The sequence below is a fragment of the Rhea pennata genome, chromosome 2 (assembly GCF_028389875.1).
Source record: "Rhea pennata isolate bPtePen1 chromosome 2, bPtePen1.pri, whole genome shotgun sequence".
In the NCBI taxonomy this organism is placed as follows: domain Eukaryota; kingdom Metazoa; phylum Chordata; class Aves; order Rheiformes; family Rheidae; genus Rhea; species Rhea pennata.
The window spans coordinates 20,000,712-20,126,217 of record NC_084664.1 but is presented as its reverse complement, the minus strand read 5'-3'; the positions used below and the strand labels follow the sequence as shown (position 1 = coordinate 20,126,217).

At 43.2% G+C, this 125,506-nt stretch overlaps 4 protein-coding genes across 6 annotated transcripts; 3 read left to right on the top strand and 1 right to left on the bottom strand.

Moving 5' to 3' along the window:
* Positions 1-5,861: 5,861 nt before the first annotated feature.
* Positions 5,862-15,348, top strand: MSRB2 (methionine sulfoxide reductase B2). Its single transcript, XM_062567602.1, has 5 exons — positions 5,862-5,967; positions 6,734-6,846; positions 7,845-7,921; positions 11,879-12,026; positions 14,249-15,348. The coding sequence occupies exons 1-5, from the start codon at positions 5,862-5,864 to the stop codon at positions 14,354-14,356; spliced, it is 552 nt and encodes a 183-aa protein (XP_062423586.1). The 3' UTR covers positions 14,357-15,348.
* Positions 15,349-43,971: 28,623 nt separating this feature from the next.
* On the top strand, positions 43,972-44,974 carry PTF1A (pancreas associated transcription factor 1a). Its single transcript, XM_062567705.1, has 2 exons — positions 43,972-44,596; positions 44,772-44,974. The coding sequence occupies exons 1-2, from the start codon at positions 43,972-43,974 to the stop codon at positions 44,972-44,974; spliced, it is 828 nt and encodes a 275-aa protein (XP_062423689.1).
* Positions 44,975-63,221: 18,247 nt separating this feature from the next.
* On the bottom strand, positions 63,222-108,554 carry C2H10orf67 (chromosome 2 C10orf67 homolog). Of its 3 annotated transcripts, XM_062567703.1 has the most exons (14): positions 108,418-108,554; positions 106,897-107,017; positions 104,372-104,515; positions 103,424-103,498; positions 100,079-100,228; positions 93,998-94,142; positions 92,786-92,844; positions 75,994-76,137; positions 74,971-75,074; positions 74,820-74,885; positions 68,139-68,226; positions 66,729-66,809; positions 64,916-65,015; positions 63,222-63,471 (listed from the first exon to the last, which is right to left on the bottom strand). In XM_062567703.1, the coding sequence occupies exons 1-14, from the start codon at positions 108,546-108,548 to the stop codon at positions 63,458-63,460; spliced, it is 1,422 nt and encodes a 473-aa protein (XP_062423687.1). In that variant the 5' UTR covers positions 108,549-108,554; the 3' UTR covers positions 63,222-63,457. The 3 variants fall into 3 exon arrangements, with proteins under 3 accessions (XP_062423687.1, XP_062423686.1, XP_062423688.1); XM_062567702.1 differs by lacking the exon at positions 63,222-63,471 and having other exon boundaries at positions 64,864-65,015; XM_062567704.1 differs by lacking the exons at positions 63,222-63,471; positions 103,424-103,498; positions 104,372-104,515 and having other exon boundaries at positions 64,864-65,015.
* A 10,893-nt stretch (positions 108,555-119,447) lies between these two features.
* Positions 119,448-122,153, top strand: OTUD1 (OTU deubiquitinase 1). Its single transcript, XM_062569030.1, has one exon. The coding sequence runs from the start codon at positions 119,616-119,618 to the stop codon at positions 120,924-120,926; it is 1,311 nt and encodes a 436-aa protein (XP_062425014.1). The 5' UTR covers positions 119,448-119,615; the 3' UTR covers positions 120,927-122,153.
* The last annotated feature ends 3,353 nt before the right edge of the window (positions 122,154-125,506 follow it).

The window sequence follows — 125,506 nt, the reverse complement described above, 5'->3', positions numbered from 1 at the left end:
AGCTACCAGCACAACATCACAGAACAACTCTGATTTAAGTCAGCAGCAACATTAGACATGGCTTCATCAGAGCAAAAGGGCAGTTTTGTAGTGAGAGGAAGGGCTGTGTAGAGTATTAGTGGATTTTTAAGTATTTTAAGCTTCTCCTGATTAGAAGATGCATTAAAAATACCTCAGTCCATCTTTCTGGACTCATCTAAGATAGAAGAAAAAAAAAGACCATAACTGCACTTATGTGAATCCCACTTACCTATTTAAAAATACTTCTAAGTTAAATGAGCAGGAATAAAACCTGTACCAGTGAGTCCTGTTCTTCGGGAATTCCTGTTTGCCAGCGAAGAGGCAAACTCTGTTATCAAGGAAATCAGTTTGCTGAAGAGAGAACAATTTCCCCCAATCAGAGTGTGAAGCATGACTTACCCCACTCTTAAATCATTTATATTTCCCCCCCCCCCCTTTTTTTTTATGATGCAATCGTGAATTAGCTGTTTCTGCATTTGTAATTAGAGGATAGAACAGATGGCCAGGGCTTAGTTCAGGGTGATAAATCCATTAAAATAACCTACAGGAAGCTGCTGCTGCTGCAGTTGCTGCCAAATAATTGTTCATTCAGTGCTTTGTTCAGGGTTTGGGCACTGGGTGGAAGAAGAACCATGACGATTCTTCACTACCTGGAGGTACAAGGGGTACGAAATCCCACAGAAGTTTGGGGAATGTATGATTACACGTGGTTCACAAAACTTGCATTACATGAGATAAGGTATACATGGGGCAACCCAGGCGAACAGCTTGGAAGTGCCGCTTCCCACTAGTTGCCTGTGCAGATAAACTCATCCCTTACGATACAGCACACTTGTTTCTTTCCAAAGTGCATGAATGCACAAGTCATTGCAGGGTAAGTCCGTCTATCAAGGAGTGATTGCAAAATATCCACGGTACCTTGAATTCCAGTCTCAATATATTTTGCAATAGGTTTCTCAAAGCATTTAGAATCCTGGAATAATTTAGGCTGTGCAGGACCTCAGGAGGGCGTTTGAGCCAACCTCCTTGCTCAAAGCAGCTCAAAGCCTTTCTCACAGTGGGCCCAAATTCCAGCCTTAGATTCTGGCAGAGATCTCTTGCTTAAGCTAGTCCACAGATATGACCTATTTTTTTTTTAATAGAGGTTAGGATAATTTTGTATCCTAAAGCTTATGGCTAGCAGAAGGACATATTAAACCACAAAACCAAACACAGCAGAAAAGGCTTTGTGCTTATTATTTCTAATGGTATTTTTGACATGAATCATCGGCCTACTCCACAAATTAATCTTAGCAGATTCTGTGAGCCAGTTTCAGGGAGATTTGGATCTGCCGGAGTCTCTCAGTGCCCCTAGAAATCTGCAATACCCTTTGCCATGATGCTTTAGTGCTTGTGCTTCTGGTCTCAGCTATAGCCCAGGCAAAAGAAGCACAAAAGCATTTCCAAAATATTTTTCAGTGAAATCTGTTGCCAGCATTGGAATTCAGTGCTAGAACATGAACATGTATCTTCAGATAGCACTTTCCTGTGGGAACAGGATCTCCGTATATCAGGAGTTTGGGTTTTCATGATGTCTGAGGATCTGGAAATTAGATGTGGAGTTGTACCAAGATGGCTGGTGGAGCAGGAACACTCTTTACTGATTCCTGTGATGATCTTCCACAAAAGCAGTGAGGATTTCTGTGAGAAAAATGCAGTGAACCACAGATACAGCCTACCCACTATGGTGGGTGGATGGACCCACCACTTTGCTGGTCCTCCTTTCTTCCTTCTCTGAGGACCTGGGCACAAAGCATCGCTGCATAGGACAAACCCAACCAAATTCTTGCATGCTGAGCTCCCATAAGTTTCAGTGGGAACTTCCCATAGGAGGGGACATATATGATAAAATGAGCAGAGGAAAACTGATTACACAGAAATGAATAGGAAATAAAACCGCTACTATTTCAATATTTTTCCATATGTAGTCATGTTGAGAGATTTTATTTACAAAAGCTGCTTAAGCAGTGGTTTGAATTTGAAAAGGGTTCATTTGATTTCTGCACCTCACCACTTCCTGGCTGACTGCTCAGTATCTGCCAGCGTAGGCATTATGTGATGCTCTGCTTGTCCCCAAAGCTGTCAGTCAAGACAGAGCCTGGGCTGGGAGATGGTTAGAGCCCGAATAAATATTAGCAGAATAGTCTGGACCGTGACCGCTTCCCTCCTACTCTTGCCTTCACCCGCCTACACACATGCTGCTGCTTCTGCTTCAGCGCAAAGTAACACTACAGGAGAAACTGAGGAGCTGCTCCCCCCATATTCACATATTTAATAAGACATTGTGCTTTTGATGAGTGACCCTTCCCTGGATGCAGCTTGTATGTGTGCTGAAGTCAGATGACATTTTAACAATAAACCAGCTGAATTACAATTCAGACAGAATTTACTTTAAAATTTACATAATGTAGCTAGGGGAGACTTTTAACTGCTTCCTCTTGTGCATCGGGGAGAGGGAGGAGAGAGAAGAAAATTAAGTAAGAGCCTAATTGGCTTTTATAACAGTCTATAGGGAGAAATGCAGGCCTGTTCTCTGCCTAGCTACGAAGCTTGGTATGTGCTGTAACCATGGGAGGCAATATTACAGGCATGACAGGACAGTGATTTTGTTTTTCAGCATTAAAGATCTGAAAAGTGAAATACCTCCAACTGGGGGTGGGGGGGGGGGTTGTTTTTTGCTTGAAGGAGACTTGCCCTGCCGGTTCAGAGGACTACAGGTCAGCCCTTCGCTGGAAAGAACTGCCCGACGAAAAAATGGAGGCTCTCATCTTCAACTGCCTCCACTTAGTTGCCTTCTGAGCACTTAAAAACCTACTAGTGAACTGAGGAGGTGTGAAATGGTGCCACTTTGCCATGGTAGCGTTCTGCAGCAATTTTGCTATGAGGTGAGTAATTCCATGCCATGCAGCGTAGGAGAGTGCTGAATGTAGGCCCTCAGACTTGGTCATGGATGTTGGCACGAACCAGATTTCTCTGTGGGACCAGAGTGTTCACTCTAATGAAGGAGTGGCCTGCAGCAAACTGGACAACAGAGTGATGAAGTCAGGGCTGAGGCACCCCGCGTGTTCTCCTCTTGCTTCCCTGCTCTGCATGGCCAGCATGCCTGGACTCCTCCTCCAGGGCACAAGGAAGATGGCAAAGCGATTGATCTTTGTTGTTTAATTTCCTACTGCTGAGAAACTGCTGCATTCTGGAATAGTATCAATGACAGAAAGCTGTAAGGAAGATATTGACAGATCATTTTTTATTGAATTTTGTCTTCAAATTACAGCAGTTAAATCAATGTTAATTACATTAAAACATACAAATTTCAAGACTAATCACTTTGTTTTACCCTTCTTCATTTACAGCATACTTAAGGGAGAACTCCATTGATTGTCTGATCTACCTCAGGGACAAATGCTGCCTGAGAACAAGGCCAGCGACAGCACGGAAATGCCTCACTGCTGTGGTTGAACTGGAGCTAGTGGCAGTGAGCTCCACCTCCTATCAAAGCTTTTCAGCTCTAAGCCATTTGACTGGTTATCTCATCTCCAAAGGCCAGCTAATATGTCCAATTCCCTGCTAAACTATGGCTAAATTTTGTTACATGAGGTAGCTATAGAGGTAAACTAGAAGGATATTGGAAAGATCTTCCTTCAATCTACATTTCCTCAAATGGTTGGACATGGAAAAGTTTTGTCCTTCTGCCCAGGACATAAATGCTCCCCTCTGCCAGCACCGCGAGCCCTGGCCTGAGCCCTCTCCTTACTGTCCGGCAGCGCTGCCTTCCTGCCAATATGAAACAGTCGTCCTAAAGACTCCCGGGCATCACGTCTCCAGGATTTTTATTGCAGTACCCTGGCTTCACTCCACCATGTCCTATTACACAGAACAAAGCCATTAATCAGCTGCACGCCCCCCTCTCCCCTGCCGCTGCAGACAGCGAATGTGATCGCATATGAGCCCTCCCGCTATCTGTCTTCCCGTGCACGGCTTCACGAACCTGAGCAGAGGATTCGATTACAGCCATGCCACTGATAATATGATGTGCTGGATGTCCTCAGCCACGATTGAACTTACCATCTTACACAAGAAGGCTAGTTCAATGATAAGGGTTTCTATGAACAGGACTGGACATGCGGCAATGTCTTCTGGCCTTGATTTAAAATTTACACTAGAAGGATTAGTCTAAAAAGAATGTTATCCTTTATTAAACATTATCATTAGCTTTTTTATCTGAAGCAAAACAGTTCCAGTCCAATCAAAATAGTTGTTTCCATATCATTCGGCAATGATTAACTAATTCCAAATGAGAAACAGAGTAATCAGAAACAAAGATAACGGTATTAAGGTTTAAACTTGCAGAATGACTTGGATTTAATTCTACACTTTAAGAACAGAATACCAAGCTGAAATACAGGTACGGTTAGAGATGTATTTACAGGCAAAGCCAAATCAGTTGTGAAGGAGCCAATTAGATGTTTAGGTAGCACATCACCTTTGCAAATGCTCTGTCAGTACCACTGAGGGCAATGTCATCATATGTGCATTTAGGAAAGCAAGAACACAAGTGTTTTTGCATGCAAATACTGGACTTATTTTCCTTAAAAACAATCTATAATGGCTGCAAGTAAATGACTTGACAGGATTTCTTTTTCCTTGAACAAATTAGTGTATGTGTTATGGCTTATGGCTGCAGCAATAATTCAATTTTAAGCTGATCTCTTTGTCTCTCAGAAAGAAGTGATTGAAATCTGTCAGGCTTGTCTTTTTATGACCCTCTCTGTGCACTGCTAATTTTAGTGCTGTCTTTAACAGAACACAGAGCTGAGTTTTATGTTTTCATATTCAGATGATAAAAGAGTCAAGAGACTTGACAAGTTGTAATGGCTTTCTTTCCTGGTTTCTTTTACTGGTGCAAACTTCAGAATTCCTCTGTCTTCATCACCATATAATCAGGTGCTTTACACATTACTTTTTTACACTAAAGTACCACTATTTAGCTACACACTACTTTTATTCAGTAAAGTATGACTATTTCAGTCTTTTGTATGTTTTGTTTTTTTAATTGAGCGACCGCTAACTGGGAACAGACTAGTGCTGCAGGCCAGATAAAAGAGGTTTGCCCTCTCGATGATAAGCGTTTCCCAGATCAAGACTCAGGCCGGGAAGAGCTATGACACATGAGAAACAAGCGTGAGCAGCCGACGTGATGACCCTGAAACAGAATCAAAGGCAGGAGGGCAGCTGCGGGGCGCTCGGCACGCAGGATCCAGCTCCCGCAGCGCCGAGGCCGGAGCCGCTGCAGCGGGGCAGGCTCCGGGCGTCGGGCCCGCAGGCCTCCGAGGCAGAACGGGCTCGAAGCACCAGGCCGTGCGGGCGGCACGCTACAGCGCGACTGCGCACGGTTTGTAGCGCACCGCCTCGCGCCTAGCCTGGCCCAGCCATCTTCCTCCGGGGTCAGCTATCCCGCTCTGAGACTGGCGGACGGAGCCTGGCTCCCACGTTTCTTTCACACCGGTATTTCACGATTCTAGCCGAGAGCTACCGGAACGCGATGGGCCGACACAGGGCACAAGCACCGGGCCAAGGCGCAGCGCCAGCGCTGCCGAGTGCGCGGCCCGGGCAGGCGCCCGGAGCGCGGGCCAGAGGCAGCAGCGGGCTCCCGCCAGCCGGGCCCGCGGGGGCGCCGCTAACCCCACGCCGCGGCCGCGCGGCCTCCCCGCCGCGGCCTGGGGCCGGGGCCGGAGCCGGCGGCCGGGCCCGCGGCCGCCCCCGCCGCAGGGGCGGAGCCGCCGGGCGCGGCGCGGCGCTGCGACATGGCGGCGCGCGGCGTGCGCGCGCTGCTCGTGAGGTGCCTCCGCGGCCGCCTGGCGCCGCCGCTCAGCCGAGGCCGCGGCGGGGCCGACGGCGGCGGCGGCTCAGGTAGCCCCTGCGGGAGGGGAGGCGGCGGGCCGGGGCCGGGGCCGGGGCCGGGGCCGCGGCCGGGTGAAGGCGCGTAGCGCTGGGTGGGAAGGGCGAAGTGAAGCAGAGTAGCGAGCAGAGCGGAGGAAGCGGGTCGGGGCCAGGCTGGCCCGGGAGGGGAGCGTGGGGGTGGTACCGCCGCGTGGGATCGAAGCCAGGCCCCGGGGCCCCGCTCTGGGCACCCCGGGCGCTCCTGCGTGGAAGGAGGAAGGTGGAAGGGTTAGGAAGCGTTACTTTTAGATGGTGGTGTGTGGAAAATTGATCTCCGTAGGGAATTCAGGAGGTAGGTGCATCAGTTTAACTGGTAGAGATGATATTATGGTTTTCAAAATGCTTTTTTTCCCTCCAGTATCATCTCTAGAGTCAGATGTACATCATTCAAGGGCTGGTTTTATTTTACAGATTACCTTGTCTGGATGGACATCAGTGTGGAAGTTGTTTTCCACCTCAAACTTTTGGATACCTTCTGTTAAGAAGGACTGAAACTACTTGTTCCATTCTACTTGTTGTTTTTTTCTGTTATTTGGGCCAATCCCATATGATCATAAATCACTTTCACAGCGTATGCAGACTCAGTGGGCTTTACTGGGTATCATACACAGCGTTGTATGACTTAATGCTGTTCTGTTCTCTCCCGCTGCTTAAGTGTGGATCGAAGAGGGGATCTCTCAGAGGATCCAAGTTAAAACAGTGTCAGAAATAACGCACATTATATTTCTATATCCAGTCAAAGATGCAGGCTCTCTGACTAAACAAGCTGAAAGAATTTTTGCTACAGACTGGAAAAAAAAATTGACTCCAGAGCAGTTCTATGTTACAAGACAAAAAGGAACTGAACCGGTAAGCAAAAGAGGTGATGCTTTCCAAGGTTAAGCCAGCCTCATTCTCTGCTGGCATAAAGTTTTCTTTGGGAGAGTTCTCATCACTCAGTTGTTTCATAGGTTCCCCTACCTTCCTGTGGAAGGCTAGTGTATTGAAGGCTCAGTGTATTGAACTGGCTGGAATTTGTTCTGACCCAGACTGGTTTGCAAATGAAAAAACATTCTTCATTCTTTTTAGTTTTCTCTGGAATTACTTTATTGCCAGAAAAAAAAGTTCAAAACCTAAGCAAGTCACCTCTTGACTTCTCTGTAGCAATAATGGAGAGTTTTCCAATGGGAAGAAGATTGTATCTTTCCTGTAGTCTCTTTTTTCTGCCTTTAAACCTTATTTAGATTAACTATATAATATGGAGGAGCCTGATTATCCCACATGTGCCAGCCCACGCACTCATCTTGTCCCTGCACTTTCTTTCATTTTCTAATTGAGGCCATGTAACCTTGGGTAGAGTGCTGGAGTTCCTTAACCAGGAATCAGGGGATCTGTGCAGCTGAATATGTGCCATGGGATTCAGCCATGTGAGCTGTGTGCAAATCTTTATCTGTAAAGTAAGGATCTTAATTCCAGACTACCCAGGGAAGAGGAAAGTTCCTTTGCAGTTCCTTGTGGAACTCTGTACAAGAGAATTGATTGTTGGGATCCTGCACATTGCACAAGTTCCTGAAAGATCGTGACTGTAGCCCTAGTACCTGGATGATTTATGCATCTGACTAGTCTCGAAGTTTCTGAGGGCAGGAGGTAGTCTTCACTCTTAATCCGAAGGCATCCTCTACTTCATTTCTTTAGGCTGCTAATGTTTATTCTTTAAAGCCCCCCTGTGAAGCCTTCTTTTTATGTTTTTTTTTCTTCTGTTTTGAATCTGATTCCTACATGCTTTTTCCAGATGGTGAGTTTTTAAAGACACACATTATTAACTTCACTTCTTTCTTTTTTCTTTTTTTTCTTTTTTAAAAAAAAAGCCTTTCAGTGGAATCTATCTGAATAACACAGAATCAGGAATATACTACTGTGTATGCTGCGATGCCCCACTATTCAGGTAACATCTTTTATTTTTCACAGCATCCTTAAAATGCCATGAGGTGCTATGTCTTTTCTTTGGAGGAATGGCAAGCTTAGGTCACAAAAACAATCTTTTGGTGCCAGAGTGCTGTGTTCTATATATGAGTTTTCCAAGATACTTGTGGCGGTACAGGTACATAGTAGCTTTTCTTTCTTGAACAGAAAAGGGTCTCCAGTGGTCTGGTGACAGTTGTTACAGTAGGGATTCTGCATTTTTCTCATGCCACATGCAGTCTCCTTTTTGGTTGATAATAAGTCTCTATTTAGGTGGTCTCTTAACCCACAGGCTGCCACAAAGTATGTGTGTCTGTGGGTAAGTATCACTGTGTGTTTGCTGTGTTCCGTACCCTTCCATAGTCATCTGTTGTTGTTCAGGATTCTGGGCTAGAGAGCAGTCTGGTCTGCCTTAGTATAGCTGCTATTATGTTGTTGTTTGCTGGGTCCTCTGTTGATTTGGAGCTAAGACTTTCTCTTCACCCCCATCCTTTTTTTGTGCCCTAAATTAAATTCCAGTCTTTTTGCCTCTTCAGTTATATCTACTTTTAAAAAGACTTCACAATACTATATATTTTGCAACTTTGTTAAAGTCTAAGTAAAAGGAAATAGAGTGCCTCAAAGTAGGATATGCACATGGTGTTCTGCTCTCTATATCTGAACCAGAAAAGACAGTTCCTCCTATTTTTGATCTAGAAAATAGCCTTTGTATATTTCCAACTGAGAGCTCAATGGAGTATGGCTAACATGCCCATTTCGTAAGTATTTTAAAGAATGTATCATGGATTAGAACTTCAAATAGGAAGCTGAAGAACAGTATGCATAGAAAGTAAGAGGAGGGGAGAAATGTAATGCCTATATTAACAACAACAACAACAAAAAAAACAGAAACTAAGCAATTAAGATTGTAGCCTGGTAATTGTGAATAGACAGTTTTTCTTCGGTCAAGTATGGAGAACCATGTTATACAAGCAAATATTTGCTTAAAGATAGGTATTTCTGTAGAGGTTTGCTAATAAACAATTTTAAATAAAATAATTTCAGAAGGTACTGTGGCATTGCAGAATACTCTGAAGATGAATACAAAATCTAAAAAAAAAAAACCCTCTAGAGAAATTTTAAATTATCAAGCTGTGGAAGAGTTGATATTTCCTCAATTTAGGTGTTCTTTATATTGGACAATAGTTATAGTTAGGCCAACATGAAGAGAATGAGTACTGAAGTAAAGAGAATTGCTTTAGCTACTGAACTAATGACAAAATAACAATATAATCAAACAGTCATGCTGCATTTTGCAGTATCCTGCTGTAGGAGAATAGAGGTACTTTTGTTTGAAGCATAAAATAATACTAAACCAAAAAGATTGATGTGGGAAAAATAACATTATATAAAAAAAAAATCTGTTAAGAAAAATGAAAATTACTGAATGTTCAAAAATGGGCTGAAAATATTTTTTCCTTGGATGCATTATGTTATGAAGGACACTAACAATCAGAAAAAATGACATTTGTTAAGAGATTGATTCGTCATGTTTATTTTCCAGTGCATTAAAATGTCCTTTCTTTTTCAAATACATTAGAACATTAGCTACAGGTAAACATGAAGCTCCTTTCTCTCTAAGTATACATGTGTATTTATATATTTATACCATAATTTATTATGGTACACTAATTTGAAAGGGTTAGAAATACATGGAACAAAAAGCTAACCTTTGTAGATAGCAAATTGTGTGCTTTAATGAAATCTCAAACCTTCAGCAAATCATAAACCTACAGCTGAGATTCATACAGCAAAAAGCACTTTTTAGAATTATCTGGATTCCATCCAGGACCACTGAAATAGAGATCAAAGTAAATGACATATGCGGGAGGAATGGTGTGTCGAAGGCTAATCTAATGCATGTGTTTAGGGAAAGTCCATTTATCCATAAATTAAGTGGTGAAATACTTCAAAGAACAAATATGATCTTGAACAGCAGTATTTTGAGGTACTAAAATGTTTCTATTAGGGAATCTAAGTAATATTCCCGTTAGTAAAACCACACAGAAACAATTTCTCTTGAGAGCTTGTTTAACAGCTCAGAAGATTGATCCTTTAGCAGTGGAAAACATCTCCAATAAACTTAAGCATTTTGAGCTCCATGTAAGGGACAGAGTCAGTCTCGAACAGATGCAAAACCCACACTGTGTTACAATAGAAAGACTTTTCTTGACTTCACTGGATTTCAGAGAGGATCTTTATGTGGCTTGTCTGTATTTGTGTAAACAGAAGGACCCTTGGGTCAGTAAATGAAGAATTCCAGTTGAAATCGTTTTAAAATAAAAAATAACAGAAATATATGTTAGGAAAGTTCAGAAGTGGTGTCTGGATATTTATGTTAACCCAGATTATTGCTTGGGAATCTGTACCCAGTAGACATAGTAGCATGGATGGCGGAGAGCCCTCTTTGCTTGGAAAAAAATAGGACCGGATCCCCAGATGTCATCTTATGCATATGGAGAATCTGCAAACTGAAGTTGCTTTGCTGTGGCCTGCCTCTATACTATGTCTTATTTCTTCCTAGTTTTATAATGGGGTAGAGGCAGGAGAGCATTTCTAATGTGTCCTAATGGATTAGACAATAGCCCATCTGAAAGCGATCCCTTGGAGATGTTGTTTGCAGTTCCTCTTTTATTTCCATAGTTATATTGCACATAGAAAGTCATATACAATTAATTATAAAATGCATGCTGTAATACTTGTCTAGTTTGGAGTATTACATTTTTTTAAGCTTTTTGACCAGCATGTTTATTTTGTCTTTCTAAAAGATACCGTAACTAAGATTTTCATTTTTCTTTTTTTTTCCACTGTATTAATATCCCACTAAAATATACCTGGTTCTCTTCACTAAATGTTTTGCTTTAAGTTATATATTGAATCATGTAACAGTCCCTTTTATGATTAAAGTTATCAGTGGTGTTAATGTCTCTATCTACCACTAGGTGCCAGTAAGAGCACTGATTTTTGTAAACTGAGAGAGAGAGAGAGAGGCTAAAACATGGAAAATCTGAGGGAAACTTGTGGTTGGTTGTTCTTCAGGCCATTTGTCTTAATGGTATGTGAGCTTACTAATGAGCAAGTCTGTCTTCATGTCTTGTCCTTAAAGTCATAGTAAGTCACCGTACTATAGAAAAGAGTACTTCTCACTGTTAAAATCTTAGAGGAGGGCTTTTTACATTTCTGTATGGTACATCCTGGAAATATGTACATTGGAAATATAATTTACAATACACTGAGTTTTAATATGCAACTAAACTGGATTGATAAGCTTGTATATTAAGAGAAGGTACCCACAGGTCAACGGTCTGTAGTATTTTTAGCTAGTGGGTGTGGTTATTTCTTGGGAAAGGTAGATCTCTGTGCTATGAGAATTTTTCATTGGTTGATTGAAGTTTTGGACAAAACTCTATTTGATTTACCAAACTGTTTTGATGACTGTGTTACTTTGCAATCTGTAAGCAGAAACCATCATCATACACGAACCAGGCTCAGTGGGCCACCTCTCCATATTCATTCTGCTTTTTGTTGTTGCTGGTTTTTTCCTTCCTGTAAACTCTGTTCTCTGGGGTTCTGCTGTATTGTGCCAAGCTTTGAACTGCAACTTTGAAAATGTAACTCAGCTACCAATGTACTCAGATGCCAGGAAGACCTTTTTTCAAGCTTTATCAAATGCTGTACTATCAGTGAAATAGAAATGATGAGGCAAAAGCTCCTATTGTGGGCTGATCAAGAAAACAAAGTTCCAGCACAGTTTGATGCCAGTGAGAAACTTTCTACTGTACTAAATATTACTAAAAGCTGTACAAGATGGGGATGAAGAAAGAAGCCAATGTTGTTGCTAAAAGCAGTTTTTGTAACGTCTGTGGTCTTAAATAACAAGAATATCTGTTTTCCCTTGTAGTTCAGAAAAGAAGTACAATTCTGGGACTGGATGGCCTTCATTTTCTGAGGCTTATGGTACTTGTGGCAGAGATGAAAGTAATACCAATATCCTGAGACGACCAGATAACTCATTGGGATCAACAAGAACTGAAGTCATCTGCAAACAGGTATATTTATTTTGAAGGTGATGCCCAAGATCACCAAGGATCCAATTCTTAACAAATATATCTTATTTGTGTCCATGAATGAATCCACCCAAATATAGTAGTGAGAATTATTAGATCATTGAAAACACTGTGTTTCACTTCTTGGGATCAGATATATCAGTAAAGTTCTAAGTATCAAATGTAGACAGTTGGTTTTGGATCAAGAAAGTGATGTGACTGAGGAGAGCATCCTTATTTAAGTACAGCCGAGGATTTGGATAGAATTTGGATAGAAAATTTATTCAGAGGACCTCAAGTGAAATGCAGTATGTGACAACAAACAATAGGAAGGAATTCCCAGATTTAGTCCACTCATTTGCTCCATCACAGGATCAGTGCTTCCTGATACAGTTCTACTAAAGGTTTGCTTAAACTGTTCTTAAAGTACCAATGATAGACTCCACAACCTCATTAGATAATCAGTTCTAATGCTCATGTGTTCCTACTATTAGAAAGATTAGATACTGAGGAACAGAACCTAAGTTTTGACTTCCTCTTGTCTGTTTGTTTGGAGGCTGATATTTACACACTGGCCAAAAGTGCTTGCTCAAGAATTTATTCTAGTCTTGTCTCTCCCAGAGTCACCTACCCATGCAATTCAACACTGGATTCATCACTTTTTTTTCTTTCTTTCTTTTTTTTTTTTTTTTTTGTATATATTCAGGATAGCACATATCCCAATGCTATGTACAAGTGACCAGATTGAGTATAGTTGTCACTAAATGTCACAAATTGTATCCCAATTATAGGTCTCCTTTATAAATATGCAGTTAATTCCTTACACTGTATTATACATTCTCCTGTGTGTTGTCATCTCCAATGTAGATCTGTCATGTACCTTCTAATGTGTTAACCTTTTATGCTAACTCCATGATCTAGCCGCAGTCAGTAAAATCCCATGTTTACTTCATGCCATGTCTTTAAATGCCACTCCTGAACATTCCTGGTTTATACACCTACCATGTACAGTGCCACCGATAGACAGTAGATCTGTCACACACATATCCACCATACTCTTCACCTCCTTCAGATGTTCAGATACAAATATTACCTACATATATATGTTTTTAGGCCTTCCCAGTATACAGATCTCTAAACTGATCACAAACTAACCTATCTCGTAATGGGTTTATGTTTCGAGTCCTTTTCAGTCATTTTTTAAAGCATTACACAAATGTCCATCTTGCAGAGAAGCATCTTTAGACACTCTGTATATCTGCTCAACTGTCATTCTTAGAAGATTCTCCTGTTAAGATCTGCAAACTGACCATTTTCCTTGTGAGTTTTATTCTGGTCTCAAAATGTGTCCTCTGAAAGAAGAAAGTCCCTTCAGGACTTCAGGTTTGATAACTCATGAGGAAAGGTGAGAAAGATTTTCTTTTCAGTGGTCAGCCTTAACTTAACAGGTGGAACAGCACTGCAGAAAATGCAATCACAGAATGGCTGGGGTTGAAAGGGACCTCTAGAGATCATATAGTCCAACGCCCCTGCTCAAGCAGGATCACCTAAAGCACATTGCACAGGTTCACATCCCCGTGGGTTTTGAATATCTCTAGAGAAGGAGACTCCACAACTCTCTGGGCAACCTGTTCAGTGCTCTGTCACTCTCACAATAAGGAAGTTGAAGTTTTTCTTGACATTCAGGTGGAATTTCCTGTGTTTCAGTTTGTGCCTATTGCTTCTTGTCTTGTCACTAGACGCCACTGAAAAGAGTGGCCCCATTCTCTTGACACCCTCCATTAAGGTATTTCTAGATATTGATAAGATCCCATCTCAATCGTCTCTTCTCCAGGCTAAGCAGGCCCAGCTCTCGCAGCCTTTCCTCATAAGAGAGATGCCCCAGTCCTCCAATAATCTTTGTAGCCCTACACTGCACTCTCCAGTAGTGCCATGTCTCTTTTGTCCTGGGGAGCCCAGAATTGGACATTGTACTGCAGATGTGGCCTCACCAAGGCTGAGTAGAGGGGAGGGTGACCTTCTTCCACCTGCTCGCAATACTCTTCCTAGTGCACCCCAGGATACCATTGGGCTTATTGGCTTCAGGGGCACATTGCTGGCTCATGGTTAACTTGTCTACCAGGACTCCCAGTTCCTTCTCTGCAGAGCTACAAATGCTGTTGTCTTCAGGCTGGAGAGAGGTGTCTCTAAGAAGCTAATGCTGAAGACAGTTCTTTCTGTTGCAGTGCAATGCGCATCTAGGCCATGTGTTTGATGATGGTCCTGCACCTTCTGGGCAGAGATTTTGTATCAACAGTGTTTCATTAAACTTCAGACCAGGCTCCAGTCAGTAAGAAATGGATCTTCAGGGCTTACAGAGCTTCCTTTTACTATTCATACAACAAGCTTGTGAAGAACAATCATATTTTTAAATAGAACTCAAATTTGAGTTCCTTATGCTGTTGCAGTTTTTCTTTTCAGCTGTTATCAGTGTTGATAAAATACGTATCTTTGATACATGTTTGGCAGTCTGCCTTTTCGTGGTTAATGTGATGTAAGCATTGATGTTTACTGCATTTTTTTTTTAATTTAAAGATGTCTGTGTGATATTCCATAGATAAATAATCAGCAACATTAACTGTATTGAGAACGTTGAAATGAAATGCTTTCTTGAAGCTGACTTTTAACATTTTAAGTTCAGATAGGCAAAGACATTTAGTTGTAACACCCAGAAATACAGTTACACATGCTGATCATGCCAGAGCTTATACTTCCATATATTGAGTTAATCCTACCTTTTAAAGAGAAGCAAAAATAACATAAATCTCCAAACAAGGTTTGAGAGTTTGGGCTTTTTTTTCTCTCTGATCTGAGAGAAGTTTAGCCACATCAGTGATTTTCTGTGAATCCATAAAAGAAAATTCTGAAGTAATGCCTAATTAAAAATATACCAGGAAACAGAACCAGTGGAGAAAAGGAGTCTTTCTTCTCTTAAATCAGTGACTTTGATTCCATATCCAATAGCAGACCTGAAATAGGATTTGCTTGAGGAACTTCGTATTAGAGAAATATTATTATAACAGTGTAATGATCTGTGTAATATCTCTCCAGACTTCTGTTATCACTTGCATACTTCAGAATCTGAAAAGAAAAATGCCTGTGTAGTTTTACGTATATGGGGGTAAAAAAAAAACATTAAAAAATGTTCAATAAAATGATCCTTTTCTTGAAAACATGCCTGGTTTGTTCATCCTTGTCCAAGTTTGTAAATACTTTTATACTGTTCCAAGCGTTGTCAACATGGTTTGCTATAACAGGAAAATAAATCATACGTGTGTTAAATTGAGCTTTCCTGCTTTTGGATTTTTTTTTTTTCACAGAAAATAATCTTTGAGACAGAACATCAACTTCACTAAATGGACTGGCTTTAAATGCTTCCCTGCTGAGAGTTACTAGGCAACATCTTACTTGGTTTCACCTATAACAGGCTGTTTCCATTCTCCCTATTCTGGTTGCCTAAGTAATAAAAAAAGGTGTGTTCATTTACTTGGTGTTCTGTGGCCTAAGTTAGTCTTAAAACTGTTTAATGTCTTTTAGAAAGTGGATCTTTAGTGCACTGAGTTTACTTTTGCTTTTAATTTTGTGTCTTGGAGCTCTGCAGCATTTTACTCCCCTGCACTTTCAAATGGAGAATTGTACTATTTCCTAGCTTTATATAAAGATCTATTTATACAAACGTAGTGATGGCCACAGTCAACCTAAACCAGCATGGCATGAAGGCCATCAGAGGTGTGAAGCAGTGTGAATAAACATTTTTTGCTACTGATCTTACATGGTGACAGTAACGTTGTGTCATTAGATGCATCTGCTAATGGAAATAGTGTGCTGCTTGCTGCATCCGTGCTGCATCATGCATGATGCCTTTGCATCATCTGCCACTATGGCCTGCCTGCAGTGGCCAGGATGTGCGTGCCCAACCTGCTCAGGTCTCTTGGCCCCAGAAATCTGAGCAGGACGAATGTAACCTGCACCCTGATTTACTTCCATTTGCAGCTTGTTGGGTTTCTTTCTCTGAAGACCTATTGCACAACTGTTAGGAAGGTTTGGGGAGGTACTTACAGGTATGGTTTAGTCAGGTAAGCCCTCCTCTTTCCTCAGTGTTCACATCAGGAGAGGTTTGTTGCAGAAAGGAGAGTGGCCAGAAAGTGTGAAAGCAGGTCGCTGTGGGCTGCTGCATTCAGCAAGGTGCTGATAGGCAAGACAGCACCTGCCTGAGTGCAACACTTCTAGGCTTGGATACAAACTGAAATGCTTCCTAGTCTCTGCAGACTTCATCCTGAAGTGCAGCAGGGTATATCCTGTTAATGTGGAGTTGGATTTGATCTGCATAGGTTTACACCAGGGTAAAAACAGTAGTTTTAATCTTCCCTCAAATTTCCTAAGTTTTCCTTAAGCCATGAATAGTCTTTTTGTGAAGAAAAATGCTCTCTTTTAGAACAGTGTAAGTAGGAAAGGAACTGCCAAAATAAACATTCATCTGTCACTGCTGTCCAGATCTCAGTGACACCTTCTGAGGATAAGAGACTGAATGCTGTTCAGACAGAAAAGGCTCTGGATCTGGAAAACCAGTATCCATGCAGAGACTTGTGTGCAAACTGCACTCAGTTTAATTCCTTGGATGTAAATGGTTGTTGGAGACCAGTCTTTAGTGAACTGGCAAGCTTATGACTGACTGAGGAAGACTATTGAGCAGAAAGTATTTATTCTGCACCTATGAACATCATAGTACCCAACTGGGCATTTGACTTAAGAAACAGTGGTGCCTGCTCACTCATACAGAATGACCTGAGAAGAGAGTCCTGTAAGGGTCAGGTTTAGCTTGTCCAGTGTTAATTACAGATATATAAATATATGAACAGACCCATATCTTCAAGGATAATGCCTGGCCTGCAGTATACTGGTATGTCACTGAACTAACAACATAAAGCTTAACCATACTGCCCAGAGAAACTAGGCACTCAAACAAGAGCAATCTTACTCTGTTTAGGGGAAACCTTTTTGAACTAAAAATAGGGAAAAGAGGAAGGTTTTATTTTCACTGTGTGTTTGAAATGGGAGTAATGTCACGTGTATCCTGCAGTTTGGAGTAGCTGTACTGAGATGTATTTGAGTTTTGAGATATTTGTATTTGAGATACTGTATTTGAGATATTGCTGCTTGTGCTGCAGTGGAACACCAAGAGCACTTAGATGGCTTTAGGTATGGGTGTGTACGTATCATTAGAAGAATAGAAGCAATAATTTTGCTCTGTAAGCCAGGCCAGTAATCAGTTTGAAATAAAAAAGCAAAATCAACAAAAACCTCTTATCATTTCCAGCTTTCCCCATTGCTGGTATTTTGCATCCTCTATATTATAGCACAACCATACAAATAAATAACACAGGGTTTGGCAGAAGTAAATGGAGGTGGTAGGTGAGGCAGATATGAATGGGGGAAGTGGGTTCAAACTTTGTGAATTAGCTCTGCTAGTGTTTTTTGGTTTTTTGTTTTTTGGTTTTTTTTTTTTGGCCAATGTCTGGTTCCCCTGTTACACTGTCTGCTATATCAGATACTGGTTGGAACGTCTCTGGTTAGACAGAAATCTTCAGTAGGGTGGTGGGGATAAGACAGGGGCCTCTACTGATTTCTTTTTTCTTATCACTTATAAAAAAATGTTGTGGAGCAAATGATTTATTCTTCAGTAGTCTTATGAAATGGCATATTTGACAGCCTTGTTTTCTATTGCTTTTTGTCTTAGAGTGCAAGATTGGGGATAAGGATCATAGTCATTTGCATATAAGATGATTTTCTCTCAAGCACAGCATTATTATTATTAGGATGCTTATTAATTTGGAGGAGGAGACAAGATCTGCAGGTATGAAAATGTAAGTCATCTGTGTTTTCTCTTTGACCACCTCCCTTTGCTGGCTCTTTATTGAGCACGTATCAGCTCAGACTTCTTATTTTCTGCTTTTAAGATTATCACAGTTGCATCCCACCCTGTGCATTGGCTCATACATACTTAAGGTACTGGCTTATGCTCTGCCAGTAACTCTGCCTTTGTAACTTCTAAGTTACAAAATACCTTTGTGTTTTATCTTGGGCTGCCCCAAAACCAAAGATGATATCCACTTAAGAATCTGCAAGGCCATTTACTTACCCTGATTCTTTCCAGTCTCTTCCTTAAAATTTACATCTGTCAGTATGTATGTACAGCACATCTAAGCAATTGTTGCACTCTGATACCTGCCATAATAGTCTCGCTCTTACCTTGTGCTTCATGCATCCGCTTAGGGTAAGTGTGTGACACTTCTAATCTGTATTTGAGCTGCCTCCTGTGAAGATGTATTTACCCAGACTAGTTTTACATATATAAACAGGCTTGTTGACATTAATGATCCAATTCCCATGTGATATAAAATGTTGGACATTCAGGACCTCTGATTTTAAGCTCTAGGGGGACAGGGAACTTCATCATCTTCCTTGGCTGTGGTACCAACCACAGTAGGACACATCCCAATTAAAGGCCCAAGGCAGCATAATAGCATGAATTGATAAAATTGAAGAAATTATGTCAATAATTAAATGAATCATCATGAAATAGTTATAATAATGGAAACACTATTGACGAGTGTCATATGCTACAAGAGTTTCCCTGTGTACCTGCACTAGCTTTGTTCTTTCATGCCAAATAAAGACCAGTTGCTTAGAATCATAGAATCACAGAATCAGTAAGGTTGGAAGGGACCTCTGAAGATCATCTAGTCCAACCTCCCTGCTCAAGCAGGGTCACCTACAGCATGTTAGACAGGGTTGCGTCCAGGCGGGCCTTGAAGATCTCCAGAGAAGGGAGACTCCACAACGTCTCTGGGCAACCTGTTCCAGTGCTCTGTCACTCTCACAGGGAAGAAATTCCCCCTCACGGTCAGGCGGAACTTCCTGTGCTTCAATTTCTGCCCATTGCCTCTTGTCCTGTCAAATGGGACAACTGAAAAGAGTTTGTCCCCGTCCCCTTGACACCCTCCCTTCAGGTACTTGTACACATTGATAAGATCCCCCCCCCCTCAGTCCTCTCTTCCCCAGGCTGAAGGGGACCAGCTCTTGCAGTCGTTCCTCATAGGGCAGATGCTCCAGCCCTCTGATCATCTTTGTAGCCCTACGCTGGACCCTCTCCAGTAGCTCCATGTCTCTCTTGTACTGGGGAGCCCAGAACTGGACACAGTGCTCGAGATGAGGCCTCCCCAGGGCTGAGCAGAGGGGCAGGATCACCTCCCTCCACCTGCTGGCAACACTCTTCCCAGTGCAGCCCAGGAGACCATTGGCCTTCCTGGCCACAAGGGCACATTGGTGGGTCATGGTCAACTTGTCATCCATGAGCACTCCCAGGTCCTTCTCTGCAGAGCTGCTCTCCAGCAGGTCAGCCCCCAGCCTGTACTGGTGTCTGGGGTTATTTTTCCCTAGGTGCAGGACTCTGCACTTGCCCTTGTTGAACCTCAGGAGGTTCCTCTCTGCCCAGTTCTCCAGCCTATCCAGGTCTCTCTGAATGGCAGCACGGCCCTCAGGTGTGTCAGCCACTCCTCCCAGCCTGGTATCATCAGCAAACTTGCTGAGGAGGCACTCCGTCCCCTCATCCAGGTCACTGATGAAGAAGTTGAACAGGATGGAACCCAGTACTGAGCCGTAGGGGACGCCACTAGCCACAGGCCTCCAACTGGACTGCATGCCACCGATGACGACCCTCTGAGCTCTGCCTTTCAACCAGTTCTCAATCCACTTCACTGTCCACTCATCTAACCCACACTTCCAGAGCTTATCTCGGAGGATGTTATGGGAGACAGTGTCAAAAGCCTTGCTGAAATCAAGGTACACAACATCCACTGTTCTCCCCTCATCTACCCAGCCAGTCATTCCATCATAGAATGCTATCAGATTGGTTAAGCAGGATTTCCCCTTGGTGAACCCATGCTGGCTACTCCTGATCACCTTCTTTCCCTCCATATGCCTGGAGATGACATCCAGAAGGAGTTGTTCCATCACCATTCCAGGGATGGAGGTGAGGCTGACTGGCCTATAGTTGCCTGGGTCCTCCTTCTTGCCCTTCTTGAAGACTGGAGTGACGCTGGCTTTCTTCCAGTCCTCAGGCACCTCTCCAGTTCTCCAGGACTTTTCAAAGACGATGGAGAGCGGCCTGGCAACAACATCTGCCAGCTCCCTCAGTACCCATGGGTGCATCCCATCCAAGCCCATTGATTTGTGGATGTCTAGCCTGCTCAGAAGGTCTCTAATCCTTTCCTCCTGAATCAAAGGAAAGTCTTCCCTTCTCTGGACTTTCTCCCTCACATCCAGGCTCCAGGATTCGTGAGGGCTGCCCTTAGCAGTGAAGACTGAAGCAAAGAAGGCATTGGGTAATTCTGCCTTCTCTGTATCCCTTGTCACCAGGGCCCCTGCCCCATTCAGCAGCAGACCCACATTTTCCCTAGTCCTCCTGTTGCTGCTGATGTATTTGAAGAAGCCCTTCCTGTTGTCCTTGACATCCCTTGCCAGACTCAATTCCAACAGGGCCTTAGCCTTCCTCGCAGCATCTCTACATAGTCTAACTGCTTCTCTGAGATAAAAATATTCTGACAGGCAATTGTAAATTAATGTTCCATCCTTAACCTATGAAAAATATTTTAACATTGCTATATCATTAAATATTTAGTTTCAATGATAATACTTTGTTTTCTCTCATTGTGTTTTTAAATAACTGATTTCAAGCCTTTTTTAGTCTTTATAACATCTCTACAAGGCAAGTAGTTATTCTGTATTTTACCAGGGGAAAAACTGACAAGGAGAATTTGATTTGGTCAAGATTAAATTTTCAGCCAAGCCAACATTAGACTCTGCAAGGCTCCTAATAGTGTCCAGATCTTCACACCCTAAGTTTCTAAAACTGTAGTTGGTACTTAATAAAACTAAGCACACACTTTTCTAGCTATAGTATTAAAATCAAAGCGAGGCCAACTAGAACAATGTTGGTGCATAAACAGCAACGTTTGATCTCTTCAGAGCAAGGGTAGCAAAGACTTGGTTAGGAAACAGGCAGCTGTATTCTCTGACAATGCTGACTATTGCCACACAGTCTAAAATGAACTAATGTTCTTTATGTTCCAAGACAGCTGTAGGTAAAAATGGCACAATGCAGCTTGCTAATAGGAATTTGTTTTCTTGGGAGGTAGCATAGTTTCTTCATAGGCATGGAGTTACCAGGGAGAAACTGCAAGTTACTCTTGTACTACTAGCAGCTTCACCCTGGAATAGCACCACTAGAAATCTTAATGTACGTCACTTTGGCCATACAGCCATAGAACTGTAGTGATGCTCTTCTCTCCGGGACCACAATCCTCATCATTTGGTTTATTTTTCAAGGCTACGGAAACCTAGTTTTATTCTGGTCAGAACAAGAATAAAAGATTTTTCTTAAAGCAAAAGCAGTATTTTGCCATACCAGAACATCGTCAATCTGAGCTTGTTCTGGAGGCAACCTGCATGTGATGCTTGAGAAGGAACTGAAAAAGTCTCAAATGGAGTTTTGCCTTTTTTATGGTTATGAACAGCATAGCGCAGTCTTAGCTAATACTCCTAAGTGTATTTGTATTTTCTGGTCTTCAAATCTGGACCTGTTGTGTTGGAACAGATGAGTCCTACCACCACATGACTGAACTGCCTCTTACTCCATTCACTTAAGAGCTTTTTGCACAGGGCATCAAAGTGTTTTAAAGCCATACGCCTGTGCCTGTTCCACCTCCTCCTTTACCCAAGTGATGAGCAGCAGTAACGCTACACTCACAACATGTAGTGTAATGCTCAGCACCCATCAACCTCATGGACTTCACAGCTCTTGACACATAAATGATGCCCAACCCCAGCCCTTTAAGGCAGTGGTGAGCCACATGTCACAGTATAGGAAGCTGAGGACAGCTGTGGGAAGTGGCTCGCCCACAGTCCCCCGGGGCAGGGCAGGGAAATCTGATTACAGAAAGGGTTCTCAAAAGCTCTCCAAGTGTGAGCTGCTGCCAAAATTCACAAAGGCAAAGTAGTTTAAAAGCAAAGCTCTTTATTGAAGAAGTGCCCAGATTTTTTCAAGACTGAAAGAATCTGTCTCAAGGCAGGTGTGTCCATGGGGACTGGTTTTAGTAGCGCTAAGGAATGTGTGTGGAAGGGATTGGCAGCTTGCCACAGAGCAGAAGAAAGAGAAATTCATGCCCATTATTATTCTCCCTTGTACTGTCTTCTCTTTTGTTTCGGGGTTTTTTTGTTTGTTTGTTTGGGTTTTTTTTCTTGCTCTGTGGTATCCTTCCTCTTTCCTCTTCAGAAATCCCTTTGTCATACCCCCTGGCTGTCTTGCTTGATTGAACCCACCCTCACCTTGGGCCTGAACTCTCTTAGCTTCTACACGCTCAGTCTGCTTCTCTTGGTGCCAGAGAGATGATCAAACACACAGCCACGTGCCTACATCTGAGTTGGCAGCTACCTGCGTGTGCTGGAGGTAAGCGTGGGGATTTTGCTTGAAGGCTCTAGGGAGCTTGGCAGGGCTGTGCTCACCCAGCTCAACTGCCTTTGCTCATGCAGTTTGTCAGCATTTACAAACTAGCTTCCTGAAAAACTGTCAGGGACACAGAAGCAGCCACAGAAATCATAAAAAAAAAAAAAAAAAAAAAAAAGAGTCATCAGGGATGCTTGAGTATCCTGCTTAGTTCTCTAAACAGTTACTGAAGTATGCGAGTAGGCTTGTGAACCAGAGTCAGGTCATCTTTGCCCGGCTGCATTTTTTGAAAGATCGTGGCATTTTATGATAGGAGGAGGAACAGGAAAGGACAGCAAAATGTCAGTCAAAGGCAGCACAAAGGAAGGTGCTGGAGTCAAAGAGGGATAATGAGCTCTAGTGTTTTCCCCTCCAGAAAGAGTCAGTACTGAAGCATCAATGTACAGCTGAGGGTGAGTAGACAATGCAGGTAGAGGAGGGTATACATAGAGGTCAGAGTGAGCTCTCAGGAACGGAGCGGCTGAGATCAATCCTTACTGAAGTGACAGGCTCTTGGGGACAGTTCTGATAGCACCAAGGATACTTCTGCATTTTCTTGGATTACTGAAGGAGAAAGCCTTGTGAAGATCTGAGCGGAGCTTGAAGCAGGTGTTCATGCTTGGGAAGTTTAGGAGCTTGACCGTGCCATTAATCAGTATACCAGGTGCAAAGTGAACCCTCACACATCCACTGCCCCAGGAATGACCCTATTCCCAATCCAGAAAATCTCTGCTCCCTACTTTAGGCTTTACATTACCTCTTAGTCCTGGGCCTCTACTGAATGCACTTGGTATTCACACTTGGGACCATTATGAACAAAGGTCATTAAACCTTGTCATGTACAATATGCCTAGCTGGAATTTCCTTAGGCCCCCAGAGAAGGGGGGCTGGGGAAAGGCCCTCCATGACACTTCTCCTTGGCAATAGTCCAAATAGCCTCTGCCTTTGGGCTTGGTCTGTAAGGGCATTTTCCAAAAACTGATCACACGTAACTTTCTATGACCTTGTAGCCCTTGCTTTACTTTTATGAATGAATCTCTATTAAAAGCAGGGGGTAAATCTATTTTCTTTGTCCCTCTTTCAGTTTACAAATTTGTCTTCTCCTATAGCCAGCTGTTAAAAGATTGGTTCTGCCCCTGCTTTCACCTTTCCTGTTTTATCAGCTAAGACGTCAAACCGAGGGCCTGACCACTTGGTGTTAAAGATCCATGGCTCTTTTTGTAAGGCTGTGGCCTAGCCAACTCTAGACTCTAAATGCTGTCTTGTCTTACAGTTTGAGGTAGCCTCTCACACCCTAAATTGATAGGTGTCTTTTCCCTGAGCAATGAACAGCTTCTATGTCCTAATTCAGGGGTGACAGCAGTTAAGCAACAGGTGAAAGAAACTGTGTATTTCTGACTCATCAGCACTGCTGAGAGGCTTAATATTTAGTTCTTGCAAATTATTTGATATCCATAAATGAAAAGTGTTGTAGAAATGTTTATGATGGCTTATTATTTTGGTTCTGTTGTTATTCTTATTTCTGTTACCCCTTCCCAATTTAGTTTCCTTCTGGCAAGACTGCACCTTCTTGCTCAACACCTGCCTCAAGGATAGGCAAAAACTACCAATAAAAAATGTTACCTAAAACAGAGACAGGTCATGAACTGCTCCAAAGCTGACACAGCAAAACTTCCCCACTCTGTTGATCAAATGATATGTAGCTAAGCCATTGAATACCTCCCCCCAGATAACTAACCCTGATCAGCTGTAATTAGATGTGCTTGTGACTTCCTGGCTTGCTGCAACCACAGTGGTAGCTGCAGGAAGCTATTTGATAGGAAGCCAACAGTCATACTGGCTGGACAAGGAAAAATCAGAATATTTGTTGGGAGCATGGTGGGAGGTTTAGTCTGCGGGTGCTGGAGAGAGAGATGACATGGCCAGGATTATGAAGCTGGGCTGCCATTGCAGCAGGAAGACCTCATGTGGTGGAGCCTTGATATAGGGATTACATGGGGACATAGAATGGAAGAGTGGACATGAAGAAGGTGGTGTTCTGATTGCGAAATACAATGGACACAGGTTTGGGATCTGTTCTATAGAATGGGCAGACGCTTTTGACTGCTTTCAGGGGTAGAGACTGTTTAGACAGTGATTCAAACATACACTTTCAAAAAATCTATTTTAATATTCCAGAATAATCTAACAGTTTTCCCTCAGAACACAGAGTAGCTCACATGGCTGCTCTGCAGTGACCTCTAGGGTAGGTTTGCTTTCAGCTCTACTGCAACTTTAGATCACCTAGAAAAAAAATAGCTTCTCCCAAATAGATGAGATGGATCTCCTTTCTCTTCCAAGACTAGCGTATGCCATTGCCAGTCTCACAGTCTTTCTCCACATAATGCCTTAGGTAGGGCATGTACAGATAGGAGAGGCTTGTTATCTACATTTTGCTGTTGCATCAAAGGAAGTTCCAGATGCTCAACATGGATCTGATCCAGTACTCTTTGAAGTCAATGAAAACCCTCCCATCGACCTCTCATTCAGTCCCCCCCCCCCAGTAGCTCCTTATGCAAATTGTAGTCTATTTTGTGTGACTCTCCAACAAAATCAACATGTTTCTCCCAAGCTTATCCCTTTGTGGAACCTGATACCAAACCTTTCAAAATTCTTGGCTTTCTCTCTGTTCTGAGGAAGCATGACTTGAAAACTGATTAGAGCCATCCAAAGAGGGGGAAGAAGAAGCAAGCCCTGACCCTGCAAACCAGTGGAAGTAGCAATTACTGAAAACTATTATCAACCGACTGCAGTAGGACTGCTCACCTGGGTAACAGCCAGAAGGAATAGGCCTTGGATAGGGACCTGCTGAAAATCAGCCACAATGCAAATAAATGCAGGCCACTTGACAGCAGAAAGTTGTCAGAAAGCCAAAATGGAAAGAGCTATCCAAGCCTAAAATGAAATAATCTGCATTTGCAAAGAAAAAAAAAAGAGAAAAAAAAAGAAGAAAAGGATAGAATTGGAAAACATAAATGTCTCAGAGACCTCAAGGCAAAACTGTTGAAAAATGAGACCAAAACTCACAGTAGATGCTAAAACTAAAAAATGCAGCCCTATTTGTAATGACTAGGATGCAATCCTAATGTTTTACGCTTTTTAAGATAGTCCTTACGCATTCAGATGCCGACGGCCCCTCCCTTACCAATTAAAAATCTGTGATACAGATTAAAGCGATAGGATAATCGCTATCAGCTGCAGATCCGAACGTCTCGTTCGTCACCTCAGCTCGCTGCAGCTGGCTCTCGACCCTGTTTATCCTCAGGGCTATTACCACAGGTTCAAAGAAGGTAGCCGGAGCTGCGTTTGCAGGCTGCCAGCGGCTTGGAGTAAGGGAAGAGTGTGTATTAGTAACAGCACCTTATTTCAAGTTGTTCTGTCACAGCCAGCTCTCCTTTTTTCCGTTACACCTCGCAGACCAGCCGGGGGTGGGGGTGGTTTCTTGCTGTGCCATCAAGGAGCCGGACTTCCAGCTCGCTTCCCCGGCGCTGGCGGCTGCTGACGGGAGGGACGCGGAGCAGGCAGTCACGTCTGTCACTTGTCAGCCCGGGGGCCGGCTTCGCCCGCCGCCGCTGCGGGAGCCGAGGGCTGCCCCGGGCCGGCCGCGCCGAGCGCCGCCACGGGCCGCCCGCCATGACGGGCCGCGCCGCGCCGCGCCACAAGATGGCGGCAGAGAACCGGCGTGCCGCGGGGCCGAGGCGAGGCCTGGCGCCCCGCCGACGCTCGTTTCGCGTTTGGGGAAGAGGGAAACGTTTTTAACGAGAGGCGGTGCTGTTGTGTGTTCGGCGACCAAAAGAAGAGGTTTGTGCCCCAAAGTTCACCTCTTTTCTCCGCAGTTCTCTAGTTAGTCCCTCGAAAGGTGCTGCCTCTGCCCACGTCGCACCAGCGTGGGGCAGCAGCGCGGCTACCCACGCAGGGAGGAAAATGACACTTGGGGGATCATGTTGCCACCCACCAGCAGTGCTTCCTTTCCAAAAGGCGGCCTGCAAAGCAAGCAGGTGGCTGTGCGGAAGCTGCAGCACCGAGTGAAGCGCCTTCCCAGCGCCGCCGGTTTCGGGGGTTCCCAGGGAGCGCTGGCTGCTGGCTGTGGCTCCCTCGGAGCGGCGGGAGGGCTGGGTGCCCAGCGCCTGTGGCAGTAGGGAAAATACTCGGGGCTTTGTAGGCTTCAGCACCAGCTGTAAAACCCTGCTTGCATTTTTGGCTTCAGTACCTCGAAAGAGGTGATTTGAAGCTCAGTGGTTGAAGTTCTCCCAAATGTGGTATGATTCCCTGCTGACCACCTGCAAATTGGTATGCTCCCCTTCGCCTTCCCCTTAAAAGCAAGATGAGATATCCCTGGAATTGGCAGAAGGGGAGCTGTCCTGGAAACAAGTAACGGAATATGATGGCTAGAAAAACCTGGCCACGTTGTGAATTACTGAGATGTCTCTGTTCACAGCCAGCAGAAGCTTACCAGAGTTTGACAGCCAGGTATTCCAGAGCTGCTATCTGAACACAGCGCCTTCAGCAAGGCCTCACCACAAGTTTATTTGCAGTTGGTTTTCTTATCCTCAAAGGTCTCCATTGCATTGACCTCTGGAGTTAAAGACAGAGACCTACCATGCTGTCTGTGTTTTGTCTGCTGGCATTTGGTTGGAAGACAGTAACATTTGACTTGAAATGCAGACAGGCAGAGCTTGAGTGGGGAGGGAGACGTGGGAGCAGGGTGGCTAGCAAAAGGAGGTGCCACTAGGAGCCTTGGTGTCAAGGGCAGGGAGGAGCGTAGGACAGGGGAGGGAATGAGGAACTCACTAGGGTGAGGTGGTATGGATAAGGGGTTTTGGTGGGTAGCTGGGATTAGTGAGGAAAGAGATTCAACATTTCTGAGCCTTCAGTAGAATATATAACTTGGATCCAATTTTATGACTCAGGCTATCTCTCTAATATTGCATTTCAAAGCATGGAAATATGTTCACCAATTAAACTCAAGTTGCACTTGATAGTAGGAAAGCACTAGCAACATCATGACCAAATATACACCTTGAAATATATTATTGTCCCTCAGTAGCTTTTCCCACAACTACAGACCCAAGAATCTGAAGTCCAGGGAGGCAGCATCTCTGCCCTTTGAAAAGAGGAAAATCCAGGGTGCGAATAACAGACAGAAGCCCTGGAAATGCAGGAGCTGCACCGTAAGGTCATGCAGAGGATTTGAAATGAATGGTGGCATGGCATAAAGAGGGCACTGAATTCACACGTGCTCCCCTAAGCCTTTGTGTGCCCGTGCAGGGCCAGCTCTCGCTGCCCAGCTCGGCAGCGTTAATTAAGGGATTCCCAGTGCCCGGGAACAGGAACAGGTGCAGCCCCACCCAAACAACAACGCTGGCAGACAGCAGAGAGCAAACAGGGCTAAATCCCTCCACTGCACATTGCAGTGGTGAGCCGGGACAGGTGGCCCTGGGTAATTCAGCCTCAGTCCTCACACTGGGGCGGGAAACTGCAACAGCTCGTTGAGATCCACATTTATCTATTATATGATAACTCCTTTTGGGCTTTATCACTGTGGAAGCCAATGCAGGCATGGATTAAATAAAACTGCCTGTATGTTACTGGTAGTGGAATTATTCCTACAAATTTCTGGCAGCTTGCAAATGAAGGCACAGACTAAGGAGACTATTTTCTCCAGCCACCCCTTCCTTACCAATGCTGTTTATTTGTTATTTGTTTGTTTAGCTATAATTGGTCAGAAATATCTTGTATCTTTTTGCATGAACATGCATGCAGCCCAAACCCTTGGATTTACATTGCTTATGTACCTTTAGGACTTGCTATGTCCAGCAGAGATCTTGAGCTTTCCAGTAACAAAAAAAGAGAATTGTCATGTGATTTGATCTTTGATGTTTTCTTACATTATTGCATTTTTGTTTCTGCGTTAGATGTGTCCTGCCATCAATTTCTTGTCTGTTGATCTGGGGGAAGGGTATAATACAGCTCAAGACTGGGGACAACACAGGTAAGCTTCCAGGACTATATTACACGCTAAGTGGTGCCTCACGACTTGTCTTGCATACATGTGGCTCTGCTCTGCTAACCACTGATCAGCATCCTGTGCAAGCTTTTGCTTGGTTATTCTCACAGCTACTCTGATTCACTTAATAGATAGGACTGAACTGTAAGCTTAGATTCCTCCCACTGAACAGAAGCACTCAAGGTTTGATCAGTGCAGATTCTCTTGGTAACTTGAGAGCTGTCAGTGCCTAATGAGAGTGACTCAGATTTTGGGAGGCTTTGAATTAACTAGTTTCCTACTTTGGTAGAAGTAATACCTTAGATAGTACCAAAAGTCAGACAGGCATGGGCCCATCTGGGATGTAGGCTCTTGACCTTTAGACGTCAGAAAGCCTTGAAGAACAGGTAGCTGCCTAAATATTAGGCCTCTGAATTGAAGGTAAAGATTTTTGGTTCCTTCTACTGCCAGTGAAAAGTGACTGATGTTTCCAGAGACTAACAACTGACTCTCTCTTAAGAAAGATTCTTCCTAAGGGTGGTTTGTTATACATACCTTTCTCCTTCGGCAATTAACGAGTAACTTATACTTAGGGATTCAGTTATCTACACAAGGATGTCCTGTCCCATTTCAAATGCTTTCAGGTACTCCCTAAGGCTTCCACTGTGTTTGCAGAAAGATGCAGGTGTCCTGTGGGTCCTGTGTCATATCTGTGAACACCAAGAAATGTCTTGGATGCTATTTAGTACCTAAATATGGCACTAGACACCTGTGTACTAGGAACTGAATCTCTCTCCTAATTAATGTCCAGCTTTCAATTGGCTGAATTTAGAAGCAATGACTCCCAACCTAAGTGATTTGCTTGAGGTCACGCAGTATGGCTGTGCCAGAAGCATGTATTTACAAGCTCAAAAAAAGAGCAAAAGAGAGGATCCTGGGAATTACAAATCCATCAGCATAACCATGATAATGAGAGTCAATTATTAATCAATCTGTAAGCACGTAAGAGATAAGGCAATAGAACATATCGATATGGATTAATCGAGAACATATCACTTCAAATCATTCAGTGTCCTTACTTGAAGGACTAACTAGCCAAGTGTATAAAGGGGATAGATGTGATATGTGTGTTAACTTTGTTAGTGCCAAAAGCCTTACTCTTCTTATAAGCAGAACTAGATGATAAGGTCGAAATTAAACTAGCATTAGAATGAGTGCATAATGATTGAAATCACGCTGAAGCACTTATCAGCTGTTTACTGTCAAAAGTTGGGCATTCCGAGTGGGGTTCTGCAGGCATCTGCCATGGCCCCAGTTCATCTCAATCTTTTCAACAATAAATTGGCTACTGGAAAATAGAGTAGTTAATAAAGCTCATGATAGCACTGGTTGGGAGAGGCTGGGAGAGGTTGTTTTGGAGAATGGAATCAGAACTCAAATTGATCTTCATAGACTGGAGACTTTGTCTGAAATCAATAAGCTGCACTGTAGTAAAGACAAGTGTAAAGTGCAATCTTAGGACAAAAGAAAAATCAAATGCACAATTGTAAAATGGGAAATAACTGATAAGGCAGCAATATTGCAGGAATTGATTGATTGCCTATTGTGAACCACATATTAGATAAAACTAGATCAAACCTATGCAGAAAAACAAATGTCTTTGGGGAATATATTGGCAGCAATGTTTTGGGTAAAACACTGAAGTAATTATTCTGCTCTACTTGGCACTGGTGAGGCTTAGCTGAAGTACAGTGTCCAGTTCTCAACACTTGAAAGATACAGGCACACTAGGGGAGATGAGTAGAGAACAACAAAGGAGATTTTTAAGAGTACACATTGAAGGGAATAGATTTGTTTAGTCTCAAAAAGAGATGATTGAGTGGAGATATGATAACCATCTTCAGTATAAGAAAGTTTTTTTTAGAGGAGAATGACCAATATTCTTCCATGCCTACTAGAAAGGTGAACCTTGGAGAAGAGGTACCAGGACAGGCAAAACAGTACAACTCATGTGTGGACAAGTTCCAAAGAACCTGCAGCATCTCCTTATATAGATGTTTTTCATGTCCCTGACTTGGTTAATAATTGGCCACAAAGATAAAAGGCTCAGGGCTAAATGGATGCAGAGATGTGGTTTTGCAATGCCTAAATTGTAGGCACTGGGCACCAACCCCAAGGCTCTTGGTATGGTGAGAGGCAGGTGATCAACAAACAATGCAGTACTGAGCCAGCAAGCTCAGCAAGGAGCCAGTAAAAGTAGTAAGACATCCGGCTCTGGGCTGGAGAAGAACCTAAATGCACTTAGAACTGAAGATCTGGGGGTCTTCACTGGAGATCCTTTCCTCGAGCTGGACACCACAGGCAAACTGTTCCATACTAAAAATCATCAGGCTATTTTTCCCATCATATTACAGCCAGCACTGTTCAGCAAAACATGATTTATGTAGCACCTCTCCTCAGCAGAAACCCTTTGGGGGTTAAACAATAGTTGAAGGGAGAATTTTGAGCAACTTAGACATCTGAGTTGCTTTTCCACCTCTGGTTTTACCTCTGCATCTGTAAGTCTTGCACCTATTTCCAAGATAGCAATTATTCACGTAATACTGGGGTCTTACTGAATAGTATCTGCTAATTTTAGTAAAACAACATTCTGCTTGAATTCTAAAAAGCTATTATATGAATTCATAGAAGAGAAAAATCTCTAGGAACAGCCTCTGGCACAGGAAGTCCCTGAGCTCTTGTCCACTGCCACAAACAGGTGAGGGAACTAGATGGACCTGTGCCATCCCTCAAATACATGAGCCTAATATAGCCATCTCTTTGTTCTTATGGATTCAATGGGAAATTTTCATGGACAATTTCAAAACTAAAGAAGAAATCTGCTGTCAACATCTGACGAAGTCACAGAGTAAGAAGGCCGTCACAACACTGGTGAGGCTTGAAAATTCATCAGGAGCAATGCAATGGCTGTGAATACCAGAATGACAGAGAAGGGTGAAGTGCAGTAATAAGAAGACATGCATTTGGGACATATTGAATGGATGTGTGCTATGACTGTGTTATCAGTAGTCCTTGCCGGACAGAGGAGGAAAAACACCTTAGGGTACTAGTTAAGGACAAAGCGGCTACGAGCCACTGAAGGAACACGGCCATGAAAAGGGTAAATATAACCTTCACAGTACCAAATGAAGGGTTTTGGCGAATACGCGGGTGTGGATAGCATTCTGAAAGAGGCTGTGAGTGCTCTCCTGGATGACTGTGTTCAATTACAGTTCTAGTTATCCCAAAAGATTAACACATACTGAGAAAAGGCTGGGGGGTGATTTGGGGAGTGAAGGAACAGGGTGTCTAATCTGAGTTTACTTTGTTTAGCCTAGCAAATTGAGAGCTGAGAAGGAGTATGGCTACTGTATTTAAACCTAAGGGAAAATCCCATGGAGGTAGAGATCTTTCATGGGACAACACCTAAACATGAACAAATGGGAATAAACCAAGAAGGAATAAATAAAGGGAAGAATAATTAAGAAAACAGGAGGAGTCTCTGATCCATGAAGAGAAGTGATCAGAAGAAAAACCTTTTATTTCTATATATTTTATACCTCAATATATTTTGGGAATGTAGAGTGTAAGAGTGTAAGATGCTTGTCTTCAGGAATGGAAAAATGCCCTATCATCCCATTGGGACAGGGCTCTTACTCCTGAGAAATTGTCAGGAACCAAATATTAAAGAGCCTCCTTCCAGCTGATACTAGGGAGCTTTATTATCATTTTTTAAATGTTATCTAACATTTGTATCAATTGCCACTTGTTTTATTGTCTACAAAGCCTTCTGCAGTCAGGATGACAGTGTTTTATAGCTTTCTAAATGAGAGACCCTCTGGGACAAAATAAAGAGTTATGAGGATCCAGTATATAGGAATCATCCCCCCTCCTCTTTAGTGGTTCTGCGAATTGGAAAATCTTTAAGAGACTCCTTATCAAAATGTGCTTTTGAAATACTGTAAATCAGCTTTCCTCTGATTTTTAAATCCTCGACAGGAGGCGGAAAGAGACGACGAAGGATGTGAAATACTCTGCAGGGCTCGTTATGCACTTCGTCCTTCGCGGCCCCGGAGGCCAGGCGGGGAGCGCGGCCCGGGCTGCCCCGGCGCCGCGGCTGCTCTTTCCCCGCCGCAAGCCGCCGGCGCGGCGCTGGGCCCGCTTGCTTGGGACTGGGCAAGCGCTGGGATTGCGCGGCCTCACGCCGCAGCAGCACTCCGGGGCAGGGGCAGTCGCGGCCGCCTCGCCGAAACGTCCCGCACGACGGCGGGAGGGCGCTTCCACGCACCGAAGCCTCCGAGTCCTACGGCCTCCCCGCCGTGAAAGCGACACGGGGACGGCGGCACGGCGAGCACCGAGTGCCAGGCCCGGGCAGGAGCGTGCCCACGCTGCCGGTCTGCTCGCGGTGCCGGCCCCCGGGGGCACTGCCGCAGCCAGCCCTGCTCACACCTGAACGCCGCCGCCAAAGAAACCAGACCGCAGCCGCAGGGCTGTGCCTGCCGCCGCAGCCTGCGCTTCTGCGCGTGAGCCTTGAACTCGGCTATCCCCATTGATTTAAATGATATTAGCTTTGAACCCTTCTATTGTCAGGCCAATTTAGAAGCTGATGAAACAGTAAATTGTTAGTGGAAACGTAGGCAGCTTTGTGCTCTGCCAAGCAGGTGCCTGGCGGTTTTAGTCAAGGATTGGTAAATTTACAAGAGTGCAGTGGACGTGCCCTCCCCGGGCTATTGTGAAATTCAGGAGCGAACAAAGGAGAACGTGAATATTCACACAGCCGCCTTTCAGCGTGTGGCATTTCTCCGCAATGTGTAAAGCACTTTTTCTGGTTAAAAAAAAAATCAAAAAAAAAAAAAATCAGAAAGTACCTGTTTGCGTTTTAAAGCACATGGAAATCATCCGTGAGCAACCATATAATTTGATTTGCTAAGCAATCTGCGAGGCGATTGCACATCATTTATAATGTTCATTGAGCATTTTGCTTAATTGTGTCTCTTTTTGTAAAGGAAGCACAGCCCCCTCCCGGCTGCGGGCTGCACAAGTGGCGAGATTCCCATGGACGGCAGCTTTGCCGCAGACAGGCGCTGGGCTCGCGCGAGCTTTTTCCCAAGCGGAACGAGCGGCGCGATGCGCACATGCACGTCTGGGGGCTGAGAAAAGGGCCCAGGTACGAGCTGGCTGGTTGAACCCGCTCTATTCACAGCCTCGGCAGGTGCTGCCTGGCCCGGCGGCCCGGGGAGCCGCGGATGCTCGTTTCTCGGGAAGGCTGTGCCGCCGCCGCGATGCCGGGGCAGGGCGGCTCCCCGGCGGGCCCGGGGGCGCGCGGCGGGCCCGACCCGCAGGTGGGGCCGCGCCGGGGCGAGCCCGGCCGGCCGCGACCCGCACGGCTGCAGGGCGCCTCCCGGCAGGGCAGCAGCGGCAGCCTGAGCGGCGCCGCAGGGTCGCGCCGCAGCGGGGCTGGCAGGAGCCCCCACACAGCCGGCGACCTGTTGCCTCGCAGGGGCAGCACGTTTCAAGCAGAGTCGCCGCTCCGTGCGGCGGGGGGGAGGCGGGCGAGTGAGCTGGAGCTCGGCAGGAAGAGGGCTGGGCTGGCAGCCTTTCTGCTTCGAGGAGAGCGCGCTGCGGGGCCCGGGGCAGGCGAAAGCCCGCGCCTGCCGGCAGCGCTGCCGAGCGGCCCCGGCACAGCTGCGCCGCCCGCCGCTCGCCCACACCTTGCCGGCCGCGGCCGCCCAGCCGCACCATATAATTTGATTTTCCTCCATGCCCGCAGATCGATTGCAGCTCATTTGTTACATTCAGCGACTCCTTGGGGCGGGGGAGCGGGGGAGAAAGGCGGCCCGGGGGAGCCCTCCCTCCGTCCCCCGCCCGCCAGCGGCACAAGTGTTGGGATTCCCATGGGCTGTGCCTGCTCTCCAGCTTGCCGCGCTGGCACCCCGGCCCGAGCGGCCGGCGGAGGGGGGGGGTAGACACGGTGACCTCCGCGATCTCGGTTTGAAAGAGCCTAAAAGGAGGCTCGCTATGGTGCATTACCAGCCGGGCGGCCAGGTACCAGCTCGGGGGGGGGGGGGCGACCCCGGCTGCAGGTGCCTCCTGAGCCGGGCGTGCGCGGGGCCCGGCGCCGCCCCGCCGCCAGCGCGCAGCCTTTGTGGGGCCGCCCTCCGCCGCGCCCCACGGCGCCACACTCGCCCCAGAAGAGCGGGAGGAGGAGCGGCCCTGCCTGCCTTATGCGTGGCCTCACGCCGCGGCGGTGGCACGGCCGGGCTCCCGGCGCCCGCCCGGGGCTGCCCCACGGCGGCTGCCTCTCCCTCCCCCCCCCCGGCGGTGTTTAGGCCCAGGCCGGTTGGAGCCCAGTGGCGACTGGTGCCCCATGGCAGCTGGAGCACCCGTGGTGGTTGGGTCCAGTGGCAATCAGTGCCCTGTGGGGATTGGGCCCCTGCAGTGGATGGCACCCTGCAGTGGTTGGCACCCTGTAGCGTTTTGGTCCCCATGGTGAATAGTGCCCCACAGCAATTAGGTCTCCACAGTGTTTGGGTCTCTGTGGCAAATGGCACCCCATGGCAGTTGGGTCCCCATGGCATTTAGGTCCCTGCAGTGACTGGTGCCCCACAGCTGTTGGCACCCTGCAGCAGTTGGTCCTCCCCATGGTGGTTAGGCCCAGGGTGGTTGGCTCCCATGGCATTTGGAGCCCTCAAGGCAGTTGGACCCCTTGGTGGTTGGGCCCAGGCCAGTTGGAGCTCCCATGGTGTTTAGGCCCAGGTTGGTTGGCACCTGCAGCAGCCTGGCCCCACAGCGATGGGGTCCTGTGGTGACTGACCCTGGGCCATTTGGCCTCCCATGGTGGTTGGCATCATGCAGCGGTAGGACCCCACAGGAGTTCGCCCCCACAGCAGTTGGCATCCCATGGCAGTCAGGCCCCATGGCAGTTGGGCCTTCACCACTCCAGCTCCCCATGGGCCTGTCTGGTGCCGCCTGCTCTGAGGGGAGCTGGCTGCAGAGCCCCCCAGGGCAGCGCCAGCTCTGGTGCCTGCTGTTGGGCCCTGCTAGAGGGGCAGGAGGCTGCAGCCTGCCTCGGACCTGCTCCAGGGTGGTGCTCAGGATACCCAAAAGGGAAGGTAAAAGCAGAAGAGGTTTGCTGTGGAGCACAGCCAGGAGGTGGTAACGGAGAGTGTGGCCTGATGTGTCTTGGGGAATGAAAGGGCCCTGAGGATTTCAGCTCCATCCGGCCAGTGACAGTCCCTGTGTCTGGGGTGGTCCCGGGGAGGGGGGGGGGAGGCAGGGTAAAACCCAGCTCTAGGTATGGTACTGGATATGGTACCTGCAGCTGGGCTGCTCCCTGGAGTGCATAAGGCTCTCATGTACTTCTCCATGAAGTGGTTGCCAGCCACAAGTTTCATGCTTGTTTCAGGGTCTTGCAGCATGCAGATCTGCTGGTATCAGGTGTCTAGGTGTGAAACAGTACTGCACAACTAACCGCAGTGGCTTCCCATGTGTGTCTTCTCCTGGGCCTGAGAACAGGAGTGTCAAAATGTATTTGTAGGAAACAAACAATTCGCCAATGTTATGCATTGGACAATTTTTAAATTCATGTATTTTAATAATAAAATGAGCTGAGAGAATACTATATTTTTCTATTAATTAAAATAGAATATGGAATCAGGAATTACAATAGGATTTTTTTATCCTTGTCAGCTAAAATATCTGTTGCATGCATATTGGCCCACTTGGGACAGTCTTTTAGAAGACTTCTGCGTCAAAAAATAATGTCTTTGGAAGAGCCCAGCGCACCAGGAAATCACAATAGGAGCTGGTGGGTTTTGTGAGCTCTTGAAAAGGTCTTACTCTGTATTTGCCCCACTATGACCTTTGCAGACTCTGGAACTCTGGTTTAAACAGACACAACCACTGGAGGGGTGAGATGAAGACTTGCTTAAGAAAATTAGGTAGTGTCTTCATGATAGAAGGGGGAAATCTTCCAACTTACCTTTTTTCGTGTCTTTTCAAAATATTCAGGTAATGTGTGCATAAGAACTAGATTTTAGGCCTAGATAAGTAACCCTACAGAAATCTCTTATAGATAGCTGTGATACTTCCTTACTGTCAGCTAATTTGGTTTCACTGTTCTGGAACAGCACAAGAATTTGAAGCAACTTTGGAAGCCTCTGGACTGGAAGGCAGTGTATGGGATATGAACCTCCTCCCTCATCATCTCTAACAGTGGTTTTATTTTTCACTTTAGGGTTCATTGCTGGTCGCTTAATTCCACCTGTTATGCAGTGTTAAGAAAGGGAGGAGATGTGTTTTCCCATCTCCTAACTGTTCCCGGGCAAATGTAATGGAAATGACGATACACGTATGGAGAAAGTGCATTTTGCAGGTCGCACATCTGGAAAGGGCGCTGTGCGAGGTAGCCTCGGGGGGAGCAAGGTCGGCCGTGCCCCGGTAAGCGGCTCTTCCCGCTAAGGGCCAGCGTGGAGCCGCGCTTCCCGCGGAGGCGCCCCGCGCTGCGCGCTTGGGGAAACGCTGTGCGCGCCTCTGTCTTGGGGCAGCGCAGCATCCTCGGGGAGCTGGCTCCGCGGGCGCGGAGAGGCACTGAAGAAGAAAGCTGCACTGCTTCTCCCTGCCCTTCCTGGGGCGGCTAATACCCGGCCAAAGGGCTGGAAAGCGGCGCCCGGGGGAGCGCAGGGGCAGTGGGTCTCCCGCTCGTGCGAGATCCTGCAGGGAAGCGCTCGCGGCCCGCCTGGCTGCTGCCCTTGCTGGCGCGGGTGCGCTGCAGCGCGCAGCGGGAGACTCCGCAGCGCGGCCGTGCTCGGGCTGCCCGAGCCGGGACTGAGCTCGGGGGAGAGGCCTGGGGACGGGGCAGCAGGAGGGGCCGCGCTCTGCGGGCGCAGCACTCCTGTGGGGGCGACACGCCGGCTAAAGCAGACAGATGCCTGGACGGAAAAATAAGAAGTTTTTTGACAGGGCGTGACAGGCCGGTGCAAAGGCTGCAGCCCGCAGGGGCCCGACCCTTTAGCGCTGTCCGCGTTTTTGCAGTGCCGCGGGCGCGGAGCACTTGGCGAACCGCGGCCGGCTTCCTTCTGCGCGTTGCGCAGATGATCACGGGCTGTTGTGCGCGCTTTGCAGCGCTGCTGGGGAGAGGGACCTCAGCCGCTGCTCGCCCTGGTGCTGACCCCTGCTAACGGGAAAGGGTGGGCGAAAGCGGGCAAGGTGCTCTGCTCGCCCTGCAGGAGCGGAGCCGCTGCGGACTCCCCGTAGTCGTGCCGTGGGGTCCCTCGTCTGCCGGGCAGGCTCGGGGACGGCGGTGAAGACCAGGTTTCCCGAGCCAGGGGCGGGCAACAATCACCTGGGTGGCGCAGCATCCCCAGGCCGAGCTGTGGCCAGCGCCGAGCACCCCGGGAGAGGCCGTTCCGCGGTCCTGCCCGAGCCCTGCCTCCTTCCCTCGGGGGAACATTACAGGGGACCACGACGGCTGGGGAGCAGCTCGGGAACTGGGGCTGGGGTGCAGGCTTTGCACGCACCTCTGTGCTGTCCCTTCCAGCGCGGTCCCAGCTCCGTCATCCCGCCCCATCTCCAGGTCTTTGGTGACTGCTAGTGACATCTGGTGACATCTGGTCACATGGCAGCCAGGTAGCTGCCGAGTGGACTTGTCTTGTAATCACTGATTTGGAAAGGAAGGAAGTGTGCCCTTAGGTCCCTTCACTCGTTCCTGAACTCAAGGAATTGAAATGATGAAGTGTTAGACACTGGTTAAATATTTTCTTCGCTGGAGAGCAGTGCTGGGAGGACTCGTTCCCGTTAGTGCGTCGCTAGCCCTCCCGGCGCGACCGTCGGCGAGTGTCAGGACAATAACGTGTCTCCTGCAACGCCTGGCTAGTGCAAATATTGAAGCAGGGGGGTTTGCGACACACGCGGTGCTTGCCCAGGTGCGTTTCCATAGTCAGGGCCGCCGTGTTACCACCTCATGGTTTTCGCAAGTTTCCTTTTCCGTAAAAGTCTTAGGCAACCTGAGATGAGATTTTTCCCCTGAGTCAGACTGTTCCTTAAACGGTAATTTGGATTATTTTCTCAAAGGCAGATGTTCAAAACTGGAATATTTTGTCTTTAGGACATCGTTATGGAGCTGTTTCTCCATTTCTTCATGGACAATGGCTAAGTTCAATACCCCACAGGACACTAAAATGCTACAGTCCCTAGGCATCATGCTCGATACTAAGTACCACCGATCTTCCTGGTCTGTGTGACCCTGCTCGAGCATGAGGTTGGACTAGATGATCTCCAAATGTCTGTTCCAACCTCAGCCATTCTGTGCTTCTGTGCTCTTGGGGTCAAATGGTTCATAGCTCTCCAATCCCATTGCATATGCAGAGCCCTGTCATGCCGTGATGAGGGGGAGAAGCACTGTCAGTGAGCAGTATCACGCATCTGTTATTTCCTCGTGGGACTAGCCACAATATTTACAAAAATCTTTTATGTTCGAACGATGTCAAGGGCTTTGAGCTCCCAACAACTTGTCCGTGTCCAATCATAGCAGTTAGTCCTCAGAAACCTAGAAATTTCTCTCTTAACTTTTCTGACAGCCCGTGAGTCTAAACTCACATATTCTCAGTTCTGTCAGCTCATTAGGTTTCCAAAATATCCCGCTTCTGTCCCTTTTGTTCTCCCCGGTAGCGCCGCTGGTCTTCAAATGGGAGCTGGGTGCAGCTCCTCTGCAGCAGCTCGGCTGCTGAGCTGTTGAGCCCGCTCGAGGGGCCACTGCCAAAACGGCATCACAGAATGGCCTGAGCTCCCGATGGAGCTGGTTCCCACGGACAGACAAACCGCAAGGATCCCAGAGCCCCTGCCCCAGTTTGCTGCCCGGCCGGCGTCGCGTCGCGACCACACAGGTAAGGTTCATGTCGCACCATGGCAGCAGCACGGCGGGGACAGGAGAAACACCGCTCGTGCGGTGAATGCGCTGGGCTCCGCTGGCCTCTCCCAGCACAGACAGCCCCTGGGTCAACAGCAGGGATCCTCTTACGCTTTTTCCAGGCACTCCTAAAGGCTTCAGACATGATCGTCGGAAAAGAGCTTCACTACTATGTAAAGCTTTGAAGAGGAGTGCCCGGGCATGTGTCTCGACTTCAGGGACAGACCGGTATCAAAGAGCCTGGCGGGGGAAGGCTGGTGGCTTTTGAGAAAAGAGCCTTTTCCCGAGAGCTGCTCCCTGCCTGAATCTGTAGCCCTTGGACCGTCTGACCCAGGGGACGTGCTGCAAGAACTGCATAGGAATATCCCCGCCGAGTGGCATGAATCAGCGTGCGAGCTGTGTGCGTGGTGAGTGCGTGCAGTGGTGACAGCGGCCACTCGACGTGGTTTGCTCATCGACTTCGAACCTCCCGGCTCCAGCTGGAGGGTGGTGGGAGCACGGACTGGCCGTCCCATGGGTGATGCCTCCTGCTTGGGTAGGTAGGAGGGGGGAACCAGCAAGCTCTGGCGGTGGCAAGTCCCCTCAAACTCACCTGGGCTTTGTGGGAGAGGGGCCGGAGCGTTGCGGCTGCCCAGCCACCTCCGCCCCCTGACAGCAGCCTCGCTGGCCGGGCACGGCGGGTCCCGGCCCGGCCGCAGCGCCTCTTGTCCCGCCGCTGGTGGCCCCGCCACACGTGGATGTTCCCCCACATCGGTTTGGACCTGGCTGGCGGGTTTAAGGAACGTTAGGGCAGGTGTGAGACAGGCGCAGCCCTGCCGGAGAGCCCAGCGTGGGCGAGGAGGTGGCAACAACGCGGCGGGGGAGAGTCGCCGCCCCTCTGAGCCGTCTAGGGGGTGCCGAAGAGCGGGCGTCCCTGCAGGCCTCTCGACAAGGACGGGATGCGCCTTCCCTGCAGAGCCTGAGGACGCCGGGGGGGGCGGTGCGGGGAGCAGGCACCACCGTCTCCTTCACACTTGAGGATCTTCAGGCTCCGCGCCCTCCTCTAAAGGCGGCGGCTCCCGGCGCTGCTCGGAGCGACCCGCCGCCGCCCTCCCGCGAGGAGCAGCGCGGTGCCTCCGCGGGCGCGGTGAGGGCGTGGGGCTGCGTTTGCTCCTCCAGGCGGGTTCCTCGGCCTGGCCGGGCAGAACCTCTCTGGGGATTACCGCGGAGGAGCGAGGCCTTTGCCAGGCTGCGGTTGCAAAAGGGGGACGGGGAGCGCTGGGGGCGTGAGGCGCTCCCGGAGCCCGGGTGCAGTGCTGATGCCCGCCCCGCTGGGCGCACAGCTGCCCGGGGCCGCGCCGTCTCCTTGCGCTCCCAGCCACCGCCGCCAACCCTCGGCAAGGAAAGATCCATAAACTGGAGCCTCCCAAGGACCACCAAGACGGTCGGGGGCTGGAGCACTTGTACTCTGAGAGTCTCTGAGACTGGAGATAAAGGAAAAAGAGAAGACTGAGGGGGGATCTTATCAATGTCTTTAAGTATCTGAAGGAAGGGTGTCCAGGGGATGGGGCTAAACTCTTTTCCGTTGTCCCATGAGAAAGGACAAGAGGCAATGGGCAAAAACCGAACCACAGGAAGTTCCACCTGAACGTGAGGGGGAATTTCTTCCCTGTGAGAGTGACGGAGCACTGGAACAGGTTGCCCAGAGAGGTTGTGGAGTCTCCTTCTCTGGAGATATTCAAGGTCTGTCTGGATGCAACCCTGTCTAACACGCTCTAGGTGAGCCTGCTGAGCAAGGGTGTTGGACTAGATGATCTCCAGAGGTCCCTTCCAACCTTACCGATCCTGTGATTCTGTGAAAACTTCTTCCCCATGAGGACAGGGGCGCAGGTTGCTCGGGGATGTTGTGCAGCCGCTGTCCCTGGGGGGCTTCCAGACCCGACCGGCTAAAGCGCCTCGCAGCCTGCTCTGCCCGCGTAGCTGACCCTGTCTTGAGCGGGAGGCTGGACTTGACACCTCCCGCCGGGATTATCGTGGGATTCCACGAGCAGCGCCTAGCCGAGCGCGGTCTCCCGGGCGCGCCCGCTGCGCACCTGCGCGGCCAGCCGCGGGCCCGGAGCAGGGGCAGCTCTGTCCAACGGGCGCGGCTGCCGATATTGGGACCCGTCTGCGGTATCCAAAAAGTCACTAATCAGCCTCGAGTCCGCGCGGCTGCACCAGCAGGTGCCTCCTGCGGGAGCCCCCGTCCCCGAGCAGAGGCCCGGGCTCGCCGTGCCGCCGTGCGCCGGGACGCGGTTGCCTTTGGGAAAGGACCTTGCGGGCAGAGGCGGGCAGCCGGCAGCGGCGCTTGGCCCCTGGCGAGGGGCTGCAGCACGAGGGGGCGCAGAGGGCCGCGATTGCCCCGGCCAAGTGGCTTCCGCGGACCCCCAGCGACGGCGGCTCCCCGCCTTGGCGCCCTGCGACGCTCCCGTTTCGAGGGTCGCTGGCTTTGCGGGGCCAGGCGGGGTCCCGCCGCGCCTTCTCCGCAGCGGCTCGTGTGAGCGCAGGCTGCCGCCCGGCGGGGCCACAGGAGCGGGGCTTCCGCCCGCCGCGTTGCTCACGGCGCCTCCGCCGGGACGGTCGCTCCTCCCGCCCGGGGCTTCGGGCTTCTCCAGGCCGGAGCCGCTGCGACTGCGGAGCAGTGCAATAAAATACAGAGGTCGCATTTGCGTGAGCTTGGTTTTCTGGGTGGACGTGAGCAGGGAACTGGGATCTCTCACTCTTGCTTCGTCCCTCGACTGGAAAACGGCCTCACCTTCCCTGCCGCGGAGACGGCGGCAGCGACTCCTGCAGCCACGCGTAGGCGCGTTCCTGCCTCCGCGGCAGTTCTTCTGGTTTCTTCCTCCCCTTTTTGCCATTTTTTTTTTTAGCGGTCTTTCCAAGAAATGGCTCTTGCAAAGCTCTTTGTTCCCTTATGTGACTCACGCGTTTCTCTGGCGTTATCATGATGTTGTTAGCTGCTTTGAAGTCGAGTCATTTATTACTTTTCTGGAGCTAGCCCTGTCTTACGCTGCTGATAGAGTGGGGTACGTTTCCATTTGGGGTTTGATCTCTGTCTATGCTGGTAGTACATTGGAAAGTCACTTTCGATAAACCTCGACAGACTTCACCAGACAAAATATTGCAGCGCTAATGACGGAGATAATCCTTCCCTAATCTGATGTGTAATCCATTTCACTACAGTGAGAATTTTCAACGCTTTAATCAGTGAGAGTCAGTTAGGGAATTATTAACAGAGCCTCAGCGAAACGAGCTCATTCTGAGAGGGTAATCGGAGTGGGAAAAGAAAAACGCAATACCATCCGATAGGTTAAAATCGATGCACACCCAGACTCAAGAAGCCGATGTGATTTATTCTGATGTTAGAATACAATTGTCTTAATTTCCAGTGCCACTAGAAACCCCACTCGATCAATCATGTGACTGCTCCTACCGGGACTCTGCCGACAGCAAGGGCTCACACCGCCTGTGAATGAGCTGCGCTGCTCTTTACACCTTGGGAAAATACTCAGGCGGAATGTGGGCACTCAACACTCCCGACGTCTGCGGGCCGCAGCGTGCCGCGGTTAGTCTTGCCCGAGGGCTGCCGGTCATCGCGGGGGGCGCGTTTGGATCTGCGACCTCTTGGGCGGCGCGGGGCGGCCGCGGGGCTGGAGCTGGGCTGCTCGTTCGGTGTGCGGGGCGGCCCCCCCGTCTGCGCTGGTGCTTGGCTCCACGGCCCGTCCCCAACCCCCCCGCGCCAGCGGCACCTGCGCGACGGCGCGACGTCCCGCAGGGGGCTCCCGCGGGGAGGGGAATAACGGGGGCGGGGGCGGCGCGGCCACCGGCGGGGAGCGGGACGGGCAGCAGCGGCCTGTCCCTAGACGACCGGGCCGCCCCCCGCGGCGCGGCCCGACGGCGGTGGGGCGCGCCCGCGCCCGCGCCCGCTCCGCCCGCCCGCCCCCCCGGGCCGCGCCGCGCCGCGCCGCGGCGCCGCCCCTCGCCCGGCGGGAGCTCCGAGGTGCGGCCCCGACGGGGGGGCCCGGCTGCGCCCGGCGCGCGCTGATTGGCTGGCGCCGGCGGTCACTGGCACGCGCCTGTGGATGTAGTTATAAGACCCCTCGCGTGCCGGGCCGCCGCTCCAGCGAGCACCGGGCTCCTCCCCGGAGCGGCGCAGGCACCGGGCCGGCCGCCGAGGACCCGCCCGCCGAGCGGGGCCGTGCCCAGGGCGGCGGCGAGGGGGGGGGGGGGGAGCGCCGCCGCTGCCGCGCCCGCGCCCGCCGACGGCGCGGCTGCAGCCGCGGGGCGGGCGCCGCTCGTGGGTCGGCGGGAGCCGCCGGAGCCGCGTCCCCGCGGGACGGCCCCCCGTCCCGGCTGCGCCGCCGGGGCAGGGCGCAGCATGGACGCGGTGCTGCTGGAGCACTTCCCCGGGGGGCTGGACTCCTTCTCCTCGCCCCCCTACTTCGACGAGGACGACTTCTTCCCCGAGCCGTCCTCGCGGGACGCCCTGGGCGCCGACGGGTTCCTGGAGCAGGACGTGGATTTCCTCAGCCGCCAGCTGCAGGAGTACTATCGCGACGGCGGGGACCCCGAGGGCGGCTACTGCTGCGAGGCGGCGGCTGCCGCCTTCCCCCCGTCGCCCGCCTCGCCCGGCTTCGCCTACGAGTGCTGCGGGGCGGCGGGCGCGGCGCTGCTGTCCCCGGGGGGGCGGCTCCAGGCGCTGGGCTCGGCCAAGCGGCGGCGGCGGGTGCGCTCCGAGGCGGAGCTGCAGCAGCTCCGGCAAGCGGCCAACGTGCGGGAGCGCCGGCGGATGCAATCCATCAACGACGCCTTCGAGGGGCTGCGCTCGCACATCCCCACGCTGCCCTACGAGAAGCGCCTCTCCAAGGTGGACACGCTCCGCCTCGCCATCGGCTACATCAACTTCCTCAGCGAGCTGGTGCAGTCCGACCTGCCCCTGCGCAGCGCCAGCAGCGAGAGCCCCAACCAGCCCAAGAAAATCATCATCTGCCACCGCGGCACAAGTAAGTGGCATCCCGCTGCACCCCGTCCCGTCCAGTCCCGCCCCGCCCCGTCCTGTCCTGTCCCTCTGGTCCCGTTCTGTCCCGTTCCCCCGGCCCTCCGGCCCCGCCGCCTCCCCGGCCTCGCCGGGAAGAGTCCCCAGCGATAACCCCTCTGTCTTCTCCCCCCTTTGCCCAGGATCTCCCTCCCCGAGCGACCCCGACTACGGACTCCCCCCTCTGGCCGGTCACTCGCTGTCGTGGACTGACGAAAAGCAGCTCAAGGAACAAAACATTATCAGGACAGCCAAAGTGTGGACCCCCGAGGACCCCCGGAAGCTGAGCAACAAGCCGTCCCTCAACAACATCGAGAACGAGCCTCCCTTCGATTTCGTGGCCTGAGGCGCCGCGCAGGCGGACTGCGCGTGTGTCCAGCGGTGTATATTTTGTATGTAAAGACCTTTATTTTAAATGTAATTTAAGATTCAGACTCTAAGGGCAATCAACTTTATTTATCTATTTATTATGGAGTAGAGATAATGAGGTAGAATCGTCTGTTTTGAATGTATAATTTATATAATTTATCCTGATTTTAAAGATATGCAATAGTTTTATTCCATCAGCACCTTTTGGAAAAAAAAAAAAAAAAACTGTCAGAACCTATGAAAATAATTTATTGCAACGCGTGGACTCTTCCTGTATTTGTTAATAATAAATCCGGATAAAACCTTGTAGAGCAGTGTTATCTGTGGGAAGTGGATGCTCAGGGAACTCCGGGACATGCCTGAGGGAAGCAGCCCGCGCCCCGCACCCTACCCCTACAACAGCCCCCAAACCCAGCCCTGGCTGGGGGGAGCCGCCGCGGTCCCCGCGCAGCGCGGCGAGCGCCTCCGCGCCGGGCAGCGCCCGCGCCGGCCGCCTCCGCGCCTCTGCCCCGCCGCTCGGCTCCGCGGCTCTTATAGCTCCGGGGGGAGGCGCGGGGTGTGGGGGGGAGTCACTCCACCCCTTTTGACGTCCCCTCCCGAAGTGTTCCCAGCCGATGTCTTTGTCTCGTTCTGTGCGGTCCCTTCCTTCCAGTGCCTCTGCTCCGCTGGTGGTTTGCAGCGGAAAGACCCAGGGTGCTGCCGCACCAGCTTTGCAAGGCCTCGCAGGTGCCCCCTCTACACCGTGCCCCGGCCCCGCGGCCACGGGGATGGGCGCTGCCACACCGCTTGGTGGTGCTAGGGAGGAGGACAGCGGTGCAAACAAAGCCCTTCCCCAAGGTGACGGGGAGCGGGGACCAAGCCTCGGGGCCAGACCAGCTTCGCGCTCCCCGGGGTGCATGGCCAGCGCCGGCATTTTGCCGGCTGTCCCCACGCGTGGAAAACAGCCCTCCCCCGCGTCCTTGCCCTGGGGGCGCCGCACTCGGGGGCTCGCAAAGCCGTGGGACAGCCGGTGCCAAAGCTCCTCCGGCCAGGCGCAGCTCAGCGGCCGGCCCGGCGGAGGGGGCGGCCGGAGGGCGGCGCGGCCCCGGGGCCGGCCCGGGGGCGGGGGTCGCGGCGGGCGGCGGCAGCCGCGGGGCTGCGCGGGGCTCGGCCCCGCCGCCGCTGGCCAGCGCCGCAGGTGCTGATTTTCCCGTGGCACCCGCGGCGCTGCCCCGCCGTCTCGGCCCCCGGCAGAGCCGCAGATGCCCAGCTCAGTCCGGAGCAGAGCTGACCCAGCGAGGTGCCCAGGCGGATGGGAACGGCCCGGGTGAGCCAAGGTATAATTATTACTCATCATATACTGTACATCTCTCTCTCGCTCTCTCTCTCTCTTTTTTTTTTTTTTTTTTTTTTTTCAAAGCTGCCGCAAAGTGGGAGCAATATGTTGCATGCATGCTAATTGCATTAACCTAGTTAGCCACATTTAGTTCCCTAGCGCGGATGGCATGGATCTATTCCAATAGCAATTAGAGGAGCTACTTACCCACACAAACACGGCGACACTGGGCCAGGGGAATCGGGGCGAAGAGGGGGCATGTGCTTATTTATTTGCTTATTTTTACTGGAAGCTCTGACTCTCCGGCCAGTCTGCCCTGGTTCGAGCCTCTCTCCGTCCTGCAGCGGGAGGGGTGGTGGTCGGCACCGGTGTCATTGAACTTAAACGGGGCTTTCTCAGGGAGAAAAGAGCCGACCCATAATTCGATCTTGTCCTGTATTAGGACCTCATTAAACACAGAAAGTCGCTTTTGCACAAATGCTTCCATCAGGCATGTAATCTCATTACACTCATTAGAAAGTCAAATGTTAGTCGGACTTCAGCTTAATTATAAGTTATGGAAGTGTTGTACCGTTTCCTTCTGTGTATAGCCCCGTCCGTCTCAATTGGCTCTGGTGATGTGGTACCCCACAATTAAAACACTACAATCATTGTTATGTGGCACCTTTTCTTTGGCGTGCCACTTTTTTGTGATTCAATGCTTCAACACATCCTTTAGTATGGTGCAGATCAAGCGGAAGAGCCGGCCTTCGCATGTAAAACACCAGGGTCTCTATCTTGTCACTCTCCCGTCTTGACTTGGCAAGTCCCTTTAAACGCAATCTTCAAAGAGACTGACAGCTTCTTTTTAGTTACTCATAATCCATTCACCCGAGTGCCGCGCTTCGGCGACAAAGTCCCGCCGCAAGGAGCAGAACGAAAGTGCCTCGGCGGGTCCGCAGCGCGGAGGGAGCCGCGGAGCGGCCCGGGGGGCCTGGCCGCTCGGGGACACGGCCGGGCGCTGCCGGGAGCAGCGCGGGGCGGGCCTGACAGCCACTCCGGCCCCTTCCCACCCGCCTGCCCCCTCCTTCCAGCAGCGCTGGGGAGGGGGCCGCGCTGGAGAGGGCGCTTCCAGCGCAGAGCAGGGCCGGGACGGCCCGGGCAGGGGCTCCCCGCCGCCCCCCGGGCTGCCGCCCCGCACCGAGGGCCCCTCCGGACCTGCGCCGCCGCAAGCCCGGCGGAAAAACCCGTGCGAGGGCGCCCCGGCGGGGCCGCCCCTCCCGGGGCCGCGCTGCCCCGATGGCGCCCCCGGGGGACGGGCCAGGCCCGCCCGGGCCGGGGTTGCCCCCCGGGCTGGCCCCCCCAACACGCCTTCCCGAAGTGAGAAACTACCCCGGCAGCCCCACCGGTCTGGGGTCGTGCTAGAAACCGGGAGAGAGTAAACCAAGCAAACAAAAAGGGAGGAAAAAAATCCCCCAATCTCTCCCCCCCCCCCTTTTTTAAAGGCACTTCCAAACGTGTCACTTCTCGCGGGCTCCGGAATGGAGGTGCTGGCTATTGGTGTGCAGGCTGGTGCTGCTCTCCTGAGATGAATATCATTCGTGATGCTCCTTAAATCTCATGGAGAAGTCAATTCGGTTGTCTAAAAGGCCCTAAAAAAAGGGGGGGGGGGGGAACTCTGTAAACCGAAGGCATCATTCTCCTCATCTTAAAGCCTAGAAAAGGTATGGGAACGAGTACATCTCTCCTCCAGCAGGGCTGTGCGCATAAAGGGGCTGTCATGGGCACTGTGAAATCCTCCCACCGCGATTCCCATGGCCTCTAATCTGCCAGTGTGAGGACGAGCGCCCTGCAATGTATCGGGTGTGAAACCTCCCCAACGCGTGAACTCATCCCATTTTCATTAATGTATCTCTCACTGGCATCGGGTACCAGCTGCGAGGTTGAACAAACACCAGTTGAGTGTTCCCTGGTAAATCTCTCTCTTTCCAAAGCATTCTGCAGCCTGTGGGAATGGTCCTAAATAATTCCACAACAAATCGCATTTTCGAGATCTGGAATCATCTGTAGGAAACGATTCCCACGACGGGATGTGAGGTCTGGCCAACAGGTGTTCGGATTTGGCTGAGGAGATGGGGAAACGCAGGGAGGGAAAGCCTCGCTGCCAGAAAGCAGCCTGCTCGGGCGCCTCTTGCTTTACGTGGCGTGGAAGCCGCAGACAATCGAAATGATATCTTTATTGCTAGGTTCATGTCCTGGGCTATAACATATCAATCCCTGTCGTGGTTCTCTAGGATGCACCTGGTATTTCAAACTTGTTCTTTTTGTGCTTCTGGGTCCTGGACTGCAGCTGCCTAAAGCAAGCAAAGAGAGAGGCCCTTACAATGTGTCCAAGACGTGTTGGCATGGTTTGCTTGTCTTTAATGTACCATTAACTATTGTCTTTACACAATATGGGAACTGTAAAGCATGACATGTGTTATAATAAAACACATTTTCAATGATACACTTGGACTTGAAGCTGGGATGCAAGCAAACAAACAGGCCCAAATCTTGTTTTGTCTCTCTTGCTAAGCCTACTGGCAATTAAACTTAAGACCACTGCTTTCCCCTGATCAGCCAATTAAATTTTATGTCTCCTAATTTTTCACATAGAAAAAAAGTCTCAGTGCTGGCCCCTAAAGACATTGATTTTCTTGCTATCACCTGGCGCTCAGACCTTAGTTCCATTTATCAAGAAGGGAAACGTCAGGCGTTACATAAAGTGACTCTGTTACCATAAGGCTCTCACCATCCTGCCCTATTGTTTTCCCTTGTTAATAACTCATTACCAGGATTTAACAAATCAACCATTACATATGTTTTGTGTCTCCATATTTTGATCCGTACGATTAAGCAGATGTTACGATTGAAAATTGAAAAGTCCAAGGCTACTCTAGTCTGAAAGAAAGAGGGCAGCCTCAAACAACGAGCTAACAATGAGATTCAGAAGATCTTCAGAAAAACATTTACGACCAATAAACAGACTCCAACCTGCTCCATTTCAACCATTGTGCGCCTTTGGGGAATAATTAAGTTTAATAGGAATAGGTCTGCAGGGTTTTCAATGCCAAGCCCACAGGTGCGGGGTGGCACGATGAATGATTCGCCTGATTTTTGCCAAGCTCAAGGGCCCTTCTCGTGGACTTTCAAGCAGATAGAAAATATTGTCATTTCTTTTAATTCACAGCATTACTTTCAGGGCGAACAAAGGGGCGGGGGGGATGAATGGCTCCGGCTGTAAATGAAGCGCGCCCGGGCGGAGGTGGCCGCGCCGGAGACCGCGCCGGGGGCCGAGCGCGCCGCGGCCGCTGTGCGCAGCGGCCGCCCCGGCGGCGCCCGCAGCCGCCGCGCCGCCCGCGCCGTCCCGCGCCGCCCGCGCCCGCGCCCGCGGCCCCGGCCGCCGCCCCTCGCCCCGGGCCGCCGCGCGTCCGCGCCGGGACCCGGCCGAGGCGCGCATGCGCCCCGCCGCTCCGCGGGGCTCCCGGGCCGCCGGGGAAGGCGGGAGGCGCGGGCGGGGCGGCCCCGGGCCGGGGGCGGCTCCCGGGCGCCGCCCGAGCCGCGGCCCCGCGGCCGTCGGGGCTCCGGCGGGCGGCGGCGGGCGGCGGACGCGGCGCTCTCCCGTCCGCCTGCCCGCGTTGCGCATGGAGGTCTCCAAGAGGGGCCCCGATTGCGGGGCGCCCCCGGGGCCTCGGGCGGCGCCGCCCGGGCGCGGGGGCCGCGCCGCTGCCAGCGCCGGGGGGGCCCCCGGGCGGCGCCGCCGCCCCGCGCCGCCGCCCCCCGTCCGGCGGCGGCCCCGCGGGGCAGAGCGGGGCTCCCCCCGGGCGGCCCCTGGGGCGGCGGCGCCGGCTGCGGAGGTGGCGCTCGGCGCCCTGGCCGCGGGCGCGGCGCCGGCCCGGGCAGCGCGCTGCCGGCCCCCGGGGCTGCCGCGGCCGCGCCTCGCCCCTGCGCGCCCGCGGCCCCCCGCCGCGGCCCCCGCCCCCCCGGGGCTCCCCCCGCGGCCCCGGCCCGCCTCACCCCGGGCTCTGCCCGTGCACCTGCTCCCAGCAACCTGTTACGCCGCGCTGCTTGGAGAGCGCCGGGGAGGCGCCGTCCATGCCGCGCCGGGCGGGCTCCGGGCGCCCGGCGGGGCGGCCCTGGGGCGCTGGCGGCTGCGGCCGCTCCGCCCCGCCCCGCGCTGGGCTGCGCCCCCGCGGCCCCGGCACCGCGGGCCCCCCCCCCCCCCGCCCTCGCCGCCGCGGGCACCGCGACAGAGCGGCACAGCCACTGCCCGCTCCTCCCGTGGGCCGAGCCTCCCCGCCGGCAGCGCGAAGGGGCCTCTCGGGCGGGCGCGGCTGGCGGCCGCCTCTCGCCCCGACGGAGGCCTCTGTGCGTCCGCCGCTCTGGACCGCCCCAGTGGCAGGGCAGCCCTAGGCGGCGGGAGCTCCGCACGCGGTGCGCGGACTTGGGTGGCTTTCGCTCGGGTGCTGCGACAGCCGCACTGCCGTCGGTGTGCGCCGCGGCCGGGGCCGGGGCGGCCGCCCGAGCCCCCAGTTAAAGTGAGCGCCACAGCTCGGCTCCGGGGCCCAAGGGCTCTACCAGGGTGACAAGACGGGGTGGGCTCACCCCCCCGACGTCGCTAGTCCCGGTCTTGGCGAAGTGTCCGGGAGCTTCCCGGCGCCGAGGCAGGGGAATGAGGCCGCGGGGCTAGCGGGACCAGGTAGGGTCACCCCAGTGGGGCTCAACGTTGCACGGACGGCCCGCCAGTGCCTGCCGGCCCCGAGGGGCGCTCCCCATATCAGGCGGGCATTATGCCGGCAGAGTGTGGAAAGAAAAGCAGAGGAAGAAGACGGGAAACACAAGGAGGCCTCGGGAAGTGTTGGGATGGGGCGTTTTTGCAGGTGTGGAGCGTGTGTGCGGAGCGGCGGCGGAGCGCCCCGACGGCGCGGGGCGGCGGGGACAGCTGCCTCCGCATCGCCGTGCAGACACCCCCTCGGCGGAGCAGACCCCCCGGCACTGACCTTTCCGTGGGGGGACCGGGACGCGTTTTTCACGGAGTTAGCCACAAAGACGTCTCGCTGGGACTTTTGTTCCCCGCAGGGCCCGGGGACACCACGCTCAGCGCCGCAAGGGCTCTCCCCGCCGGGCCGCGCCGGGCTGCGGCGGCGGCGCGCCCTGCCCTGCCCTGCCCGCCCCGTCCCGTCCCGTCCCCGACGGCTCTCCCCATCCCCTGCTCCACAATGCTGCAAAATGCATCACTGTCACCGTCCCGGTGACAGATTGTGCGAAGGCGCGGAGCCCTCTCCAAGGTCAAGTTGAAGATCCCAGTGGCTGTTTAACCGCGCTGGTTAACGCCGAACAGCGCCCGGCTCGGAGCGGGGTCCCCCCTTTCCCGAGGCTATTTGTTCATCTGTCCCCCCTTGCCCTTTTTTGCAGACATTACTGCGAGCGGCTTGGGAAGCAGCGGAGGCCGCGACCCGGCCCGAGGGGACGGGCGCTGCGCTGCGCTGCGCGGGGGGGCGCGGAGCGGCGGAGCTGGGCGCGCCGCGGCCCCGCGGGTGGGCGCGGAGCTCTGACCACGGGACCCACACGCGGGCGCCGCTTTGCAAATAACTGTGCAAAACGCTCCGGGATGTGCTTTACTCCGTGTTCAGCAAACTTCTCCAAACGGAGTCTGGCTAAACAAACACTTCACCCTCCTCTCGCTCCCTCTCTCGCTCGCTCTCTGTGATGATTGATATTTTTTATTCAGCCCAACTTTTATTTACCTTGCAAAAATGTTCGGGACAAATGTGATAAATTACAGATATGCAAATTTCTTTGAATGGTGTTGTAAGTGTGTCTCGCTGGAGCTGAATAAGTCCTTGCAAGTCGGTCTGCGCGCACTCAGGACCCCAGGGAGCTGATCAAAGCACCCTTTCTCTTTCATCCCCAGTATTCTCCTCCAAACTATTTCGATACAATATGTTTCCATGATGCACTTAATGTGCTAGGGACACAGGACTCATTACAACCTAGCTAGTTCTGCCGACCCCTTTGTTCAGCGGCATAAAGTTTAAAAAAAAGGGGGGAGGGAGGGGGTGAAGGGGGAACGCTGCTAGTTGCCAGCTTTCTGAAATGTTAAAGCATGCGTCATTTTTCACCAGGTCTCGTCTTGATATCCTCAAAAGACAAACTATGAAACCGGCCTCAGCCCTTTCTGGCATTAATTACACTGCTGTCCAGCCGATCTGTTTTTCCTATTATATGCATTTCTCAGCAGGGATTTTTTTTTTTTTTTTTTTTTGCAAGACTAATGCAGCTGCAAGTCGAAGTATGAATGCATTTTATCAGTATAGAAAAATAAGCGGAAAGGCTGAAAAATGTCAAAGCCTATTCTTGATGTTTTTCGCACTTGTCCCATTTTTGAGGCAGCGGCTTTGGATTGCCCTAGTTTGTTGATTGTTTTAACCTCAAATTATCAGCTATTTAGAAGGAAAAATCTCAGATGCAGCTTGTTGAAATCACGTTACATGTTTATTGAATGCCGATGTGCCCCACAAATCTTTTCCCATCGGGGAAAGGCTTGCAAGTACTTGGGGAAATTGAAATTAGAAACCGAAGTTCGGGGCGATCGGTTTCCAATACACTGCGAGGCGGCGGCTGTTTGGGGAAATGACTCTACCAGGATGACAGTAAGAATATAAACTCTATTTCACGGGATAGCGCATTTGTTTATAGGGTTGATTGGTTGACGGAAATGGCTGGCAGCCAGTTCTGGGAAAGATTCCAGACCTGACTCCGATTAACCCTCTCTGGTGAAACTCTGCTGGAAACCAACTCACCAGCAATTGCCATTAATCTACTTACTAATTAAGCCAATTCATTTCTAAAGGAGAAAAATTCCTTTCTTTGGCCAAACTGATGGGAGGAAATTTGAAAGAAGCGCCAAACTGTGTAACTGTAATTCAGCCAAGGACTGCTAAAACAAGGTGTTGATATATAGCTGGAGATTTAAAACAAGTTTCTAGGGCAACAATCCTTTGGAGGCGGTGGTATATAGTGCATAGTAGATGAAGCTCGAATAATGGTGGACTGCAGTGTGCAATTGTACGGACGTTGGTTGGAACCAGGACTGCTTTCCCCAATTAAGCCGTTCAAGTCTTTTACTCCTCTAATAATTTATCTGCCCCGTTTAAACATTTCAGCCTTGGGTGACAGCTACAAAGAGCATCTCTGCCGGACATGGTAAACACGGTTGTGGAGCTAGTGTCAAACTTCTGCCCGGCATCAGCAACGCCCCTGGCCGCTTCCTGGCCCCCGGTCTGGATCGGTCCAAAGGGACCTGCACGCACATGCACACACCCGGCAGCCGTCGGGGCCTGCGAGGACCTTCACTAAATCACTGCAGCCGTCAGGGCATCCCGGCGAGGACGCTCAGGAGCAGCTCGCAGAGCCTGGGGCCTCGGGATATTGAGGTGGCATCTTTCTTCGAGGCAACATCGAGCCTCTTAGAGCCTCTTGGAGGCACTGTCTAGGCCACGGGGACGAGTCCTGGAGGGGACGGGCCCGAGGGCCGAGGCTCGCAGCGGCGGGCATGCACGGAGGGCGGCTGGGCGGACCCCCCGACCCACCGCAGGCCCCTGACAGCTCGCACACTGTTGCGCTCTTTTTTTCACTGTGGCCCGCTGTCTCTCGCTCTCCTGGCAGAAGACGCGGCGCCTCCTGCTAGGTGAGGGCCGGCACAGGTGGAGGCGGAGAAGGAGACCCGACGGCTTCCTCCGGAAACTCGGAAACTTAAAGAGAAGCTGCAGAGCAGCCGTGACACCGGCCGCTGGGCCTGGCAGCCCTGCTGCCCTGACCCACAAGGAGTGCACACTCGAGACCTCAGCGCCCGCTGCTCAGAGCAGACCCGAGCCTCGGCCCTCGCTTTCACCATTCATGTGCTTTCCTCGCTGTTTTGAAGCCTTCGTGGCATCTCTGTGGCCCGGGGCTCGGCCCCGTTGGTGGCCCTGTCGCTAGCACCCACCAACCCGGCCACAATGGCCCCGGCAGGCCAGGCGAGCTTGTGAATCCCGGCGCCGAGGCCCAGGCAGCTCCTTCTCCACCTTCTTCCCTTCTGGCCCTGCCTGCCAGAGACCAGGGTGCATTTCCCCTCCCTCCCGCCGCCCCGGCCCCAGCAGCCCGGGCCGCCGCCCCGTCCTGTCCCGCAGTGCCCGGGCCCGCCCGCCCGTCCCCGACACGCCGGCTCTGCCCGGCGCGCCCCGGCCGCTCCGCTCCGCTCCGCGCAGCTCCGCGCAGCCCAGAGCAGCGCAGCGGCAGCAGCGACCCGCGGGCGGCCGGGTCGGGCCCCAGGTGTTGGCACAGCCCCGCGGCCCAGTGCACACCGGCGCCAGCCCCGACGGCTGTCCTAGCGGCGGGGCTCGCTTTTTGGCGGAGCCCCCGGGGGTAGATGGCATGTGAAAGATGACAAATTCAATGACATATAATTAAAAGTAAGGGTAAACACGCCCTCACGGTTCATTTCTTAAGCTGCACGACGGCGAAGGCGGTTGCGAGAGTAACAAATTAAGTGCTCAAGTGACTCCGTCGCTGGACAGGAAGGCAGCGGTCAAAGCACTCAACAGGAGGTAGGAGGATGCTGAGTCCCGGCCATGAACAAGCTATGCTGCTGGAAAACAGCAGCGTTGTGTCATTTCACTAAAATTTCATGAAATTTCCTGATTTCATGTCATGCACTATACCCTGAGGTGATGACAATAGATAAGCAGAAGCTGGAAAAGAGTCAGGAAATCTTTCCTCAAACGTTTGATAACCAAACTAATTACACAGCAATAAGTAGCACAGCATGTATTTATGTCTCAAGCAAATACTGAACTTCTTCATTTAAGTCGCTCCCTGATATCATAAAAAATAGGATGCGATATCTTAAAAAGACTAATGACATTTCACAGGTAATGCAATTTAGAAAGAAACACTTCCATGTTTTCTTTTCCAACAATGTGCATTTTTGTAAACTGCTATAAATTGCAATTCAAAAGCCCTGATCTCGCCATCCCCAATCATTTTTTATACTGATCAAATGAATGCAGATACTCCCATTTGGGAGGGGCGACATGACATTTCACTTGGCAGTTCTAAACAGGTCACAGACCTTTCACAGACCCTAAGGCAGTGGGAGGGAGCGCTTTACGAAACCGTGTAACCAAATCAAACCAATGGTTACCCCTTTTCAATACCATTGGAATGGTTTGCACAATGCTATTCACATAGCAGCAGAGAAACTGAAAGGATGGTCATCCAATGGAAATTTCTTTTCTTTTGTTTAAACTTAGAGAGCTCAAAAATACTAGAAAACAATTACTTCTTGTATGACCAAAAGATAAACACTCTGTATACAGACCTATGTGTATACTGCAGCCCTCGGTGTGCCTAGATGTTTGTACACATCTAGGTACACATATGTATGTGTAGATGTACATTTATTGGAGATGTTGCTTTGTCTGAAACCATAGGCACAAAGACACAACATGGCTGCCCTGGAGATGACCTATTGCTTTCAAGTTGCTTGAACACATCAGAAATTCTATTGTTAAGGTTGATTAATTGAAACTGATAAGTTACCATGAATAAAGATTGTTTTTCTGTTTAATGTGGTGGGCCTGATTTGGTAAATGCTTCATTCATGTAGCCTTGCAGTGCAGCATATGGGCAAGATTCATTCAGTATCACAAACATATACAATTTATTATGCTTGTATGGTCACAACCAAAAGGCCTTTCTATTTTAATGACAAAGTTTGAATGAAAAATTCCATTTAAAGAGTCACTAACATTAAATGTGGTTTTGTAATTTATTCTTGTTCTTGGCTCTCGATGAACTGAACACGTTGGAAAAGCAGGGACATTAAAGGCAGTAAAACAAGTGCACGTGCTAACAGTGCTCCAGAGCTCTTTAAAACCAAGCAAACAGCTTATCTAAAGCGTTTGTCGTCCCACGCGAGGAGGGGACGTTGTAGCCTGCTGCCCCCTTGTATCACATACCACTGATAAAGTTATCGCTATCGTGTCCCCGCGCGATACGGCCCGCGCTGCCCTGCTCCCACATTCCCACGGCTGGCGCTGCAAGGGGCGGGCGAGGCCGTCCGGCGAGCGAACAACCAGCACGGCCCTTCCTGAGCAGAGGCAGCCGAGGTGCCTTAGCCAGGAGGGCCCAGGAAGGGCGCGGGGCTCGGCCGCGGGCGCCCTTGGCCGTGGGGTGCCCGGGAGCCCTGGCGGAGCCCGAGCCGCCCCTGCCCGCAGCGCGCCGCCCCGAGGCCGCGGGTTTGGCCGCTCGCTCCCGCCGCCGGGAGCCCGCAGCCGCGTGCGCGCGGCGCGGAGCGGGGCCGCGGGGTTTGCGCCTCGGGGCGCGGCGACGTGGGCCAGACTGTCCCCGGCTCGTCTGCTGGCCTCCCCCGGGCGCAAGGGACAAGGCCGGCGCCGCGGGAGAGGCGGGCGCTGCGCGCCCCGTGGGCACCCCGGGTGCGGCGCTGCGCGGCTCGGCCGGGGGCCGCGGCAGGAGGCGGAGGGGGGACAAAAGCGCAAAGCGCCGCGGTGCTCGTCGGCGTTTCCCTGCGGAGACGCTTCCCGGGGCTTCCTGCGGGCGCTGAACCCCGGGCGCCGGCAGCGGCGCTGCTCCGCCGTGCGGAGCCCGCGGCGCGGATGTCCCCGCCGCACGCACGGGCGCCGCGGCTGCACCGGCGGGGGGACAGGTAGCCACGGCGGGCCGAGGCGAAAGGGCCCGGCTTCGGGCTTCGGGACTGTGCTGATACAGAGCAAAGTTAAGGACCACTACAGCCAATGGGACTTTTTTGCCCCAATATTTTAAACTGCATACCTAAGATCCCTGAAATTTCCTCAGCTCTTGTTCAGTAATTACTACTTTAAAGGTGGTTAAAAACCACGAAGCTCAAACTTGAAGTCACACGTGCCTTAAAAGTCTATGTCATTTTCTGCATTCTCCACTCAACAATAAACAAAGCCTCGCCAAACAGGAAAAAAAAATCAAGCTTTAAAAGAATATGTAAAGGAGTCCCCCACCCCTCCGCCCCGACAAGAACCGTGTGGCAAACGCCCACTTCACTCAGTGTGTAGTAGGTTTGACCCTGTTCCTACGTATTTAGGGGGATTAAAAAAATAGAATTTATCAAGATCAACATCTTAGTTTGCTAGGAAAAGTAGAACTTATGCACCAAGACAATTAATTAATTAAATACGAATTTGAAAATTATGAAAAAATCCCTTGAAAGATCCCTTTCAAGTATTTTAAAAATATGACCTCTTAACCTCTTCTTCCTCGATTGACAGAGTAATTTGAAACAGAAACAATGTAATCTATCAGAATAAGTCGTGTTACTTCTGTAAATCAGATATTTATGTTTGAGCTTTCTCTTACTGACAAGCTGTAAAGGCTCACTGTTATTCCAAGTTTTTATCTCTGAAATTCTTGTCTTTTCTGCTCATTAAGAGTCTCTCCACAGATTACAAAGTCAATAGATCCAAACACCGGACTGTGAGAAAAATCTCCCTGAGTACATAAAAATCAACAGCAGTGGATGCTATACAATGGAAAGCATAGATGTTTTGGGGTGTTCAGTTTTATCATCTTTAAACAAGAAAGAGGGTAAATATTGTTGCAAAATTTCACCTTCCATTGTTTTACATTTCCTTTTGCCATTCCCAAAGTTTGACAGTTACGCATCCTCATTTCTTAATGGCACATTTACTGAACAGCTTAGTTTAAATAAAGTTTGTAAGTATTTTGAGTTTTCCATACATAACTACAGTGGACGTTATCAGTCCATCTACAGTGTGGAGCTGGACATGATGATCTTAAAGCTACTTTTACAGATTATCCTCAAAAAAAGTGACTGGACTCATTGATGCTGATGATGATATTAAAAAATTCTGAGGGATTCTGAACCCTAGCCAGACGCCTTCAGTTATTGAGATGGGCTGAATCAGACCCTCTAAGTGCAGACTCTTTTATTTCCTTCACTTATGCATCAAAGTTTTCATATATATATATATTATATATATATATTAAAAAAATATATATAGTTAATGTTGAAATTTTACTTTCCCAATATGGCGCTCTGTGTGCTCGCATATTAAAAGAGATTGAAGTGAAAACCAGAGAAAACCCTCAGCTCCAACATAGACCTCAGGAGAGGGCACCTAGGCATGAACAAGATGAAGGCAGCGCTGGAGTAAAGTTGACAAACTTTTAAAAGTAGAATATTAGTTTGGATAATTCCGTTTTTAATCCCTGCAAATATGATTTTAGACCATCTTTAAAAACCGACAGAAAGAAATCCATTCCCGTGGATGCCAGCAGGTCCGCGGTGGGAGTTACTCGAGAGGCGCTCGCACCGCTGCCGTTTGCAAACGGCCCCGCCGTTCGCAGCCGCGCAAACCAGACACCCGGTCACACGCCCGGAACAGGCACAGGCAGGAAGTCTAGAAAGGGCACGTACGCCAGTCTGATGCGTCTAAAATATACGTCTGTTTAGCATGTACGTTTCAACACAAAGACGGCTGCAGTGAGGTAAAGGTCCTGCACTACGCAGGATTCGCCTGCCCCCCCTCAGCCGCAGTTACCTGCGCGCAGGTCGGGACGCTCTGCGCCTGCGGAGAGCGCTGCGCAGCGGAAGGCTGCCGCGGCCGCGGCCAGGGGCGCCCGGCAGAGCCCGGAGGCTGCTCCGGCCGGGGCGCGAAGCGCGGCCGCCGCGGCGGGGCTGCGCAGAGGCGCGGCCGGGCGCGGAGCTGCCGCGCGGCGCCGGCCCGGCGCGTCCGCGGTGCTGAACGCGGCGAGGGCGGCGGCCGGGGGCCGCCAGGCTGCCGCCTTCCCTGGGAGAGCTGGTACCTGTTAGAGGGCCAGGACTGACCCTTGGCAGAGGAAACACACCACAAACCACACTTTTAATGAGTCACGTGAATACCCTGGATAGTTACACCACCCGTTACTCTCGTATTGTCTGAACATTGCTGTATACGAGCTAAAAAAGCATTTCAGATTTAAACGTAAGTGGAATTAACAAGTTCTCAGCAGTAGGGTAGACCTGACATCTTCCCTGATGTATCCACTCATTTTTAGAGAAAAGAAAGGTAATGAAACCTTAGGACCGTCCATGGACCTGTCTATGCCTCATGCTCTACATCTGACACAATTCTCTTGGATTCTCCCTTGCCATACTGCACGTTATTGCTGCATGCTGTCCGCCCAGGGGTATGGAGCTTTCCATCTTCACGCACAATAGAGAATACCTTAAATAATCTCCCCTGGAGCAGAACCTTATTCTCAGGTGTGTCCAGCAACACTGCAACTTGTATTTGTAACTACTTTACAAAAGCAGTGAAGAAGATTTGAGAAATTTCTGTTTAAAAAAGAAAAAGATGTAGGCAGATGACAGGTACATGAGCTGGAACATATCTAGGATAAACAGGTGTAATAGTTCTACTAGACTTCTATAAAATATTTTGCTTTGCAGAAGGCTAGACTAGAAGATGATTATTTTTTCTTTTACCATTAGAAAGGTTTAACATTGGACATCATATATTCTAAATAAAAATATTTTGTATGGAGATAAAGAATCTGCCTTGAAACTAACAAAGTGATGGTCAGTTGTACTACAATTCTATGGAATTCTTGAACTTTTATATGGGTGCAGACAATTAGGGGAAATGACGCAGCATTAGAATCCTAAATTCAGAGACTTCAATAACAGAGAAAAGAAACAGCTCACTTCCAAAATTTACTTGTTTTAGGTTGTCTTAAGGACCTAAAATCTTATAATTTTTCCCCATTTTTGCTTATCAGGTACTCATTTATATAATTAAAGGTATGCAAACCGATTAATAGAAAAATGATACATTAAAGCATTGCTTCATTTTCCTGTTTTAACAACAAATTGAAATACTCAAAAAGTTCCAAACCATGGACTCATCTGGGCTTTTTACTGAAATTAATTCTACTTCAGTGTACATAGTTCACTAGATGTATTCACAGGTGCAACTAAGTGATGATTTCACCTGTGCTTTGACATGGAGCACTGAAAATGTTCTCACTACCACACTGTTTGCTTGTGTCATTAAAATAATGTTTAGAAACAATAATGTTTAGAATATATGTCATATTTTTAGAAAATCAGTTCACATTCATTTGTCTAAGTGAAAATAAACATTTATGAACTGATGTCAGTAATCTTTCCATAAGCTGACAGCTTGCAATAAAATCAGTCAAGGGTAGTTTAAACAGGAATCATACACCTGAAAGGTCTTCAGTGTTTGCACTAGTTATGAGGGCTTCAGTATTTTGAAAAGAAATTTTAGTTTGTTCAAATCTTGACTTAATAATAAAGTCATTTATATTCAGACTATATAGACATTTCTTTGTTGAACTTGGATGTAGCAGTGTAGTTTTGTTGTTGGATTATTTACAAACAATATACTTTCCCAAGCATGTTTTGCTGAAAAGCTCAAGCATACTATTTTCAGTTTGAAATTTAGTAGATTTTCTCCCTGAATATCCAACCAGATGATCTGAAGCAAGTTCAGCAAAGTCATTCAACTGGAAGATCAAACTCTAGCAAAGTTTTGGAAAGACTGTCTACTGTGTTGGATGTTTTTTAAAAGTTTATTTTAATAAACTCTCTTTTCTGATTGGTACTTATGCATTGCTGTTGTTCTTCAAGATGCACTATCTCTCCATACAATCATGTTGTAGATATACACACACCCACGAATTCAAGACTGGGAATACAGGGAAGCTCTTTCCTCTTCCTGGGCTCTCCATTATTATAAGCTCTGGGAAAAAATATTTCCTTTGTTTTTTCTTGCAAAAATCTTCAGGGGACAGAAAGAGAGAGAAGAGGGCAGGTTGGACTATAGGGGCATACACATGCACGTTCAGGCAATTCATCTCAAAGACAAACAGTTACTGATAGCTTTCTTCTCTTGGTGCCTCTTTCTATCTTCATATGTATGAAGTATATACGAATATACATCATATATTCATGTATATTTATGAATATATACATTCATATAGTTTGTAACTCCAAGCAGTGCTCTTCACAAAATTCCTTATGCTCACAGAAAACTAATGTAGTCAATATTAAATAAGGACTCTGGCACTGTCCTCCCTCATGCAGCATCATGCATCAACAATTCAGCAGTGGCAATAACATAGGTGGAAATGAGCCACTCTGCAAAGAAGCCACTTCTATCACTTGATTTCTGTAAGTGTGTGCTGTGACAGCTGTTAAAAATCTTCACAGAACTTTTGTAGAAATACTCTTATGAAAGAGGAAAGGTAAAACATTTTGTGAGTGTATCTTGTCATTAAATTAGGCAATCAATGTTCAAGATTGGAAAGAAATGAGGGAAATTTTTTCTTTTAAAAAGATGGGTTTTAGTATCTTTTGCATCATGTCATTGCCTTTTCAACCTAGTAGCAGCAGCCATGAAAAGGACTACTGTGGAAAAAAATAGAAAATCTATATGGCCAAACAGGTTGGATACCTTCTGATGATTCACTTGGACATGGAAGCATAGAAGAGATGGGTTGCCACACAGAATTCAAAGCAGAGTTCATTGGTTGAAAAGAACAGACTCCACAGGGCAGAAGACTCATTGAAAACAGCAAGAATTCCTTCAGAATATCTAATACCTTCTTTGAGGGCAACCTGTAGTGCAGATATAACTCATGCATAAACCATGATAAGGGTTTATAATTAGAATGATATTTGAAAGCATTGGTAATTAGAGCTGTTATTTCTGTGGAGCTTTAATAATGCATGCATATGTTACATTCTATAAGCTAATCAACCGTTCATGAACAGGATATCAAATTAGATGCAGAAGACACAACACCACCAGGTCTATGTTGGAGAAGTCTATTGTTTGGTTACAGTTTTCAATACAGTGTTGCATAACTGAACTCAAGAATTTGTACCAATTACTTTTCAGTCATTTCCATGCATTAGAGTATAGTTTTTAGGAAATTAATAAAAAGTTTTTTTTTTTTTTTGATAATCACTCACTCTAATTCAGGGCATATTTCACTTTCTTTCAATATAATTGCCCTTGCAGTTAATATTTGTGTTTAACTAATTAGTGACTTTTTTTTCTTTTCTTCTGAAAATGTCAAAAACAAAACACAGTATAACATCAAAGAAAACCAGTCCCTGGAGTGGTATGTAGAAACTCAAAGTTTCTCAGACATTAGAAGCATTTTCCAATAAAGTAATTCATATTACAGGAACATTTCCCATCACTATGTAGTGAAATATAGTTTGTTTATAAAAATTAAGAAGTGAGAGCAAAGCATATTTACAGTTTATGCTCTAGGCTTTTGCATCATCTGAGGTGGGGCCTGTGAAAGGTGGGATCAGCTCACCCTCGACCCCAGTCAGTCACCTTTTGTTCCAAACAAGTTCCAAAAGGAACCTGGGCTCTTAACTTTGAACCTTGGCACATCTGAGGTCTAAAATACGCTAGAGAATTTACAAAGTATCTACACATACTATAAATAGCTTCAAATAGCGTAAGTATTGAACATAATCGGAGCAGAATAAGCGGAAAGGACGGTCTTCTTAAGGAAGAAATTAAATGCAGAAGCACTTCAGAAACAGTAACATTACCAATCACATCCTTTTGCTTCTTGTTCCATGTTATCCTGCTGAAGGTAGCAACAATTCATTCAAACCATCAGCAAAATTGATCATCTTGTTGCTAAATGTATAGTTGCTCTCTACTTAAACATTCACACTTCAGATTATCGTCTAATAGTATCTTAAAAATCTATATATTTTTTTCTTTATTCAGTCAATATTCAGGAAGAGTGAGAGTTTTGAAGAAGTAAAACAAGCACATATTATTAAGCAAACTGAAGCATGCCTCTGGCTTGTTATAGAAGAATGGAGATTTCTCATGAGCTCTTGATCATACTGAAATGCATTTGCATTAGTGTTTTATTTTTGTAAATCCCTTGGCTTTTCTCTTGCCCAGAGACATTGAACAGCAAAAGACTGCTAAAATAACACCTGGCTCCTGGGCATGTGATGGAGTCAGCGACTGCATTTTGACAGCCAAAGAATCATGAGATCCATTATGCTTGGTCTTCCTCTATTTATCATCTGTGAAAAACTTAAACAGAAATTATTGTAGCAGTGGTGGCAGAAAGAAGGTAACAGCTAACCAAACAGCTCTCTAAATCAGTCTCAAAAGAGTAGCAATTTGCTGTACCTATTAGAAGTTGAGAAAAAGTCATGATTTTTGTGTGAAAAAAAGGAGGGAAAGAAAAAACAGCCTGCAGACCTCTAACAAGCACATAAAATTGTCCTCCACTAGAAGAGGTGGCTCCTCTATCTGAGTCATTTTCCCACCATGAAAGACAGCAGCCAGCACTTGCTTCAAAAGAAACCTTCAGACTGGCTGCATTTGCTGAGATCCATTTGTGCAGCCCAGTGAGACGAGGACTTCAGGCAGGCAAGGCTACTAGAAGATACTGCTTTGCTTGTGCTGAAATGTCGAGCTGAATTACTGAGGGGCTTCCTCTTTTAATAATAATCAGATGGTATACAAAAACAACATTGCACAGCTTTGTTTTTAATCTTGGTCCTCTCAGGCAATGTGAGTTGTTTGTATCCCTGTTTTAAAGTCTCTTTAATTGAAGCTTATTTAACTACATAACTGCTTATTAGCTGTTGAATATAATAAGTACAACTTCATGTACATTACGTAGTTCTATCTAATGCGTTTTGTACTTGGTTCATGAGGAGACTCCCACAGTAGGGGCACTGTTTGTTTTGGATGATACAATATTTGACAGAAATTCCCAGAAACATTATCTGTTATCAGTAAATAAATAAACACTACTAACAGTGCCTAGATGGACAAGGTCCTGCTTGGTAGGTACCTGGAAGGGTTATGTATTTGTTAGACAGTCTTTATAGAACAAAGGAAACTAGTGTTATTCTTTTTTTTTTTGCTTGAAATCACCAGTCACTGAAACATTCAGACTTTTATCTCCATACTAAGGACGCACACCACCTCACGTTGAGCTAGAAGAGTCACAGACACACACACACAAACTTCCCAAACATCCCTACCTGTCTGGTCATAATAAAGCATTCTCTGAGAAGTTCCTTCCGAGAATTCTGATTCTGTGTCTTGAATAATAGAATTGTGTCTCTCTGAGACTCTAAATTAAGATTTGGAAATAGAAAACTCATTTTTTTCCCCCCAAAAGAAACTCCTCCAACTGAATTCTGGGTCTTATAAAAACTCTCCTCCAGCAAGAATGCCACCAAATATAATAGAGCTAAGTCCTTTTACATGTAACCATATCTATTCTCTTCAAGTCCATGACTTTTTTAGGGAAAAAGAAGATAGTTACTCAGAAGAGGCAAAGTACCGCAAAATATATTATACCTCTTCCTTCATGACTGCCCTTTTTGCTATTATTTAGCAAACACAGAGCAGTTACATTTCCAGGCATAAGACTGCCTAAAGGATCAAGTGTCTGAGAACAATCATCACTACTTAAATTACAGAGTGTGTTACTATGCACCACAAATTTCACACTCACCGTCTTCAAACAGACGGTCCTTTTTCATTGCATTTGCAAGTCTAAGAAAATTATCTTCACCTTCTTTCTGCTGTTCAGTAGACTGGGATTGTATTGGAGGCTATAGGAGAAATATTTTCTTATTAAGGCTGCTCATAAGCTATTGATTAACTAAATAATTAGAAAGCCAAGTTACAATTAAGTTTGTTTGAAAACTAGCAAAAAGAAATACAATGCAAACTGTTCTTAAAACAAAGAAACACTAAAACCCTATGAAATACGGAAATTAGACAACGTGCAACCAATTCAAATGCTTAGCATAGCAGTGAGCTCTTGCAGAAACGTGGAAAGTTATTTCAGTAACCAGCATACAAAACAAAGCTACAATGGCCTTAGTTTTTGAGAGACCATTTTAGGGTGTCACTTAACTTCTATTAAAATAGATACAAATATTTCTGGTGGACTTTGAGAACTAGAATAGTTCCATACAAGTTTTTTTAGCATGATAAAATAGGAAGAATTGAATATTTATATGTATACATATACATATATGCAAGTATATATTTACTTCTGTAAATAAATCTTACTGGCAATTTGTTATGATATGAACAGGGCACATTTTTATGATCTTGCTTAAGAAACTAGCTTTAGTCAGTTCAATAATGTATTCTCTAATGGAGGTCATAGAATTACAGATACATTGAATTTGACTGTTGTTAAAAATATTGACACACTACTATACTATGCAGACTACCATAATTCATATTTTAAAGTGTTTTGTAGTTTTATGAGAAGTCTAATACTGCTTTTATATCATTCCATACTTTTAAAGAATAAGGCTAAGATACTTTCATGTCCTTTTCTGAAAGAAATATCTGAAAGTCAGTTTATCCTTTGCAATTACTGTTACAGACTTGTTGAGAGAGTTGAATTGAGACCATTCGGGGTGCTTGTCTCTAAGAACTGTTTTGTATTTGAATTGTTTGTTCAAATGAAAGCTCACATTACTTTTGTAAACTTGGTAGCTTTTCTGTATTATCTATAGCAACCTGAAAAATATTTTATTCTTTACTATTCTTTACTTAAGTATAGTAACTTTTTTCTGAATATTTTGTGCAGTCTTGGTCTTCGAACCTCTGCCATTTTCTGTCATAAATATTTGTATCATGAAGGATATTTACGATCTTATATGTTAAATACCAAAACTTAATCAATAATCCCAACTGAGTAACATATATTTCTCATAAATATTATAATTGTGATCACAAATTAGATATATAATTCTCCATTCCTTGAAGTAATCAAGCAATTGACCCATTAAGATTTAGGTATTAGCCTTAAAGGACAGCAAGATAACTTACACTGTTACTGGTTAGGTAACCAGTTTTACTCATTCCTTTAGAATCTCATTCAGGTTTCACATAAATATTTTTGGTCTTCCCACTTATTTCAGTAGTAGATAAAGCAGGCTTACAGTGGTCTTGTTACCCACTAAGACAATGCTACTTCAGTTCATATGCAGGTAGCTATAATTGCAACCACAAAGGTTGATTTTTTTTAATTACAGCTGACTTTAAAAATCAATCTGGCATGCTTTACACAAATATTTGTTATTATATGCATTTGATGACAAATACAATTGCTATAACATGATTTGAACATAAAAATTCAGAAAATTCAGAAATATTTTAAATATTTTGAAAAAAAAAGTCATACAAAATACCATATATAAAAGTCCTATCCTATGCATCACAAAATTGTCACAAGTGCTATTGCTTTATTAAGTATAGAATGTATTTAAGCATTTCTATTTAGCAAAAAATTAGTTACCTACCAAAGTTAACGGTAAATATAAGCCACCTCTGAATCCTTTCACATCTTGTGTATCATTTTCAACACAAACAGGAAAAGACATCTGTAAGTAACACATCAATTACATGTTAAACACGTTTCAAGAAAGTATAGCTTGATAAGTAAGTAAGCAATATTAATAAAAGATTTTAACTGAATGTGGAAATGGTACTATTGCATAACCATCCTTAAATTAGGTGAGTATGTTTTAACTTCACCATATGTGAATTGAACATCTTTTACATGAGAGTAGAACATATTCACTTCCATATTTGATATATGATCATATTCAAGAAAAAAATCAATTAAAAGTACTATGTTAATGCAAATTGTGTTTGTCCTTTCACTATGTCAGTGATAATAAACTCAAAATCCTGTTTTAAGTTTGACTTGACAATAACGTGCGCCTTGTTCATTTTCACTGAATTCTCACTATGTTGTCAGAACAGCACAAAAGGGGACAAATACATACAATTCTGTATGACACAAATAAAAGTAGTTTTACTGTTTAAGACTGACTGCCAGGCAACAAATGAGTTTTAAAAATTCACACTTTCCATTTCTGTTTTGCCAAAATTATTCTCTTAAATTCCTTTAAGCGCAGGATATTGTATGTCTAACTTGTAAAAACACAACCTGACCTAAGCAGGAACCAGTATAACTTGTGCTAATCCAGGTCAATCCAAACAAAAAAAGGATTGAACTGAAATCGTTCTGAAATTTAAAGAAAAGTTTAAATTAAAACCAAAAGGGCTCTGAATTACTATTCAGCTTCCTCCACTGATCCAGGAAGAAAGCAATCTGTGCTAATCCAGTATCAAAATGGGATTGTATTTTCCCCTCTTTAACCTTCCTGGAGGAGAGGAGGACCAATATCCCACTCCCCTCACGTAAGGGAAGGATCGGGGCTTGCCAAGGGGCTGCTCTCCCTGCAGGGTTGTGCCTTACCGTGCGAGCACCCACAGAGCAAGCACGACGCCAAGCCTAACAGTTCCCGACCCCTCCACCTTCTGTCAGGCGGATGCGAGGGGCAAGCTGCAGTCTTGTCTGAATTCACAAGCTTACTGAAGAAAATTACCAGTACAGCTCATTCATATATTGCAAATGGATATTATATTTACCTAATGTTGCATTCCGGCAAAGGCACAAATGTGCAGGTGTTACCTGCACACACGAATTATGTACACAAGACTGCACTGCATGCAGCTGACCATATCCAGCTTTGACAGTCTACCTCTGCCATATTTGCCATTTCATATTTTTGCCTATCAAATTTGTTTGACTTTATGGTATGATCTGGCTTCTATGTTTTATTGTATTAGAAAGCTCAGAATGATTTTCAATAAAAACAATGCATTGAATACAATAAACCAGCTGCCTTGCCTTTACTTACTGTCTCACTGAGGGATGTACTTTTAAATACAAGTAACCGACGTTGCAGGGTTTGTCTAAGAAACATTTCATCCTTAATGGCATGCAGACTGAAAAGAAAGAATTTTTGCATTACATCAATCTACATTAGCCTGTAGTCACTCTTAGGAAGGACAAAACATAAATTAAAGTCATATTCAAATTGAATTTCCACAATATCACCAAAATAACAATCCAATGAAGCAGCCATTTGATTGTTACTCATTCTAGAGATATAGGTATAATAGATTCTAAATAAAGATGAAGCATACTAGTTCTGGGGAGCCTCAACATACCTTGTACGATCATTAATCAATTGAATTCAAATTTAGGGCAGTTACAACATGAGATGCTTCTATTTAAGATAATATTTAAGTTGGAAAGCTGTAAGTGTCTTGTAGAGTCTTAAGTTCACTCTCTATTTTCCAAATTTTGACTGGTCAAAAATACTGCAGCGTAACTCCTCTCATTTAAAGAAATTAAACAATCTATGAACTATTATCCATTAACATCCATATCCAATTAAGAATTGTATTCATTCAAATTTGGAAAAGGAGAAAACTACTCAATTTCACTGGTAATGCATGTAAAGTTTAACTTTTTTCTCTGCTCACTTAATTTGCTAATCTTTGACTCTTCTCTGACATACTTTCTACAAACTGCTGAGTATTTCTTGTGTATATAATTTCTCTAGGTATCCAGCATTAGAAGTCTTCAACTCTGTTCACTCTACAATGACTCTTTCTAAAGAGTACTTTGATATTTTATATTAAGGATGCAATGATAAAATTCATCTTAATAATGAACACCAGGTACAATTTGGGATGTGGTATATCTTTTAACTAGGATTGTACAAATAACATTTTTTTAGGAGAAAAATTACATGGCTTAACAGAGCAACATTTGACAAATAAGCTTCAGTTTTAATCTCATTTCATGCTACTGAAAAGATTACACTAAACAGAAATGAAAATATCAGAAAACAAAAATAAAAGACCAAAGTAAAAGCAAGAAAGTAAGATGTTTTTCAGATCTGATAGTTTACATTTCTTTGGCATATGTATAGTTGTGTCATAAGTAAATATTTTACACAAGTATCACAAATGTCATGATACAGAAGGAGTTTAAAGAGTTAAAATCATTATTCTCCAGCAGAACTTTTAAAATATTCACTTAAAACAAATGCACTTTTGTGCATCTTTTTAAGGTCTCAATGAAAACAATAAATCAAACGCTAATGATTGGCAGAACTAGAAGAAATAACCAGTAAGTATTCTGCAGTCCATGGGAAAACATACATTAGAATATCATTAATATATTACATTAAATATATTACATTAAGTGTAGGAGTCAAGTAGCAGACCCACACACTCCCAATTTAACATACAGCCCCTTTCCTATCTGTACATTTATTATAACTTTAACCACAGAGTTCTGATACTTTATCTAATCAGTTAAAATTGCTACCTAATTTTTCAAGGTCTGGCTCATGAGGTAATTTGAACAGCTGTAAAATTTTTCCCCTTTCTTTACAAAGAAAGGTATTATGTTACAGAAACAGACATTAATTAAAGGAAGAGTAAACCTCAAAAACGATGACAGTAATTATATCAAGTTATAAGAATTTTTCCTAAATATGAATATTTATTTTGGATGATTTGGATCGTTTTCTCTTGTATTTCTCAAGAAACAGTGGTGGCTGGCCATGATATATAATCTCTTTTGCACCCAAATCACTACACAGAGTTTAGCTCCAGTTCGGTAATGACTGAAAGACAGCTCTTTCTGACAGTCATGTTTGAGCTATATGACACATATTAGTGATATTTATAAGGTTTATGTAAAAATGCCTGTATCATTAAAAAAAATTACATCAACTTTTGTTGTAAAAGCATCTTTTGTGGCAATTCTATCAGAAAGGACAAAGTTGTTAGAAAGTCTGGGGTTCTGTGTTCTGCTTGTGTCTGGTTACAAAACAAGAACTTAATGAGAATTTTAGCTACAAATAGTAAATTAAAAAGAAGAAAAGAAAATTTATTTAAAAAGTAGAGGAATACTGGTAAGAATGGATTTAAATGGCATTAGAAATACTAACTAAATATACTTAAATTCAGTATTTTATAAGTATTTTTCAGGTATTTCATACTCCATGCAACATGATCTTTGATGATATTTATCATTGAATGGTAAGGTTGGAAGGAACCTCTGGAGCTCATCTAGTCCAACCCTCAGCATAGCCTGTACAGGGATTGAACCCGCAACCTTGGCATTAGCAGCACCATGCTCTAAACAACTGAGCTAAACCTGATTCTGTGATTTATAATACAGAGAAGTTATTCTGGCCACAAGAGAGCTCATATATTTTATAGTCAAAAATTTAAAATATGAGCATAACAAAACCATCATTTATAACAAGAGTATACAGGCTAAATTCAAGATAAATATGCTTGCTGTCCAAGCAGTCACACTGTCACGAAAAATACTTTGCATAGTCTTTAATAAACTATCAGAAAAAATGAAGCAAAAATAAGAATGTTCTTATATTCTATTTACCTCACTATTATTTCTCAAGAGACAAAGTCTGGAGAAAGGAAGACTTTCCCTTGGTCAAGGAGGATCAGGTCAGAAATCTTTTAGGCAAACCTGACACCCACAGATCCATGGGCCCTAATAGGATGTACCTATGAGTACTGAGGGAGCCAACAGATGTTATTGCTAGGCTGCTCTCCATCATCTTTGAAAGGTCATGGAGAATGGGAGAGGTGCATGAGGATTGGAAGAAAGCTAATTTCTCTCCAGCCTTCAAAAAGGGCAAGAGAGAGGACCCAGGAAATTACAGGCCAGTCAGCCTCACCTCTATTCCTGGAGAGATGATGGAAAAGCTCATCCTGGATGTCATCTCAGTATGTGGAAGAAAATAAGGTGATCAGGTGTAGTCAGCATGGATTCATCGAGAGGAAATCAGGCTTAAACAATCTGATAGCCTTTGCGATGGAATCACTGGCTGGGTAGATGAGGAAAGAGCAGCGGATGTTGTCTACCTTGACTTCAGTGAGGCTTGGGACGCTGTCACCCATAACACCCTCATAGGTCGCTCAGGAAGTGCAGGCTAGATGGATATTGAGGTGGATTGAGAATTGGCTGAAAGGCAGAGCTCAGAGGGTTGTGATCAGTGGTGTAGTCTAGTTGGAAACCTGAAGCTAGCAGTCTCCCAGCGGTCAGTACTGCGCCCAGTCTTGTTCAACTTATTCATCAATTAAGGGACAGCGTGTCACTTCGGCAAGTTTGCTGATGAGACCAAACTGGGAAAAATGGCTAATACATCAGAAGGCTGTGCTGCCATTCAGAGAGATCTAGATAGCCTGGAGAGTTGGGCAGAGAGGAACCTCATGAAGCTCAACAAGGACAAGTGCAGAGTCCTGCACCTAGGGAGTAATTAACCTATGCACCAGTACAGGTGGGGTGCTGATCTGCTGGAAAGCAGCTCTACAGAGAAGGACCTGGAAGTGCTGGTGGACAACAAGATAACAATGAGCCAGCAATGTGCCCTTGAAGCCAATAAGCCCTATGGTATCCTGGGGTGCACTAGGACGAGTGTTGCCAGCAGGTCGAGGGAGGTGATCCTCCCCCTCTACCCAGCCTTGGTTAGGCCTCATTTTGAGTACAATGTCCATTTCTGGGCTCCCCGGTACAAGAGAGACGTGATACTGCTGGAGAGAGTCCAGCGCAGGGCTACGAAGATGATTAGGGAAGTGGAACATTCCCTATCAGGAACGGCTGCGAGAGCTGGGCCTCTTTAGCCTGGAGAAGACTGAGGGGGGATCTTATCAATGTGTGTAAGTACCTGAAGGGAGGGTGTCAAGGGGACGGGGACAAACTCTTTTCAGTTGTCCCATATGACAGGACAAGAGGCAATGGGCAGAAATTGAAGCACACGAAGTTCCACCTGAATGTGAGGGGGAATTTCTTCCCTGTGAGAGTGACGGAGCACTGGAACAGGTTGCCCAGAGAGGCTATGGAGTCTTCTTCTCCGGAGATATTCAAAGTCTGCCCCGATGCAACCCTGTCTAACACGCTGTAGGTGACCCTGCTTGAGCAGTGGGGGTTGGATTAGATGATCTCCAGAGGTCCCTTCCAATCTCAACCGTTCTGTGATTCTGTGATTCTGTGAAAAAAATCCTCCAGCACCTAACAGTATTCTGGTAGCTCACTGAATACTCATTAGGATAGACCTGAGTAGATAACAATGGTAGAAGTTTATTTTTCTACAGAGACTTGAATTATCACAGAGGACTTTCATCATTATTAAGAGCACTGATAACACTTTCATTATATTGTTATCATAATATATTTTTACCATTTTCAGGTGACAGGATAACTAGAGGACTGTTCCAATGAATACGGAATTTAACAAGGAACTCTCCACTAACCTTAGGGACAGTGTGTAAAACTGCACAAGTATGAAGTACAATATAGAGAGCTTACTGTGTAATGGAAATATCTTCACTATGGCTAACTATCTCTAGGACAGGAATTACTGCATTTTCACCCTTCTGAGTGATGTTTTTGAGATAACAAAATTATTGGAAAAGAACTGACTGAAATACAGTAGAATGTCCAGTTGGTGGGAAATTTTGTTCTTTAAAAGTTAATATCAGTCAAGCTGCATTTGAAATAAACTTGAAATCCTGCAAAAATATTTTGGAACGAAAGAAACAAGATGCTTACAATTTTAATTGCATTCTAATTACATTCCTTTAAGACTCCATAAATTCTGAATAATTAAAGTTTGCCTGATTCTTCCCTACAATATTAGCAAAAATCTTACCAATCACATCTTGCAGTTATTCAGCAGCTGCTAGGGCTCTCATATTTTGCCATTCTAGGCAGTATCTACATGCAGGATTTATAGCTCCAGGCTATAAATCCTACAGCTTCCACAAGCTTGTCCCAAAACTTTCAGACTCCAGTTCCTAGGTTAACAGCAGAGACTCTGGAATTTCTGAAACCCTGGTTAGCCTGAGGTTACTGGATTTTTTCCACTCTAGTGCTGTGGATTTCAGTCTTAGGAAATCCCTCCTGTTTCTTTAGACAGTAAAGAGTCTGCATGTCCTACATTAGATGTGCACTACCAAAATATTATGCTTTAGAGAGAAAATCATAGCCATAAGAGATGCAACACAACTTTTTGTCCACACTGATCACTACTACTGCCCTCCAGAGCAGACTGTTACACTCACATTGCAAAGTACTGGACCAGGATGGGTCCCATAGGGCACACTTGTGAATTTCAGATATTTTTAAGCTGTAGTTTTCTCCTAAAAAAGCACTGAGCTATGTAACGGCCTATGAAACTGGTGTTTCTAAAGCATGATGCCAAACATGTGTGTTGTATTCTCTGAGAAATGGCCTGACAGTATGTTGGTATGTTTGAAAATTCAAGGTGTGTTGAGATAGCAGCAGGTGACTGTGTTGTGAAGAGTGAGCCAAAGCTAGTGCTATCTCATATGCTTATAGGGAACAAACCAGCACCAGAGCTGCTCTGGGGTTTTGTCTTGAGGGAATTGGTTGCTTTACTCCAAAGGAGAATATGAGTCAAGCAATATAGATGTACTGAGGTTGATCAGCAACCAAGATGCTAGAACAAATGTGGGTATCTACACCATTAACATTTATTTGTCGGTATAAATGTAGTCCTATACACCTATACATACCTATACAACAGCTGTTCAAGTGTTTCTTTATTGGAAACACCACAAGACTTTTTCAATGGGCAGTCTTTATAGTGGGACCAGCTTTTAGACCAAAGAAATTCATAAATATTCCAAGGCTTCCAGCCTCAGTCACAACTCCATGGCAAGACTGAAAGGTATGACACAAATAGTTGCACTTGATCTGTGTTACCCAGAAGCACTAAAATTCTCAGCAAGTCTCCAGGAATCTGAGCAAAGCTCCATGGATTACCTTAATGTTAATTTGCTCGAAGTTCATTACATTTTTGATGATTGGAGGAGTTTGTGAGTTTGTTTTTTTTTAGCCAAAATATTTCAGAATACAGATCAGGAAGTTAAAGATTTTAGAGGGGATGGATAGAGCAGAGGGAAAAAACATCTGAGTAGAAGACATGTATATAGGAGGACTGGACTGGAATGCAAAACAGAAGAAAACGGTGATTTTGGGATAGAGAAAGAGATAGTGACAGAACATAGTGAAGTATGAAACAAGGTACATGAAAAAGATATCTGAGAAAGAAGAATGTTAAAAATGGAAACAAAGAGAAATAGAGGGAAAAAAAGAGTATTAACAGCTTAAAATCTCATTCAAGACTGCCATAAAGGGTCTTTAAAGAAAAATGTAATTTAATAGTGAGCACACAAGATTTGTTTTTAAGAATACTCAGTACTATTGCCATAATCATACAAAATTACCTGTTGAAGTGTTCATTATTATTACAAGAAGGTTAATAGTATACCATTCAACCTAATATCATTCAATTTCAATTTTATTAATTTATATATTACATCACCAAATTCTAATGACTAAGTAACAGAATAATGTACATGACTTAATATATTTTTAATCTTAATTTTCATGAATATAATTTGCAAAAACTATAGACTTAAGGTATTTTATAAACATAATCAATACTGTTATAATACTAAACCTCTTCTGTAGAATCTGGAACTTCTTTTTCCATATTATATTACTTCGTTCAGTTGTTTTTCTAAGGCTGAAAAAAAGTGTAAGAAAATAAGTTAAAACTATGTAAAGGCTTAAATGTCTTCAAAGCGCATCTTCAAAATTTTCACCACTACCTTTCCATGGTTTCCCATTCTTGACCTCTGTATTGCTTCGGTTTATCATTTTCAGTAGCCAGTGTTCTTTTAACAGATTCCTGATCAGGCGCTACATATTTTATCTGAATTTAAATAAAACATTGTTTATTTTCTTTGCCAACAATGCAAAAAACAAATACAAAGTTTTGCTTATATGCAATGCTCTTCTCTGACTCTTGGGACAAGCTTTCCTATTTTGGGCTGGTAGATCCTTTCAGAACTCTGTTAAAAAGTTGAAAGGCTTTTTAACCTTAGCCAGTACTTCAAAGTCAGATTAATTTTTCCTTCGTATATAAGGATTATTAGTTAGACAACTTTTTGATGACAATAAAATAATACAATAAATTTTCTACATATATTTGTCTGAATACCATCTTACTGTTATCAATGTTAAAATTATCATTGCCTTGAACAGAAGAGGACTGAAGGCCTACATCTATTGTTGTAAGTTCCCCATGGCAAACACTACCATTTCTAGAGAGCATATGGTAAAGTGATTAGAATAAAGAATCGGACTCCTGATTCTCAGCTCTAACCCCGATTTTCATGATCGTATCTATCATTGGGACCCGAGTGCTTACTCATCTTTGGTTTTGTGTAGATCTGATACAAACCAGTTCCACATCTAGCACAAGAGCTGGGAAAACTCAGGCACAAGGGCTGGAAGGGAGATGTGGCACATTTCCAGCCTGATGTGATTGGATGGAGGTACTCATGAGGGAGCCCATGCAGTAATATTGTCATGCAGCTTAGACACAGTTTGTGTTACCTTGGATCTTCACTCTTCTGTCTGGGAAGTTGAGGTAGTAGTACTTCTCTCAGAGGAATGTTAGAAGAAATTCTGTAAATTTCTGGGATGAAGCCACTACAGAAACGTCTACTAGTATCATTACTATAGCAACTAAAAGACTAAAGAAGCAATAGTTCTGGCAGATACAAAGACATGTATTGGATATAACATATATACTTAAATACATCGGCTTGTAGCAATTAAAACATTACCTTGTCTGTCCGTTCTTTCTTTTGTTTTGTAAGATGGTCCTTTCGAAATTCTTTTTTTTCCTGGGGCATTATATTTTCAGTTTCACTTTGCACTGGCAGTTTGTTTTTTTTAACTTCATTTTCTTCTACTTGCAGTCCTGAAGTCTGACAAATATAGTCTATTGAACATGCAAACCTGTTTCAGTCTCCTCTAATATTTTCATTACTCAGGCAACGAGAGCACCATTGAGTGGACACACCATATCATAAATCTGAAACAAACTAGGCCACCTCAAATCTTCCATTCCCTCTTAGCAGTATGTCATATACACTACTTTTCCAACAGTAATATATATTCTACACAGCACAGAGCAAATCTGAAAAAACAAAGATGAGATCCTTTTACAGCCCTCTACCCAGTCATCTCCTGCTTCTTTTTTGCACCTCGCAGGTATAGATATTCCCTCCTCCAAGAGACATTTTCATCTCTATCCGTCTATTTCCATCGCACTCCAGAGAGACATGCTGGACATGAATCAAGTAAGTCAAATACATTACCAACCCTCTGAACAGAACTTTCAGGCATTCAGCAGTATTTTTTATTAAACTCTAACCCTATCCAGACTGAGTCATCACTTTGTTTTGTCAGCTGCTGATACATTCCACTTTCTCTCAAATGCACACGCCGGTAGCTATGTGGCTAATTCAGAGGTGTAAACACCGGAGTTAAAATACAGATAGCATTGCAGATACATTGCCGTATCAGGCTTTTCAAATAAAGAAAAGTCATTTTTTCCCCTACTATGAAAATGGCAAAAAAAATTCACTGTAAACATTAATTATTATTAAATGACTGGAAAAACAATCACAGGGTCATAATCTCCTTCCACATGCATTTTACACTAGTTTAATATCCTATATTTCAATAGCAATATAGCTGGGTAACTGAGGGTTTGTAAAAGCAAAATCGGGCCTGTCGTAACTATATACACAATGGACTAGATCTCAAGCCATCTGACAATGGTGAAAAGTAGCTCTACAGTCACAAATCTGATCCCCAGATAATTCATTTATGGATTGCAGACATTTGGAATATAAGCATAATAGGGCTTCCATGGCAAAACCCTTCCTGATACCCTTACTGACTGCTGCGATATGGCAGGGTAGAAAAGACTATGTCTGAAAACTTGTTACAATCTGAAGATCCCTAGCTCTTGGAGAGTCTCCTGAGGGAGCAGTGGGTACTTTAGCATTCCAGGTCAGTATGCCAACGGGAAAGAAATGAATGAGAGTTGTACTTGTGCCTCTTTTAATATATTGTTTGGAAAGATGATTTTAAAAGGTTAAGAAAATTCTAAATGTAATGCTAATTGCAGATACACATCAGTCATTAAGGCTTCAACCAGTTCATTTTTAAATGCATTAATTCTTTCCCTCCCTCTATTGTATTTTTTCTGGCTCATTCCTTTGGCTCTTTACAATCTATTCCCATGTTTCTGAAGAGATTATTTTAATCCTGACTGTGTTTTTGTATTCTTTCTACCCTGATCTTATTTACACCACTGAAATCTGTATCATCAGGTGTACCTCTCAAAATCATGCTCTTCCAGGCTGAAAAGCAGAACAAACCTCTTTGCAAATGTGGAAAACAATCATAAACTGGATAAAAATTCAAATTTTGACGTAAGACTCATGCCCCTTTAAAGAATATCTCCAGATGATTAAAGCTTATTCTGAATAGAGGAGGAGTCTTGATAAAGTTTTTGATTGGAAAGTCCACTTTGCTATTTAAACTATATTTTGCATCCTTCAGTTTTAAAACCTTAAGTATGTCCAACTAAGATTTCATTCAGATTTATATATAAAATTGATAATTATTCTAGGAAATTCTAAGCCTCAATGTAACAACTATTTGGAATATTACTGCATTTTCATTTTACTTTTCAAAAGTCATAAATGCATCATTCTAAGTATTTACTATCAGTCATTCAACTCATTGCAGATGACTCACCAAATTTGATATCCTCTTTAAGCTGACTGAAGCTAATGAAACAAATTTCTATCCCCTATTGATCTATTCAATGAAACACAGGTGAAGGGCTGAGAAGCTATTGATTTCTTCATTCTATATTATTTAAGTTCTCATGAGCCTTCAATTCTTTTGGATTAATGTTGTTTAGAGTAGGACAATCCATAACCATAAACCTATTGAATATTCTCCAGTGCGTGTTCTCGACAACTACCCTTGGTACATGTGCATAGTTTTCAGACTGCCTCCACACATGACCATCTGTCATGACTGCATGGCGCCTCTCCACAACTGGGTCGGATCCTTGCCTGAGGGCATTAGGTTCCAGACAATGCTGGTTTAGATGAACAGTTTGGATAACACTACAAGGGCCATCTGTTCTACAGGAAATCCTTTCTCTGTGTCAGGAGTGAAGTATTCACAGCACATAACTATGTATTTGTCTACTTACACAAGATTTTATGTAAGAAGAATTATGAGGACATGCTATTTGCAACTGCATAGAACACTTTGCAAAAATTAGCTTGTGCTTCAGCATAGTTACAACACTTCAGTTCTTCAGGCAATACATAAGAACTGAATCTCCCCCTAAGTCTTCCTAATAAAGCCTATTACCTCCTGAAAAATCAAAATATTAATTCTATTGCATGGGATTACAAAACTTAACTTTGGTATGGAAGTCCAGCTCTTTTGCAGCATAAATTAGGGTACTGCATATCACTGTGGTGCTTATAAAAATTGTATTTCAGGAAAGAGGTTTCATACATTTGAGTACGAGCAGAGTCTAACAACCAAAGTTTTCCATGTAATAATAACACATTAAACTTTCCATCTCCTAGTCAAATAGATTCAACTTTCAGGCACTCAAACTGTAACTTGCAGAGTGGGAAAAAAGACAGCTAGGAAATAATACTCTGCAACTACTTTTTTTGGTAACCCCCCCATCCCAAATCTAATTTTCACAACAAAAGGTAAAAGTTTTAAATAAAACAATACACCTTATCTCAGTACAAAATTCTGTTTATAACTATATCACTAAAAAATATTAGTGACTACATCTTAAAATGATTATTTTTTACAGTTTAGAAAAGACATCTAATTGCCTAAAAGGTTCTAAAACTAACCACTGGGTTGACTGCACAGCCGTGTTCAGATGAAGATACAACAGGCATATAGGCTGGGTCATAGGGCTTGGTAGAGTTGTGCTTTCTACCTGTTATCATAGAATGTCATAAATATCAGACAGTGATCTACGTAGGAACCTTCCATTTTGTGGAATTTCAGGAGTATTCTTTACTCTTTCGTAAGTCTTGAAATATATAGAACTGCAAGTTTATGTACCAGCCAAAGGTTACTGTCCCCTTTTTTAGATATATTTATAGCTTCCACTATTTGCAGTACAAGAGATATCAAAAAGGTTTTGTAAAAATCTAGTAAGATTATATTAAAAAAATTTTTTTTTGATCTACTTAGGTTCAAAAATATACAGGAAACTTGAATGAACTTCAACACTATTAATAGGACATGTTTCAATCCCAGTAAATCAAATTCCCTTTTAACTATAATATGGTTATAAGGCTCTATGATAACACAGAATAAAACTTGAAGAATATAAATGCTAAGGAAGAAAACTATTGAGACAATACTAAATGTTAGGAATTAAGTGATGAATTAGGGAAGTTAGAAAAGGAAACAGTGAAACAATAAATGAGAATAAGAGAAACAAGGCAGTGAAACATCTTTCAGGGGAACTGTGGAAATCCCATTACCTCTGGTACTTTTTCTGTTCTATTATTATACCCTTACTATCCTAACATTATCTTGGTATAAATTATCTACTCGAAGTTAATGAAATAATAAAAATATGCAATAAGAAAAACCTCCTCAATGACCATCTCTAGTCTCACCAATTCTGCTTGTATACATCTCCAGTATGCAGTCATCTGCTATCATTGTAATACAATATAAACAGATATCTTATTGTTTTCAGTATCTTCATCTGTAACAAAATGGATTTTCCTGTGTAAATATATTCCCTATCTAGACACATAAAATTTCTAAGGTGAATGCAGGTGTCCTCTGTTCTATCTACAAAGTGAAATTACACAATCAAATCTGCTCCAATACAAACACTGAGCAAAATATGAGCTAACACTGCATGTGTATTTAACAGTAATTGAAGGCCATTTTTTAAAGTGTATTGAATGTACCGTTTTGTGCTGCTTCAAAACCACATTAAAAATTTGAAAAACTAAACAGCAGAAGTTTGTCAATATTATTTAGTGTTTTATTCATTAACAGCATATCTTGAAAGCACTTCAGGCCATGTTGAAGCCTAGATGGTTTCTGAAAGGCATTATCCTCCCTGGACTCCAGAACTATGAGTTCAACTTAGTCAATTGACTAGTTGGTGTTAATCTTAGGCCTGGATATTAGGCAGCAGCCCTTGTGATTGTCAGGAAAGAGTGGTCAAGGCCGGGGATTTATCCTCTTGCTTAGGAGAGTGAAGCAAATAAATGTACTTGCTTCTCTGAGAAGGGTATGTGGAGAAGGAGAGTTCACGTATTCTCCTGCAGGATCAGTATAGTACTGATGTATATAAATACAAAATAATACAGGTCTAACATTAATTTTTAATTCATCAAGTTAAAATCCTTTGTTGTGTTTTAAAGTAGAATTATGAAGGTCTACAGGCACTAGAAAGAACAGCAGTGTGGATACTAGTAGAAGCATAATAGAATTATGATTATTAAGGATGCAGTGCTCCTGGAAATTCAACTAGCAGGAAAAATAAGACTGTGAAATAGCAGCAGTAGATCAGTCAAGAAATAGTATATGATCAAGGATAATGAAAGATAGAACGTGAGGATAAAGGGTTAAAGAACACAGAACAATGCAGGAAATATTTCAAACTCCCCAAAACATTTCTAACAGGAGATGAAGCATGCTAAGTTATTCAAAGGTGAAACTATAATCAAGACTCCTTCAATTCCTCAGGTATATTCAGACAGGCCCAGACTTGGTCTATGGATAGTTGATTTTTCAAACAAAAGTAGCAGGAAAATTCTCAAAATACTAAAAGAAACAAGAAAAAACCTTTGCAAACACCAGAATTGTACATGATAAAATATCAGAAAATGTGAAATTCCTTTTTAAAACATTTTAATTAGAATAGAATAAATAATGAGAGCTAAAGAATAGTTCATACACAAATATCATGCTATTTTATGATATAAGCTGGAAATTCTTTTTAACTTTTTAGTGTCATTTCTTTCTTTCCATCTTTCTCTCTCTGCAGCTGGCCACATTACTTATGGGCTAAAGCTCAACTCTTTTTTTTCAAACAGACCAGAATTTACTTGGTCACCATACACTGGAAAAGGTTTGTTGTCAAAACTAACAAACCCTCAGTAAGGATCTAGAGGTGCAGAAACAATTTGTGCTATTAAGTCCACGGTTTTCTAGTAGGGAAATGTCATAAATATTGCCTATATCTCTCTCCCCTCACTCCTCCTTAACATCACAACCAAAGTTTTCAGCATGTACATATAATTAGTGGGTAGAATGTAGAATGTGCATCTGTGCAAGACTAAGAAAAATGTAGTAAGACAGCTCTCAGTATTAAATATCTTCCTCCTCCTCTTCTTCTTCTTCTTTTTTTTTTTGGATCATTAGCAATCTGGCATACACACTGCTTTGGACAAAGATCTCCTCCTGGTGACGGATGAAGCTATACCACCTATAGTTCATGGCATGACTGAATGGGACTGATAAATTTTAAGGGATTTATTCTTTTCTCTCAAACTTTACGGTTCTTCAGAATATCTGCTCACCCATTTTGTGTAACTTATATATGATGCCCCATAGACAGTCTTTGAAAAGAATAGGGTTCAGCATTTTCTTTATATTGCTCACTCAATCACAAGAGTATCTCATCCAGTTTGGACTGTATGGTTTAGCACGATCTCAGTTCAGCCTGGAAGTGGAAATAGTAGTCTTGGGAAAGATTAACAACAAAGACTGAAGCAATTGCCTGTTTCCCCTAATTTATCACAGAGGAGATAGCCACATAAATGTTGGTTCTTTTAACTGAGAGAATACCTCTGTTGTTAACTACTTCCTTTTTGGTAACGGGCAACTATAGATCCTGAGACACTGTTTGACAATTGTATCACAACAGTGGTCTACTGAGGTTGTTACCAACTGGATCTGAAAAGAAGTTGGCGTAAGTGCAGCATAGGAGCAGTTCTGCCAGTTCTGGATTTTGAGTGACCTCCTGATTTCATACTTTTCTCTCTCCTTGGGTAAATCTCCAAGTCTTATATTGAGCCTTGTGTTACAGTAGACAGCAGAACAATCATCTATCCAGAATATTCAAAGAGTATTTGTACCTGCTGCAATTTTATATGTAGACCTTGTCACTCTTAGCCAACACAAGATGCCAAAAAGTTAGGTTACTACAAAGCAGTCTCCTTAGATTACATCATAAACATCCTTAGAGACTACGCACCCAAATTTAACAACAGCCAGGTTTTCAGTTGACTGAGCAATTTACCCTAACCGTACACTTTGAATGATGGAATCAACAACAGACTGAACAAAGAATGGTCTGAAGACAATCTGCATCTTCAGAAAAAACAGACTCTCAATGTCTAATCTACTTGAGAAGTCTTTTCCAAAGGCAACCTACTATTAGCATATATTCCGTCTCCCTGGAGAGAAGAAATGAATGGTGTTCAGTAAAGTGCTACATTAAATCTTAAAGCTTTCCACTTTAATTATTTTTGCTATTTAAAAACCAAACAAAATCATCAAAACTGTGTGACTTTTGTTTAGTATGGAGTATAGTTGCTTTAGCTGTAAACAGTCTTTGCACCCATTGCTTATTGCTATGGTTAATGACTAAGCAACTAGTGGAAACAAATTAGGATGCATTTGTCAGAGCCTCCACAAAATGCAGAGAGCAGTAAAAGAAGAAAATGTATGAACGTTAATGTGTGTCTCTTTTTTAATGAATGAATCTGTAAGCGATAAACACAATATAGTTTCCAATCCACCCCTAGTTAAAGCTTTGTTGTTGGTCAGCAGTAAATTTTCAGCCTGGCTCATTACATCAAGTAAGACTAAAATCAGGGGTCTACGTTTGATGCTGCTACTCCTTGCTTACTCATGTTGCTAGTCACATAATTGCTACTATACGAAAAATAGCCTGAAATAAACAGAGGGATCTACATTTCACAGGTAAAAAGTAATTTTAATAACAGTATAAATAGAAATGCAAGCAGAACTTTAGTATGACTTTTAGTCAAAATAAACAAATCTCTTCAACTGTGGATTGTGCAACCCCAACGTAATAAACAAACATCCAGTTCATTGGCAATAGCCAAATTGCAGTAAAGATTCTTGTAGTGAAATACATATCTGAGCAGCTGAAAGCTTAGAGAATGGACATTATTGCTGGTTATGAAATTAATCCCAGGTAGTTGTACTACATAGCAAAAGATAATGGAACAAACATAGTGAAAACGCCATAGCTTATTAATGGCAACACAATTTTCGACACTCAAGTTTGCATAAACTTTGGTGACTACTGCCATGTGAGATGCCCTGAGATTCAAGACACCTGCAAGAGGCTGGCAGATATGACAGATGACTTAGGAGAGGCCCATACCTTTCTGAAGGAAGAGATGGAGTGTAGGTGGGACAGCTCTAGCATCTAGCATCTAGCATGACAGAGAGAACCTTATGCTTGGGCAACTATACTTTCCATCTGCCCAAAGACTGCAATTAACCTACAGATGAGGAAAGTAGGATAAAAACTAAAGAATATGTGAAGAAGAGGAAGAATAACAAAAGAGAGAAAAAATATGGAAAATTCTGTTTCTGAGTTGAGTTATGTCAGAAGAATTTTATCTGGAATTCTGTATGTACCTTGGAACTAATAGTTGATGATATAGTGAAATAACAACAACAACAAAAAAGTAAACACAATAGATGCATGAAGCTAAGAAACCAAAAATATATTTGAGTTCAAAAAGAACAGAAGAAATCTATGTTAGGCAGTAACTGGACAGTCACTTTCATCTACACTGCTGGTAGCCATTTGTTTCTGCTGCCTCTCCTATGTGGGCATTAGCATCATGAAGGTATTACTGGGTCAGATCAGGGGAAAAAATCCAGACAAAACTCAATTAAAAAAAAAGTTACTCAGTTCTAACTGGATTAGTTCCTCTGAATCATACTTCAAATCAAAAAAGAGCTCAAAATACAATTTCTTTTTTTCACAAAGCAACAGAGGATTAGTCTATTTCTGACTTCATTCACAAGGTATCCTTAAATGAAAAAAAGATTAGAAAAGAGAACATTCAAAAAAGTTTAGATGTGGACAATATTCTTTGGCTCAAGTTGTGTTGTCAGCATCAGCAACTCAGATAAGCACTGACTGCACATTTAAAATTATTTTCTTTTTAATTGCAGTCTTGAAGAATATATTGCTAGTTAGACTGAGCAATTTCAAATTAACAAGAAAAAATAAAAAGAGAAAATGGAGACAAGCATCTTATAAGTGTCACTTGTAGACCTATTGCATGCAGATGTGTGTGAAAATCCACAGACTGGATGTTATTGCCAAATTCACAAATGTGCTACTTCTCTTTTGAAATGTTTTTTTCTAAAACTACCAATTTTGAAATGTTAGAACACCCTGAACCAGTTAAAAAAACTGTTATTAGCCCAAAGAATGAATCAAATTAGAAAATATTCAGTCATAGCTGGATTTAAACCAGAAATAGAATCAAAGTTTACTAGTTTGCCTCTGGACTGAGAACTTATGCAATATCAGACACTCTGGATTTCATACGGGACATCCACTGATTTTTGGACAGAATTTACAATGTTAGTCCCAGTTCATTAGAAATAAAACAAAATGTGAATAGGCTGTAGAGTCAGTCCACAAATCCCTCTACCTATACTATATTTTCTCAGTTGTAGTGAGTAAATTCTTTTTCTTCCGCTCACTGGAAGGTTTAGCGGGCAAGAATCTCCTTCTGGTGCATCTAGGATTCCAGAAATCAATTACTACCCTTTAGAACAATGTGGTGCCATTTTGGGTCTCCTCCAAAAAGGTACCTGCTGGAAAAGACTAGGGCTAGTCTTTCTATATAAAAGGACAGAAAAAAGTTTTACAGGTAGTAAGGAGGCTGATTTTCTGTTGAGATTATTTCTTTGTTGCTGCTCGGATTTTACTGCATGATTAAAGCGTTACGGTAGTCAGAGATCTGAGGAGTGTCAAAGCAGTGTCGTTAATTAACTGATACTGAATCCATTAAATATGAATATAAATTAAATCCTTGATAAAAGGATATTCCTTTATACCTATAACATTTCGAGTCATAAATCTAGGTAACAAATAGATAATGAAAACAATATACCTATTTTTGTATTAATATAATCAAATATCACTTTCAAACATTGCACATATTTCAACTAACTTAGACTTGCTAGTTTATCCCAGCACATGGCCTGGTCTCAGCACAGGCTGCACACTTCTAAATCTAACTATGATTAATAGAATATGTCAATTAACTGTGGAAGGAAATACAGTTTCAAAAAGTGAGGCTGATTAATACATTGATTTACATACTAACATCTACATATTCCCTTTTTTTTCCCTATTATTTGAAGCTTTAGGAAGATCAGTGATATCAGCAACTCTTCAGTCATATAAATGGCCTGTAAAACCTGAATTCAAATTTATTGAATGTATTACTAAAAATGTACTGCAAAAGTTAAAGAATGTCCACAAATATATAAATATATTCAGTCAATTATTTTTCTAAAACCCTTGAAATATTATTCATTGCAAAAAAGAAACCCAAATAGTCTAGCCTTCATGTCATTGTAACCTCATAACTTTGTTAAATGACAGGATATTGTAGTAAGGACAGATGACAAACAACATTCTTATTTGATTACCGTCACGTTCAGAAGTCTCATAGTAGAGTGAGTTTTTAAGCTTCAACTGATTCAAATAGGTTATAGATTCTTAATTGATAATAACTCTCACCAGGGAAGAAAATACAATTTTTAAAGGGAAACCTTCAAATTATATTAAAATGTTAGAAGAATGTCCTTATTGCACATGTCCTTCTATGTAAAGAATTCCAATGTTGGCAAGTGTGTAGAAGGACTTACAGTGAGAGGAAGTCTTTTGAAAATAAGGAGGACTTAGGTAATGCAGACCACACTTTCTTTCTTTAAATCATCTGTTTTGGGTGCAAGAAATCAGATTACAATCTGCAATGAGATTGCCAAACACTTCCAATGACCTGCCAATCAACAATTCTTTTTATTACTGTAATGCTATATCTGAATCAAACTGGTGACTCAAGTGTGGAAAGCACAACTCTCCTATATTAACTCTGTCAGCAAAAAGACTATTATTAACTCAGCATTTTATTGAAAAAACTGTATTAAAATGAGTACATAGGAAGTCTTATGTATGTCTTCAAAAGACATACAGCTTTTTGCAGATTTAAAGCTAATTGTATTAGCTCCTTGATCTATGACAGTGAAAAATCGTTTTAGAGTTCACCATCTGTGGACTTGATAACTAGAGAGACTTCATGCTTAACATTTTTTTTCTTAGAAGACTCAGTTGGAAATAAACTGGGACTATTAAGATCGTTTGAAAGTGACAGCAACTTCTTGGCTTGCACTGAGTTGTAACAAAGCCAGTTTATTCTGTGCTACTGCTCAGCAGTGCTCAGTTTTATTTTTGTTACTCACACGACAGGAAAGCAAAGTATTGTCTATATACAATGAAACAAAATCAAATGTAAATATACTAATTAAACTATAGAAAAAGGGAGAAACATATAAATTAAAAACTTTTTCCTATGATTTTTTTCAGAACTTTGTTATTGATTGTTTTGAATACTTTGCTACTGATTCTGCTTTCTTACAGTTTATTTTGCTCTAACATTTTTACATTTTTCAGGATTTAAACTCTATAAGTCTTATAGCATTTATATTTTCAGATTCAACTTTTACTTAAGAGCACTTTTTACATTCAGTGCTCATTCCTCTTTTATTCTCTTGCTGGTCCATCTTTCATTTCCACATTTGTATGCACTCAGAGTATCAACATGAAGTCTCAATGAGCAAAGCCTGTAACTTCTCATTGACTCCACTCTTTCCTTTCTGCTTCCCAGAGGACAGGCATTCTGCTTCCAATGTTATTTAACATTCACTGTGCACATTACTGCTCTGACTTACTGTGCCACTGCTGTATTTCCTGTGTTTCATACTGATTTGTTTGCTAATATGCAATTAAAAGATGAGGCCATAAAATTTGCATATTAAATAATATTAGCTATTACAGACTAGTCAGGATACCCTCATCACATTTCAGGATTAATCTAGATGCATATTCTCTGTATCTTTATTTCAGTGCACTAAAAGACTTTAGAATCAATTTCAGAAATAGATTTTTGGTAACCACATGCTCTAACTTGTGAAGAATTAGGAGCATTGGGAAGAATGAGGCCAAATCTTTCCTAACAGTCTTTGTAGTCCAGCCCTTGGCCTGAGCTTACTTGTTTTGAGCTCAGACTATTTCTAGTCTATTCCTCGTCCTAGGCTGTGCCCTGTCACGTGCCCCCAGTGCATTCAAGAAGGTCCTCAAAAAAGAACTTCTAGGTAAAAATAGGAACTAACTCTGGGATAACACAAAACTAGAAGTAAATATGGCTAAAATCAGTATTTATTTATTTTTAATACAGTTTTATTTTGAAAACTTATATTTCTCCTGAATTATTAACAACTTTCAAATCTCTAAACTTTTTTATATGCATTAGAGATATACGATACCTGTCTAGCTAAGCTTTGATTAAAGCTTCCACAGGGAGTTCTAGATCTACTACAACTCAGTTTGTGACTTACAATGTCTTTTCTAGGTGCCACAGCTACAATCTGAGAACCAAAAGTTAGCCTGACCTCTTTGCATGTCACATACACTACCTGCCTGCTATGTCAGAAATAGATTATGAAGGCAGATGAACCTTGGTTTTATCATCTGACAACAATGCCCTCGAATGCTTTTGGAAAATACACAAATCTACAAATCAGACTGAGGTCTTTAGCATCAGCTGGGATTCTCCAGTGGCACATTCCTGAAAGAGCAGAGGCTATACCTTGACTCAGTGGCCTATATTTAGACAATCAAAATTTAAAATCTTTCATTCATTATTTCCTAATTCTAACAGAGCCCTCCTTACATTTTCAGCTTAAAGAAAATGAAAAAAAAAAAAAAATGTGACGAGACCTCTAAGGTATTTTCTGGATGAAGGTGTTCATTTAAACTTATTTAATAGGCAATTTATTTTATGCTTTTTTTTTCACCTTCACAAACTAGTTTCAAGGAACTTGTCTATAATGATATTTTGTTTTTGACTAATTTTAAAAAGTTCAGTCCTCCAGTGCTTACCCAGAGCCACTGAAACTGAAAACTGAGTAAAGACTGCAGGATTGGCCACCTATTAAAAAAGTCTAAGACACATGGTGCTGAGATTAACAAAACAAAGTAAGTAAAGCAGCTATGACTTGGCACAACGTTTGACAAGCTGCAGAAAAGCAAATGTTTAAATAACTGAAGTGGTACTGATTTTCTATTCACAACCTTTTTTCTTCTAAACAGTATCATATTCTTTTCCAGCACATTTAGATTGCAAGTCAAGCTGTGTTTTATTTTTTATTATAATAAACCCAGTCAGTTTACTGTAACAAAGACATACTAGTGGTGATCAGTGTGAAAGCCAGTACGAAATCAAGCTAGGAAAAAAAAGTCAAATGGTAAAATAAAGGACCAGCCGTCTGGAAAGTTCCTGATTCATGTAAAAAGAAAATAAAAGGCAGTGTTCTTATGAGACTAATGCAGAATACAAAAATATTTTAACACAAAACTCTCTATTTCATTGCCTACAACATATAAACAGCAGCAGCAAATTCTTCTAAATAATCCTACATTTATTAAATATAAGTCTTACTAAAACAAAATACCAGAGTTTTTAAAAAAATCTTTCTGGCAGCATTGTTAATATCCGTTACTCTCAAAATTCTGCAAGAAAAAATGTATTTTTCTAACTTATTTTTTCACACGTGAAAAACATTTTCCCTGTCTATATTCAATCTATGTGACATTAAAAGGATTTGGCATATTTTATTAGATTTGCAATAAATGATGGTTTACAAAAAAAAAAAAAAAAAAAAAGTATACCTAAATATCTTACCAGACTTTTAACTAATGATCTTTCATTTTCAATTTCTGCCTTCATTTGTTCTTGAATTTCAATTAACTAAAAATATAAACAATATAAACATTCAAGAATTAATGCTGGATTTCTTATTACAGACATTCTCTAAAAATCCTTTCTAGATATAGTCCCCCTGTTCAAGAGACTACATGTGGACATACACATCTTAATATTAGAAGTGGAAACAGACGACATCTTGACTTTAGATAGATACTTTCATGTGAGGCTTAATCATGTCACAAGAGTCACACATATAAAATGTACAGTTCTTAAGACTTCAGCAAAATAGATTGCTCTGTGAGAGGATGTAGGAAGATGAGGGAAACATTACAATGGAAACTACACTGACTTAAAAACTAGATATTTGTGGAAACCTGTTATAGTCAAACAGTAGTGGCAGTTTGGAACTGCAGGGACAAGTCCGCTATTGTATTATAAGTTTGTAGAAAGATAAGTGGACTACTCTACCATTTGCAGCAAGTTCTAACACATCACTGTTGAGACAAACTCCGTCAGGCAAATTTCACGTCTACTGTCAGCAAGGACAAAGGATTGTGCCTAAAGAATAATTTAAGTAGAATTCTTCGGAAGTTCCAGAATCAAACTCACTTAAACAGTTACATTTCATGGCAAAGCTTCCATAGGTTTTGCTGTTCTTGAGCTGTCTAGGGTTTCTGTCACAGCTGTTGTCATCTGGGATTTGCAAGTTAAACATCTGTATTTCTCAGTGTCACAAGAATCTGAGTTTGTTACTTACTGAATTTGCACTTAGAACATATCCAAAACCTGATAATGTTGAGTTCAACACTGACATTCATTTCACCTCATAAAAATGGAGAAATGCTCTCCTACAGCATAATAACCTGAGAGTTGGACTGCCTACAGATTGGGGCAGTCTAGATTCTCTGCCTCTAGGAGTTTTATGGGGCTTGATTACAATTTCCCAAGTCTTAGAACAGTATCTTAAGTACCACTCTATGAAGAGAATAAGCCACCAGTTCTGTTCAAGCTGTGCCATTGGATACAACGAATATGAAATTCATGAGACTAGATGCAGAATACTCGTGCAGGAGCTTCATGTCATTGCAAAGCTGTGACTCAGTGAGAAAGGAAGAACCTTGTGTTCTGGCTCCATAGGTCATTTCTGCATTTTAATTTAGATTATTAACACTAAAAAACAACAAATGAAACAACCTCTCACCCCTCTCACACACTATATTCACACACAAAACCCAGAAATACTCAGCAATAATCCCAAGAAAGAAAGAACAAATCTATAGGAAACTCCTTTCCTATATACTGAATATCCTAATCATTAGAGATTGGGGTTCTTTTCTGCTTGATCTTTCTGCATTCAACTTTAAAGAGAATGCTTTCCCACAAAACACAATGTAAACTAGTAGTTAAGTCATTCCATTGCTATATGGAGCTACAGATACGAACATCCTCAAGTTGATCAATGACCAGAAGACTGAGCTAGTGCTCCAGTCTTTATGAAAAACCCAGTGGCTGCCATCTCTTAAAACACTTTAAGAGAAATCAGAGAGGTAGTTGATCACAGCTAGTGCATAACTTGGTTGCACAGGAAAAAGTTTCAGACTCCAAATCCCATCTGTCTCCCTATCTGGAGCCAAATATCCAAATATTGGGCACTACAGCAGTGTGTGCCTTCATGTCCAGCTCCTCTTTTTAAAAATGAAAACATTTTATTTAAAGAAATGTATCCATACTTTGGCTACTGAGAGAACATTCTTTTCAGTAGGATATACAGAGGAGTGAAAAGAAATGTTTGTCAGAAACAAAAATCAGGGTAGTTATTCCTTCGGAATTACAGTCTTCTTTGAAAGGAAATACAATTAAATACAAAACATTATCAGTATTATAATGAGAAGGGAAGGGCTGTTCCTATGATTTCTCAAAACACGTCAGTCTTAAAATCTAGCTAACCCGACAGAATATGAAGTGACTAGGAAAGGCCACTTATAAGAATACTTGTCTTGCAATCCAAATTTATGTGAATATAGTGCTTTCAAATCATATGACAGATAAATGGAAAAAAAAATCCTGAAAGCTGTTCTAATTCGCAGATTGAGGTAGCATCTATGGGAAGATACTACATGTAAAGATATTGTCCTCCTTTGTACAGAGATGAAGGAAAGGAAGAAAAAATTTAGGGTAAGTTTCAGGAAAAAGTTCAGGTGAGTGAAAGGATGAAAAAAATATATTATGAAAAAATCTTTGTTAGATCTCGCAGTTGAAATAAACAGAGATGTTTAGTACAGGTTATTGAGGGTTTGCACTTCTTTCCAGCATAATGGGGCTTCAGAACTAAGTGGGATTCCTAAGCACTGCCAGAACTACAAATGAGAAAAATCCACCTGAAGAAGCATTCCTCCTTTGACAAACTAGTGCATTAGACAGACCAATTCACTTCCCATTTCTGATTTTGGATTTCATCTATAGGATCTTGATGGTTTTTAAACCTTAATGAACTTACTTTTCCAATGTTCTTCTAGAGATAGGTAGATACCACTATTTTCAGTGTGGGAAACTTGGTCTTAGAAGAGTGATTAATCCAAGTTCACAAGGGAAGTCAATGGAAAGGATGGTTTTACAATTCCAGTGTGTCAGTCACCAAAACGATCCTTTTTATATGAATTTGTGTGAGAATTTAGAAATCTCTGAGAAGATCATGTAGATTTGTAGATTAGTAGAACTGAGTAATCTACAAAACATTTCAAAAATATTTTACAGAAAGAATGTTCTTTCTAGGAAGAAGTTCTGTGGCTATTTTTAAATTTTCAGAATGAGAATGATACACTGTTGAAGAAAGCCATTTGAGAACTGTCACAACATAAGAAGCTTCCTGGAAGGATAACTAGATGTTGTAACTGAAAAACACTGAGATCTGTCGACCCCTCATTGAGGACACTATTTAATAAACATTGGCATTGAGAAGTCATTTAAAGAGTTGACTTTCATATTTTGTTCAGCTACAGTTTTGCTCAAGTAGCAAGCAAATAATAATTCACATACACTAACAGCTTTGTGTGTGAGTAGGGGGATATATATCAAGTCACAGGTGATCAAAAATAACTGTTTTATTCCTCAAGGTTACTAGCTACTTGCATACAAATCTTATCTCCCCGCCTTTAAAAAGGTACTGAATATCTTTCATTTTTATTAACATATTCAAATCATTTTACTATAGTTTATTGAGGTTCAGATTTTTAATCGCATTTTAAGAATATTAAGCAATATGACAGGATTAGAAAGTCTAAATCACTATATTTACTAAAAGAATGCCAGTTCATTGTTACTCTTCAGTGAGTTATACACCCATAAAACAAAATGTGGCAGTGTTCAAATTAAAAGCAAATTTTCAGCATTATTTGGACTATACTTTACCAATAGTCCAAGCTTGTTTCTATTCCACTATGGCAGTCATTCATAAATGTAAAAATTACAATACCTTTTGAATAGTTTGCTCATCATTTTCCAGTTTTAATTGCATTCTTTGAACTTGCTTATCTGAAAACAAGAGGAGAAAAAGAGAGACCACGAAATTACATGCCTACATCAATGTATTCAAAATGTTTGCTTCAGGTCAGTCTACAAACCCACACAGTGCACACTGGATGCGAGTCCTGGCAGAACGGTGACCTTCACAACCGCCCTTGACATTCACAGCCTTTTTCCTGCTGTTCAGCCGGCTGGTCAGATAGAGATTAAGAAGTAAGTTCAAGAGCCAAGTGTGACTGAGTGCCCACAGCTTTTCATTAATACTAATTCTGGACATCCTCGCTGTTAGTCACAGCCAATACAAAGTGCTTTAGCAGGTGGTTCTTTATACCTCACACAAAACTATCAAAAGATGAGAAGTACCATTAAATCAGATGATAAACGGGAATAAGGAATATTGCCTAAGTCAAATTCATCTTGCCACCATTAAAGGTGATATTGGGTCTGATCTACTTGGACATAACAAAAGTAAAAAGCCAAATTCTATTCGATTGCCACAGTTTCCAGTCCTCCATTAAGTATTTCACACTGGCAGTGCATGAGAGGTAACGTGAAAGACTGTACATTGTACCTACTGGAAAAAATAAATTCCTTTTCAGTACTGTGGTAAAGCATAGATACCAAAAATAGTGATTGCTTATTTGATGAAACTAATGCTGTCGGAAAACCTCCACAGAAACACAAATTTTATGAAGAAATGCGCATTCAAATATTTTGCAAAAGCACAAAAAATGCTCTATAAAAGAGTAGGTTTTAATACAATCACCTTAAGATGAGACAAAATAGTAGACCATTATTTAAACGTATAAACAGCTACATACAAAGCCTTTCTATTTTAGCAACTTTACAGTATATATCTGTCACAAAATATGAACGCTAGCCACATTGCTAGGCAATATTAGAAGTCTCAAAAGCCATAGCAAATATTCCTTTGTCATAAATTAAAAATATGTTAATATATGCATTAAATTAGAATAAATATGTATGAATTTCTCTACAGATACATACAAAATTAGCATTCAATACCAGAAAAAGATAGCAGTCCAGAAATAACTTGCCAACCGTCTGAAGCATGTTAACAATGAATTCCAAATTTAGTAACATTTCTTACATACTGTATTTAAATTAGTCATCTTGATCTAACATTAGTTTAAAGTTTTACCTAATAAAACATTTTCTCTTTCAGAGCGTTTCAGAGAATTTTCAAGATGAAAAATCTTATTGTGTAGTTTAAAAATCTCTTCTTTGAAATCTTCATTTTCTTTTTCAAGCATTTTTTTTTCATGGTCATCTTCTTCAAAGGCAACCTGAAAGATTGTGATGCCTTGAATTTATAAGTAAGGATTCAAGGATTCAAATATGCTACCCTGGTATAATATTATACAACACAGTATCATACAATTTCTGAATTCTATTACAGAGGCATAACATGAATAGAAGAAAGTTGAGACTCTAAATAGGTTCTTGCTGGAAGAAAGGCTGCAGTACATTATATACAAAGACCATAACACATGGGGACATTTTATTGACAGGAATAATGCATATCATACTGTTTGTGTGCCCTCATCATTCAGGTCAATTTATTATGGAGGCTGTGTCCAGGAAGGCAGCTGGGGCCTATCCACCCACACTTCCCCCTGTGTTTATGAAGTGCTGTCCGTAACTAGGCAGGCAGGAGAGACTGTGGACAGGCAACACCAGGGGGTTGCAAAGTGCATGGCTAAGGAGGGGGGCTTGTTGCCTTTGTGCCATTTCTCAGTGACAGTGCTGCCAGTGTCATGAGGAGCACATCACATGTCAAAGCGGTGAAGTTTTCAGGCTGGGAGCCGCATGGAGTCCATCAGGCCTCCTGATATCAACGCAGTTGGTTTTCTACTTGGTGTCGGAGCCACCCAGAGGCAATTCATATTCTGAACATTAACATGGCTTTGCATGCCTGTCACACATAGACCGTGCAGGGGTTTAATGCTATTGAAGACTACGGCTTAAATCTCTATGCAAACAGTGATTACCTTGTAAGAAGGTTCCAGGATAACATACAACAAAAGACTTTAAAGTTATAGTTTTAGTAAAGCAAACTCATTTACATTTTTATTATGCGTGTCCTTTGTTTAAATCTTGCCACGTCCATTATGGAAAAGACTTCTTATGCAACCAAAGCTTATTGGGACAGCTACTCTTTTTCTCTTGTTGGTTTCAAAGCTATTGAAAACATTTGAATATATTGTCTTATGGCTGTCTAGATTTTACTGCCACATATTTCTTTTAAAATTCTAGAAAAGCTTTCAGAGCTGGCACAGATCTTTATAGTAATACTAGAATAATAACTAACTCCCCAGATCATTTAAAATATTAACACAAAAGAGAAGAGTCAGACAGCAATTACTTTGTTTACAAAAGAAAATTTAGGGTATTACTTGCGTTGCTTGGTAAAAATATTAACTCCTTTCTAAAATTACCAGAAAATAAAAATGTTAAAGAACTTTGAAAATAAAATTCTGGGGTTTTCAAATGACATATGAACTTGAACTGTAACATATTTATGAGTAAAATTTAGTCTCTAACTATTTTTCCTTATAAAAGACATTTTTGATCTCTGAGTTACCGGAACAAATTATCAATGTATTTCATAGAATTCTGGCCACAAAGTTTTCACTGATTTCATTAAAAATCATATAAATAAGAAGTGAAGTGCTTTGAAAAGTAATATATCATATTAACTTGTGGCTCCTCTTCCTTTATGGAAGGAACAGTAGTCATTTACAATAAAACCAAGTAATAGTATCAAAAAGCTACTTTTAATAGTACCTTTTTTTTAAAAAAAAAAATCTGGTTAAATACTTCAAAAACTATTTTAAATATTCTTTATGCAACAGGAGATTTTAAATTAACATTTTCAGATAATTATTAATTGCATGTTTTTATTAAAAACTTTTAGCAAAGCCTGTAGACAGGCTAGTACACTTTAGGTAGATTAACAGCGTTAATAATAGAGTGCATGCAATATTTGAGTAATTATGTTGCTGTTTTGGCAGAAGCCTAATCTAAACCATTACAAAACAAATTTAGAATTTCAAAAGATCTGTTAAGTAACTGCTACAGCTCTTAATAGGCTTAAGTATTTGTTCTTTTGCCCTGGCAGTATTTGAGCATCAATACCTGATGATCAAAGAAACTACCATTATTATAAAATAAACTAAAACAACCTCAATTAATCATATGAATCAATTTTAAATTGTATCTCAAATATAAATGTAGTTTTCTCTTTTACTGTTTCAAGAAAACAATACGAAAAACACACCAGCCGTTTTTTTTTCATAAATTTATAGGTCGCACTTTAGACAACCTTTAGCTCTAGCTCCACCATCTGTTAAAAACGAGAACTGCAAATAATTAATATTCAGTCTCCTGCTGCAATGAGGACACTCATTAGCAAAATGAACAAAGGGACAATTTTCTGTAGCTACAGTCATCTGTTACACTTTGAGTGGCAGGTTTTGTAGTAATGTTCTCTCTACCATCTGCCCACAGCGGTAGTGTTTGGCTTGCTTAAACCAGAAAACTTTAAATTGTAAGAAAACAGCTAGGGGTTGGAAGATGATTATAACCTGGCTCATGCAGGAGGTTTCCAAATTTCTCACTTTATCTGCTAATCCTAAAAGTTTTATTACTTAAATAAAATATGCATATTTTAGTCTTAATAAATTCTACTATACATTTGCTAAAGTTATGTATTGTAGACTCTTCAGATTATGTTTCTAATAGAATATTAGATAAATATGGATACATAATTTTGAAATATAACAGACTTTTAAACCAGTAACCAGAGTATTCTAGTCACCTAATCTTCTGAGTAAAAGTATACAGCCATTATTATGAAACTGAGAAATATGCATTTTCCTTTGGACTCTGACTATTTAATACACACTCAAAATAATTAATCAACTGTTTTAATAACAGCTGGGATTTCTGTAGTCTTACTTCACAGAAGTATGATGCATTTTACTGATGCTATGTGATGATATCAAAAATGAAAATGTTCCAGCATATATCAGGTAAAAAGAAAAAATTAGGTTATTGTTTATTTATTGGGAATTTGCTCTGAAAACAAAATCCGCAATTGAAAACTTGTCATCCCAATTATTATGCACCTTTCCCGTTCTAAGTTATACTTCAGGTATTTATGCCTGCATTATTTATACCACAAGAGGGTGCAACTGTACAAGCTGTCATGAAAAATACCATTTACAAATACAGTAATTCGGGTTGTAAGGGAAAATTTTTTTTTTTTTTTCATTTCTATAAATTTGAACTTTATTGTTGAAAGCATCATGATTCCATAATGATGTTCCACTGATGTGTTTATAATTTGAATTCTTTCGCAGTGTATATGTATAAATTTCAAAGATTTGCAGTTTAAGACAGAATATGAATATATCTAGTAAGGCCACTGATAGAATACAAGCCATTACTTTTCAACCAGTCACCCTATTATTGCACCTATAGCTTGAATTCAGCTAACGCATATATTTTGAAAGGGCTTCCAGTCTTAAAGATTTCTAAAGATCAAGACACCATAATTCCTTTGATATCAATAATTATTCTCATATTTGTTTTTATCCTGTAGCCAGTGCAAGATTACATCATGATGAATTTCATCCTGTTAACTGCAGATGCCTTTTAAATGTAACACCAACAAGAAAGGGACTATTCAGTTACCACTGGCCTGAAAGACCTCTCTCTACCTTTGTAAGGCATGTCAGGGACGGATCAAGATTTAAGATAGCATAACTCTGGAGGGAGAATAGGCATTTCATTGCAAACTCTTTGACAGAGAAAACCAGAGTATGTTATTATTTGTACAAACAGTAAATGCTGGTAAAGTATTTTGATTCTGTAATTGAGTAATCTCAATTTATTTGATAAACAGATCTGAGCTGAGTTGCTTGTCTTAAGGCATTTTCTCTAGCTCTTAAATAATGTTTTCATTTTTCCTTTTCACTGTCCTAGCTGCATAGACTGGACCTAGTACCCACAATATTCCTCCTTATACTCATCTAATCACTAAAGTATTGTATCAACCCTTTTAAAAACAGTTGTAAATTGTGAGTCCATGTTCAGTTGAAAGTGTACTCCAAATCCTTTTTTCTTTTTTGGAGACACTGAATTCCTGAACATGGCTACCTATTCTGTAGGTATGGGCTGCGTTCTGGGCTTCCGGGTGGAAGCCAAATTATTCCAAACTAATAATCTGTCTCAATGGACTCAGCACATCACAGATTGCTAACACTGCCGTGTCCTGTTATTATTTAGCTTTCTACCAGTCTGTGTTGCCCATAATTCTAATCAGTACTGTTTTCACTTAATTCCAGATCACCGATAGACTGTAAAACCTTTATTGATTGTTACAGAAGGTTATTAAAAAGCATTCCTATGCGGAGTTCTTCATTTCCACCTATTTTTTCAGATCTTTTTCTGTTGAACAGAGGTTTTGCCCAAAGAAAACGTTTTGATCTGTTCAGCACCTCATGTGAGAGCAGAGCCAGGATAGCATCCCACATAGCTCTCAGTGGCGTTACAAAAACGAATGGCAACAGTAGATACTTACCCTACAAGCTCCCCCATCCAACTGCTTAATGACTAAAGTTCTTACAAGAGAAAACCGTGCTGCAGTGTCTCCTAGTTTTGCCCTACAGGTAGAGGATCTCATGCACGTCTCTCTCTATCGGAGATCTGAAACTACATTTTTTTAGAAGTTTTCCAGCTTTCCCTAGGACACGCTGAGACTGGTTTTCCTCACCTGGAAGTGTGTATTCTCTCTAAACACCTAATACCCATTTTGGAGGTTAATAAATCAGAAAGCAATCATTACCCTTTTGATATAAGTACATTATTCTGTCTTTTCCTATATACATGACACTTTCTTTTTTTAAATTGCCCATGTGATTTTTACATTATTAACAGCTCTACAATGTTCACCTAATAGTGAGCTCATACAGCTGCAGCCATTTCCTTTGCTCCCAACATTCTAAAACTGTTTTATTGTCCTTGGTATTGCTATTTATAGTTATTTCCTTGATATGTTATCCATTTTATACCCTTCAAAAACTTCTGGGTTATATTATTATTGCTATCATTTACTTTTTTTTTTTTTTTTTTTTTTTTTTTTACATTTTTCCTGCATTTGTTATATGCTGCTTTAATTTCTATTATTTGCTACTTTCATTTTGCCATGGAACCCAAACGGGATTTTAGTCAAAGCCATCCTCTTTCTTGATGATGGAACCATGGCTTTTTGGTCACATAATAAAACTATTCTTAGAGAATTCAGTTTTTTCATTCATATTTTTGCATTCAAATTTTCAGCCTCAGGCAGTTTCCCTCACCAATGTGAATTAAGCTTTTGAAATATGGCATGTATGTGCATAGAAAATCACTATCATATACAAACAGAAAAGGAAAAGGATTTGTTTATGTTGTAAAAGTGATAAGAATTACATGTTTATATGTGACTGAACTCTGTTTCCCATTTGAAAGTTAGAGATTGAATACACAAAATTGAATAGGTACGCCATTATAACTAGCTATTTATGTCTCTATTTGAGTGGGGAACAAGACTTAAAATTGCAAAGAGCCTTTGGTGTATATGAAAGGTTGTACCTAAGTAATTACCATATTTCATGAACTCTTATTGCAGGGGTTTAAAAAATCAAACATGAAAAATTGTAGTCTTCATCTGGATACCTGAATGGCTGATTTAAATGATGCTAACACAGTTATGAAGAAAAAATGAAGACATTTAATTTAGAAGAAGTTATTTTGAGACAGTAGGAACAGAGAGACAGATGGGAAGAAGTAATGTTAAGTACTTTTGTAAGTACTAATAAAACAAAGATGGACTTTTCTGTAACTGAGAAGTTCAAGTATGGAATACAATACTGAGAGCAGTGTTTTATCAAAGAGGATTAAAAAAAAGAAATTAGATACACAAAAATAGTACAATAACCAGCTCCTTGCCAGACTTATCACTTGATGTAAATTAGTATGTCATCTATAGATAATATAATTTATTTTAGACAAATTACTTACCTATTAATCACAAGGAAAACTCCAAATAGCTTTCTAGTATCTTTTCAGTCAAATGTTTCCTATAAGTATATAATAAGACTAGAAATACACTTTGTTGAATATGTTCAAAGATCACATTTACATAGTGAATTTATGACCCTTTTTAAAAACCTACCAGTTTTTCCTCTTCTTTTTCTTGATATTCATGCAATTTTTGTTCCAGATCTTCAATTCTGGACTGCTCCTCACGCAGCTTGTTACATAAAAGCCTCAAAAATTCTGCTGATGGAGATTCTTTGTCTTCTTCATTTATGCTGTAATACTTCTATCACAGGAAAAAATTCTCCAATGAGACGTCAGCATAAACCAGGCAACCCTTTTTTTTCTAAAGCTACAGAATACTTTTGTAATTCCAAGACATTATTGATACATATTTTGCATTCCAGAGTTCTGTTCTAGCAGCAAACATAAAATTTGAACATATCTGAATACATTTCAAGCATCTGAGCCAGAAGTGTATCATATCTAATATATAATCTGTAACACTGGAGAATTCAAACATATAGCAAAGAAAAAGAGAAAATTTGGATGCCTTGTATATTTTACATATTGTAAAGTATTTTAAGAATTTATTTAAACACACTTAAGAATAAATAAAATGAGGGGAATATACATCATAAGCACAGAATATCAAGATAAAATATTAAAATGTTAACTTTTGCATTACTGACATTTATTTTTGCATCTTATTGATCACACTAGTAAAGTTTTAAAATCGTATTAAAGGATTAGAAAAATAATGTCTACAAAGGATTATTTATTTCCTGTGTCATCAAAAGACAAAGACGAGTACCTTTAAAGAAAAAGAATAAATGCCACCTCCCATCAAATATACAAAGATGTCTCTCCAAGATGGTGCATTGCCAACAGCCAGCCACTAGGAAACACTAAGCTTAAAAGTATGTGCAAACTCTTCCTTCAGGAGTACTTAGGCGTGTAATTCAAACTATTTAAATTAGGTCATATATAATACTGCTCAACTTTCTAAAAATATTAATGCTAGCATTAATAACATTTCTCTTGTGAAATACACTAATGTTTGGAGTACCCTTTTAAGAACTGAGAGAACTGTGGCTCAAGTCTTTCAGCCATAATGATTCAAACTCAGTTCTTGTTTCTTAGAGTACTCTACCTACAAAGCTCCACACATGGCTGGCACAGGGCCAGGTTCTACCTTTCTTGCTGAAGATGGTCATCGTGTACAAGAATCCAAACTTAATGCAAGATTTTCCAATGGGAAAGCAGAGGGAACCCTGGTGGGAACACTGCCGTTACACCCTCCATGGAATCTCTGCGAGTTTTTTACTACATAGTGATTATACGAACTGGAATGGGGAAACAGAACTTTTGACGCACGCAGTTAAGCTCGCACTATTGCAGATGTTCTATGTAGCAGTTATTTGGTCATATGTAGACATCTACATTTTAGCTAGTTACACTATGCTTTTTTAATAGTCTGCAGAGATCTAGTTCATAAAGTCAGAGGAGTATTTACAAGTCAATTTACCCTTAAGTAGGCATCTAAAATTGATCAGAAAAACTGTGCCCTAAAAAATACTTTATTCCCATTGACTGTCAAGGAAGAGAGGCCAGCTCAGCTACATCATAAACATATCCACATTACCAACCAAATGTTACAGGAGACAAATATCAGTCTCTTCTTTTTTCTGAGAAGCAGTTATTTCCCAAAAAGAGTCACTATAGAGAGGGGACATAGTTTTTGTTAAATAGTTCACACAATATAGTGCTCTTTTAAACAAACTCTGATTAAAATTACTATCTTGAAATCATTGCTAGCAAGACTTCACAGTTCTCATGGAAATTACTATTTTATACTTGGGTTTGCAGCAGAATTTCTTTCATCAAGTGATAGTGCTACATGTCATTTAGGAATAAAAAAGAACAAAGGCAAAAAGATAAACATCTACTCTGCGCAAAGTATTAACAAATCTTGTCATTTCTTTTTGCACAGAACCTATCCTTTTGCTCACTGCTAAAAGCTAGCTTTTGCCTCTTGGGTCCCCAACTCTACCCTTCATCCACTTTCAACTATGCAACATTGCTGAAATGCATATCATCTTCTGTCACTTGCTCAGTGTTTGCAGTATTTTCACTTCCTTCTGCATCTTGATCAAATTCCTCTCTTGTGGTTCCTCGTCTTTTTTTCTGTGAACCTTTCTTTTTTGCTTCATATTACTCTATTCTGTTCTCTGAAACATCCATATGATAAATGATGACTTGAGTCATAAAACTATACCTGTTTTACTGTTCCTTCACATGTCTAGAAGAATTTCTAATAACACATACTTTTTTCTTTTCCTTCTAGGCTGTTTTTCATTTAATTTATATGATTTTCTGTATGTTGTATTGTACAGTAAATGTTGCTAATATATGGTGAACACTTCCCACTATACACATAGACTTGACTATGCTACATATAAATAGAACAATTATAGGTAAATATTGCCACCTTTAATTATCCATATTAGTGGTATAAATATTGCCATATAGGAGGTTTTTTTAAAATACTTTGTTTTGTACAAACTTGCATCTTCTATTTGTACGCAAAGGAAAAAAGGTAAAATGTAAGCTCCATGCTTTTTAATTTGGATTATTTTACCATTAAAATTACATCCTGTAATCTGTTGATATGAAACTTTGTGGCATGGTCTCTAGAGGGCAGCATAAAGTCAGTTACAGTGGGCATGACTGGTCATCATTCTCTGTTCAGTAGTCCGAGAATTCATTTATAAAACGTATCAAGATATTTACATTTTCTTTTAATCAGATTGAATGGTATTTTTGCGGTTACCATGTTTCTGCTTCCTAGGAGACTCAGCACAGACTCTGGCTAGTTTTCATAGCAACACAATGAATACAAAAATGGAGGATTACTCATTTTTTATTCATATATGAAGACAACTTCAACCACCTTTTACAGTTGACTATCTTTACTGTGAATCAAAGCAAGTTTGCCCTTCTAGTAGCCAGTAGTCCCAGAAAATCTCTTCATTTGCTCTGACTTCTTTCTACAACCCTCAGTAACATGCAAAAGTAAGTGTTAACTGTGTATCTGGGTCTAATCCTATACTGCTTAACAATTTTGCGGTCAATTCTTTTTCAGTAGTCAAGAAACGCAAAATTGTGCTGTTTTTGCCTTCTTCTAGTGATACCTGCTAAGATACTCATTCAAGCTATAATAACCATGACTCACCTAAGACTGTGCTCAAGTATGCCAAACTGTGTACTTCACTAGTAGAGGGAAAAAAAACAGTACTTGTAAAAAATTTGTAATTTATGTTGTTTTCAATTAAAAATGATTTGAATGCTTAGTCTTCATGAAAAAATTAAACACACCTTTCTCTAGATTTTGAAGTGCAAAGCTGATCTCTGTAATTGGTTCATAACATATTATTAGGCAGATCGGCAGTCTACTACCAAATTATTGGTTAAAACCCACCTCAATATTTGATCTGAGAACAGCCAGTGCATCACATAATTGTTGTTGGTAGCTCTGTCGAATTTGGGCTTCTTTCTGTAATTCAATTTGTAATAAATTACTGAGAATTTTGATGTGCAATAAAAGGACATAAGCAATTACAAAAAAAATGTTTCTTTTCTTCCATTAAAGATTAAATGCTATCCAAACTCTTAAGTTTTTAAAAAAATGACTAAGCTAATGTTCCTTTTCCTATCACTTTTTGTGCTGACAACATTCTTCAATCTCTTTTCAAATTTTAGCCCAACAATCAAACTGTATCTATTCTCTACAAAAAGTGGATTCCAAATTGCTTTAAACACAAACACTTATTTAACAAGGGCTGTCTCAGATGTTTCAAATAGGAATATGTACTGATTTTTAAAACTTCTGTTTTCTTATACGATCACCTCAGAAGCTTAAAACTGAACTTGATTTGTTACTCATACATTCCTCTCTCCTCATGATTGCTCACTGTACATTTGCAACATCATTCTCTAGGAGCATTCATGCCAGTGCACGTGTTTTGCTTTATTATCTAAAGAGCACTGCATATGTATTTTCAAAGAAATGGCTAGTAGAAGAGCTGTAAATAATTTAAATACATACAAGAAATTGTGCTAAATTTCTTGCCTATTAAAATATTACAAAATATTTATTAGAAATAAACACACTACAGTTTAAGACTTTTGCCTAGACAGGTTGTTAATTTGCAGTGTTCAACACAATCCATGTTTTATTAACTGCAACAGACACTTTGGGCAGTCACTTTTATATCTGCATTAGCACTTTTCTTTATTTCCTTATTGCCAATACTTCTGTGGATTACTTTTCATCATGTACAATATATCATTCTGCACAAGGAGGGTATATGAATGAGAACTAGTACCTAGTGAAAACATGTAAGTGAGCAAGAGTTTTTCTTTTTACCCGTTTATGAAAAAACTCAATGTCTTTCAGTCTGTCATTTACGTATTTACAGAGACTTGAAGTTTGCTCTTCAATTTTTTCTTCATACTGTGCTTGAACGACTGTTTTGTAGGTAAGCAAATCTTGCTGGAGAGAGCGGATGAGCTAAAAAAACCCCAAATCCTGTTATTATTTACATACTGGAAAACATTTTTTCTACACAAAATAAGTTATACAAAAGTAAAATGTGACTACATCTATTACTCTGTTCAAGACATTTATGACTAGAAACATTTGTCTAAACACAAGCATCTAATGTATTTCTATGCCCTATGACTGTCATCAGTCTCTACAGCAGTCAAAGCTCCTAGCTCCATGCTTTGGACATCTCAGGGTGGCAATACAGGATCCAATTTGCAGAATATGACACCTAAATTTGGGGATCAACATCTGAACTAGGTGAGTAATTTTCTGTTACAGTCAGTGAAGTCAGTGGGACTTGATTCAGTTGCAGTTGCTCATGCATATGTGTTGTAGTGTCATAAGATATGAGGTATGAAAGACATCTTATGCAGAGCTGGCAGATATGACACAGGACCTAAAGAAAACTTGAGAGGAGACAGTGGCCAGGCAGGATATCTTGAGACATCCAAACTGCACTAGGTGCTTATCTGTAGAACAAGTGAATCTAGAGAATTTTTGTCACATTTGTATTTGATCAGTTGAATCAATTCTCCATATTCCAATGACAACAAAGACAAATTTACACTGAATATAAGGGCAGTTTGGATGCCCTGCTCAGACAAAGACACCTGCATGAGACACTGAAGTGTAAGTATCTTAAACTGTGAGCTGACTCTCAGCCCAAACAACAAATTTGACTGTTAATCAAAGTATTGGGTAGTCTTCTATAATGAAAGCGAAAAATATTGTATCAGAATGTTCTCTAATAAAATTAGAAAGTAATGACATGAAGAAAACTGTAATTGCTTTTGTAAAACAAAATATAAATTATAAAAATGTGCCAAAACAGATATATAAAGTAGTCTCAGAGGTATCAATGACATCTTTATAATGTTTGTTGTAAGCATCACTCCATTGTATCTCTCCTGCGGATGATAAAAATTAAAACTGAAATTAAGAAAACTATAATTCATGAAAAGGAAGACATGAATACATAATATTAAACATATGTTTCAATAGTCCCAGTGAGAGAGAAAGAAACAATGAGAACCAACTCTAGATTTGAAGATACTGTGTATCCAGGTGTATGACGTGTTTCTTGTCAAATTAAAAATCAATGCTCTCCAAAACCTTCAACACTGGATATTTTAAAGATATTGGGTTCAGTATTTGACAGTCAGAAAATATTTATACTGTAAAAATATTTAGCTTTCTCAACACCTTGCTCCCATCCATCTTTTTGGAACACTCAAGAATCTGCCAGAGGGTACCTAGTTACATTCCACGAGACATGCATATGTACATATCAATACAGATATCAAAATGGAAGCCCAGAAAGTGATCAAAACTTGTTTATAAACCATAATTCAATACTCTGTAAAGCATCTTATGCTAAGACATCTGCATTTTAGTAAGAAGTAACACAGGAAGCAAAAAAGACAAGGCATCCTACATTCACTGACTGCAAAGAGTAACCTGCTTTGTTTGAAATCTTTCAGGGAAATAAGACAAAATAAGATTTTGTTTTTAGAAGTAGTGCCAAAGGTATTTGAATTTAGTTCTTATCTATGCATATACCATCTGAGATTTAAAAAGAAAAGGTTATACTAGAAAATTATTTTTTTTTGTTCACATAGTTTTAAGTCCTGAAGCACCTTCCTTAGTAATTTTCTACACAGTGAAGAACTGGAATTACATAGAAACACCCAATTTTGGGGGACTGGCTCTCCCTTTGCAGGTCTCTAGAGGCACCGACCTCTCTCAACAGTGATTAAGGCATTTATGTTATGTAGACTTGATTGTTCCTCACTTCAAACTGGTGCCCCTCCCACCCCAGTCTAAGCATTACATTTCAGTGAGTCCATGTTTAAATTACACATATAATTGTGCAAAAGTAGATTACACCGTTTGGTCTTCTTTCTAATTTGCTTTTGAATATGGTATTTTCAAAATAGAAGCACCATTCTATCAGCTAGATTCACAATTGATATTGGTTAAGGTACCAGTGGAACTGATAGGCCCACATTTGTTTTCAGACTCTCAGCCAGTATTAGACAGGTTTAAGCCTTTAGAATTTTCACTTACATTTAATGTACAGAAAACATTGACAATGTTAATCCTTATGTAGTGTTCTCTGACTCAGGCAGCCAAGTTCTCTAACTCATCTGTCAGTAGTTTATTATTCTACTTTGAAAACAGAAATTTATGCAATTTAGCTGGAACAGCTAAATGAAGACAGAATAGCTAAAACAGATTCCATAAGAATTATACAAAAGAGAGATGACATTGACAAAACTACATGTTGTACAAAACTACATGTTACAGTATGATGAAAATCCTTTTCTAATACTTTCCTAATTTACCTCCATTAAAGCTTGTGTAGCAATAGTTAGCTCCTTTAGTTCTGGTATTTCTTTGATATCTGTTTGAGTAGCATGATCTGTGCTGTAATATCCTATTTTTAAGTCATCTGAAATGCAAGGCCTGCAAAAACAGATAGATTTGAAAAATGCTTAAAATTTTAGTAACTGCATTAATCATTTCAGTTAATCTTTTATTAATAATGAAAATTCAGAAGTAAAGTTATCATTTCACTTTTTTAGATTCCTCTTTATCTTAAAAAAAAAAAAAAAGTGAAATGAACATATTCAGACTTCATTTTCTTTGGGTTATGTTTGTTTCCTGAAGGCAGCTGTTTTCAGCCAAATATTGAATAAAAAATAAAACATCAAACAACACTGACAGTATGCTAAAGAACTTGAAAGAAAAACCCTAAGAAAAATACTGTGTTTTATCAGTAAATAGATTCTTTTCAATGCTGTGTAGAGAAATATATCAGTCCAGAAATCCTGGATTGGATTAGGAGCTGGATTTTCTAATCTGCTGATATATTGGATATTTTTATATTATTATCATACTGTAAAATACACTTAGGATTTTGTCACATTTTAATAAATTCAGATAAATATTTTTCTGCATTTTAGAACATTAGAATGTTAAAAAAAGGAATTTTGACAGTGTCAAAATTCCTTTTTGTTAGAAATGAACATTCTTACCTTGGTCTACTTGACCATGGTCTACATGGTTGCAGGACAAATTGTTTATAATAGCATTTGATCACAGGTGTTCTGAAAAGCTCTTTATTTTGTGAACAATCAGATACATTCCAAGTACTACTACTTATCATGTATAAATACATTGTATATGCTATACAAATATGTATAAACATGTATAAATACAAATCATTAGTTTGTATTACCGTTTGTGTCACAGTTTGCATTAGAGGAGAGGAAACGTGAAATCTATTACTGAAGCAGTTGTAATCTCAGCTGTAAGAAGGTTACACTGTAAACTGTACGATACAGCCAAAACACATGGATTACCTAGGGGCAGGTTAAATTTAATTCAGCGCACAGGTAACTACATTCAGTCAAAGCAACAAGTAGATTCTTCCAAAATAGGAAGGAGATATGTATAATAAATTACAGTTTGATCCTTGTTAGTCCATGGAAGAGCAGCAAAGGTACAGAAAACATTATCAAATAGGTCAAATGGGTATTTAGTTGAAGCTTCAGAGTATAATCGCTCAAGGAAAGCTACAGAAAGCAAAATTCTGAACACAGCCAATTTCAGGGTTCGGGCACCGCGAGACAAAGCTGTCCTAACAACGACTCGTATCCCTAGCGGCCAACCCCCCAAACGCCCTCCGACCGCGCCACTGGAAAAGCAGAGGGCATCTTCACGGACGAGGGCCCTTGCCGCGGAGGAACCGGGGTCGGGCAGCGGCCCGCCGTCGCCGACGGCGGCTGCGGCGCAGCCGGGCCCAGGCCCCACCGAGAGGCCCCGCCGCCCGCCGCGGCTCGCCCTCGCGCCCGCAGCCTCACCGGCGCTGGGGCTCCAACTCCTCCAGGCAGCAGGACAGCGCCAGCAGCTCCAACGTCTCCGGAGCCAAGCGGGGCGCCCACGGCCCCAGGCCCGGGCCGCGGCTGCCGGCGCCGTCCCGGAGGCCGCTCATGGCGGCGCGCCCGGAACCATAGTAACCGCGGCCCGCCCCAGGGTCGCGCGCACGCTGGTGGGAGGAGCGAGGATGACGCCACTTCCGGCAGCGGGAGAGAGGAAGTGGGGTAGGTGTTGTTGACCGTTGCGCGGCCTTTACCGCGTAGCCTGTAGTGTCGTCTTCGGCGGCGCGCGGGGGGTTTGCCCGCTGCGCCATCTCACAGGGACACCCGCAGCCCCCACCTAGGCAGCCCCGGCAGCTGGCGGCACGCCCACCCCTGCGGGCGCTCGCCGCAGCGCCTGCCCCGGCAGCCGACACCAGCTCCCGCGGCAAAGCTTCCTTCCCCAGTGTTCAGCACGCTCCCACAAAACAGGAAAAAAAAAATCCTATTTAAACGTAGAAATCCTCAGCTCATAAAGCCAATTAATTCAACTCACATCCTATCGTCTGAACACTTTTTTGCTATAATTCTCATTTTCTACCACTCAGCTATTAAGGGCCAGTGCTATTTGAAAATACAAAGGGTTGCCCCCCCCCCATAACATACACCAGAGGATAAATACCTGAGGGGATTTCACGTACTATGAAGAGTTACAGTCTGGTCAAGAAGCAGCTTCCCCAACCCATGCATAATGGAGGGAATACTAGATAAAATATAGCACCCAAATACAAATTTGGTCAAGTACTTGGATCACCCTGAACTTTTATCTGCTTTACCCTCCTCTACTCTATTTGAAAATCAATACAAGGAGTTCAGATAGCACTTCTAAGCCAAAAAGGATGAGAAAAAAAAGAAAATTGGAGAAGCAAATGTTTTAGTTGCAACTTAGGTGCTGGCGGAAGAAGAAAAACCCCTCACCTGGCTTTTGACTGTAGGCAGGCAGAAGGTGTTGTCAAACATCAGTATAAGCCATTCTGACTAGTATATTTGCTTTCCTTGTAATAACTAATCTATGTTTTCACATTCTAGTTTTTAAACTATGGAGAGACAATAGCAGGCAGTGTGAGACAAACAATAGAAAAGGAATGCAAATGCATTTTTTAATATTTACTCATAATTCTCCCTTGATAGAAGTACATCAGTACTAATCTATATTTGAATACAGTAGTTGATTTGTAGTGCTCTTTGCTCTCAATAATTACTAACATTTACACTAAAAATCATCTCAACTTTGCTTGAATTCTAACTATCCATGGAAAATAAGCATTTAAGAACAAACATCAATACCACAAAAATCTATAAATTCAGGAGCAAAATAGTTCATTTAATGGCAACAAGAAAGACTTTTATACAGGAAGGATGCTACTACTGAAACTGTATTTTGCTAAGATTACCAGCTATGTCTGTTCAATGTGATATATAATCATTATGGACCTGAAGTGGTTACAGATTTAGTTAACTTTATGCTAAAAAATAAATCACTATTGATAATGTTTTGAGTCATTAGCATAGCTAAGACTGTTAGAAACTCTGTGAATCCAAAAAGCTGTCAGGATTCATATGGCTCATAGAAAAAAATGCCTCTAGTTTTCAAGAATGAAAATAATTTATTAATTGCACTTTTTTGCAATCTCTAGACACCATTTAATTTAATTTAATCCACAGAAGATACAAGGAGATACAAACTGCAAATTAAATGTAATCTGCTAGTTTTGTTCTCGTTCTTGAGTTCAAGCTGAAGAGATAAAAGTTACCTATTTCTATTAGTAAAATATAATTGGTAAGAAATTTAAGTGAGATATGCTACGCAATATAAGTCACCAGTTAACTACATGCACAAATGTTACTCAATGCAATACAAAAAGGGGAATTACATTTTTAAGTCACATGCTCTGAATAATAGTTTTAACTGACAGTTGTAACTCAGACATTCTTCTCAGTCATTTTCTTTTAGTTTAGAAAAATGACAGAATATCAAGTGAAAAATAGAAATTGTTACTTCATTTACGAAGACCATTTGTAAAATCTGTGATACTTTGGGGATGCCTTCCAACAATAATAATAATATACAGAGTGTACATTTTGTTTTGGTGGAAAAGTGATTTGCCATTGGAAGCAGAGAAAAAATGTAAAACATAGGTGATGGCATGACATGTGGCAAAAACTGTCAAAAATTATGTGTTTTTATGATGCATGGAATCAGATTAGAGAAGGTTAAGAGAATTGTTACTCCCATATATTGTTTGAATAAAAAACACACTGGGGGATCCAGGCTGCTGACCATAATTTTTACATTTGTTTATAAACATTGAAAATTCAATGATTTCCTTGTATTTCATACTGTCTTGGGCATTATCTTATTTGTGATTACAGCCTGGTCATATTATTCTAAGTAGTATGTTTATGTTAAGGAGCTTGATGCTTCACACTTAATTACCTACTGCAGTCATAACAAGCTTGTTTATTTAGAAACAACTTTGTTGTCTTGTCTGGGCAAGGTCAGCTATCTTTTAGGACTATAATCAAAAGTTATTTGTTGTCTTCATTCATCAAGTTCCCTGAAATGGATGCTATGATATTTTAACCTAGTTAAGAACTACTGAAAACAGGACACTGGAATGGTACTGGTGACAAATCTTAAGTAACAGTATTTATGGCATAACAAAATACTGGTTTTGACTTTGTAAAATGAAGGAGTTGTAATCTTTGAAAATCTTTGGAAACTAGATTCCACTAGCCTCTAATTTTTGTGCTGTTTCTCAAAAAGTGTGTCAGGATCTCTCCTTTCTGGGAAGATAACGCTGTGGTTCCACAAGTTGTTGACTGCGCCTTTCCACCAGCACCACTGTTTCTCTCTACTGCTCCTCAGCGAACTTGACCCCTTAGGAACAGATGTTTGCAGCCGCATGTAACATCTTTTTAAAACAAGATACCCTTCTATTAGTAGGCTAAAATAAAGCATTTAGAATCCATTCTGTTAGAATGGAACAGCAGAGCTTTTGTGCTTGTTCATAGTGAAAGCACAGTCTCTCTCTCTAGTCTGGAAATGTTTAGTGTTATAATAGAACTGGCAATGCACAATTGAATTGGCAGTACATCTTCACCACTTCCAGCAACCTCTTTTTTTTTTTTTTTTTTTTTTTTTTTTTGCTTCAGAGTCTAGTTATGATAATTTTACATATTCTGCATCCTTTGACTGAAGTCATGAATGAGTTATTTAATTTCTGATTGAGTCTCCAAGGTAACCTGGTTCATAGACTAAGAGTTCTTAATGATTTATTCTTACAAACCAAAATGTCTCACTTAGTTCTGTATTCAGAAAAACAGTAACTTTCATTAGGTCACAAAACGTCACAATATAACTATGACAACAACTACGACAATAAAAATAATACATGTATTTCCTATCTTTTTCCTCATTATCTGAGGCGTTTTGTTTGCTGACCTAAGAGAAATACAATAAATCTATTTTATTCTCACTGATCTTGTTGGAAAAAAGTGAACAGACTTTCAGACACACAGTTCCTTCTGCAGATCTGATAAAGCAGCAATGACCCTCAAGCAAAATATAAGAGACAGCTGCTCTCTGTTTAAACTAATTACATTAATCCATTAGACAATTTGGAAGAAAACAGAGAAACTTATTTGCAGAGGAAGAAAATCACAAATCATAATTCTCTAGGAAACAAATACATCATTTCCACTTGTGGAACAAAGAAGTAGCAGGAGTAGGATGAAATTTTAATGTAAAGTAAGATCAAAGTCTTTACTGAAATACTGCCTGACCGTTACTGTAAGACCATAGTGGTCCTCACATTCATAGGCCATCCTTTTTTCATCATACTACTAGTAGTATTTTATTAGTAGTATCCTTTCATAAAATTATTTGCAATTATGTCATAGCTGAAAGCCAAGCATATGAGTCAATACTATATTTATTCATTGGCAGTTTGCATCCATATCTCTTTGACTAGCACTGTCATTTAACTTAAATAGCTCTTATCGCTCCCTAGTATTTATTCTGTGTTGTATTTATAGAGATCACTCACATCCCTTCTCAACCTTTATTAGATTAAAGAAGCCAAGAACATGTAGTCTTCCCTTGTTAGATAGTCCCAGTCCAATCTCCAGGACTCTGATGATCTGAATTTCCCTTTGCACTAGTTCTAGTCAAACTTCAACATTCTTAAACAACGTTGACCAGAAATACATATAGTATCCCAGATGAAGATACATTCTCATCTGCTATATTCTGTGATCCTATTTGTCCTTTTGAAAGCTTCGTCACATTAGAAACTATAGTAATTCCACAACTGAATAGCACATTGGGTCTTTCTCCTGATGATTTCCCACAGATGATTTCTGCTAAGAGCAGAAGTACTTGCCTGTCACTAGGCAGATCATTTTCCATTTTGTACTGTTAAATTGCATCTACTCACCAAAGTCATTCTCTCTCTTGCATGATGTTTCAAAACTTTCTTTGTAATAAAAATGCTATTCAACTTTGAGCCATTAGTGAAGTCATGAGCACACTAAGTAATGGGGTAACTAATGAAAATGTGAAACAAAGTCAGTCCCAAGACTGATCTCTGAAGAACTCCACAAGCAAGTTTCTTTCAGCCTAATGATTCCTTTACATTATCTCCAGTTGCTTCTACTCTAGCCAGTCCCATGACCACCTTTTAATTGTTATTCTAATTCCTATGTTCATTAGTTTAATAATATCCACATTATGTAGGATCAGAAACCTTATTTAGGTCCATCTAGATTAGATGTATTCAATTTCCTCTATTATTTTTACATCAAATTCAGAGGGACATGCACAAATATTTGTCCAGTAGAAAGGCCCACATTTGATATAATAATCTTACTCTATTTGGGATTATTATTCTGAATTAATAACTATATAAAGCTTATTTTTCATAAATTTGTGCCTGTATGTGAATCACAATTTGAAGAATGTTTAATTTTTCATATAATAAGGGTATTATAATTCTTACCACTACAGCTTCTTTATAACAATTTTAATATTTTGATTGCACTTGAGTAAGTGTAGAAAGTCTCAAATAGCTAACATACTACTGACTGATTTTCTATTGATATTCAGAGCATTAGGAATGCTGTTTTATATTTCAGGTTGACTAAACTAAGTTAAGATTACATTTTGATTGATGTTTTTGACATAATTCCACTAACTGGAGTGTAGTTGCCCCTGACTTTTTCCAGTGCAAATCATACTGGATTTGAGCTCAATGTTACAAATACTCTTTTAAACTAGCTCTTATGAAAGACTTTTGAAAATGTCAGATCAGAAAAATAATTCTGTATTGCACATTTAGGTATGAAAAGAATGTTTATGAAAGGTTTAAGTACTTAGACAGAACAAGACATTAATAAGATGAATTGATACCATCCTTCCTCTTTAATGGCTCTACCTGTGTTATTTTTTCTCATTAGACAGTGAAGTTAAATAGCTGTGATCTGACTTTGCAACAGCAGTGAGCTCCACGCTATGTAGATCAGATGAGAACAGATCAGGTTTTTATTGTGATGAGGTACGTTCTTTCCCTGAACATGACTCGCTGGCCTGGTTATGTAAAATGTAACCACAGTCTTTTCCCACAGGAAGGACTAAACAGTGGAATAACAAAGCTTTTCTTTGTAGTTCATGTTTTCAGTCATGGAACAGCCTATAATTACATAAATGTGGTTTTGTACTACAATCATCTGTGTAAAGTGATGATACCTCCTTTGCTGTTTACCGATGGAAGAAAGGAGGGGAGAGCTGTGTATTACTAAATTTTTGAGGATAAAGGAGATAACACTTTCTTTTGAATCATTCTCAAATGCTATTTTCTCTCAGAGGACGTAACACTGTTGATCCCTTTCCGTGGTAGCATCTTAAAGCCCTTCTCACAATGACCACCACAAAAAGAGTCTGCACTTGACTGAGTAGAAACGAGCCTTGACCTGAGTCATAGTTCTCATTTAGAGGTTCACTTATCCAGGAACGGTGACCCTGAGATGTGAACTAAGATCTATATTTATCACCAACAGCCCCCTTTTCAATGATGTCTTGCCACATGATAGCATAGTGTGGATTACGTCTCTAATGACTAGTGCAGCCATACAGTAATTATTATTTTAACATGACACAACAGCAGAAGCCAAACATAAAGTTTTTGAGCTAAAACTTTGAGACACATCCCTTATTTTATGCATTGCATTCTCACCTTAGAAGTAAATGTTGATAAACTCTCCTTTTTATGTTAGTTAATGATACATTTAAGGTTGAACAAAGTACTCTAGCTAAATACCAACACTTGAGCCATCACAAAGTTGGCATCATAGGAGAGGAAACAAGAGACTAGGAATAGGAAAGGGCAAAACTGGTTCTTTTGGCCATGCTGTTAACTCAGTCCATCTTTACACGTTCATTTAACTGTATCCTGAATTAAGATACCTGTAACTTGGTAACCTTATGAAAGGAATGGTATGATATGATACGATCACCTGCAAGCAACAGAGGATCAAAACTGATGATTAAAGAAGTTCCTTCTAGTCTCAGCTTGTAAATATTTCTGTCCAGCTTCAGAAGATCCTTTATATACACCTATGTAAGTATAGAAATACACGTACATTTCTGTTTTCTATTAATTTTAAAATTTTGTCCTAGATACACAGCTTCAAAATATTAATAAGCATTTAGTTATCCAATGATGTACAGAGAACTATAAATTAATCAAATACTTCAACCAGAAATATATTTGAAGAACTGTTGTTAGATAGCATTAAAAAAATGGAAATGCATATTCATAGTGTCATTCAATGTATCATTTAAGCCAATATCCTCTCTTCTTCACTAATAAATGTTCCAGCTGATGTAATTAACTTGTTCCCTCTTTGTCAATCATGTATCCACTACCTGTTAAAGTTAAAAGTAGTTCCACTCTCAGGCATCCATCTTTACGTCAGTGAATACCACTGTTGTTCCACAGCTGTTTTATGACTGTAGTTTGCCTTCTGAACAATCTGAAAAATTCCTGGAACATGCAGTGTAAGCAGTGTAACTATTATGTCAGAAAAAACTTTAACTGTAAGAACTGTATACTCTTTATCACTACAGAGACTGTTTAAGGTCCATTTAAGCTCCACTATACTGAACCCCCAGAACATTAACCTGTGGAAGATGGTGCAAGGTATCTTTACCCTGTGCCCTCACTTTACAAACCCTTCTAGTGCCTGTGTGGCTACAATGTTCAGGCTGAAGTGACAAAAGTAGCAAATGCAGAAATACTCTGGAAACAGTCAGTCTGTGTCAGGTTTTGTCCAGGCCTCACAAATGACACGGTGTAAAGCAAAGTCTGCTCTTTCCCTAGAATCAACAGCCTCCGCACATGCAGCTCAGAGAAACAGCAAACAATCATCATCTCTTATCAAGGGGCAACAATGGCATAACCATGTGCCTCTTCTTTCTATAGATACATTTGCCTTAAAGAAATTCACATTCTTCCCTGGAATTTCTTTTTGATGAGAACTGTGTTCATAGCACTTGATCATTCCATTCTATTGCCCCCTTTTCCGCAGCCAATAACACTGGAGCAAACCATGGATTAGGATATTATTAATGTAGGTGTCACATCTAAGGAAATGATCTGTTACATATGTGCAGACCCTAGATAACCCCTGCTACAAAAGCTGAAAACTAGGCATGAAATGCTTGTACCACAGAGGTCCAAAGGAATTTTTGTCATTGATTTCAAGAGAGATTGGATTCCACCCAGGCCAATTATGTGTGACTAACTCTATACGCTCATTAATGGAAAATGTTGGCCATGTTATATTGACAGTATTTAATAACACAGGTGAAACACCAAGATGAACTGCTCTTTCCACTTACTTGACAGAGGAGGGAATAAATAATGTTAAAAATAATTAACAGAAAGATAGTATTATTAATGTTTCTGTTCTGTCTCACAGTTACCTAAAACCAGATTTTGATTATACTTTAATTTTATTAAGCTTACTACAAGTATTTAAAGTGAAAATACAGCAATGGCATTATCTACATCTGTTTACAGATAGAAAGAGAATAAAAGGAAAATATATCTACAAACATTACCAAAAACTGCTGGCATATTTATCATTTACTTCAGGATGCTACTTGGATTTTTGTTCAGTGATAAACAGGCTTTCTGTCCAGAATATGCTGTATGGTTATTTATTCAAATAGATAACTGCCTATCGCTGCCCATCTAGATTCTGAGAAGTAGAACATCAGAATACTAACACGATGCCAATTTGGGCATACGTAACAACTCTTGTTTCTTTCCTAAAATGAAGCACTACAAATGCTGTATGCCACTGTAACAATCAGAATTAAACAGCTTCCCATCCACTAATGTACTGCTTCCCCAAATAACCAATGGTTTTGGAGAGGCAGAACAGTCATTACTGAGAGTTTCTGTAACATCCTAGAAGGACAAAAATTTCAGTCCTGAGTATTCAAAATGCAGCACTCATTTATAACAGAAATGCTCTTATTCTAATGGGTCCATTTCCTATTCTCCAACAGAATGAGGAAAATCTCTGTCTGTCTGTCTGTCCCTCCATCTCTACACCTCTTTCTCTCCCTCTGTCTCTCCCTCCCCCCACAGAGACATACAGATAATTATTTAAACTAGAAAAAGTAGGCGAAAGGGCTGCTTGGGGTGAAGTTACGTGTATCTCTGTACAATGTGCATTGATCTATGTATAACGAACAAAACCACAGCATCTGTCAGCACATTTTAAAACCCTCTAAGGAGAAGCAACTTTTCGTGATTTTACATTAGGTCAACCATGAACATATTATAAAGTATTTTAATTCAGAAATTTACCTTGTAAAATTTTGATTGGGAAGCAAAACTATGCAGGAATTTTTCTTTTGTTCCAACACTTCAGGGAGGAAAGTTTTTCAATGTACCACCCTTTGATCTGTATATTATTCTTCTCTAAGCACTGATTTGTCCAAAAATAAAGACTCAGCAACTAATCTCACAAGCTATATTTAAAACACAAGTTCTGAACATTCTGGAATATGAGAGTCATTCTGTAATTTCAGAGCTGTAATACCTTATCCCCTTGTAATACGTTTCCAGAAATGCTCTTGGCTTACACATATCATCATTCATTCTGAGATATCAACTTTCTGGATATGATAGGTAAGTCTGAATATTTGGACTTAGATTCATATCTGAGCTTCTTCTTACATTTCAACTTTTTAGGCAGTAATTCTGGAAATATACTGAATCTGCAATGTTTTATTAAAAAGTTCCCAATGCATGGAATTATCTGCAATGTTTTATCCAAAACAAAAATAAGATGGGTGTGAAAACTGTTCTCTTAAATACCACTGTTTTTAGCACCAGGATTTCAGCATTTTTCATTCAACCTGAAAGTCACTCAGAGATCAGATCACACTTCTTGTATAAAGAGAATGAAATACTATACAATGTACTGCTGATAGCTCTGGAATCAACTGCAGAGATGGAGACAGGGAATGGTTCCCTGCATATGGATCCAAAAGACACCTAAACTCCGAAGAAACAATTATTTTTGACATAGTAGTCTTTTGTAAGCGAGTATATTTACCTATTTTTAATTAGTGAAAAGAGGAAAAAGGAACACAAAATTTTCAAAATATCCAACTTCAAAGTTTTTTAAAGTTCTGCAAACTACTTGGATTACTAAAATTTTTCGTAAGACATCTGATTCTATGGGATGGAATCCAGAAAAATAAAGTATCACTTTGAAATCACATTTATCAATACCCACTTTTCATCTTGGTAGGAATCTATGTCTGTGTTAACATTTGATTGATGGTATAAGCTGGAATTTCTTGGTCAGCATTCCTGACGGAACATAATCAACTCCAGTGTGTATACAGTGTTGTCATTCATTGATAAAGGCTTAGATATGAGTTTATTTATAACACAGCTAAGACTAAAAGACACAGCTTAATTTTAAGACACTACAAGCACTGACAAACCAATTCTGAATGATCTTTTTGAGACCTGTATTTTAAAATGAGTACAATTTTAAAATTCTCTCGTTATTATTTGATGATTTATACTGTATTTTTAAGGTATGTATGCACTACATTTTCCAAAGTAGAATTACAGGTGGACAAACAGCAGCTTATGCAGCGAGTGCCAATAAAATACTGCACGTCTATTATTTCTACCTCAGCTGCGAACTCCGGATCACGGAGCGGATCACGCATAGGCAGGAGCATCGTTCCCTTTCAGCAGTAACGTCGACACCAGGTAGCATCGGTCAGCTGTAGTTAGCGCACCTCCAGCACCCTACTCCTGACGGTCAGTTCTAAAAATCGCAGTGCTCGGCTGTACACATTAGCGCCGGCCTCCCTCCCGGCCCCGCCGAGGCCCCTGTCTGCAGGCCCCTTCCCGCGCCTCGCCCCACCGGGCCCGAACCGGGCCCGAGAGTCCGCGCCAGCGCCCCTCCGCCGCCACACGCGAAGCGACGGGCCGCGACAACGTATCGAGCTACGCACCGCGACCCAGCGGGCGCTAACGGCCGCCCGCCGGGGCAGCCCGCCGCGCCGGGGCCGGGAGAGCGCCGGGCGCCGCCCGCTCCCGCAGCCCCGGCCCGAGCCATGGCCGCACCACCCCCGTCCCGCCCCGCCGCGCGGCGCACGCAGCCCCTTCCGCCGGAGGAGGCGGGCCCCGCCCGGTGAGGTCACGCGGCCTGGCCCCGCCCCCTCCCCGCGCTTTCCCGCCTGCGGCGGGAGGGGGGATAAGCTCGGCCCCGCCCGCCGGCGGCGCCGCCTCCAGCAGCTTCCAGAAGCGGCCCGAGCGCCCCGGCCCGGCGCGCGCGCGCGCGCTCGCGCGGCGCTTGTGGCGCAGTCGGAATTGGCGGCGGCCGCGGGGCTGCGCCGGCGGCGGGGCGGGCAGGGGAGGGCGGGGGCGGCCGCGGCCGGAGGGGCGCGGCGGCGGCGGCGGCGGCGGGAGGGGGTGATGCCGTTGTTTATTTTTACCCGGGCGGCTCAACCTCTCCGGCAGCCCGAGCGCGGCCCCCGCGGCCGCTCCCCGCCCCGGCTCCGACGGCGCCGCCTATAAAGCGCCGCCCGCGGGGAGCCGAGGATGCAGCTCTACAGCTCCGTGATCACCCACTACCCAGCGGGCGGGACAGCCGCCGCCGCCGCCCCAGCCGCCGCCCCGGCGGCCGCGGCAGGTGTCTTCAAGGTCTCCCTGTCGCCGGGACCCGCGTCCGCCGAGGCAGCGAGCGCCGGCAACGCCGCAGGCCAGAGCGCGGCCGCCGAGAGCCCCGCCAAGGACGGCTTAATTCCCGCGGGGGGAAGCGCCGGCAGCGCCGCCGCCATGCCCGCCTTCTCCTCCTGCCTGGAGGTGATGCCGAGCGGCCCCGCGGCGGGCCCGGGCGGCCGCAAGGCGGGCGCCCCGCAGTACAGCTCCTGCGCGCAGATCACCGTCGGCCGCCGCCGGCCGCTGGAGCGGGTCGTGCCCATCCGCATCGTGCAGCGGGCCGAGGCCGCCGGCGAGCTGGCGCCGGCCTCGCCGCACGGCCGCGCCTGGCTGGAGGGCATCCTGGAGAGCATGCGGCAGGCCGGCGGGGACGGCGAGGCGGCCGCGCTGCCGCGCCCCGCCGACGAGCCCAGCAACCGCAGCCTGCGCCTCAGCGAGCACTGCCAGGCGCTGCAGGCGGCCGCCGCCGCCGCGCCCGGCTGCCGCCCCGCGGAGAGGAGCGGCGCCGAGGCGCAGCCCGCCGGCGGCCCCGCGGCCGCGGAGCGGGAGGGCGGCGCGGGGGGCCCCGCGGCGGCGCGGGCGCCGGGCGGGCGGCCGGAGCGCAGCGAGAAGCTGGCGCTCTACCTGGCCGAGGTGGAGAAGCAGGACAGGTACCTGCGGCAGAAGGGCCGGTTCCGCTTCCACATCATCCCCGACGGGAACTGCCTCTACCGCGCCGTCTGCAAGGCGGTGTACGGGGACCAGCGGCTGCACGGCGAGCTCCGCGAGCAGACGGTGCACTACATCGCCGACCACCTGGAGCACTTCAGCCCGATCATCGAGGGCGATGTGGGGGAGTTCCTCATCGGCGCCGCCCAGGACGGCGCCTGGGCCGGCTACCCGGAGCTGCTGGCCATGGGGCAGATGCTGAACGTGAACATCCACCTCACCACGGGCGGCAGGCCCGAGAGCCCCACCGTTGCCACCATGGTGCACTACCTGGGGCCCGAGGACCCGACGCGGCCCAGTATCTGGCTGAGCTGGCTTAGCAACGGGCACTACGATGCCGTGCTGGACCGCGTGTGCCCCAACCCGGAGTACGAGGCGTGGTGCCGGCAGACTCAGGTACAGCGCAGACGCGACGAGGAGCTGGCCAAGTCCATGGCCGTGTCCCTCTCCAAGATGTACATTGAGCAGAACGCTTGCTCGTGAGAGCCCCGGCCTGCGGGCGCCGCGAGGGTGCCCCGGCCGTGGCGGCGATGCCTTAATCCCTAAGAAAGCGGCAGTACCCGGGCTGGGCAGAAGCGTAGACTGGTGTGTGTGTGTGTGTGTGTGTGTGAATCCATGCATATTTGTAATATTCCGTGTTGTATAAAGTTAGCCTCGGATTATTTGCGAGCAGATTCTCCGTGTATATTTGTGTCTCTCCTCTCTGCTGTTTCTCTGTTTTCTATAAGAATGTATTTTTTGCACAATATTTTTAAACTGTTACCTCTGTCTTCTACATCTCATGTTAGTATCTGGCTTTCAGCTGTACAGCCAAAAACGTTTGTAAACTGTTTGTTTTGTAAACAAGGCTTATGATGTAACAGCTCTTTTGCTGTTTTTTTTTTTTCTTTTTAACTCGTAAACCTTATATATTTCTACTAAATGAAGTTGATATCAGACTGACCCTCCCTAATTGATGGAACTGTGATTTTTTTTTTTTTTTTTTTTTTGTAAAGCTAAACAATAGTTTTTGTAAAAGTGCAGCAAGTATGAAAAGACTGCTTTTCAGCTGGGTTGCTTTCCCTGCCTCGAGCACAGAACAGGTCCTCTGAGCCAGTTGGAATGCAGCTACACACGAACAGTGCGGGGAGCAATCGACTCTTGTGTATTTAATTACTGTTTTGAGTAAACTGTCCTCTTGTTGCCTGGTTGGCTCACCCGCCGCTCCATTTATATTATTTATCTGTAATAACAGAACATTAACTTGCAATAGAATGTTGTGACTAGATAATAGTCTCCTGCTCTGGCAATAATTGCCTTGGCTGCACCTCAGTGTTTGTGTTCTTGTTTCTGAGGTTGTGGTGTCTTTTGTGTAAGCCCTGCTTCTTTTTTGGCACTTGTGTCGCACCAAGTCATTTTCTGATCACAACATTTTATTCCTTTGGTGTTATTTCCTAATCAAGAAATCAGGAATGGTGTTCAATGTTATGGTTTAAAAAAAGTATTTAAATTGAGATTTGTATGGTTTGCTGGGTCAAACATTTAAATGTTTCCAGTCTGAATTCTGTCACTTCTAATTTCTGATTAACTCTAACTTGTTAGATATATTTATTAAGTAATGCAGTTTGTACTTTTTTATTTTGTAATATATTGTGATTTTGGAATTTATACTGTATTTGTATAATAGGAATATTCTCAGCTAAAATGGAATGAATAAAGATTATAATTTTACTTGTGCTCTTTTTCCACCCTTTGTATTCCTGATATAGTAAAGTACTGCAAATTGCCCAGGACCCTTTATTTAGCTTCTCTGCCTTTGTCTCCTCGGTTAATGGGAGGGAAGAAGGGTCATGGTACTTTACGGATATGAATAGCTTAGAATTCTGGTATCTTTAAATGTCTGAAAGAAATGCAAACATTTAATGAAAGGTGAATATTTTTAATTCTTTTGTAATTTTGAGAGATCTTTAGCATATAACTTTGCCAATGAGAAACGTTTTTTGTATATTAATATGTCTTAGAAGAGGGGCTCCTAAACCTTGTACCTAAACTGGTAGTGTCAGTGGTTGTGATGAGCCAGCTCCCTCCTGGGCCATGTGCACATAGACTTTGTAATTGGGAACCTCTGCTATGCTGTCATTCCCAAACTCATTTTGGTTTTGCCCTGTCACCATTGATACCTCTGCAACCCTCTTATTACTTGCACAAAGGTAGAGTTATAAGGAACTGAAATGCCTTGAAAGTTGATAAGCAGTACTATGTTGTTTGTGTATGTCTGTGTATTTCTATACATATCCTCCCCTCCCCCATCCCCAGTTATGTTAGCAGTCCATCTTTAACAGAACAGTACTGGATTAAAATTGGAATTAGGAAAAAAAAAGAACTAAGTAGCTGAAACGAAACAGTCTTAATTGAACATCTTATGCTGATAAAGAGCTACAGGACTGGTAATGTGTATATTTGGCACTGTTACTATTTGCATACTGTGATGCAAATAGTATATTTAAATATTTTTCTCCTTTTGCATCTGTTAAAATGACTAGCTTCAGCTACATTGTGAATTGGGTACATGCCCCTGTCTTAGAACACTAGTGCACTAAGCTAAGCAAACAAGGAGCTGTGTAGCGTTCACTCTGTGTGATACATTTTGTATTAAAATGTCAGCAAAAAAGTAGTGGTGAAAGTGAATGGCACAGAACTCTGGGTAAGTTCCCGGAGGCTTCTGCAGTAGTTTCGGTGTCACTGCATGGTTCCTAGGCAAATGCATGTAGCTTTAAGGAATTTGAGGGGAAAAAAAAGTTACTTGTGGAACTAGTTTGCACAGAAGTTAAGAACATATTGCTGAAACATATAGCAAGGTGCTTATTTTTGTGACTTATGTACTGAGTATTCTAAAAGGAAGTGAAAAAATGGCACGTCAGGCACTTAAGGCATAGAGAAATTTCAAAATTATAACTTTAAAGTTCAGCTTGGACTCTTGAGGTCAGGCACAAGCTGGTGGCATCTTGAGCAGTAGTATTTCACAGAGGCAGTGAACCTAACAGGGCACTGCTTTACTTTAGCAAAACTGCTTGTAACATTGTAGCTTTTCAGCTATGTAACCTCCCCCCTTTGAAACAAACTATACCAGCAACAGCACAATTAGATGTGATTTTTCCCTCATTGTTTCCTGTTTAACAACTCCAGTCACTAGGGAAGGACAAACGTTGCCCTTGCTTATAACTTCGGTACCTGATTATTTTAACCTTGACTAATCACTTGCATAGCCCAGTTAATGCTTAGACCTATGCTGGGACTTTAGTCAAGAGAATCTTTACTATTTGCAAAAAGTGAGGAAAGCTTAATTTTCAGTATTCAGATGTGTAGTTGTTTCTGTAAGGCAGAAAATGCTTTAATGCTAAATTGAGCAAATTTGAACTGGAGTCGGCTCCTGCAGACACCATGTTGACATAAGACTTTGTGATGCCATCTTCACTTGCATTACAGAATTGTGAATTAGAATACGTGGCAGATACTTCATCCGAGGAGTCTGTTAGGTTGTCAGGAATATGTCATTCTGTCACTAAGTGTGTAATGGATATATTATAATTTTCATGTATATTGAAAAGAAGCTGTTACACAAAGTAAGGCCTGTAGAACTCAGACTGCTTTTTATGTAAAATAAATACATTCCAAATGGGGACAAGTGGAAAAGGGAAGATTTTTTCCAATGTTGTTCTTCATCTTAGTCAACTGTTTTATTTTTGGAAAGTTCAGTGGATGATTTATTTGTGTTAGTAACTTATTAAGGATATATAAAAGTTGCCTAATGCCAGCTACTGGGTTTATCTGTTCCTGTTGTACTTTGCTAGTACATTACACATGTAAAGGATAAACCTGTTACATTAATGTTACTTTTGGAAATAAAAGGTGTATTTCAGTACTTTGGAATATGAACAAAACTGCTTACATCCAAATATTTGTTCTGTTTGCTTTTTTCTTAGTATGTTTTAATTAGTTCATGAGATATTTAAGGAAAAAATCAAATTTTTGTTTTGTGATGTATCAGTGTGTATATACATGGTGTTGTCAGCATAACCAAGTAGAAAATGACTGTAGGTGTCTCATAATATGGACAAGTACCTGCTAGTAAGTAGTGCTTGCTGAAGGCCAATATGGTCTTTTTTTTGTTGTTTATATTCTTTAAAATATAGTGAACAGTTTATTGGTAAGTATTAGTAAGAGGGGCTCATAAGATTTGGTAATTAGGACGCAAAAAGAAAAAAACTCAGCTTTGGTTTTAAAAGACTGTCCCATTTTTGAATGATGACATTATATGAATGTAAACAGCATGCAGAAAGTTTCTAAGTAGCAGTTTGAAAGGACATCAGTTCTGGCAGCTGTAATTCTGTAGTCACTGAGACTTTTTTAAAGAAGCAGAAAAGAATTTCAAATTTGAACTTAGTAATGTACAATGTAGTTTATAACATATATGTAGTCATTTTAGTTGAAAGAAGTGGCTTTCATGTTCCATGTCCAACTTCAAGTCATAATCTATTTTAAAGCATATTGTATTTTTAATGCTTGTTTTGTTTCCTAGCTTTTTTATAAACGAAAGTCATTGAAAATACTCTGTTGCTTCTCGTGAGACACGATTCAAACCTTCAGCACTGTGGCACAGTTAAGCTGGATAAAGAGTGGCATGTGCAACGAAGAATGCTATTACGGGAGGGAAGGATGGCTGGGAGGAAAGCTGGAGCTGGGAGATGTGAAGGAGCCCAGGTCGTCTTCCATCCTTTCTTCTTCTGTGCTCACCTGCATCCCAAATGCTGGGAGGTCCTGACTCGCTGTCAGGTGCAGTGGGTATTCAGTGCTGTTCTGGTGACAGTGTGCATCAAGCTCAGTGTTGGTGCTCACTGGCATTTGGTTACTAAGTTCTTACCCCGGCGAGCTTTCTGGGGGCCGCAAATGAAAGAAGGAATGTAACAAGTATCGCAGAAAGACCTGGACAGAATTGCATGGGCAAAGATGCATTTTTCTAGCCTGTGAACTCTCTGTTGTTGGATATCAAAGAGTGAAAGCATGGGAGAATCTCAAAATGGTTT

Excerpts from the sequence above, each read along its gene's own strand:
- OTUD1 (XM_062569030.1), top strand. The coding sequence starts at position 119,616 with ATGCAGCTCTACAGCTCCGTGATCACCCACTACCCAGCGGGCGGGACA.
- PTF1A (XM_062567705.1), top strand. The coding sequence starts at position 43,972 with ATGGACGCGGTGCTGCTGGAGCACTTCCCCGGGGGGCTGGACTCCTTC. Across the intron at positions 44,597-44,771 it reads CATCTGCCACCGCGGCACAA|GATCTCCCTCCCCGAGCGAC; the intron begins GTAAGTGGCATC and ends CCCTTTGCCCAG.
- C2H10orf67 (XM_062567702.1), bottom strand. The coding sequence starts at position 108,548 with ATGAGCGGCCTCCGGGACGGCGCCGGCAGCCGCGGCCCGGGCCTGGGG. Across the intron at positions 103,499-104,371 it reads TTGAGTTTTTTCATAAACGG|AAAGAAGCCCAAATTCGACA; the intron begins GTAAAAAGAAAA and ends ATTGAATTACAG. Across the intron at positions 92,845-93,997 it reads AAGAGAAAATGTTTTATTAG|ATAAGCAAGTTCAAAGAATG; the intron begins GTAAAACTTTAA and ends TCTTGTTTTCAG.
- MSRB2 (XM_062567602.1), top strand. The coding sequence starts at position 5,862 with ATGGCGGCGCGCGGCGTGCGCGCGCTGCTCGTGAGGTGCCTCCGCGGC. Across the intron at positions 5,968-6,733 it reads CGACGGCGGCGGCGGCTCAG|TCAAAGATGCAGGCTCTCTG; the intron begins GTAGCCCCTGCG and ends TTCTATATCCAG. Across the intron at positions 7,922-11,878 it reads TGCGATGCCCCACTATTCAG|TTCAGAAAAGAAGTACAATT; the intron begins GTAACATCTTTT and ends TTTCCCTTGTAG.